Raw genomic sequence first — 134,254 nt, 5'->3', positions numbered from 1 at the left:
GACATCTCTCTACAACTAACGCATATTGCGTTAGTTGTAGAGAGATGTCAGAGTGATGGAGCTGACACATAGTCAGAGCTCCAAGCAGTTAGAGCCTTGGTGCTTTGCCCAGTGGCACCTCAGCAGTGTCAAGGAAGTAAACTGGCACCTCTCCAGCTACCAGTCAACACTCTGTAATCTAAGCTGGACTATGTTATCAACTAGTTAGTGAGACGCAATGCTGGATAGTAATTAAGTATTTTCTCCATCTTTTACCCTGTGACAGAAAGTATATTATGCTGGTTTGTTACATAAGCAAAACATGTAGCTACTTTATATCTTTTCAGCTAAGTGGAAGCTAATATTTGAGCATAAACACTAAACTGTTTAGTAAAGGACTTGCGGTCTGGTATGACCTACAACCAAACAATTTAAGTTGTTGCATTTACAAAAGTCAAAATTTAAATATCTGTTTTTTTAGTTAAAATGAATTGTTGTTTATACATTTAAAAATTCTCATCTTGAATTTGAAAGAAGTTATTTTCATCTATAACCTAAAAAAGGCTGGAAAGTGAGCTGGCGGATTCCACAGCATGACAGCTGAGCTACTGCCGTCCAGCAAGATTTGCAAAGAGTAAGTGTTGTTTTTGTTTTCTCTAAAGCACTATTTGCACCGGACTACCCATTGAACACCAGACATCATTTTGATTTTTTTTTGTCGTTTTTTTGGCTAAATCTGGTCAGCTTACAGGCTTTAACAACTGGTCTGACTTGGTCCTAATTTAGCCCAAATATAGACGTTGACAACTGGGCTGTGTTTAGACCATCTGAATTTTATTTTATTTTCTATTTTATTTATTTATTTGCACCATTAAAAAAAAGTTAGAAACTCAACTGGGCTTATAAAATTATCTTACGGAAGGGAATACAATAAATTACAATACTTTGATACTTGGTCCTAATTTATCCCAAAAAAAGACGTTGAATTTAGTCTATGTGTAGACTGTCTGTTTTTGTCCTAATTCAGCCCACAAAAAAGACACTGAAAATTTGTCTATGTTTAGATCGTCTGACTTGGTCCTTGTGTAACCCAAAAATAGACATTAAAAATTGAGCTGTGTTTAGACTTTCTGTTTTTGTCCTAAATTTAAATACAGCAATGAAAATATGGTCTCATACAGCAAATGTGTAGGTTTTCTGAACATTTTGATTGCTGTTTAAATACTTAAATATACACTATAAAGCATCCACACTGCTTACGGACATTATTTAGATGACCACTATAGCTCTTTTTAAGTCAATTCCAATGTTATACATTTATATATAGGTGTGTGTTTATGGGACAAATGTGAATGCGCAGTAACTCAGACTGACCTCGCCTACTGTGCATGTCAGTCTGAGAGGGATGGCGTCACGTGCATGCTATGGACCAGCAGATTTTGAAGGTTCAGACCATTAGCTTTCTGGAACTTTCTAGACCCTCAGCCAGCTGGACTGATGACTTGGTGGACCATTATCTTTCTGGAATTTTCTGAATGTTAGCTAGGTAGACGTTGACTTTCTTGAACTTTCTGGGCTGCTAACATTCGAAAAGGAATCCTCATTTGGTAAGTACTTCAGAAATCATCCAACATTTTCTGTCATTATCATGTTCAGCGTGCCTAATGGGCGTTCCTGTCAGCTGGCATTGAGAGACTCCCTACTTGTTAAACTCACCTAACCCTAAACTTTATATTTACCTTAACCCCATTAATAAACTTAGGAGGTATCTCATGCCCAACTGTAACATCAAACAGAGATGATTTTGACGTTTTTATGATCATATATTCACAAAGAAACACTCGGTTTTTAGAAGGTCCTCTACAAGGTCGGCTACTGTTACCATGCTAACAAACCAGAATCACTCTCAACATCCATACATTCAATTGTAAATTAAACATTTACTGATAAAATGGTGACAAAGTGATGTTGGGGTTTTATGATTTAAGGTTAACCAATTTAATGTAAATGCTGCCATGCATTTGTTTCCAAATGAAACCTGTCAGTGTAAAGTTAGCTTCTTAACAGTTAGCTAATATATATATATAACGCTGAGGTGGTGGTTTGTGTTGTGTTTGGTTGGTTTTATTGTCTGTCATGGCCACTGTGCCATGACTGTTGTCTATCTGCTTGGATCTTTTAGTTAAAATCTATATGATACAATAATTGTCAAAACTGAATATTACACTCTATTATTATTTAGTACACACACATGCACACTCAGGACCTATATGCATTAGTTGCAGAGAGATGTCAGACTGATGGAGTTGACACATACTCAGAGCTCCAAGCAGTTAGAGCTTCAGTGCCTTGCTCAAGGGCACCATCCTCCAGTTTCCACATCAAGTCCCTGCAGACTGAGCTATTGCCGCCCAGCAAAGTCTACAAAAACTAAGTGCCATTTTTATTTTTCATGTTTGTGTTGTGTTTTTGGTTGGCCGCCATGCCAACCGATCTGTTTGATCATCTGTCAAGACTGCCGTGCTGACATGTCTTTTTGGTTATCTTTAATGGCTGCTATGCCTCGAACTGTACATGTATAGTGGTTCCCAACCTTTTTCCTCGAGGGACTTATTTACCATCACTGAGTACACTGAAGACATATTTTACGGATATTTCTTATTAAATTAAGAGAATGGTTGAAAGTAAAGCAATGTGCCTCTGTCCCCAGGCCCCCAAATCACTAAGCCTGCCCCTGGTAATAATAATGATAGCTCAGCGCGAGTGGCTGGATGAGACACAGAGTGATGTACTCTACATCATTTCATTGACTAAACCTGAAACTAAAACAGAAATCTAGAAATCTAGAAGTCACTTTCCACCTCTCAATATATGTCTGTTGGTTCAATCAGACACTTTGGTGTTGTGAGGAGAAGCTCTGCTCTGTCTGTCTGTCTCTCTCTAACCATGCTGCGCTGATGGGCGATCAGCTGTTTGATCAGCTTTAATGAAACAAAGCTTGGTTGTCAAATAATTGGCTGTATTGCACAATCCTTCACTGCATTATATGACTGTTCAATACTTCTGCTGTCACAGTGTTTTGGCGTGAGGTTTGCTTTGGTGTCATGAGAGCGTGAGACTGATGGTGAATGCGTGTGTCACACGCCAGGAGCATGAGAGTTGGCAACCCTGAAATATGTTAAAATGCATAACAATACAATAATAACATTAAACACAATCACACAGTGGAGGGGAGCTGCTTTCTCTGGAGCTGTACCCGCTGATCATTAACACATTTTTCCTATGCAGCTCTGCTTAGACTGGGGGATATAACGTCCCATGTGACCAGTGGAGACTGCGCCAAAAAGTTTGGATTAGTTGCGTGTATGAGCATGGAACTACAATAGATAGAATGTGCACTGTAGCATGATACAACAATCTCTCCGTGACTGCGGATCGTAGACACATTCTAATTCTTCACGATCTAATATTGTCATATCGCACACCCCTACCTGGGCCACTTCATTCTAGGTAAAATGGGAAACATTCCCTACATGAGGGCTTTTACACTCATCCACCACCTAGCCACGACACCCCTCCTCATGCTGCTCTGAATGTCACTTTTCCTATTGTCCATACCAGCTTGAATACCGCCATTGAACATATACTGTTAATGCAGACTAGCTGAATGCCGGCTTGCATTCTGTGTATATATGGATCAACTCTGTCTGCTAATTTGCACTGCCAACACAAAATGTTTATACTGAGCAAATCTGCAAAATGCTCACTGCCAAAGACTTCCTTTTCCTACAAAATCCACTATTGGCAACTAAAGCATGATTAAAGTATGTTTAGGAGACCATTTGGTTAAGGTTAAGGAAAGATGGAGCTCTTCTATAGTGTTGTGCTCACCAACGCTGTTTCTGATCAACAAATGGGTTCAGCTCATTGTGGGATTGTTGGCAGGATTAAGAATGGAGACATCAGGCTTCACCGGTTTGATTCCAACTTTGGATCCTGAAAAATAATGACAGAAACAAAGGCTGTGACCGTGGTTGTGAGTGAGAAGCACAGATTGGCATTTCAGTTTAATTTTTAGGCGAACATTATGACACCCAGATTGTCTTTTTAACAAGATAATGAGACATTTTGACAGTATCTATACATGGACCAAAAGACACAAACACAATGTCAGATTATTGTGCTTTGTACACACTGACTTTTAAAAATAATGAACTTAGTTACCGTGATGTTGTCCATTGGTTTGTAGAAGGTCATTTTGAGGCCTTGCATATTGGCCATCAGTGTCTTGGATTTTTGAATGAGGCGGAGCTTTGGAGGATCTTGCCAAGTGGCAGCCTCCAAGACTGAAAAGTGAAGCCAACATGGAAATGCCAAAAAATACAGTTCCTCTAATGGCCCCAAAGACCCCCATGTTAAAATGTTCAACTTTATAGCAGAAATAAACATGTTTTGAACAAACCAAGCTAGCAACTTTTGTTTCTAAAAATGTTCTGAGAATGGTATTATGCAACCAATGCAATGCTTTAGTATTGTAGCACCGGACTCTTCTTCTTTTGTGTATTTAGCGCTCGTCTCGTATTGTAATGTTGCATTTTTTATACAGTTCTATGCAATTGTCATGTTTAGTTAAAGGCCATTGTGTTATGTCAGTTATTCTGTTTTGTTAAGTTTTGTGTATCATGTCTTGTATCATGTTTTCAGCAGCAAGTTTTCTTTTAGCTCCCAGAACATTTTCTTAAAGTTAGGGTAACATCTCTTTAAACATCAAAATATGTTAAAATGTTTGTTTTTACTATTATCATATTACATTAGATTTTCATTAAAAAAGAAAAACAAAAAACACTATCTAATCTCAGCCCTCAATAACATTTTCGGAATGTTGCTTTTAAAACGTTCTTCCTCTGTTATGAAACATTATGGGAACATTAGCACAACATAGCATTCTGTAATCTGTCACCTTGTCACCCAGGAACATTATGTGAAATGATAAACATTCTTAAAATGTTCTTCTTTAAAACATTATTGCAACTTGTAAGTAACGTTAGCCAATGTTGTGGGAATGTTCCCTGCAACTGTATGGGGGGTAATTTAATTTATTTTGCTTTAATTCACCCATTTGCACTTTATAAGGCTTAAAGTAACACATATTTAACATCAGGGCTGCTTGAGTGGTAGGCTGTCTACGAGGTGTCGCTACAGTCTGGGTCACATTACTCACTTCTCCACAGCTCCACCCTCTCATCCAAATATGGTCACTTGTGCCCAAAAAACAAGGTGGGACTGGCTAAAAAAGCCAAACTTGAACATTTAAAACCGCAGTCCATAAACCAATGGGTGATGTCAGGGTAGCTACATCCATTATTTATACAGTCTGTGGATCTGACTCATAAATCTATTTTCCACCAAAATTAGTTTTGCTAGCAGGTTTTCTTAACATGAAAAAACATGCTAAAAATAGGCAAGACCTCTTTCCTTTGTGTACACAGCTCTATGTTGTTTTTTGTTTTAAACTGGTGTGTCACGATCGATGTCATGTAAAGGCTGGAAAACAGGTAGGCAAACAGTAGAAAGCAGCATGGAGGCCAGTGAAATGTCAGTGAATGTCATTGCTTTTTCTTTTTTCATGTGTCTTAACTTATTCTCTCTTTTGAAGTTAGTATACACACTAAAGTTGGAACAATGGTCAAGCACTGCTAGGGTGGATAGTATTTGTGGCAGCCTTTTATAGCATCTCACTGGTAAAGGGGCTAAATTTAGCACATATACCCGTGTTGTATTACCACTGAAGCCAGTCGGGGCCAGATCATTAAATACAGAGACTACTGCTACTGATTTGACTTAGGTTTGAATACCAAGCTTTAAGCCTCAATAAAATGTAAATGAATTAATATATAGAAATTCACCCCCTGCATAGTTGTCATAAATGTTGAAATTAGCTATAGAGACTAAAATCATTTTTTGTACTAGGCTGTAAACATTTTTACTTCTGCTGTAAAGTTGGGCAGTTTAACATGGGGGTCTATGGGAATTGACGGCTTTGGAGCCAGCCTCAAATGGACATTGGAGGGACTGCAGTTTTTGGCACCTCTGCATTGGCTTCATTTTTCAGCCCTACAGTTTGCAACTTGTTTGTACACCCAGCCAACCACCACAACCTCTTCCCTGCAATTTCTATACAAGGACACCGGAGGGTCTGGATATTTTTGGAGGGACGGTGTTAGTATGGCCACACATACAAGCATGCAGCAGTTCCACAATATTTGCAATATGTGTTCGGTCTTACTTTAGTCACTGTGTGCCTGCTGTACTGAGGAGCTTCATGTGTGACAGCCTGATTAGATACAGTAGTGTCTCCAGTTGTAGATGTTACCACTGTGCGCCTGTTCGCTTTGCTTTGTGTCTGCGTTTCATTAGCTGTCATCCACATGCCTAAGATCTGCCCTGTGCCTTATTGTTCAGTTGGTTAACTATACAGCCGCTTCATTAGGCACAACTTCAAAGTCACACTCCACACTGGTGCCGAGGTGAGCCAGATATTTATATTGTACAACGGCTCCCAAGGTCCTGAAAAATTAATGAATGGTTAGACGGAATACAACTCACAGGGAGAATTATGAATCAATTGAGAAACACCAGGTGGACATTTTGAGATTGCGTCTTCTTTCTTTTCATCATGGAACAATATAAAAGATACAGTGTACAAACAAGTTCTCATCCCAAATCACTACGTATTGCCACTTTGCAGTGGACTTCAACATCTATATATTACACTCTAGGTATCCTTCTGCATCTGCAATTTATCTTCTGGGTTGCCACTACTGAGATGTCAACACCAACAGATGGTGGGATTACACTGCATGTGGTTATTGTTTAGGCAACAACAACCAATAGCAACCATTGCTGGGATGTCAGCAATCACATTTTCTGGCAGAGATGGTTAAGGTTGGCTTAAGCTAAAAACAGCACATGGTAGGGCATAGTCAAAAAACACCAGACAAACACCAGACTGCATGAAAGTCCAAGGTATGTTGGATGCATCCCCTGCATCCCCTAAATAACAAAGAGACAAAAATCTACTAATACAATGTAGTTTTCAAAACTATGAATATAATGGGAAGAATGGTCAAAAGATCTTAATTTAGAGAGTGAGGAGCATGTGGCTGAATAAGTTGAATGAGTTCTCAATGGGCTGAAAAAATTACAACCCAAAATGAGCACACAACAGCACTTTAAGGGAAGTCTTAAACAGTATTGTCCAACATATTCTCACCCTTGGTTTGCTGCTTTGCAGTGGACTTCCATGTCTACATATTCAGCTTTAGGTATCCATCTGTGTCTGCTGCTGATGTACCAGGATGCATGAACATGATGTAAATCCAAGCACACGGTAGGATTACGTTGCATGTGGTTATTTTTAGGCAACACAAGCACATGGCAACCAACCCTGCGATGTCTACAAACATACATGTTGTCATGGATGGTTAGGTTTGGGCAAAAAATGCTACATGGTCAGGTGTAGACATACATCATTCAGATGAAAAAGCAAACCCCAGACTCCCACATGAAAGTTATTTGTTGGATCCATCCACTGCCCCTCTTGCCCACCCTGTTGGGAATTTCATACTTTAATTATGTTGCTTCTAGCAGCGTTTTAACCCAACATTGTCCACCGGCATATCATGCGGATGTGTAAGGTTTTGCTTGGCTCTGTTCTCAACTGATACCAAACAGTCTTGTATCATAGGACAGTGCCAGGTGCCGTCCGGCCGGCCAGCGGCATATCATAATACTTTGAAAGGTTCCACCTGGCTGTGTCGCTTAGTGGCGTATCATACTGCTGGGAAATGTGGCTTTTGGCGTCTGTATCTTACATCAAATTAACTGACTAAGTGGCACAATGTGATGACTTCAGAATGGCAAAGGGCTGGTACCCCATACAACCCCATTTCAAAATAATCCCAAACAGTTATGTCATCGTTAGGTTGGAAAAAATAAAAATTCTCTGACCCCAAAACCTTTATTTCCATCGCCACATTTTAACGTCCCAAGACAGTCTGTTTCCAGCAGGTCTCCTCCCCTTCATTATATCCTTGGAGGGAAAATGATTGCTCTCACTTTTATTGCTCAGAACAGAATTTGCATTTCAAGACTTCCTACTAATTTTAAAAAATGTCATGAGACCAAGCTGGTGGATATGTGTATGTGCATGCACACACACACAAAATGGTGGAAGGTTGACCATCCCAGCCAGCTGACTCCTCTTCATATGTTTCAATCTGTGGCTGAGCAGGGCTGGGGTCAGCAGATTGCTTATGCTGATCCCAGTGATTGGAGGTGCATTGCAGGTGATTACCATAAGCAATTTAAATGTTATTGATTTAACCTCCCACATGCTGTAATTGAACACTGTGGCCAAGCACCCAACGTTACTCCCCCACCTCCTGGTTCTCCTTCTCGGTCTGTTTCCAAGGTTTTTCTTTCTTTCATTCTTTCCCTGCATTTTTCACTCTTTTATTAGTTTCTTCCCCTCCTTCTGTTCTCTGCTCACAACATAACTGTAGACCCGGTGTCAGTGTGTATCCTCAGGCCAAGGGAAGTGGTGTGAGCACCAATAGCCAATCAATAGGCAGTCTGTCATGGTAACAATGGAAACGTTCAATTAACAACCAGCAGTGGATAATTTACAGTCTCACCATCATTACTTTCCATTGTGTGTGTGTGTGTGTGTGTGTGTGTGTGTGTGTGTGTGTGCGTGTGCATGAGGGCGACAGGAAGGCGAGGTGGTGCACAAAACAGTGTTTTTTTGTGTTCGTAAGAATCATTTTCTGATAATTCCACTCTTCAATAGACCGTCATTACTAATCACCAAACTTAACACAAAAGCCCAATTTCTTACTTAATTACAATTCTGCTGTTTTTAGATAACAGTGTGATTGTAAATTACACAGTGGAATTGATGCAAAAAAAGGCAACTCTTTCATTAAAATATTCCCAAATCTGTTTAATATCTTCTTCATTATACAGAGCCATAATGGAGGACTAGATCCAGCACTCAGATCAATTAATAAATGGAGAAAACTCCACCTGGGAGACACACTTGTGCATTCTCCATTTTTCATCACGCTCTGTCATTCCTCATGAGGGATCACAATTTCTTGTTTTAATATTTTAGTGTTCTAACTTAAGCTTCAGAATTCTCTCCAGGTAGCGCACTAGATCATCTTGACATTTCAAAGTACTGAAACCTTTGGAATAAAGTGTTTTTTATTAAATTCTATTAACATAATTTATGCTTGTCAGGCGCCCCACCTCAGTGGCAGCTGAGTTGGGGCTGCGGAGAGACTCAGCCACCATATTTCATCCTCCTGGTCCTCTCGGATGGAAGACCGGGCTGCTAAGACACATGTGACACAGTGGTGATGATTAGTGCAGGAGACAAACTGCCCAGCACTCAGTGTCATCATTCACTTCCTGCTTCAGCATGGCATAAACCACAGGGAGTGTCTGAGGAGGATTAATATAGAGCTCTTAATTTAGCTATCACTTTAACAAAGAACTCAACAAAGACGTTGTGTTCACCAATCGGTCATCAACATCTCCGGTCAAATTAGCAATTTATGTTAACAACGGTCCTCGACTTCTAAAAAGACAGCCAGTTCACATTCTCAGGTCATCAACACTTTGTCATACCCTTCGGCGTCTTATTGTGATGCACAGGGCACCCTGTAGCATCTCTTTCACCATATTTAGACCTGACGTCAACATGCGTCTCAAGTGATCTGATTGCAACTGGATAGCACCATATACAGATGTAGAAAGCCACCACGACTCATTTCTGATCCGATCACTAAAACCACTTGCCGAGGCAGTCTGGGACATTTTTGACTACATGTGTTTTGTAGTAAAAATGCAAACGCCTTCCTTAAGCATTTCCAACAAGCACAACGTCATCAGTGTATGACTTGGTGGTTGTTGTGGTGTAATTTACCTGGTTTATGTCAGGTTGGATGAAGTGTTGTATGGCCAGCCACCATTTTGCCACATAGAAGTGGATGTGTTGTTTCCGTTGACAGTGATATCTCCACTTGTACTGACAGAATATCTACAACATGTTCTCATCCCAGGTTGTCACATGGTGCCGCTCTGTCAGTGACCTTCTGGGTCTACTTGAGCTGATGATGTTTTAGTTATCCTTCTGTGTCAGCTGTTTAAGCTCCGAGATGGTGTTAACGTGAGGTCAACAAATGGACATGGTGGGATGAAGCTATATGGTCCTTATGTTTACACAACATTACATTGCAAGGATTGTTAGGATTGGGCAACAAAATCACTGACGGTTAGATTTAGGCAAAAGAAGCACATGGTGAGGTGTAGGAAAAAAAAAAACACATCCACACAAGAACTCCCACTCGAAAGTCTTTGTGGGACCCATCCACCTCCCTCCCTCCCGCCCTATAAACACACTTTCGCACCTTATGTTATGTCTCTACCAGCAGTGTTCTTACCTGACACTAATTTTAAGCGTTTCATGGCTGGTCCAACCGCATTCTCAAATGACACTGTCCGTCCATATTGCATGTGGACACGGCTGGTGCAGTCTGGCCAACTAGCATATAATAACAACACCACTACAATATATAATAACAACACCGCTGGTTCTGTCCAATTGGGGCAAATTTACCAATGAAGTTGGTAGGCAGCAAATACACCATTTCTTGTATCAGTATTTGTTCAACCCACTAAATCATCCATCCATCGTCCATAACCGCTTGGGGGGCTGGAGCCAATCCCAGCTGTCATTTGGCGGAAGGCGGGGTACACCCTGGACAGGTCGCCAGACTATCGCAGGGCCGACACATATAGACAGACAACCTTTCACGCTCACAGTCACACCTAAGGGCAATTTATTACCTATTAACCTGACCTGCATGTCTTTTGGAATGTGGGAGGAAGCCAGAGAGAACCCACACAGGCACAGGAAGAACATGCAAACTCTGCACAGAGGGGCCCCCGCCCACAGACCGAACCCCGTTCTAACCAGGGACCCTCTTGCTTTGAAGCAACAGTGCTAACCACGACGCCACCGTGCCACCCCAACTACATCAGCTGTACTCTGAATGGGGGGAGTTTGAACTGACAGTGGGTGAGGCTTGAACCTGAAGTAGGTGGGCCCTTAAAGGAAGTTATTTTAATTCTGAAACTGATATGAATTGATCAGAAGTTGCTATATTTATTATTCTTTATGAAACCATTTACAAAACAATCATATGATTTAGCCTCAGATCATTTTTGATCACAGGTTGAGGTTGAAGACAACAGCCCAAATAAGGATTTTCATTCATTATGAGTAAAGTTATTGACATATTTTATTTAATCATAATTGTAGAAGTACATTTCCCGTATACACGAGTATTGGGCTCAGCCCCAGGAATTAGAGCATACTGTCACCACAGAGAGGGGTGAGGTGGGAGTGCAATGCTGCTGGGTCATGAGACGATGCCGCAACAGGCTCTGGGACCACCAACTGGGTCACAGCAGGCGGCGGAGATTCTATGCTGCTGGGGGCAGGAACTTCAGCTGCAATTGTGTGACAGACATTTCCCTAAGCTTCAGGCAAAACATCTTTAGTCTCATTTAGCCACCTCATTTAGTTAGGAGCTACCAGATTTAAACCCTGTTCACCAAGTCACCATGTACTGGTCTTAACCTATACTCTGTTCAGCTTCCCAAAACATGGCATCATTACTTGTAAGATTTATCTCCACCAAGACTTTGACATTAGAGGTTTGCAGTTGACTCACAAACACTTGTCTGTTGAAGTGTCTTTGTTGCTTGTAAATTGTAAATTGTAAATTGACCTTATATAAGCTTGTACAGGTGTTTGCATCCTTTTATTGAGTGAAAGGGACAGACATTTAAACTCCTATCATCTTGATCTTGCAATAATTACATGGAAACTTCCTCCCTCTGCTGCAGGAAAGGGTCCTGATTAGCATCCACATAAAATAATATTAGCAATACCTGTGATTAATAACACGGCGAAACTTCAGCAACATGGGCATCCTGTGCAGTGTTACGAAGCAAACTGCAACCATGCCATTCAGGCAGCCTGTTTGGAGTTAATGAGTTCTGCGGGAGGAAAATCAATAACCTGGAGGGAGGCTAATTAACTGCTAATCATTCTGGCACCATTTTGGCAAGACAGAAGTGTTGCCATTATGAGAAGCCAAGTTAATAATAGATAAATCTGACAGTTTTTATTAAAGAAATAAAAGCTTGCTTATCAGCTGTTAGATGTTGCTGCTGGGAATAAGTTCTCAGCCTTAACAGCGATGTCCATAGCCTACCAAGATTGCATTCAAAGCATGTATGTTGCCGAAAGTTATTAAGGTATTGTCAAGAATATTGTCACTGTAGGTGTAAACTAACAAGACAGCCGATGGTATCATTCTCAGGTGTGTTCGCAGTCAAAAGTCAGAAGCAATATTTTCTATTTTACTATTATTTATTCAATATATTATATATAATATTCAATATCCTTCATGGTCACTACCCAAGGTAAACCAGCCCATTCTTATTCTAAAGTCATCATATATTGCCATTTTTGCAGTGTTTTCCATTTTTGCAGCCAACTTTCACATCCGCTGCCAGAAATCATCATCTGAGAATGCTGCAAGACACAACCATTCAGTGTCTTATTATGTGCTGCTGGACAGTACCTCCCCATGGCAGCACGATACGCCAATGCGTGGTATCAGTTGATGCCGGACAGCACCTGTCAAGTCCACATGTTTTGTCGCAAGACCATATCAGGTTGAAACGCTGCCAGTAACAACATAACACAAGGAGCGCAAGGGTATCTACAGGTTGGACTGGGTCCAACAAACCCCGGACTTTAACGTGGGGGGCGGTGTTCTCTTCGTTTTCTTTACTTTACCATGTGCCTCCTTTCCATAATCCTAACCATCCATGGCAGCATGTGCATTTGTTGATGTCCTGGCATTGGTTGTCATGTGCTTTTTTTTCCTAAACATAATTATTTACAGCATTTACCCACCATGTTTTTGTGTTGACATCACAGTAGCAGCTTCCTGGAATGTCAATAACAGATGCAGAAGGATACCTTGAGCATATTATGTAGACATGAAAGTCCACTGCAAAACAGTAATATGTGACAAATTGGGATGAGACCGTGTTGGGTAACCCAGTGAAAAAGTATGTTTCTTTGTAGTGTTTAATTTTTAAATAAGAATATTAGCAGCTGGCTATTTCTTCTAATGTTAATCTTTTGGGTTATGTCCCCCATATATCATCAAGGTGGTCTGACTGACCTGCCCACCTTGGGTTTTCCCTAACATCCAATGCAGATTGCAATGGAAAGGACAAGGCCCGGACTAGTCATCAGGAGCACATGGAAAATTCTGGGTAGTGTTGAAAGTGTTAAAAGAGTGGAGCTAAGCTAGTGTGGCGTGTCCATGTGGCGTGTCCATGTGGCGTGTCCATGTGCGATTCCATGGAGAAGAATTAAACTAGCCACCTGGATTTCAAGTAGGGCTGGCATTGTTTCTTGTGTTTACAACCAAGACAATCAGGGATATTTTGGCATTACTGTTACCACCAAAGGGCCTAGTGGTCATTACGTTACCCTAAACCCAAAACAAATCATTCTACCAGTTGTATTGTTGCCATAATACAAAAATGTTATCTCAGTTTTAAAACCTGGAGAGAATTACCACCGCATATGAGTTTGGTTTTCCAATAAGCCTAAATACTCACATTAGCTGTTTAAGTCAGTGCTATGACAGGGCTTTGTCTATGTGATTAGCTTATATTCCAGTATTATTTCTTTCATGGGACAAACCAGTACGGTTTTCCAAGTAAAAGAGTATTATAAAATACACTGTCTGGATGCAAACACTTTAAATCAGGTAATGTCTATCCAAAACTTCTATACTTCTATTCAATAAACAGAAGACCAGTGGTTCTACAACACTTAGTTGTGGCACAGGTAGAAAAGACACGAATACTGTGCACATACTTGCTGGATAGATTGGAATAAAATAGAATAAAATAACTGAATGCTTTTAATATCAAAATCCCCCAACTAGAGGAATAAATCTCCACCAAATAGGGTTTTTTTTCCACCAGGAATCAAGGTCTTTGTATTTGAGGGCTTATTAACTGGCAGGCTTTTAGATCCTAATGATACTATTAATTAGTGCTTTGTGAAGGACTGGCGCATTGGAGAGGTTAAGCAGTTATTCATACAAAAGCTAAAAACATATATACAGTACAGTGAGCTGATAATTCATAAATCAAACACACAGCATTCTCTCTGTGAAGAGATTAATTAGACTTTTCAGGATCAAGGCCATTTCTGATTAAGTAAAAACCACTGATATTTCTCAATTGTCCGTCACAATTTATCCATCCAACCTGTGGAGGTGCTGCAGTCAACATCAGCCTCTAAAAGCTACCATACTAGCAGTCAAAACACTCACTGTTCTCAGTTCTGCTATCATATAAATGCACAGTTCTGACTGCTGAGGTAGGTAGAGTGCAAGAGGTGGATAACCACAAATTTAAAAGGCTGCTATGGAGGCTGGCAATCAATTAGTTGCTTTGGCTACTGAGGCGATACTTAATTGGAAAAATGTCAGTGTCATATATGTGAATTTCACTTATTTTACCTACTTGCTTTACTTTTTACATATTTTTATCTTTAGGGTTGTGGTGAGACAAGTCATCAGAGGGTGGAAACATTTATTAACTGATTTAAGAATACCCTGGACAAGACACAAGTTAAAAGGCATTCCCTTGTTAGGTGACCTGATGGCAGTGGTGAAGACTGCTGTCTATGAGCTTATTTACATGTGGTAATAACAAGCATTTTGGTTATCTGAACACAAGTGTGCAGCTGAGACACATTGCCATGGAGCATTTCTGTGTCTATCATGCGTTTCCAGCTGACCCTTTGTGTTCAGATTTCATTACAGCTTATGTCAATTACACTTAAAGGTCAAAGGAACCCTTGCACACAGTTAATATGTCCACACTCTTGCTAGCTGTCAGTACAGCTGGAGGAATACCTGTCTGCAGAACTTCTTCCGTAGGGCATAATGATGGATGCTCATGCATAGGGTTGTGTACCAAATTCCATACTTACTACAGCTACATAAGGACACTGACCAAAATACTTTGGTACTAATGATTAACAATTCACTTAATTAAATTAGTGAGAAGCTTCAGTACATATGAGCGCACTTGGGTGAGAATGCCAATTTCAAACAGGAGGTAGAAGCACCCCAAAATGCCCCAAAACTGGGAAGCAGGCCATGGAGTTCTGCTGACTTCCCAACAAGTGAAAACTATGGCTACAGCCCAAATAGTTTAGCGCTGATAGATAGCTTTATTTTCTTTAGTAATAGCCTACTATTAGTGCTGTTTGTGATTGTGTTTTTTTAAATTACATACTTATTCTGAATACATGTCAATTGTGTACATTTTTGTTATTACAGAAAAAGTAAAGTACTGAAAAAGGTACCATTGAGTACTTGTACCAAATTCTAGGTACTGTCTTTGTTACCAGTATTATTTCAAATGTACTGTATATGGTACCCAGTCCTAGTCACACAACATTAACAACTCATTGCAAAATGGGAAAGTTATAGAGCAGGGTTTCCCACACATGGGCTAAATGGAATATATGTACCGTTTAGTTATATGTATCGCACTTGGAGCAGAGACAGCGCAGCAGAAGATCAGGTGCATTGAAAATGAATCTTAACCATTCATTCTGCTAGGTCTAAGAGTTTGCTTTCACTTACATGCAGCTGGTCCTCTCATCCACAGATGTAATCTGACCAGCTCGGAACGTAGATCAATTATTCACCTCATAAGTGACGAGTAACTGCTGCTGAGGTTTAAAAAAAAAAAAAAAAAAAAAAAAAAAGAATTTGTGGAGAGCTCTGCCTGTGCTGCACTCATGGATCCAGAAAAACCTCAGGTGCCAAAAAACCCCCCAAACATATTCCTTGATGACGATGCATCAGGACACATTGCCATTTACAATATGAAAAACAGTAGTCAAATACACCACCTCGCTGGTGGTTTAGACCTGGATTCAGCTCTTGCCACTTACCATCAGATCACCAAAGATGCATAATACCAGGTATAAACCCCCATCTCCCATTGGTGGGAAGGCTATACAGCATTTTATTTATATAATTTTCATACCCATCAAATCAGTCAGTGAGCCATACTGTAATCGTGGATGACATCACATTAGCTAACCTAACCTTGCCAAAAGCCAAACTAAAGTCTACTGTGTTCATAAACTTTTGACAGGCAGTGTGCTCCCCCTGAGTTTGAAGACTTTCCTTAAATATACAGTAAGTAATGGATGATGTCGTCATTGTTGGTTGCTCAGTGTCTTTGTTGCAGTGATGTAACTGACTATAATAGCACTTTGTGTGTGATCATTTCAACATTTCTCCAGGCCGAGGAGGCATAGACAGATCTGCTCCTGGTAGGCAAAGACTGAGTGGAGGAGGATGTCAGTATGTTGGTTGTGTTGCCAGCCCCTTTGACAGATCAGATTGTGAGGACGAAGGGGGGGATCTGTCAAGGCAACATCCCTCATACACTGTGGAGATGCCACTGATGCTGCGGGTAGGACTGCAACGCCACACTCGGGACAACCCAAGCTGCTGAAGGTTTGAGCCTGCTGGCAAGAGTGGGATCTGGAAGCAGCAGCATGAGGGAGAGAATGATGGAAGCAAAGACTACAAAAAAATTGCAAACAGATTTATTTGGCCTGTGCGTGGTGTGCTCTGGTTTTCACCCCGTGGCACTCGCAAAATCAATAATTGAACATAGCAAGGATAATAGCTACTACACACATCGTGCACTTGGAGCATGCTGAGGAAAACTCATTTGGAGGCAAAATAAATTGCAGCTCGTGGTCCGGAGTTGCTCATCACCTGTCTGCTTTCTGAAGGATGGATGGGGAGTGGTGTCGGTTGCGCACACATTAGCTTGTATGCTGGGATTCTGTCAGTGCTTTACATGTCCTCCAACACATAAAGCACTCATCTGTTTCCTCCCCCACTTCCTGTCACAATAACTCTTAGAGACGTGACCTGATCCCTCGTCCCACAGATTAGAAAAACAACAGAGTTGAGGATCCTGGTAATACGCAGCACATCCTGATTTTTCAAGTGGTTGTTGTCCTGAGACTAACAATTTGTATGATAGCCCTGAGGCAACTGCCTCAGCCAATCAGCACTTGTCTCCATGCCTGCAAAAAAAGCCAAACAAACAAACAAACAAACCAAGAAACAAACAAACAAACAAAAATACAACTATGCAAGAGGTGTAAATTACAAGGAGAGAACACAAAAGCAAAAGCACTGCACTTGTACTGTGCTTTTCTAGTCTTTTTTTTCTTTTTTGACCACTTGACCACCAAGTTCTTTCACATTACATGTCACATTCACACATTGGTGGCCGAGGCTACCGTACAAGGTGCCACGTGCTACTCAGTAACCATTCACACACACTCACACTCCGATGGTCATAGGTCATCGGTCCCGAAGTAGATTAATGTATAAAGATTTTCTTCGAGTGAAACAACAAATTTACCGGATTGCACAGCCCTGGTGAACATAATGCTAACTACCAACTAAGCAACAACTTGAACCACTGGTCCAGCACATTTTCACTCCCAACTTATCAAATATAGCACCTTGGTGAGTGGCCCTATGCTTTAAACTACACTGCTGTATTCCATAATAGGTGTATATATATATATATACACACTGGTATTGGCAACATTTTTGAGCTGTGTTTGTGGATAAAGGCAGCACTGGGGAAAAATGTGCTGAGCTGTTAAAGGATGAGGGAACAGAGCTGCAGCTCTCTGGGATTTGTATCCCAGAGAGCAACTTACAGTGAATCTGTTGCACACCGGAGCTTACCTGGGTGTAAGTCTAAACACAAATGGAACTGAGAAGTCAAAAGGGCAATGCTAACTTACCACTTCCTTCCTCCTTTCTGTAAATGTTGCCAATCATGTATTCTCAGGAATCATGTTCACAAAGGACATTTCCATATATTATATATATATATATATATATATATATATATATATATATATTTTTTTTTTTTTTTTACAATTTGTTGATGCTTATAGAGAGTGTTACCCTAACTTTAAGAAGGACATTCAGGGAACTAAAAGAAAACTTGCCTCTGAAAACATAACTGAAACATAACATTGTACCATTCTTCGAACATTTTTAGTACCCAAAATTTCACAAAAATATTTCCAGCTATCTTCTTATCCCACAGAGCCATTCCTTTTTTCTTCATTTAGCTCCTACAGTAAGCCATATACATACTGAGCAGTGTCTGATTTGAACTGTCTTTGCAAAGATAAAACAGAGTGTAAAAAAATATAAAAATAAAAGGGTAAAATTAGACTGTAGAAAATGTCTTGAATTGCATCCAGAAAATCAAAAGGTAAACGGGAGGTTGGGAGGCAGCACAGACGAGAGCTGCTCCACTAACTGCTTTGATTTCTTTACTCTCCAGCAGCCTTGGCAGGAGGAGCCGGGAAGCAGATTCATTTTTGACGATGGGATCAATAAAGAGATTTTTGCCCCCTTTTCCTGTCCTCCTGACACAGACACATCTAATTTATTGTTTACCTTGCATTTATTGAGTTTTGAACATTGTTAAATCATACCTTTCAGCTGTTTAATTTCACCTTGCGCCAGACCTTCATTCCCCCCGAGCATTCTGTCTTTATACATGCTATCTGCTCCGAGTACAGAGGAGGGATGAAGAGAATGAGAGGGAGAGAGAGAGAGAGAGAGATGAAGCCACCCACAGGGTGCTAAAAAATCTTTCCTCCATTATTTGGTCTCTCCTCCCTCTCCTATGGCTTAGGTGCTCCTGCATGAAATGCTGATGTGGTCTCCCCCCACAACCCCCCCTCCCTCCCTGCTTCCCCTCCCTCCCCCAGGCCTTTCTTCTCCATCTTTTCCCTGTGGCAATAGATCAGATTTCCTCCAGGGAAATCATTACTTGGCATCATTACCATTCCCAACACTTTTATCTACTACCCCTTGTTTCCTCACTCCATCGCTTGATTAAGTTTGGGGAGGGGAGGAAAAGGGGGAAAAAGGAATACCTTTTAACGCCAGCCCCAATAAATAGGTCTTGGAGGAGTTGCTTTGATTGGGGTACTTTGAGGTGTGGATGCGGTCTTGTGGGACAACTCCTTTTCCATCCAAATTTAAGATAAAATCATTTTCCAATGAGAGCCACGCAAAACTTCAGTTATTGGTGGAGACCAGCAGCAGCAGATGTTCCAGTTCCACCTTTATTAGTGGTAGTAATGAATTTAGCAGGGCCCCCACTATGTGGAAGATTCTTGTTACTGCTGAAGTTAACTAGAAGGTTTTGATTTGTATGTGCATTTTGAAGTCTTGCATTTGAATAGCTGCACAGAAACAGTAGAATTTGTCCTACTCAGTTGCACAACTTCCTTAATTGGATGAATTAGCTTTGTTGCTCATGTGATTTGGATTCTGAGTTTGTAAAGAGAAAAGTTGATGTGCTAAATGGGATATGAAAACACCTTTGAGAAATAGGTTTTGACATACATAGCAAACATGTAACCCTTTGGAACCTGTAGCAACATCACTTCTCTCATGCTGCTTTCAGATGCCTATCAAAGGTCTATCTATCTATCAATCTATCTATCTATATGTGTGTGTATATGTGTGTGTGTGTGTGTGTCTATGTATGTATATATAATTTTTTGTCAAGATACCACTATGTTTTGGGATAAAAAAAAAAAAAATACTACATTCTACTGAACAGTATGAATTTAACAATTTTGTCTACACAGTGTATTTTAGACTTTGTGGAGCTGAGGGTGAATATGTGTTTTATCTACCTAATATTGTCTTTCTTTCTCTATTTTAGTTGTAGTGTGTGCTGTACTGCTGCTTCTGTCAGCTCTGCACATGACTACAACTTCTATTGTAGAGATTACATGATGCGTTCATTAGTTGATTTTCAGAAAATTAATCGTCAGTAACCTTTCCCTCCAGTCCCACTCACCTTGCCTGCACACCTGTTTCCACTTCCCCCTCATCAGTCCTTTGGTATATTTATTCAGGCCTTTTCCAATCACTCCAGCACAGATCACTCATGTAACCTGAAATCTTTACCTGGTCCCTGCAACTTGTGTGTCTGCCTGCACCTTTTTCCTGCTCCATTGCGGTTACTTGATTATCAGTTCTACCCATTCCCCTTAAGCTTTTGAATCCTCACTTTTGTCAATAAATCATTGAAGTGTCCCTGCCTGTGTTTAGGTCCTTCCCTTGTTGCCTTGCGCTCACACCTGCATGACACTATGGTATTAAACTGAACATCTTTGGACTGTTGGTCAGACAAAATAAGCTATTTGCAGACATCACCTTGGGCTGTAGAAAAATGTCACAGCCGTGATTCACTGTTTTTTAGACATAAACCTCATGATGAACAAGAAAAGTAAACGGCAAATAAAAATAATCACTGGTTGCAGTCTTGATTAACTGCATGCCTTTCGTGTGAGAGGAATGCTCTTCCTGAGATTTTTATTCTGTTATGTGAAAGCTTCTCGATGCAAAATTCAGAGCATTAACATAGCAGCAAATCACTATTTGCTATGTAAAGATATAAAGGAGCAATGGCTTCCTGAGCAGCGAATAAGGTCACGCTCCCTCTGTGTGTGCTGTAATCTGAGCTTCTCTGTTGTTTGTTTTGCTCGTCCAGCTGCACATGCATGTTAGTACATGTATGTATTCCACTAGTTAGCTCAACTCTGCTGCCCTGCATTGCGCCCCTATAGCGGTTACTACTGATATTGGGACGGCACAGTCATTGAGGCTTTGCGCCCGGCCACCAGTTCCCCCTGGTTAACACCATTAACGGTTAGCTGCTAGCTGTTCGCTCAGCCACCTCAACACGCTCCCACGTCTCATATGGTGTCAGTGACCTTATGTGTCTACTTATGATGCATTACGTGTCAGCTGTTCACGCTCTGGGTTGCTGGTACCCTGATGTCAATAAATGCATCTGGTGGGATGATGCTGCACGGTCCTTATGTTTACACAACAGTACATGGCAACCAATGCCAACTGTCACAATGGTTGGGATTAGGCAAAAGAGCACATGATGAGGTGTAGAAAAAAAACCCCTCACATCCACACAGGAAACAAACTGCCTATAAGCCCACACTCCTTATATGACGTGGTTACCAGCAGCGCCGCAACTCGATGCTGTCCTGTGTTTCATGCGCACAAGACCGGTTCTCTCTGCCTATGTTCTCAAGTGATGCCGCCCACACATGTTGCATGTGGATGCCTCCAGTGCCCTACGGCCGTCCACTGGCGTACAATAACAACGCCACCGATTCTGTCAGAGTGCCGTCTTTTCTAACACCATCCAGCTGCATTCTGGTTGGACATGGCAGGTGGCTTTTGGCATCATGCTCATACGCCGAAAGCACTGACAGAGTGTACACGTTTGACCAGTTTAAAGTGAGAACTGGCTGGCCACCTCCGTGTTGCAAATCGTATTCAGACAACTCATACACGCTGAACTTTGCAGGTGCTTATATGGGAATGTTTTTCCCTACACATTAAATATTTGGTTTATGTTTCCTTTATGGCTGAGATGGTCACTTGGATTGGAAAGTTTATAGCAAGAAATTCGTAGTATTGTGCAGTAAAGCTGTTATAATTTATACCCTCATTAAATAGGATGATCATCTGCACTGAGAAAACGGTATATTATGAAGACTTGATTTGTGTTTTGATTTTTGAAAAAAAAAAACCCTGATGATGCCATTGTGGTGTCATCAGGCTTGACACAGTTTGAAGTCCATATGTGGAATTTTAGAGATACTGGTATTGACCAGGCCTGAATGATAAGTGATGTGCTTGGAAATGGTAGCCTCCAGTGTTTTTTGAGATTGATCCATACTATACTAAAGCTCAATTTATAGAAGGGTGATCAACACGTCTAATAAGCTTCAATAGACAGAAACTTAAGAAGCACACAATGTTTTTTATTTCTGCTTCAGTGAAAGGTTCCAGTCGAATCCATGGTAATCAGACCCTCTAGCTGGCTCATTTAGATGTTGATTTTTTTAATCTATATTTGTGCAACTTTATATCCTTTTGCATTTTGATAATGGAGGGATAGGAAGAAATCAGTGATTTAATTGAAGAGGTTTTGAACTTAGTTTTATTGAGAACACAACAAGAGCACAAGAAAAGGAGGAGGGGGTGTTCATTAAACCAAACCAGGGAGCTGCGGGGTGAATATGTTTTGGTCAAACAAATGTGAATAAGCAGATATAATTTTGGTATTTTTGGATGTCTGCTAATAAGCTTGGGCTGTATCGCAGTATTATTACAGTCCGTTCACCGTGCTGCCATTTGGAAAAAGATACAGAAGTATTTGCTGCTGAACCACCAGACTACGGAGCAGCTTCTTTTCCCAGGCAATGAGATTCCTCAACTCCTCCTTTGACGCCAAAAAGATGTAGCAGGATTTAGGGTCAACTTTAATTTAATTTCTTCTTAAACCACATTTGAGAAAAATGACAATACATCTACCTTGTACCTTGATATACCAGGGTCTTTAAAAATGATGAGTGTGAAATTGCACATGGGCACTGACATTTGCCATAGATAGAGACTGACGATGCCCTTTGTCTCATTCATCCACTGACCGTGCTGTTTTTTTGAAGTCCTGTTGTTCCTCTGGGCATGTCGCTAGGAAGTTTTTGGGCAGTATAATACTAAATTGTCATTGTACGTCTAATTTTCTATGACAGCAAGCTAACAGTATGCCATGCTACTCTGTTGGAGCTTGACAGTATGCACTAATTACATGAAAATCAGTAACACAAACATAAGTAGATGGAAACTACTCAAGTAGCTGACAAAAACACAGAGTGTTTAGAGTAGTTTGAGTATTCTGCTGATTCTTTGAAGGTCCAAAATACAGAGCACATATCAGGTCAAGCAAAATTAAAGTGAGTTGCCTGTACTGAGCTTTATAAAACTCCTTAATGTAACATGTTCATTACAGCTCTAACTCACTCCCTGTATTGCTCTATTGGTAAGCAGCTTCCCTTTGTGCCTCATATCTATAATTCATACTCACAGTTTTGGTTTCTTTGTTGTCCCTGCAGGCAGTCCTAGGTAAGTCCCGGTGCCTCAATGGTGCTGTATGGGGCAGGGAGGCCCCGGGGTAGAGCCTCGGGCGATGGCTTTGGCCCAGCCACTCTCTGGAGACAGCCCCGCTCAACTGGTCCGCTCTGTCTTCAGAGACAAATACAAACACTCCAGTATCTATCAGCAGCCACTCTGTCTCTGCTTTCTCTCAGATTCTGTTCCTCTCTGCCCACGTATTCAACCCAAAGTGATTTACACCCTACGAGTGCTGCATGTGGGTGTGCTCTTCAAAATTGTGCAAGAGGAGGTCAGGGTGTCAACGGTGGAGGCGGTCAAAAGACATCTTTTATGACTTCACCAATATAGATACATCTTACCAAAACAACTTAGAGAGGAGGGACATGATGAGAGTCATGCTAATAGCGGCTGTGTGATGAATGAAAAGTTATGTAAACACATATTTATGTCTCCATGCTGGCAATAGTCAAGGCCAGGGGCATTATGTTTGCAGGTTGTTCGTCCATCCTTCTGTTCATCTGTCCCATTCTCATGAAAGCAATATGTCAAGAATGCCTTGAGGGACTTTATTTAAATTTAGCCCAAAAGCCCACTTGAACTCATAGGTCAAAGCTCAAGGTCATGGTGACCTTGTATTTGTGTCATTCCCATGGACACAAAATGTCGAGAACACCTTAAAGGAATTTCTTCAAATGTTGCACAAATGTTCAGTTGGACACAACAATGACCTGATTTGACCTGAAATTTGGTTAACAAAGGTCAAGGTCACTATGACTTTGTGTGTATATCATTCTTCTGACCACAATATGCCAAGGACACCTTGAGAGAATTTCTTCAAATTTGGCAAAAATGTTTACCTGGAAGCAAGTTCAAAGGTCAAGGTCATTGTGACCTTGCATGTGCACTATTCCCATGGTTGTGGGTCAAAGGTCAAAGTCGTTGTGAGGTTGTTTGCATTTTTGTTAATGCTACATCACAAAAATACCATGAAGGAATTTCTTCAAATTTGGCACAAAACGATTACTTGGCCACAACAATGGCCTGATTTAAATTTGGTACTCAAAGGTCAAGGTCATTGTGACCTTGCATCAATCTCTTTCTCATTAGTGTGATACCTCAGAACACCATGAGGAAATTTCTTCAAATTTGATGCAAAGGTCCGCTTAGTTTTAGCAATGCACTGACTAGAATTTGTTGGTTGAAGGTCAGGGTCACTGTGAGCCTGCATCCATCTCCTTTTCTCATTCACTAACATCAAGAGTGAAGTGATTAGAATTTGGTGGTCAAGGTCAAGGTCACTGTGATCTCATAAAACATATTTTTGGCAATAACACAAGGCTAGAATCTCACACAACCATCTAATATGATAAATAATGAAGTGCTAACATTTTATGTCTAAGAGATCAAAGGTCAACTTAATGATGACATCATAATGTTTTACAAAAACTGGCCATTACATCATATATGAGAAATAGACAGCGACAATGAACTGGTGACACTAATCTGTAAACTGTGCTGATTATAGAGATCTTTTGTGCTGCTGGGTGGAAGATATGTGTTTGCATCCATCTTTTCACTGACGTGGATGTGATCTGTAAGGGCAACTTAACTGGTGCACAGAAGCAAACAACCATGTGTACGTAATTCTAGTTATTATCTAACAGCAGCACAGACATTTATAGTTCCTGTGGAACTGAATCTAAACAGCAAACAATCATAAACTGTCACGACAGAAACTCCTAAATGACACTTAAATCCGATGCTAATACAAGCTAGCGTTGCAGCTTCTGGCGTTGGGCTGATTTCTGTGACAGCCTCACAATCCAACAGACTTTCCAGCGTTTCCTGCTTTTTGCAGGATCAGAAATGAAGCTTTCTCAGTCTCTGCAGGCCTCTGCGGGCCACCTTGGCCTTTCAGGCTGGGGCTTGCCGGGGTATTAGGGGTGTCAGGTTCTGTGACGGGACGGTGAACAGTAATTACAGCGAGGCCCCGGCCCCCGTCAAGATCCCCCTGTGTCAGGAGGATGGCGCAGGATTGGCAGAAGGAGCACCAGCCCCCGGAGTCTCCAGAGGACCCATTAGGACGGAGGCCCAGTGTCCTGATCAAGCCAACCCCTGTGCACTTCCACTGCACAATTACAGCTAGGCCCGCTCAGTTGTGGAGCTCACTGTTGTTGTTAGCGTCACCTCAGTCCACAGCCTCCTTAATAACGCACTCAGTAGCGAGAGCTTGCAGACCAGCAGTCAGCAGGGTGAGACGTGCAGGTTGAGTTAATGATGGGGGTTACGGCTTCCGTGTGATGTTACATGAGATCTGATTGGTGGAGAGATCCTGACCTTGTGGTGCACTGGACCTATTATTAAAAACACAGGCTGCAGGCTTTGTAATTGCTCGGGGTTTATGAGGATAGTTTGGGTTAATATTCTATTCAGCGCACATTCTGGATGTCTTATTACTGAAATGAAGACACAAAAGGGTGAGAGAAAGTTTTCTTTTTATTGTCTGTTTACATGCTCTCATTATATTTGTTTATAAGTGCATTCACTATGTGTTCAAAAAGTATGTAGACACCAGAGCAAAGTATGAATACCCAAACCAGTGAAACTATCTGTAATAATCTGCAGCTAGATCAGCCTCTACTCCTCTTGGAAGGCTTCCTGCAGTATTTTGAAACCTGGCTGCAGGGCTTTGCCCTCCTCTCAAGTGAGGTAGTTTATCCTTCAACTTCTCAACTACATACTAGAAGGAAATATTGCACTTTTTACTTTTTACATTAAAATGCTGCTTACAGATGATTGCATCAGTGCTGATAAATCCATTAATCTAATCAAAATGGAGATACAAGAAATCCAGCCTTTTTATGTTAGATCTGAATCTGCGGAGTAACTACAGCCAGCACAACGCATAAGCAAAGTGGCTGGTTAGGGATCCCAGTGGCCAGCAGAGGGCCTCCAACAGCGCTTGGAATGTTTTACAAACCAAACTGCGTGGCCCTACATGCACTATACAAGTTACATAGATGTCCGCGATTCACATAAAGGTCCCTTTTCCTCCTTGTGTCAAAATTTGTGTCCATTTTTATACGGATGAATCGGAACTTTTGCCCAACTGTCACCAAATAATTGCTTTGTCTTGCCCCTGAGCTTCTGATAGTGACACACAGGTCACCCATTAGTGGCTCTATGTGACACAAAGTTGAAACACACTGTGGCATGTGATTAATCTTGTGAAATGGTAGGTTTGGGCAACAAAACTACTTGATGTAGTTACATTACAACATTACCACACTTTTACTACAGGTAACGACAACCTGACCCAATAGCGTTGCTGTGGAAAGTTTGTGCCCAGCCCTTCAGCTTGCTCCAATGAGTAATTTTAAAGCTGCAAAATTTTGGAGCTAGAATTTTTTTACTATCATTGTTGGTCTCCGCCAGGCCCTTCTGTGTGGAGTTTGCATGTTCACCCCGTGTCAGCGTGGTGGACTGAAAGTAGGTCTGTTAGCACAGTTAAAATTCAATGCGGTCTGGTGGGTTCAACAAAAGCAATTTTAGGGCTCTTTTTGATTAAACAAGAAGAATCTTACTCTTTAATAAAAGTCTATCTCTTAAAGGATCCTTTCAGTAACAATCTCAGCCTGTCAGTGGCAAAACCAAACACTTCTAGTGCGCGTATTTGCTCAATGCTGACAGGGATTACATCGCATTGCAGTAGATTATTACATTGAATATGCTCTGCTAGCTGTGGTGGTCTTGCTCATACTGGACCACAAAAACATTTTCCCATTAGTGCTTCAGCACAAAAACATGGAAAATCTGGGCCAAAGTTGTAAATACCAAAGTTACCCTTTCAGTATGTTTTGTTTTTGCCTGAAATTGAGAATTTTTACCAGCTGTGATGAGTGTGTATGTGTGTCCTCATGGCAAAAAGTGGTCCTGGTGACAGTCCTGGTAGAAGGAACTACCACAGAAGCTGTTTTGAGTCTTGTCAGGCATTTGTCTGTCTGTCTGTGGTCAGATTTCTTTTCCACACAATGGCACTGCAAACATGCAAGAGTCATTCACAAAAATTTAAAGGTGTGCAGCTGATATCAAAATGAAGATCAAGTTCAAAGATGGGTGTGGTCCAAGTAAGGTAGGGGATAGGATTTAGGGACGGGCCCATTGTCCCCCCTTTTTACGCCTCTGTCCCACATTTACTTTAAGATAGAGATCACTGTATTGCTGCTGGAGTTATTCCATTGAGAAACTGTCTCTTGTTACAATGTTATTGTTATTTTACTAGTGTAAAGGATTGGAATATTTCTTTAACAACTGGTAATAAGAGCATAAGTGAGGTTGGTTATGATGCTGGGTGATGAGTCTTTGTTGTATTTGGTGTTCTGGTTCCTCCAGACATGTTGGATGGAGTCGATGTCAGGGGCCCTTTGCAGGCCAGTCAACTTCTCTTATAACAACGTGGGAAAAAAGATTTTTTTATCAATCTGGCTTTGTGCATATGGAAAGGGCCTTCCCCAAACTGATGGAAGCTACTTAATGTCCAAAATGTCATTCTGCGCTTAGTATTAAGTATTAAGATTCATTAGAACATTAGAACAAAGGGACCTAAATCAAAGCAGGAGTAGGCCAAGACTGCACTGGAGCGTCCACATACTTTTGGCCATATATTGTGTCTCGCACATACACCTTTTGATTTCCATCAGCTGCTTGTACATTTAACTGAAAGTTTGTGAGTGTGTGTGCAGTGTGTAGGTAGGAGGCCTATTGCTTTCTGTATTTTCTAAAACTGCACCTCTGTTTATCGCTGATACACACAGTTCTCCTCAGATCCCCCATCTGCCCTGTTTGATTACACTCATCCTCCAGAGAGAGGAGGAGGAGGAGGAGAGAGAGGGAGCAGTGCCTTTGAGTCTCCTCCGCCATTTCACACAACAAAATAAGACGTTTCATCGCACAACGCTTCTCCACCAAACGAGCTGGGTGGGTTGGAAACTGAGAGAAAATTGCCTTTTGAATAATCCACTTCTTGATTTTTTTTTCTTTTTTTCCTCCTGAAAGGTTTTCTGAAGGTTATTGTTGAGAATAATGCAGCTCCTGCCCCCCTGCAGATGACAATCATCTTTCCAATTTGTTTGAGATTAGGTCATATGGAAACAGCGCATCGTAAACACACAGGGTCGGCACGCCGGCGATGGAGGATGGGGAGGGTGGCACCGTTTCCCCCTGTTCTGGGTGCATCCAGCCTTGATTGCCATGACACTGGCAGTGGGAGAAACCAGGGCAACAAACAAACAGAAATCCACAGATCTCTGTTACTAACTGGGAGAAAGAGAGAAGCCGACCCCCCGCCCTCCTCCCGAAGCAGCATGACCAGATTGGATGTTTGATTTGCGGCTGGATCAGTAAACACACTACGGCTTCGGCTGTTTCTTTTGATTCAACATAAATCATATCTGAACAAACAAACGAGTTCTCGGTGTTTGAGATACGACAGTATTGACATCAGCGCTGCCATCTGAGAAGAGCATTAATATTTCTCTTAGCACTACTAGAGGCCCACTTTTATCACTAAAACACTTAAAATAACATTGCAGTGCATGGCTTCTATTGGTCAGCTGTGTGTGTGTCCATGTGTTTGTGTGTGTGTATGGGAGGCAGATTGCAGTAATTTTCCTTGCATGGTTGAGCTGGTAGACTGAGGCCTAAATGGGCATCTGGTAGAGGTTACCCTGCTACATCAAAAGAAAGATTTCAGAGACCCAGGCGCCGACTGCCTGCAGAATCCTGCATCTTACCAACCATTAGCCTGTTGCTACGCATCCTGACTGCACTGTGGCTAATGACAGGCAGATTCCTTGCCAATGATAACTTGCCTAATGCGCTTTCTGAATAGACGATCAGTTGACTGGGTCAGATTAGTGCTGGAACATGTGTTGGAGATGCAACGATGCAATCAATGCAGTGCTAATGTGTGTCTCAGGGACATTAACATCTTTTGCTATCTAGAATGTCAATAATGAGCCGTGTTAGCTCAAGACTCTGCATCAGATGTCTTTCTTTACTGAGGAGAAAATGTGATACCAGCAAGCTTAATAACAGAGGTTAGCTTGATAATTACACAAAATAACATCGAATCTACTGCAAAAGTTTAGAATAAATTCATACATTTACCTAAGGTGAGCTAATGAAGAAAATAATTAAGGCCCTTCAGATGATCATGGAAAGCTGGTTTCATTGTTACATTCAGCATGCCACACAGGTGCTTGGCAGAGTAAACTAGAGATCTTTGGAATGACAATTACAGATTACCGCCATCTGCTGGTATGGAGTGCTGTCTTCTCACGCAGATACAAAACGCACATGCTGGTTGGCCATCAGTTGTTGTCTGTGTAGTGTGTAGCTGAAACAAGTGACCTGAGACGATACAACAGTTAGCTTTTGTAACTGCTACTTCTTCAGAGTTGGTTAAATGTGGCTGGGCAGTAAATGCTGATTTATTTTAACTTTACAAACTTACATCCTTACATGATGTACTTGAGTACTTGCATTACTGTACATCATAACCCTATAGTTATTTTATCTGAAAACACAACTTCTTGTTAAACCTAACCAAGAAGTTTGGGTGTGTAAACCCAACTGTGATTCCACCAAGTACTTAAACGTAAAATTAAAAATTACGTTCCACCACCATGGACTGTGGTGTTATGAGGTTTTCAGGTTGATTAATTTAAGTGGTTTTTCCTGCATTTGGCTGATTCAGTCACATGGGTAAAGTATATTCACTGAAATACAAATGTAGTCTTCGGAGTGGAGGGTCCAGAGTGAAGCTGCACTGAACTACCTTCCTTTGAACATGCAAATACATTTTGCTATGCCACTTTCTTATGTGATGGGGCACCAACACCATAATGGACACAAATTTGCATACCATAGGATGTAAAGGCAAAATTGCCTTTATTTGGTTCAGGCAAGAGGAGTGCAATTGGTTAAGGCTTGGGCAAGAATGTCAAGTTAAGTCAGTAAGAGGCAGAGTAAGGCAGATTAAAGTGGCTCATACCTTTGCTGTCCTAGGAAACACAAATTTACATATTAGACTGTATACATTTAAACTTTGTCCAGCACAGGAACAGGATGGAGTCATTAAAATCAAGTGGGATCATCTGATTGTGACCATGAACCTACTTAATAAGTCTGAAGGCAAATTGCCAACTGAATTCAGTAATACTTGATGGTACCATAACAGAATCATACACACAAACACATTGCTTGTGAACAAGGTCAAACATTGGTCTAGTATTTGCACTGAACAAAAGGTTAGGTATCAAAACATCAAGGGACATCCTCTGAGGGTAATGAAAGGAAGAAAACAAGGAAAAACAGAAAGTTTAACATAAATTCAGTCATTGGTTTAGAAGATACCTTGTCATAGACATCGTCAAATGTTCAGGAAGGGTCAAGGGATCACCAAATTTAGTACAACACACTGTGTCCTTATTAAATTCAGCAAGGAATCTATCTACACCTCAGTTAGGGATGTCAAAGCAGCTGCTTTCTATCAACTGTCATAATCAAAACAGTTGCCTCGACAGCCATGACTGAGGTGTAGCAGCAGCTGTATTTCTAACACCACAGCTGTTATGTTGAAGGGTTGCTTATAAAATTAAAGAACATAGAATGGGATTAGTGTACCGCTCCCTGTTCCCGCTCTCTGTTTTGACTTCAATGGGGTTTAAGAGGGTTCATCTGAATAAGGTCCCCAAATGGCTTTGCCTGGCCTTGGAAAGTGCCACAGTGGGTCAACACAGATTCCAAGCACAGATGGAACATCTGCATAATTAGTGGTGAGATAGTTCTTTAAAAACAACTTCAGAGAGCCATGACTTTGGTGCAAACAATCATTATCCAGACAATTATACATTCATTTGATGTTTGTCTTCTTTTTATAGAGCAAATGTCATCATTGTTTTTCCCGGTCTCTGATTGGTGAATCAGTAATGGTGACCTGAGTGTTGCACATTGTTACTGAGGGCTGACTAATCTTACAGAGGGTTGTACTCAGTTGGGAAGTACACTCAGATCAGACCCAAAATACATAAGTCCATTATCCCTGCAATAAAGAGCTAATGACCCAACAACGGGAATATATTTGCCAGGGCACCCATCTCCTTGAAAGGGCCAAAGGATAAGGAGTCATTAAAGCAGCGTTATCTGGTCCAGATAGCATTGGCATGTCTGTAAAGATCATTATTTTTGCCCCTGGAGCCGTTTGGCAAAGGAGAGCAGGGCTAACTGCACACCCAGCGCTAACTCCAGGGTCAGCTGTAACACAGGGATGAAGACGCTAACGATACGCAGCCTGGCAGCTAATGCTTTTTCTAAATGCTCTTAATGACTGCGAACCTAATGTGGGAGGGTTCGGGGTCTCTGTTTTTCTTTGTGCTTCGTCAGCTCACTGTTGACAGGGACATGGCAGAGTTGTTGCCTTTTCATTTTCTTTACTTTTATCAGGGTTTCTTCCACTTTGATGTATTTTTTTAGCCTCTTTTTGGGCGGAGGGAGGGGGGTGTACATCTTGCTGAAAGCCCCAGTGAGCTGTGAGTGGCTGATATTGTAATAAAGACTCTTAAATAAAACACAGTCTTGCAGTCAAGCCCTCCCTTTGGTAAAGCCGAGTGTTTATGTGAAGGACTACTCCAAATTTCAGACAGACACAACTTGTGAGGGAGCAAGGGGAGGCTGACTTTAGCTCAGTTACAAGCAACTTTCTCAAGTCAGCTATGTGTAAACAGTATAAATGCTTCACTTTACCACATCATTATCTAAAAAGAAAAGTATGTAAAAAATTAAAAAAGACACAAAGAATCTTTTAAGATGTTTATTGGCTTAATTTACGACATATTCTAAAAATAGAATTGTTATTTCCGATGGAGTTATTAAAATAATGGATTTAGCCACCGTGACGATACCCATCCGAGCTGAAAAAAACAGCTTGACCAGCCTGTTTGACAAGCTTAAGGTATGTAAGGTAAGACCATATTCAACCAGCAAAAGCCAGCATAATATATGGTCCTTACCCAGTTGTTGCTGGTCTTTGATGGTTTGACATGCTGATGTGACCAGCCTGTTTAGTTGGTCATGCTGGTGTAACCAGCCTATCAAGCTGTGCACATTTATCTTCATGCATAACACGACAGAAAACTTAACTAATTTATGCCCGTTGCTTTTCATACTTCCCCCTCATGACACCGTTATTTCTCCAGACTCAAGAATATTGATTTTGGTTTAGACATCTTAACCTAGTCAAGCTGGTTTTTCATTCGGGATATGTTTGAGGACTTGTACTTTGAAGCCTCAAGTACAACCATCTTGAATTTTTGGAGCCAGAGGTGACCATATTTGGGAGCAAGGGTGGCTAACTGTGATAATGGTAATGCTTATGCTAATTTTTGGTGTTGAAAAACATGGTTAAACCCATTAAAATAAATATACTTACTGGAAAAAATGAATATGAGATAAAGGATCTTTATGGAGGATTTGCCTAAAACCAAACACTGACCAAGACTTTAAACAATCAAAATATTACAGTTAACTCTCATGGGCTAAAATAGCTAAAGCTACAGCTACAACTACATTTTGTGAATCTGGCATTTCGCCTGGTTATCTATCCTGACAGGTACCTGGTAGTGGTTAACGGACAGCACCTACCTGTTACTCTAAGTGGCCATACCCTAAATTTAGCATACAATTAAATTATGCATGTAATTTAAATGGATTTTATACTATTTCATTTTATTTTATTTTATTTATTGGTTATTGTGACAGGGACAGAGCACAATTAAAAGCAATTGCACCATGGTTAGCTAGTCAGCTAGAGACCAAAAGCTGTAAACCTGTTTCAATCCCCCATTTTAACATGGATGTCTGCAGGTAGAAGTTGAGGGGTTTTTTTTCTACCCATAAACATCTTTTGTGCCTAATCCATGTGCTCACATGTGCTTTTGTTGACATCAAAGCACTGGTTGTCATGTGCCGTCAACATAAACATTTTCAGCATAATCCCACCATGTGCTTTTGTTGACATCATGATAACAGCTTTATGGAGTGTCAATAGCAGATGCAGACACCTTGAGTGAAATATGTAGGCGAGGAAATCCACTGCAAAACTGCAACCTGCGACGACTTGGGAATGAAAATGTGTATGAGATGACTAAAACCGTTTGCCCAAGCTTTCATTGAAAATGTTGCATTTCTTTTTTGACGTCTCTTTAACACTTATCAGATTTTTAGAAAATGTTTGAATCTCTTTTTACAGCATCGGCTTTATTTATATGTGTAACTGCGACAATAACAATCACTTCTTATTTTAGTAGTGATATCAGAATGTTAAACAGCCAGTCACACTGCTCAGTGCACAAAGACAAAGACTTGATTGATTTTATAGGGTTTTTTAAAGTAAAGTTGGGGAATTTTTCCTTAGTTGTTCTGAGGGTCTAAGGACAGAGGGATGTTGTATGCTGTAAAATTCTCTGAGGCAAATTGTGATTTGTTATAATGGGCTTTAGAAACAAAATTGAATTGAACTGAATTGAATTGCTGTTGTGTATCTCTAGCACATGAAAATATTGTCCCTTCCACAGCGATTATAACATAATGTGCTATATATGGCGAAATGTATGCTACAGCAGACTTCTCCTAGGCCTACAAAAGACTTGAAAAAAATTCATAGAAACACCACCTTCATTCATCTGCATATATTGTAATGGTGCACACAGCCATCGCTTTGTGTTGCATCATCCCTGTGACACCAGACAACACGGCGGTAATGATGCCACGTTATCAGCAGCAGGATTCAGGGGTTAACATCTGACTCTGGAGCAGCTGAGCCATAATAACACATGACACATGTCTACCATTAGTGAGAATTCTCCCTATGGTTGACACACTTGCTTTTAATTTGCCAAGGCTGTAATCTCCATCTACTGCGAGTGTTTTCATCTACTAAAGAACTTCCAACAGCTTGAGCCTAATCAAAGAGTTTCTCTCTCTTCTTTGTGTCTCTGGATAAGGAAATTCAATTAGCTTAATTGGCCTGGATATTATGCTCTGTAATGTGATGTAAGCATCAGTGTCGACAAACTTCACAGGGCACTTTAGAAGCACCTCGCTAATTAGAGCAATAACTTTAATCCAAATGTTTTACTTCGACATTCCAGATGATTCTAAATTGAAATCCAGGTAATTAGTAGAAACAACCCACAAGGAGATAGCTGGCGCCCCTTTCTGGAAAGCTGCTGATGGCAAATTATAATTGAAGCGTTGGTTTTTTCTCTCGTTCCATGTTTGACACATGACAGTACCAAAATAGAAAACCCACTTTTTCCCTCTGACAAGATAAAAAGCCCATTGTGTTTTTAGAGCTGAACAAAAGATGGATTTGAAAAATGAATCTCATTTGAATGGGGGGAATTTAAACCCTGAAAAAACCACGGCTCTTCACTTGGAGGTTTTTGAGAGCTCCCTATCATCGGGACAAAACTGAAAAGGGCATTTTACAAGAAGCAGAGACAACAAACTGAGGAAATGATTGCACTTTAGATCAATCATATATCATAGGCTGCAACATGCTCTGCTGGTTAGGGTAATGGACGGGGAACAGGCTCTTTCTGGCGGCTGGTTTGCATCTAACGCTGCGCCCTTGAGCTAGATACTTAACCTTAGTTGTTTCAGCAAACACAGTGGCTTCTATATGGATGTATAAAGTATGAAAGGCTAAACTTTCTTCAGATATAAATCAGCGTGACAGCTATTAAAATAGACAGAGAGGAAAAACAAGACACCACACTCACTGGTAACACAATAAAACTGTATTACATTTGTGCTTAAAATTATTACAATTACAGTATTTACAAGCGTTGTCCTAAAAATAAACATCTCATGCTGGATGACACATAAAAAGAAATCATTGTACAATAGCAAGCAAAAATGAATATTTCTTTTATGTACACCCACAATGTACAAATTAAAGAATGTTGTTTTTTCCAGCTAAGAAATGTTGCTGGGTGCTTTTTCACGCACTCAGATGCTGCAATTTAATACTGGACATAACGCCTTTGCAGCATGGAGCCACCCTTTTGCAAGATGATGGGGCCTTAAGGTGACTTCCCTGCCGCAGAGTGCAGTTGCCCAAACCCAAAGCCATGTTGAAAATCACACAGCCACCCTCAACAGAAGCCAAACAGTGATTGAGAATTCACCAACTGGACTCAAGTATCAGTCAAACAATGCCAAATTTCGGACAACAGGTGACGCACTGAATGCTTATCAAATAAATACAAAAAAGTAACCAACCCCCACCATCCCCGACCGATCCCTACAACACCCCTACAACCGCTAGAACAACCTGCCTCCACAAGCATTTTCCCCACATTCCAGTATGACCAGTGTGAAAGCAAGGTTTTAATAAATAGAAAGACTTTTTTTCTTGCAAAAAATACAATGCCTGGAATCACGCTCCAAACCTGTGTTGCACAAGTACTGTTGAAAGTCTCTTTGACGGAATGCATTTCAGGAATGGGGCCCTGACTCTTGTCACCTCATCAAAGATAGTCTCACACAACCACAATTGTCTACAGGCATAAAGTCTGGTCCATAACATTTAAAGCTGCTTTAATTGTTGTTGTTGTTTTTTTGACCATTTGGAGGCAGTAGAGCAAGCCAAAAATATCCCATCATTATGCACCTTGGTGATCTGATCACAAGTGGACAGCGCTAAATACAAGTGTAAAAGACCACCAAGATGCATTGTGAGCCAAACCACTTGCCAAGGTAGTCTGGAACGCATTTGACCACATATCTTTTGTAGTGTAAACAGCAATGCCCCCTGATGTGTCCTGGATGCACCTTTGAGAATCCTAGGATTGTGAAGAAATGAGCCGCCCTACTCTCCCTATGACTCACTAGTTCTTGTTGATTTCATTGGTTGGATCGGGTAGGTTTAGGCAAGAGGAGTGGAATAAGCTAGTGTTAAGATCAGAATGTCAGGAGATGCTAACCAGAGTAAGGCAAAGTAAGGCAGGCCATTCCTTTACCATCCTAGGATTCCAAAATTTGCATCCTGGGCTAGGCTAGATGGTAACCCTAGATTTGCGAAACTGGCATTGTATGATGTGACAGTGCTGTGGTTAAGGTCTGGTTAGGTTTAGGCACAAAAAGCACTTGATTAGGTTTAGCGAAATATAATAGTTTAGTTTAAAATGATCAGGGTAAGGGTTTGAGTAAGCTTAGGGGACTGCAAATACCAAAAGACCCCTGGAAGGCTCTGGCTCAGGTTATCTTCTCAGTATAAGCACGCTATCATATAGATAATGAAGGGAAAGAACAAAAATTTGGGGGGTAACAAGTCAGTGAATGGAAAACTGGATCAAGCTCAATGATAATAAAAAAAAGAAAAAAATGTATAAAACAAAGAAACTATTGGAGTTAAAGAAAAAAATGTTTGTCCTAATAACTAGTTATTAGTTAGTAGTTATTCATTTGGATACCACTAGCGGCCAAAGTTTAGCCATGTTTTGTTGGGGGCTAGGGTTACAATGATCACTCGAAACATCAAACATGAAAAAATTGACTTTGCGCTCATCAGGGGTTACCATCTAGGCATGCCCATGCGTCCGCAATACGGACTAAGTCATTAGTGCAGTATATGGCGATTGGTGACAATATGCTAATGCTTTACAGCTTGCCCATTTTATGATGCGGTGGACAAAGTGAAAGTGTCCCTAGCTTTGCCCAGTGGAAGGAGATGTGTTGCATTCTGCTGAAAACCAGCCAATCTCCAGCTGTACCGACACAACTGCTAATGTGAATAGCAAGGAGCCAGAGAGCAGCTACTGAAAGTATGGAATTTTGGAGCCGAACTTTGCACAGGGTACTTTGACCTCCTAGTGTAAGTGACATCGGAAGTAATGGAATTTAAACGTAATTGGTCAGCTGGAGTCTCACCCGTCCACTTGTGTCCACCTGATGAATGAGTGTCCAACATTAGTTGGACGTTTAGATCTATTTTGGTATCCACTGCTATAAATTTGGCTGTCTATTTGCTAACCTGGACTGATATTTGCTGAGTAGGCAAGAAGCTAAAAAGTCAGAAAGCCAAGTTATGATTTTCTGGGGCTTCATCATTAACAGAATTTTTCACATTAAAATATGTCAGTGCCAAAATAAAATACAGTTACCAGTCAGTGTAGCTTTAATGTATTCAAAAGCTGCTTAGTTAGACCAGAAAAGGACAATCACACTTTTATTTGGTGCTAACAGAAAAGTAGACCTCTGTGACTCAAGTCTTCAAGGGTCAATTGTCTTCTAGTGACATAGTGGTCTCAAATATATTTCTGTAGTAATCAGGGCTGGGGATCATTTAAAGAAATATGATACCAATACCAATACCAGGACCAGTTCTTCATTTGATACCTTTTTTATCTACTTTATTCAATACCCATCATGCAAATGGAAGTATTCAGTTGCTTAAAATGCCACCAGATGCCACAAGGGTGAAAGATAGCCATACTTTCCAAGGTTTGGGGGGCACCTCTGCACTCCTGAACTGCCAACTCCATAAATATACTGCACTATACTTCACCACATGAAAGACTGTATAAGTCTGCTGCTGGATTCAATAATACGTTGCATTAATTTGATAAACATAAACCATACAAATAGTCCTTTTTTTCTAGTTCTGGTGGAAAAAAGGATCAAATGCAGGTATATTCTGACTGAAGATGCCTTAAAGATATTGAGTACTAAACCTATCCCTTGTAGTGATTGGTTGAGAGATTCCATCCATTCATGGAAACGTTAATGGATTATTTCACATCCTCTGATTTTTATGCCCACGAGTCAATATCAGTATGATTTTGAAGTATTTTGATGAATTTTGGAGGTTTCGATATGACTATATGGACCAGACCAAGCCTTGTGAGACTGCATGACAGACAAGTCCTCAAAGTGCTCTCACACAGCACGCGCACACACACACAAACACACACACACACACACACACACACACACACACACACACACAGCAACAAATTAGTCATCAGCGTTATTTTTGCTGCCCGTCAGTGTACATTCACCGTGTTTTAAATCTGATATCATACAGTAAAAAGGTCTTCATCCCAAAATTACATTGATTGACAATACGTCAGTGTGTTTTAGATTCAAGTACAAGTTGTCTGTCCTTGTCAGGTAAGATGAGACAAGACTGCTTTTGGGTGGGTTCATTTTTTTTTTTTTTTTGCTTTCCAACGGGAAAAGGGATCAGCTTGTTGGTAAGAAATTGCTCTGAAGCCGATGTTTGTCGGCCAGGAGGAAAGAGGCAGCATCTGTCACAAACAAAGAAATGGCCAAAATATTTTTTTCACACTTGTAGTTTGTTGTAGGCTTCCGGGGCCTTTCAATGCCACACTGGCGTCTCTATGGCTATTCTGTACAGCAGAGTGTGTCCCCTCCCCTCCCAGGGAAGCTTGCTTAGTTATGTACATGTGGGGGACAGGAGCTGGACAGGAGGCAATAGTGCTTTTTGTTGTGTGATTGCAAGCTCTCCTTCAGTCTCTCTCTTTTTCTCCCACTCCTCTTCCTCCTCCTCTTCCTTCTCGCTGGTCTACGAGGGTCAGCGGACCTGGGGAGCGTAGCCCTCCTTCATCAGCCCTTCCTCGTAGTCTGTCTGGCACAGAATCATGTTGTTCTTCAGGAAAAACTTGTCTCCCACACAAAACCTGCACCACACAAAGAGACAGAGGAGGGAAAGGGGTTTACATAAGCATCAAAGCAAGAATCTCATCATTAGCACGGAGCTGTAGGCTAGCAGGCCTAGCCAGCTGCCGCGCTAGCTTCCTGACTATAACATCTCTACTTTGGCAAACGTAACCTTGGTGCCAACACCCCCCTTCAGCTGCAGCGCTGCCGTGTGCAGGCGAGGCTCTCCTCTAGGAAACAAGTCAACTCAATTACAAGGGGGGAAATGCAGGGCTTGGGGGCGGGGGGGTGGAATTATCTCTGTTTCAAGCCGGGGTTCCTTTCCACCTGCAGCTCTTACAGAAACCCCCACCGACCTCGGCAGCGGCCTCGTCCTGCTCCAGCCAGGGGGGGGCCACAGTTATGCTTGACCTTTCAGCACAGAGCCAAGTGGAGATTATGTTGAACGCGTAAGAGCAGTAACTCTCCCTGTATTGTCCTGAGGGCTGCTTATCTCCCTCAATGTGCAGGTTAGACAAGGTCGGCAAGCAGCGGTGCCAGTGTTTACCAGGGGGGAGGTGGAGCCGGGGTGCGGGGGAAGGGGATGGGGACAGTGAGCCTCGCCTCCGTTTGACTTCCTTGGATGTGAAGACTGCTGAGTTCAGTGCTGGAAGCTGCACACAGTGGATGGAGCTCAGGTACCTGACAAGCTCGGGCTGTTCACAGCATTTATTCAGGGCTGCAGGGCAGATTGAGAGCATGATTTGTTACATCCATTTGGGACCAATTAGCAGGATTCAAATACACCGTAGGTGTTGGCACAAAATACCAAAAAGTGTGAGAATGGTGTGTTTCTGGAAATAAATCCAAATGCTCTGAGGAAGAGCTGACATTTATTTAGAAAAAAAACATGTAAAGCTGTACACTGATGTGGTTCACGTACATTTATTGAATTTATTTATTGAATTTATTGAACTTGCTCAATCATTTTAAGTCACATTTAACTTGAAACACATTTAAATTTTTTGAAACTGTGGAAAAGGGAATTCTTAGCTTCATTTGGATATAAGTATTGTTTTCGTATATTGTTTTGTGTATTGTTTTTGAATAGTAAGGAAAATACATCACATTACAACAGACAAAGGTCTTTAAAGGTGTACCTGAAACCTGAATGAATTACACCTTGGTACTTACTGTATGACCAGCTGGCATTGGATGTCAATACGACATCAGATTAACGTTGGACTCTTATGTCAGAGGAACGTTAAACTTTGGTTGGTATTAAAATCAGATTGACAAAATTTTAAATATCAAATCATTTTAGAATCTCTTGTTGTGTTGACATTAACCTTATGTGGTTTTGCAGATGTTTCGTTTTTCATATGTTCTCATTGCTCATTGTTGTTATTCTACATCAAGATGGCATTGACATGAGATGCTTGGAAAACATTGGACTTTGGTTACAGCACGGCAACACAACTTAAAACCAACAAAATATCAACAGCATTGGCACTATTCCATGTCAAATTGATGATGGCATTTGACTTCTTGACAATGAATTTTGGTAACCAAATATCACAACCTAAAATCAAACCAAATTTCAACATCTAACAGAGCTAACAATTTGTAGCATGTCCGTAGTAATCAAAATTGAATTTAACGCTATATTTTGATGGGCTATTAAAACACTTAGAACTTATGTTAGTTCAAGTGGGTCACTGGCTGTTTACCCAATGGGTTTTAAGAAATTTTAAACTTCTTTGTTAATTTAAAATCTGAGGAAAAGCCAAGTTATCATGATGACAAGCTAGCAGCTACCACTTGTTGTCATGCCTTTACAAGCTTCATAATTTGTATTAATTGTTCGAATTTGGTGATAAGAGTCTCATATTCTGAAAGTCAAAACATTGTTAATTTAAAACCAGAGGAAGAACCAAGCTAGCATGGTGACAAGCTAGCAGCTAACATTTGTCATTATGCCTTTCAGGCTTCAAAATTGTATTTATTGTCTGAATTTGGGAACAAGAGTTTTGTATTCTAAAAGCAAACCCCAAAATGACCAAAAATCATCAGGAATCTACGCTTATCTAGAAGAATGATAATGATAATTTTGATAGAACATGGCACATTTCAGCGATATGACCAACATCTTCTCATCCCAATTATTGCCACTTTGTTACTGGACTTTCATTCTATTGCGCACTAGGAATCCTCCAACCAGTGCCGGGATATCAACAAAAGTATGTGGTTATATAGGCAATAAAAGCACATGGGAACCAACACTGGTACGTCAACAAAAGCAAGCTGTTAGGTTTAGGCCAAAAAAGCATGTGGATAGATTTTGGTAAACCCATCATGGTTTGGTTTTACATTCATATGGGCGGAACACTGGGTGAAAATCTAGGGTTTGTTGGACCCTTACACCACCCCCCTTCTTCATAGGGACTTTCCAGCTCCTTGTTTTACATCTTTAACGTTTTAAACGTACGCTGGTGAGCAGTTTATCATATCTTTGTAAAAAGTGATGAAAAATCACTGACAAGACGGCAATATTTGACCACTTTGGAATGAGAATGGGCTGGTATGACATAAGCATTCAGGACGGTGACTCCAAGCTGGTTTTAGCAATGCCATCCTGCCAACCTTCCAGCACTGTAGGTAATGCATCAAGCTCCTATGCCGACTCCTTCTTGGAATCTTTGTCCAGCATCCTTTGAGGAAGTACTTTTAAAGCTAGACAAGAATAAATTCAAAGGAATAGTCTAGAATGTGCATTTCTCGTATTGCCAGGATGCTTGCACACCTTTATTACCAAACTAAACACAGACGACTAATATCCATTCATGTGTCTGACATAGTGATTAAGCTGAGGCAGAGGTGTGTTTCATGTAATGGTGTCATCCACTCTAATAAAAATGTCCTGTAAAAATGACACATTCTCTCTTGGAATCTATTAGTGTCTGTCTTTACTGACGCCGTGCCCACTCCCACTTTAACTTTATCTCCCTTTATTTCTTTACACCCTCTCTCCACTAGCACTGCCGTCTCTCTGCCTCTTTGTCTTCCTCCTCCCCCTCCTCGCAGCGCTTATTCCTGCCCTCCACTTATTTCACACGGCCAAATTGTTTCTGCTCGGTGAAATGTCAACAGCATATGTGACATCTGTGCACCAATTATGATGAGGATATTACACTGGGCCCATCACAGGCGTGTCTAATAAAGGACCTTGTGTTGCCCTAGTATTTCCACTTTCTTAAAAACAATTGCAGAATACATCCTTAATACAGCTATCTATTAGAGAATGCTGATATTTTGGTTTGCTTTCAATAAAAAAACAGCTAATTTGTGTAACTCATTGCTGTTGAAATATATAATGATTTACTGTATTAGCTTCAGCAGTATTGGCCTATAAATCCTGCAAAGAAACCTGATTCACCCTGCTTTAAGTAGCTCATCACCCACCCACCCACCCCCCCCCCCTAAAAATACTTGACATTTGATACCTGACACCAACACACAATAAATAATGGTAAGTATTCAGACAAAAAGGTAAAGCATAACATTTGAGAAAATTACATCGTCAGACAAACTTTTACTCAAATGAAATTTCCTTAATTCAATAATGTTTGGGTCTTATTATCATATTTTAAATCTGTTCTCCTCTTGTATTTACAAATGTATATACCAGTAGGTGATTTCAAGGATTCAAGGATACTTAACTGTCATTCTGACCAAGAAAAAAAGAAAAGAACAAAATGCAGTTCTTAGGTCTTGACATAAAAATTAGCATCAAATGAGCAATATAAACATAACATTTCATGCAAGAACCATTGCCATGCAAAAGACCTTCATGTCATTTGCGGCATACTGACACCTTACCATGCAGCATCAAAATTTGAAATTGGTGGTCAATTAGACTGAGATCAGGTGACTGTCAGGACCACAGCACATGGCTCACATTGTTTTCTCACATTTCTAAACCATTCTGTAATCCCTGTGCAGAAGCATCTGCTTTCATTATTCTGTACTTATTTACTCAGGTTCAGGTTTTTCCTTTATTTTGTCACCCATCTGTACCTATAAGATATGTTAGTGTGTGAGAAGCTCATAGGAGCTAGCTATAGCTCAACCCTCATTAAAGGTTTACCTCAACACCACATCTGTTAGTATCTGTATTCATGTGATGGTGTGCAATCATATCCTGGTTTCTAACATTACAGTCAGTCAGCTTCTGCGGGTGCTGTCTTCCTCTCTCCCTGCACTGCCTTCACTTTCCCCCCTCCATCTTCCTCCCTTTACTTAGAGGTGACTGTGACTAATGAGTCTTTAGAGACCTCTTGTTGTAGGAAGAAGAGAAAGAATGGCTTCCACAGGCACACACTTAAAAGATGTATTGCGATGCCAGCAATTTGCCTCGGAGGCTCGTGTTAACTAGAGTATTCACTTTCCACTCAAATGAAGAAACAGGGAGATTGTCAAAGAGAGAAAATAGTCTCAACTGCACCAAATCTAATTACTGTTAGGATGCATACAGGTTCAGAAACACTTGGCCCTGTGACACTGATGCTTAATTGTAACAGCATGTTGTAAATCTTCTCTGGCAGATTGCTGCTGGGCAATCAGACGGCAGCACAAGGACACACTGAGGATGAGTTTTTCTTTGGGGAGTGTAATGTAGAGAGTATAATTTCACATCTGGAAAGGAGGAGATTGAAATTTTATATTTATTTTGTCTTTGGTTCCAAATGTCCACTGCTGTTGTGTTTTAAAATGTTCTGGCCTTTTAGTGATTGTCTAAGCCCATAATGCTTAGCAGTCACAGATGTCTGGTTTCTATTACCACAAAAAATTTTATTGTTAATCAAACAATGTGGCCACAACTGGAGGATCATATTAGCCGTGTTGCACCATGGAATTTAATCTGCTCTGCCAAAGTATAAACTCCATAACTGTAGTAACTTAAAGAACTTTTACATAGTTCTAAGAACCCCCCTTTTTATTGTGTCAGCCACAGGCACTAAAACTATTGTTGTTCCTGGAATGCTGCTTTGGAGGACTTTTAGCTCCTTTTCAGAGTAGGTAAACTGCCTTGAGTGATGAAGGTGTACAGTGATTGGTTGAAATTTATAAGGAGTCATGTATAGCTGCAGACACATTCCGTTTGAAGCCTACACGACTCGCCCCTACAAACTGCACCCACTCAACATGTTCTCATCCCAAGGCGTCACATATTGCCGCTTAGCAGTGGCCTCCTGCGTCTACATATTACATTTTTGGTATCCTTCTGCGTCTGCTATTTACATTCTTCTACCATGACGTCAACATAAGCACATGGTGGGGTGACGCTGCATGTTATGTTTATGTGGCAGCAGCACATGGCAACCAACCCCAGGACAAAAGCACATTTTGCCACAGATGGTAGGATTAGGCAACAGGGCACATGGTAAGGTGTAACAAAAATGTAAACAACAATGTCCTCACCTGATGCCATCCAGGGGCCACCTTTGTCAGTGGACAGCTCCTGTCAGAAAGTCCCCAGAACGGTTTTGTCTGATAAATGCCTGTTGTATGCAGTTTGTTATAAGAGGGGCGTGGATTATACAAATATTACCTGACTGCCCTGCAAGTAACTGTTAGCACAAGAAGTCATCGCCAAGCTTCAAACACCTTTTTCACGAGGATGCATGATGCATTTTGATTTACATTTTAGATGCTGCCACACATATATTGTCCATATTTCAAATGCCTAAAATAACCATTTGTCTGGCAAGTCTGTCCCATTCCAGAGGTTTTACCAAATGCAATCCTCCTTCAGGCTCTTTCGGAATAGACAGCTCCTAAAATGTGACATGCACATTACTAGTCAACCCATTATGACGGGTTCAGTCTAAAAATGCAGACCTTGAAGCACGTGTCCTCTAAAGGTGCACAGCTAGCATCTTTGGAATACTGAAAATGTATGAACTGGTTGATTCTATCATCTCCATGAGTAGAGAAAACTGACATTTATTTGTATAAAATGTGTCATTTTTTACTTTAAATTGTGCAGGATTACGTTGTGAGATTGTGTTCTCTAGTAGGCTGGCTGCACAGGCTCCGAGTTCTCAACACCAATCATACACAAAGTGACAACTGTGTCCCTTATTGGCTATTAGGCTTCTGTCTAACAAGCCTAACTCATGACATACAAGGCACCAGTGGCTGAGCTTAGCTGTGCTGAACCCAATTGGTGTCAGTCTCTCCTTCCAAAGCTCCAGTATGGAGCATCCTCCCTTATCAGCACTGACCTTCCCCTGCACTGTCACCCATCCTGCTCTCCTCTGCTCCCCTCTACTCTAACCTTCCTTCAGCCTCTCTAGACTGTGGCCTCCAGCTCATCAGGGGGAAATTGGGCCAGTACTGGCTAGATGATGAGGCTGGACGACAGCCCCATCGATTAGCTGTCCCCCAGGGCTGATCTGTGGCTAACTGCTTGCTGGATGGAGTCTCATATCTCTGTCCTTATTCCCAACACCCTCCACCTCTCACCGGCACCCCCTCTCTTCTCAGAACCAGCCCCCCGTCCCTGGCTCTAAGACCACGGCGGTGCTTCCTTTTCCTCAACTCAGGTAGGAAAAATAACAGGTCTGGCTGGTGGGAAGGTCACAACGGTAGATTTATGTCCAGTTTAACAGAGTAAGGCCACATTGGGTGCAGACATGAGCAATCAGAGCCAATGTAGGATCCTATATTTTCACTGATAGACCAGGGACAGGAGCTATTCACTCCCCTCAGCTTGATACCATTTCAAAGTCATGCACAGAGCGCAGAAAAGGGGGGAGCAGGGGCTTTTTGCTCTCTGGCAGATACACAAGTAAGATAACTAGTGAGGCTTTTCCATTTATCTTATTCCTGAAGCAGGTTCAGCTCTCAATGCTTCTTTCGTGGCAAGCAAGAGATTGCTGCCAATTTGATGGTGATGATGACAAAGAAGGAGGAAGCGGTTGCAGGTCATGATTGCAGCGACATGTCCACTCCAACGGGCCAGTCTTTCTATCTAAGCCGTGCGCTAACTGGCCTATAACTTAAGCAAGGCCCTTAATGGCTGAGCATGGCAATGACCATTAGAGTCCCTGCAGTGAGTCCCTGATGAAATCAGAATAATCACCGGCTACGAGTTCCCTGTCCTTGCTCTGTGGGATACAGTGGGGTGGATGTACCCACAAAGCAGCTGATGGCGTGGATGGATGCATGAGCGAGTATGTTTGTGTGCAGTGGAGGGGGGGTGGTGGCTGTATGTTCATACTTGATTGTAGCAATTCAACCTTCAAACGGCAACATGGGCTGCGGCTGACCTGCAAGGAGCAGGGGATAATTACACGGCGTGACCCCTTCTGACCCGGCGATCGCCTGCTCTGTTTATCAGATTTCACATTTTCTGATGATGTTCCGCAGAGAAATCTCTGGGCCATTTGTGAGATGGATTAGATTGCTTTATTGAAGGGCCCCGTGGGGGAAAGGGGGGGACGATGGGGGGCTTTCATGTTTGTTTGAGGCCAGGGAAACGAGAGGGGACATAGCTGACGTAGATGAACAAGGCGGCAGATCGGTATGCCAGACAAAGACCAGAAGCCCATTTCCAGGCAACGAGATGCTGAGAAACTGCTTCGGAAATCTTAAGTAAGATCTCCTGATAGATCTCAGACTGAGGCTGAGAAAATTTGTAAAAGGTCATTCTATTAATCTGGATATAAATGCTGAGAAACCCACTTAGACTAGACTTATTTAGCAATGTTGTGGTCATCATTCAGAATGCAGTGAACCTGCTCTGAATCCCAAATCTTCTAAAAGACAGATATCAAATAATTCACTTATTTGACCTGCTTTAATGATTGTTTTGTTACATTAAGCCTGAAACATTTAGAAAGAGGAGATTTGTAGCTTTCTGATGATAGTTTTTGTTCTCCAAATATGAAGCAAAATATATCACATTAAGTAATGACTGTCTCCGAGCCATGATTTTAATAAAAAGGCATTCCAAATTTTTAGTATGGTGGTTGTAAAGACACATAACAGAGTCACTGTCCTTCTAAACTCATAGCACATGCTGTATTCAGGAGGCCGAAAAGTACACAGAAAACCCTGGTGAAAGCTTTTATTTTGTAGCCAGCAAGGTAATGAAAACAAGCATACCCAAGAACGTGGTGCAGGCAGACGAGAAAATATTGTTTATATTGGAAGTACTGTGTGCTTGTGACATGACAATATTCACAACTTGGATTCATTTTATGAAAACCTTTTTAAACCTTTTAATGGGTGGACCTTTACCAACTTAAGTAATACAAAATGTTAATCAAGTCTATGGACACATATTCTGACTATATAATCACTTCAAAGGTAGGGAGTCACCACTTTCGTCTTTTTTGTTAAGCATGCCACTAAATCTGAATGCACTATATAATGGTGCTCATGGATTCTCTTAAATAAACTGAGTAACTAAATAATGCGCCCCATGACGTTATGCTGTAGGCTGATGCAGAAGGTAGCGTTGCCCTGGTTCCCTCAACAAAAGGCCTATGTGACTGATACAGACATTTTATTCAGTCAGATAATTTTCATAATACCACTTTTATGATTTAAGAAGCCCAAATACAATCGCAAGAAATAAAATCTAACGTAAGCCTATAAACATTTGCATGACTTGACCCCACCACCACAACAAGGCTGTAAAGCTGTGTTCAGTACGTTTTTGCGCAATTACCATCTGTAGGCTTATTTAGCCATTTTTAAGACACATAAAATCTTCAAAGTTCACAGTGGGTACTGACATATTTCATTTTGTAGAAGAAAACATGAAAGTCTTTTAAGCTTGTGTTAACCACAGACCTTATTTCAGGAATCTAACCAAAACCTATTTTAAAATACCTATTAACTGCAAGAAGATGGAGCCAGAGGTGCAAAAATGCTAACTACTTTCCAGGTTTTAGGACTCATTCCTGGGGGACTCTATTGTGAAGAATCAAACCGAGCTAAGGATGTCTGTACTGCCAAAAGTTAAAAGTCTAATGTTATATTTTGATGCATAATGCGAAGCCACTTAGAACTAACTCAGTGGCGACCCTATGGTTTCGATGCTCTGAAAGCCAAGTCTTTCTTCTTTTGAATTTGGACAAAAGCTTGCTAGTAGGTAGTTGACTGTCTCATGTTGGCAGACAGGGTAACAATGGCCTAATAATTTGTGCATCAAAGTTTGATTTCAGAGTTTACACATCCATTGAAATATGTTGTTGTTAGGTATTAAAGCTACTTTCTGGGCAATAACAATCCTCTATGTGAAATTCAAGGCAAACAAATTGATCCTTTAGGTTCATATTCCTCTGCAGGTATTCCTCCCCCAACAGCTCTACCAATGTAAAGAAACAAAATGGAAAACAAAAAGTCAGAGCTGAAGAACAGCTTCAATTAAAGCCGGTGCCACACCATAAATCTTGGCCAGGCCCCGGTGAAATTGTGATGGGCATCTGAACGGTGCTTGCAAGGCCACAGCGGACCATGTGAAACACACTGGCGTCGATTTTATTCAACAGTTCATCAACTGGCCTAATGTAAAAAGAAAGATTTGCTCGCGCTTTAATGGGTTTTAATGTGTGAGAGCAGAGTTGGCCTGCCTGGGCCTGGCTGATGAAGATTAGCTGACTTCTTCCATTAGGAGAGGCTGTCTGGTGCAGCCGGCTGAAGTGGCAAGACAATAACCGAGTGCTAATTGTGCGTAACCAGGTCCTTTGCCTTTAGCATGCGCAATGTGTCTGGTCTATGTGTGTGTGTGTGTGTGTGGGTGTGTGAGTGTGCGTGTGTGTGTGTGTGTGTGTGTGTGTGTGGGGGGGGGGGGGGGGTTGCATGTGGGCGTTTGTGTCTGCAACAGAGCCAACATTGGGGAAAGAGGTGAGAGAAGCACAGGAACCCAGCCAACACGTAACCTTCCTGATGTCCCCCTAATGTTTGATAGTGTTTCTTGTTACCATCAGAAAACCTTTGATAACATTCTGGTGTGTTCATTAGCTCCAAGAATGTTCCCAAACTGCTTTCCATCATAATAACACTGCTACTCTCTGGAAACATGGAACCTCTGAGGCTCAGAGTGCTTCAAGAATGTTCCTGCAAGGTTCTAATATCTATTCAAAGAAATGTTTGGTGCTTGTCAACAAAACTCTGCAGGGCCAGGGTGTGAAGGTCAAGTCCTCGGTATATTTTCAACCAAGATTGTGGGATACTCCAATCAGGGAACTTGTGTTTCTGTCACTTTTTTTTAAAAGACAATTTTTTGAAGCATTCTGCTTTGATTAACAGTGAGTAAAATAGAGAGGAAGCAGGGTAGAGAGAGGGGATAACATGGAGAAAATGGCCAAGGCAAGACTTGAACTTAGGCCGCTGTGGTAAGACACAGCCTTAAATGACCAACTCTAACACATTTTCCTAACATTCAGTGAGCAAGCAAACCCTAGTCGATGGAATTTGTCCAGATATACTATAAACGACAACAACCGTCAGGGAGCCTATCTAGCCTTGATTGACTCTATGGAACAGCTTGTTGTTCTGGAAATGGGTTGTGCAAAGCTTCGCAAAAATAGAGTCAGGTCGAGCGGTTTTTCAAGCAACACACGTCGCTTACCCCGTTCGCTGACACACAGAGCAGGTTTAACATGTTCTCCTAAGTCATCACATGATGCCGCTCTGTCTGTGACTTTCTGTGTCTACTAAGTTTTAGGTAAACCTCAGCGTCATCTGTTTACGCTTCTGGATGATTAGGTTGACAGGTTAGGACATTATCATGAAACAATCAGATGTTTGCTCCCCCGCATTGTGTCCTGTCAGGAAGAGGTATAAGTCCTGCCACCTTTAGTTACTGTTGCATAGTTGGACCAGTTTTAATGATCAAGGCAAAACAACGCAAATTGAGGCCTCTGTTCTCAACGTAAAAGGGAGTATGGACTGAAGATGACAAAAATATCAGTCGACATTGCTCTTGCACTGCTAAGTTTGTATCCCCTTTTGCCCTTTGGAAGATCTGTAAAGTACTCTCTGTATTTTTCACTGAATATAGACCAAGGTGCTGCCCCTCTTTACTGTAAAAAGTTTCATTCGTCACTTTAGAGTGACATGTAGCCTTACAGAGGAATAAAAGCCATGATCTTTTCTTGTTTGTAATAATTTTATCAAAAATATGTCAACCAAGCAACCTGTCCTTTTCCAAATCTCCTTTACGTTACCAAATAAGGAATAAGAAAACCTGGCTGATGTTTATGAGCTCACATTAAGCTAATTACTCTTGATGTAGCTAACTACGTAAGTTAGCATTTTGCTAACATTAGTTAACCTAAGATGTACATTTTTACAATGTAATGTGTCTGTGAATATAGTGACAGTCCCCTACCTACATCTTTTAACAATTTTCGAAATTTGTTTTTCTTTCTTACATAGGGAAAAGTTGACTGAGGTTAATTACAAATGTGCTCAACTGTTATTGTAAAGTAAAGTGGCAGAACTTAGGAAGGGCTAATTGTATGCGCTCCTAATTCTGTCATTTTTATATAGCTCACCTATCACTTTGAAAGCTTTCAGTCGGAGACTCTCTGACAGTACGCTCTGTCATCTCAACTTGTACATTAAATTATTATAAAATGTATGCAGAAGAGACAGAATTCTTGAAGAGGGACTGGGAGACAGTGGGATTCAGCCAGTATGAAGGCAGCCTTTATGGCCTTTTATGTGTTTGGCCATTCAGAATGTTCTAGACACTGTGGCTTTTAGGAGATGGTTTTCATGATGTGTCATCATACTAGTTAATTTAAAGAAGACGCTGCCTATCGCCACAGAGACCACTGTTCAAACTGGCAGTGGTGCTTTTTACAAATGGTCCATCATACACCACAGTCAAGATGTTTGCTGGTGGGAAGACTGTCAAGGATTGTGTGGGATTTTTGCTAGTGCCCCATTTATGGAGTTAAATAAGGGTGGACAAAAGCACTATTACAATTCAATCCACCACCACTAACTATGAACTGAATATTATGAGCATCACAGAGATGGGAAATAATGCAGGGTTGCTGTATTGGATTGTAATAAATTGTAACAGTGTACATAATAAACTCATTGTAGGGATACGAGAGTGGTTCAGTGAGGGGGACACTGGAGTTTATTAAACAAGGGTTTTTCTATCAAACAGCTCCCTCTCCTTTGCTGCTGCGGTAGGAAGCAGTGTCCTGAAATTTCTGACCACATCCTGTCCCCAGGATGCAGGACGAGGCTGAGTAATGAAGACTGATGGAAAGCAAATGTACAGACATGTAACTGCACCTGTAGCTCTAGGCTGACACTGTTCAGTAGCAGTGCAGGATTCTAATCACTGTGTTAGGTCCAAGCAGGTGTCCCAAAGGCCCCAGATGTGTCTACTTGGTCACTGGTTAGAGTGATAAATCTACCATGTGGGATCTTTCTTCAGCTTTCAGTGGCGCTTGAGATTCACTACGCTGCAATCTCCCTACCCCGATCGGCCATCTGCCTAGATGCAGGTATGGGAAAGGAGCAGGAGTGTGGTCCAATCACTCACCTCTGATTGCAAAGCTGGCACGCGAAGCAGTCCAGGTGGTAGACGTTCTCCTTGGCCCTCATGACCATCTCAAAGGCTGGAATTAGCTTGCTGCAGGCTGCGCAGTTCCCCGTTACGCCAAACAACCTGAAACACACAAAGAAGACCTGTGATGTAAGTAATTTCCCCAAGCCTCAGTACTAAAAGATTGCCTTGAAGGTGTCTAGGTTTGTTTAGCACAAGGACGTGATATACAGGTAACATAGTACTGAATGGCAATAAAACACAATGTATCCATCTTTCCCTTATTACTACTTTTTCATTTTAATTGTAGTTTTATTTATTTATTTACTTTTGTTTATTACATGTTGATCTAATACATCTGCTCCAAATTTGTCAGTGCATTACTTTACATAAAACCAAAGCACAAGATCAAGACTTTTTGTTTTAGGGACACAACAGTTTAATAAAATTTTCCTTTCTATGACACCATGTCAAAGAGTCCTTGGGCAAGTTTTTGAAGCCAGAACTATTAGGAGAAATTCTAAAGAACGAACAAATCTTTTTCAAAGAATCTTTAGTGTCAACTAAATACCAGGTCAGCCTGTCAAAGCGCACTCTGGGCACAGGTGGAGCAGTAGAAAGTTAGGCACAGTGAAAGTGAAACTTGGCCGTTCATTCTGCAGAATCTAAAAGTTTGTTTTCATTCACAAACAGCTGCTCCTCTTATCTGATCTGAAAACCTCTGAGTGGAATGATAGATCAATTATCCACCCCATAAGTCACAAACTGCTGCTAAGGAAAAAAAGACTAAATGGAGAGCTCTGCCTGCACTGTGTTCACAGTCCCACAAAGAGAGGGGACACAGAATGATACAAAGGGACACATAGACATAGATGTTTAAAAGAAAATGAAGAAAATAAAAGTTTGTTTTTAACTCTCCCCACACCCTGCCACCTCTGGCTTTGGTGTGTTCATGAGTTTTAAATTGTAATGTGGGAACAACATGATCATACATAGCAGGTGTGTTGTATTTTACTGCATTAAACAACACGTTGATAGCAAACAGCAAAGGAAACAGATTTGAGGGGCCATGAAATATAATGGGAAACTCATTCTTCAGATTATTCCCACACCACATGAATACTGCACATGGCTGCAAAGGTAACCAATTCTTATACATTATGACTGCAATGCATTAAAGAGTAGGTTTTTTTGGGCCAGCCAGCACTAGCTGTTCAACAGCATGTACTATAGAGGAGTGTAATGCAGAAACTGACACCATATCTTGCAAAAAGCATCAACTCGAAAGGTTCCATACAGTTACACGCATCAACTCCAAAGGTTTGATACAGTTACATTTATTAACTCGAAAGATTCAATACAGTTACATGTATCAATTCAAAAGTCTCGACACACTAAAATGTATCAATTCAAACAAACCAATACAGTAAAATAAATTGGTCCACCCATCACCATATGCCATTGGTTGTGTGAGCACTTATAAATGTTTAACTGAGTGGCAGTTGGCTCTGAGTAGCTAGTACATTAGCCTTGGCAACCAGTGTGTGTAGTATGTGTGTGTGATTGGTTGAATGTGTTGTAGGGGTAAAGTGCTCTAAGTGGCTGCAATACCAGAAAGGTGCTATACATAAAGTCAATTTATCATATATCACGTCTCAGTGGCTTGAGCAGATTTATTTCATCACATCCTCTCGAGTCCAGAATTTGAAAAAAAAAATAAGACTCCACCCACTGTTGTATCCCATCATCGCTGCAAACACACCGAGCAGAATTACCGGAGAACGGTTACTTGTGCTGCTTGTCAGTGCCTCTGAAAACAAGAGTGACAGCTGTCAAAGAGATTGCTGCAAATACACTAACATGAGCTGCAGAGACAGATAGGCTCTGTGAATCAGTCACAGAAATAGGCTGGACGGAGCCGGGCTACAGTCACACAGTAAAAAATAGCAGGGCCACAGCTTGTGCCATAGAAATAGATGGGACACGGCCAGCGCTACTGCCCAGGGAAGACCCTATTATTTCTTCGCCTGCTCCGGGGACATTAATGTGAGTATTCATTAGGGATTCAGGGCTGTTACTACACAGCGACCTAGACCAGACTAGCAAGGGAAAAAATATCTGATAACGAAATCATATAACAAAATAACCTATTAGGCAGACTTCTTGAGGCACTTTTAGCCGTCGTTGTTAAAATGATAAAACGGCATGCCACTCTCAGAGTCTGTAAGAGATCGCAATCTGATAAATGATCTCAGGGCTCGGGATATGCAGGGTTGTTTATTAACCTTCAGAAAGTATGTTTCCCAGAGGCAAAGGAGGCAGATAGATTGTGCCCTCATGAATAGCTACAGAATTAAGAGCCACTGTCAACACACCTTGAGACAATGAAGGATATCTCTTGTAACATGGTAGGTGGGAGAAAACAAAGAGGGCCAATTCGATGGATTAGTGCCGCCTTAATTAAAAGAATTATGCCTTTTCCTTTGAGCAATCTAAATTTAGATACATTTGTGGTATCTCTTGTCCTTTCTCTTTTCTGCACAAATGTGCATTGCCGCAAGGCCTTCACATGAAATAGATATTTCATCTATTTCTCTCCTCACAAAGCCAAGTAATTGATCTAAAAAAAACTTAAAAAAGGAAAAAGAAATAATAGATTTAGTGTGAGAGAATGAGCAGGAGTGTTTGAGCACAACAGCAGCACTTTGTACAGCGTCTTGCGACAAAGAGGCACAATGCAGCCGCCTCTCACCGTGCAGGGGCAAATGGCCTTGTCTCCCAGTAATCTGAGTCATTTTCGGATAGCATGCACTCAAGGTTCTGCATTATAAATGATGGAAGGTATTTGTGTAAAAAAGTGATGTTTTAAGCTTTCTGCCTGCCAGCTTGAATCAAAACGCCGTTCTGTTTCGATGTTCGCCGTGTCTGTCCATGCTCTTCTCTCATCTCTTGCAAATTTAAGGTGGCCCGTGCAGTCGAAAAGGACTGTCACACTGCTTTGCTCTGAGAAATTCTGGGTGAAAGTCCTAATATCTGTGAACAGCCAGTGTTTGTGTGTCTCCCATCTGGTAGAATCAATAAATAAGCCTGCTACTTTATTGCTGAGGTGAAGTGAAAAAGTCAAAAGCCAGAATGAGACCACCAACAAAATCTTATTTAATGTAAAAGGTTTGCACACTGTGCAAGCTCACACATTAAAGAAAGAAATTCTATATGTATTCAGTGATTCTCTATGGCTGAGATGTCAAGACAAAAAAACGTCAAGTGCATAGCCCAGAATAAGGCCACATTCACACTCATTTGAAAACAATCTCCTTAAATGTGTCCATTTCAGTAGTTTTTCATAAATTATTTCTAACATGCCCAAAACAGATATCAAATAGACATTCACATACACTGGGCATGTGCATACTAGAATAAACAGGAAGCAGACTGTCTATCATGCAGTTTACTAACTTCTTTGGTCCGACAACGAGGTTAAACTGTACTGAAAGTGATACGAGTGCAAGGCGGTCAAGGCAGCTGAAAATATATTGGGAGTCATCGCAAACGAAATACGACGACATCAGAGTGGTGTCGGGTGCATTATCCATCGCCTGACAAAGCCATGGATACACAAACAGGAATGATGACATGAAAAGCTATGTTGACCTAGCTATACTGTTTCTGCTTGACATGTTGTGACTGATAAGACCCAATCCGAAAATGAACCTGTGTCTGTTTCAGTGGTTTTAAAAGTCATTATTTCCATCTGAGTTCCATGAAGAGTTTCACACTAGAATGTGGTCAGCAGAGTTTTTAAAGATATCAGTTTTAGTGGCTTCACAATGCCAGAGTAGTGTGGATGCTTAACGTAGGCCTTAACGTAGCAACAGTTACACTTTTTAAAATAAAAACATATTAGTGTGGATGGAACCTACGATAGAACTGGTCCAAGATATATTCTGAACTAAGGAGATAAATGTTAGCATGGCTTTTGATATTAGTAAAAAATGTGTCCAAGAACTAAAAAAACATATAATGAAATGATTATTAAAATTATGAATGTGAATGGCCGCAACATTTACATAAGTTATAACAGTAGACAAAAGTGGAGGTCACAGCTCTTTGGTGACTATGAAAGTATCAGACTTGAGTCTTTTAACTTGACCCAAAGATTAAAGTGTATGTTGATTTAATTAACATGAACGCTATTCTGTCCCAGCAAGTCGATTCTTAATCTGCTTCATTTGAACTAACCAGATGGCATCCAATCAAGTTTCAGGAGAGAATCATCAAGAATTACTGTCATGTTACTGAGAACCAGTTGGATAAAATGATACTAAAGGTAATATCATTTTAAACAAAAAATGCGTTGTCATCACTTTAAATGAAGAGCAGCATTCTTTTTTTTTTGTGGATTTAATATGTTATTACTCTGTTGTTAAAATGGCACTATATTTGGAGGTGAGTACATTATGACTGATTATGACTACGAAACTCAAAGTTAAGCACTTTGGACTTGATTAAGGACTGAATTGCAAAGGCTAGTAAAATGACTCAGTCTCTAATATTTCAAATAGACTTCAACTCCGTAACATTGATATTGCACGTGGGTTTCTGTATCATTAACTAGGAGTTATAGAAGAAAGCCTGCCTATTGAACTGAGTTTCTTAAGCAGGAAGTTGTATTAGTCAGTGCTATTGCCTCCAGGAACGTGGGCCGTTCATGAAAACCAACATTCAAACTTGAGTTATTGAATTCTGAAAAGGAGAAATTCTACTTTTGAGAATATTTTCCAGCCAATACATGCATTGATTTTTCTTGCTAAGGCGATACAATCCATGTAAAAGACCGCCTCAATAAGATCAGATTGAATAAAAAATAAATAAATAATATCCCAAAGACCCCCAGGGTTCCCAAACAGAACATCCAAACTTCTGTCTGCTTCTCATCCACTTGTTTTCTGCATAATTCATCCTTCCTGCGCTGCTTTAACCACTGCTTTAAATGATTAAACACCACCTTATGGGAACAATGCATACATCGCCTCCTCAAATCAAACTGTTTTTTAAGCGTCTCAAAGAGAAATGCAGTGACTGATAGCAGTCTGCAGAGATTTAGCCAAACTGTATCTGTGGCAGCGCCAGCATGTAGCCAGCCTGCTCGCTGGGCTCTTGTGTGGCAAACACTCGTCAAAGCGACGGCGCGCAGGAAGCCCCGGCTCACCCTGTGGGGAGGGAAGATGGATGGAGCGTACCTGCCACTCGTCTTTCGCCGCTCCGCCAGTTTGATGCCACAGACGCTAATGGCTCTCGAGGGAGGAGGCAAATTAAGCGTGGTTTGGTTGCAATGAATTCAAAGGCACAGCCTCCAGCACAATCAGAGGATGACGGTTTAGAGGCCTTGTGCACAAGACCCGGGGCCTCAACGCTCTCAGCACTGGATTTTAATATTATAGTTGGTAATAAATATATACATTTATAATGCATCTCTTGCATGCTGACAGCAGTACAGCTGTCTGCCATATCTAGAAGGCTTCCAACTGTGGTCTGCTTAAAAAAAAAAGCAAAACAGAATAACATATGTATAATAGTGGGCTTGACATACACTTCATATCCATGGCTGACAAGACAGCATGTATATTTAAAGAGGTTGAAGATACAACATGAAATTAAAATTCATGCTTTGCTCAAATCTGAATTTGAAAGAGAATAGAGGCAGTCGGTGCCCAATACCTTGTTTCAGTCAAAAGGCATTCACTGTGCATTACAGCCTGGTACGGCTCAGTGGTACCTATTTGATGAGAGAAAAACAGACACCAATTAAATTATTCCACAAGGCTTTAGCCCAGTGGACCCCAAAACCCAATCTGAGTGTGCAGGCACCCCGCCCCCGCTGGAGAATGCAGGAGTGGTGTCATGCCAATGCTTTCTCTCAGCTTTGTCAAACTAAATCCAAAATACAATGACCGCCCAATTACCGGGATGTAGGAGGTGAAATGAATTATTGTGGAATATATACAGATGGAGCCACATAAACTGTACACTGTAAAAATAAACAGTTTGTTTTCATTTGAATATGTTAGTGTGCAAAAGTTAGTGTTAAAATGTTAAGTTGACTGAATTTGAGAAGACAAGTTGAATCATGACAAAATTACCACAACTTGTCTTCTCAAATTCAGTCAATTTTTTGCTGCCCAGATGCTAATTTTTTAAAAGTTAAAACACATAGTTTATTTTAAACAGTGTACAAAGGCAAACACATCTAATGGTGGAGTGAGTTTCAAAGCCTCATCACAAACAAAATATAGTGAATGTGTTATTAGGCAAGGTTGTAATTATATGTAAACACTGTAAAAATAAACTTGTTTTTAAAACTTAAAAAAGTTAGTGTGCTGCCTTTAATCTTTAAGTTGACTGAATTTGAGAAGACAAGTTGAATCATGACTAAATGACCTAAACTTGTCTTCTCAAATTCAGTCAAATTTTAAGGCTGCCCAGAAGCAAAATTTTCTAAGTTAAAACACAGTTTATTTTTATAATGTAGGAAGGCAAACACATCTAATGGTGGAGTGAGTTTCAATTTATATATGTTTGTAGAGAATGTTACCCGAACTTTAAGAAGCCATTCTGGGAACTAAAAGAAAATATGCCACTGACAACATTACGAACACATTGCATATTCCCATTCTCAGAACTTCTGTAGAACCAAAAATTGCTAGCTGGGTATGTCTCAAAATGAAAATGAATACACAAAACTAAAACAACCTGCATGGGTAGATACTGCTGGAGTAAAGAGAAAAATGGTTGCTTTTCTGAAATTTGGGCGGACCAACCTTTTTATACTAGTTGTTGAACATGGCCTACTGAGCAAACTTTGGTTAGTCAGATCAATCAGCGTCTCCATCATTCGGCCAACTGAGTATACCAGCACCATCGAGGGCAATTCTATTTGGTTTGATCCATTTTTAGTGGTGAGGGGGCACTAAGAGCACCAGCGCCTCCAGTCGCCATTTGAAATTCCAGTGGCGGCTTTGCTTTCCACCTCCCTCTCCCCTCTATCCTCCCCCCTCCCATCCCTCCCACCACTTCAATTGCTCCAGCCTCGGCATGCATTCATCAGCTGCCGGATTAGAATTTGTTTCCTCACAAACCATTGATCATCGGCCTATTACTAGGCAAATGACAGTTAATTACCCACTACATTAACCACCGGGACCCGGGGACCGACTCCCTGTGCCATCAGTCAACATGATGAATGTGGCAAGTTCAGTAATGCACGGCCGTTCCCTCGTCCGCCTGCCACGCCGAGAACAACCCCTGGATCTCACTTCCAGGCAACCAGGGAAAATCTATGGCAATCTGCATAATCACAGGCTCAGGGTTAATAACGGACAAATGATTCGTTGCATCTCAACATAGGCTTTTTTAATGGGACCGCGCTTTGTCCATTTGATGATCCGCCCTGGCTGGAGCTGCTGTCCTTCTTGGAATTTAATCACACTGAAGTTTGTGCAAACAATAATCTGTCTATAAGAAGAGGGGAGAAATAGCTGATATGGATTGATCATGGTTTGCCCGTCAGTGCAAACAGAAATCCGAGGAGCCGATGTGAGCCGTGGCAGTAGGGGGAGGGGGGACAGTTAAGGGTGGCAGATGTAATCAAACTTGTGCGTTCCTCAATTTTGTCCCCCCCTGTGTGTGTGATTGTCGATGATTAAACAACTCTGGGGGCAAAATTATTTCAATTACCACGGGCATGACCTGGGAATTGTCCCTGGGATAAGATTTTCCTCCTTGAGTGCCCCGACTTGCCTGGCTGCCGGCTCTATCAGTTCTCATCTGCACCTGGACTCTGATATCCTAATGATGAATTATGGCCTGCTTTCTGAGAGACTGCCGACCATACAGAGGAACATTCCCCCGAACTGTCAGCCTGAAGAGCAGCTGCAGAGTGCTGCCTAATTAGCTCCTATAGAAACTCCTCCAAAAGGTCGAAAAACACTCACCATTCCACATTCCAACGCTCCATGCTTCTCTACAACTGTGAGACAAGGAGATAAACCACTGGTGGCACCTATGTCCTCACTCACTATCAATAAATTTCATTTTTCCAAACCTACAATGCAAAAATAAAGTTTTTGTTTGTTTTAAATTAAAACAGTTAGTGTCCAGGCTGCCTTAAATTTTTTAAACTGATTTTGTCATGAATCTTTTTTTTTTAATTCTTTGGTTTTGCATGTTTGAAAGGCATTTTTTTCTTTAAAAATCACCCAAAACTAAAAATGTACCAAAATTTTAAAAAAGAAAGAATTTTTTTTTTTTTAAATTTTAAAGAAAAACTTTTTTTGTTTTAAGAACAAAAAGAAAAAAAAAGATCGCTTACTTTTTTAATCACCAAAGCTTTTATGAGAAAAAAAATTACCAAAAATCTTTTAACAAAAAACATGCCTGTCTCACTCATGAACCAATCAGTTTGAAAGACATGTTTTCTTTGAAAGTTGGCCGTAAAATAAATACAACGCCATTTAAAGTTGTTTGCCCCTCCACTAAATGGAAATTAAAGTATGTCCCCAGTGCTTAAAAATACCTCACATGCCTTCCCCTTTTTGGACCATCTTCTACCCTCTCAGCAATAACAAACAGTCCTTTACAATGATTATCTAGTATCTATAGTTTAAAAGAAGTTTTTCGGGGTAAGTAAGTTGCCAGAGTGCATAAGTTAAAACAAATAGTGAATTTTACAGTGAACACAATAAGAAATTATCCTTTATTTGTAACATTTAACCCTCCCCCTCCCAAATCTACGCACACCAAACATCACTTAATTATTGATCACAACTGACCAAAGTTCCTCTGTCCTTAAATTGAAAACAACTCTTCAAAAAAAGCGTGCTTTCAAACAAAGTCAGGAAAAGGCTTTCAGCACAGTTTTTTGGCAGCGCTGTGTTTGGGTCCATTTTGAAGAGGGTGTAATGAAAGATTTTGAGCCCCGCAGGGGCCAGATGTGCAGTTCGATAGGCACTTCCCTTCGCCAACCCACCTGCAATCCCAAGCTGGGTGCCAGGCTGTGGCACACCAGCCCTGCAATTATCTGCACCAAACATGCACAGTCCCACGAGTCATTGCTCTTCACAGCTAATTTAGCTAATCTCAACTGGAGGGGACGGTCCAAAAAATGATGTGTCCAGGCGACTGAACTGAAGCATTTTAGTTCAAATAAAAATACCACTGTTGTGTCCTGCGCCGAGACAAAATGGTGGCCCCTAATATTCTAGGAAAGTGAGAGGAAATAAAAATCTGCCGGTGCAGAAAATGTCTGTTTGCTCAAAAAATTTACTGTGTGCATTTGAAAAAAAGAAAGAAAGAGTTGAAACAAGGTAGAGCTGTGAAATTTCTCACCTCAGTTACAATACAACAATTAATATTGATATTCTATAGCATTTTCGACATCAGGAGGGAAAAATAACATTGGAGATTTCATTTTTTTAAAAAAAGAAGAAAATATAACAAGACTTTAACATTACAACAATGAGTATATCTCATAGTAACTGGCAGAGAACGGCTAAATGATTGAAGAAAACATGAAAAATAGCGAGAAAGTTTCAGCTGTTGGTGATAAAATCCAGAACAGCTTCAACACATTTCTCCTCAAATTCTTTGATTAAGCCCAGAAGAAAATGCTGTGTGTTGAATATGTTACAATTGTATGTTTCATGCATTTCATGTCAACATTTCTAAAGTGAACCTGACAGGTTGATCTTACTTAAAAAATATTGTCGTAGTTAAGTGCGTATTTAATTACTACATCGACAAACTTCACCTGTATTTTTAAGCTAGTAGCTCTGTGTCACGGCACAGCTGGTAGAGAATGCCAGAGGATGACAAACGTTTCCAATAACTCAAGAGAAAGTCAAAATAATCGAAAAAGATAGAGATATCATCATTTACAAAATTTATAACAAGTTGTTATCTAACGGAATGTTCTGTTTCAGACTGTATTTGATGGCATTCAGCCTTTCAAAGCCAACGTTTTTTCCCTGTAGTCCCAGTCACTTAGCCTATTTTTCCATCATGTCTACTGCTGGACTAAGTAGGTTTTAGTTTGTTTAGTATGTTCCAAAATGCAAATGTCAGTTTTTGTCAGTGTTTGTAATGTGTCTGTTCAGTACACGATGGTTTATGCTGGTTTTTGCCATCTTTGTGTTAGTTTATAATTTACACCGTTAGTGAGTTGACTGTTACTTTTCATAATTTAAGCCGTAATTCACTGATTGCATGGAATTATGTTTTACATTGTGTTATCAATACATTGTGATGTTGCCCTGAAATGCTCCTTGTCACCCAACTAATGAACATTTCTACAATTCTGAATGTTTTGAAAGTGCAACGCTTAAGAAGTGGCGCAGTAATATTCTCGGTGATGAGGTAAGTCATGCAGATTTGAGCTAAATGTCTTGTTGACCAACCAATTGCTTGGTAGAAAGTGCTTGTTTTATAATTGTGGTTTACAGGGACGTACAATGCCAACATTTTTTTCTGGTGATTGGGCTCTTTGATTTCCTGATTATCAGTTCAGTACATCTCAGCAGTTTTCCATTCTGCCCTTAGCAAAGAGAACAACAATAATTAACTTATAGAACAACAGGGCGTGCTATGAGTCATGCGAAAAGTACATTTTAGGAATGACCCCCCTCTTATGCAAGGCACGACCTGCTGCACTTGCCTTAAATGACCAGAGATTGTTCCATATGGGCGCCTGGCTTTTGTTTTACTTGAAAATGTGTCAACCATCAAGGACTTAGTTACAGAAACTTGATGCTAATTAGATATTTGCAGTTTGAGATTTTAGTAAAGGTGCTGTAAAAACTGTTTTGGCATTAGTTAGCCATGTTCTCTACCTTGAGTGGTTTTTATGGTACAGCTGCTTTATTTTGGAAACTGGAAATGACTCGACTTCTTTGGTTAACAGCCTTCTTCCCACATCATACATTTCAAACACAGGCTAAATTATATTGTCATTGAAGGCCGGTCATTTATTCCTTCAAATGACATTCCTTCTGTGTTTTTGGGAGACAAAACAAAGGCGCCCCACTCCTGACCTCTCCTGAAGGAAATCTGACCCCTCTCATCGGGACAATTAAGCGCTGGATGGAAACAGACCCTCCACTATGTGTGACCCTCCTTCAGACTCAATCACTTGTGATTACCAGTGCCCAGTTTGACCCCTTAGCATTTTCAGATTACATGTGAAAAGCCCAATTTAATTACAGCAACTTCAGAACACACGCATCCGCGAGCTCGGGCATTATTGGCGAGGTAATTGCTAGACGTGTGAAGTGAATTGTGGTGTTGGGAGGTTAATGGCAGCCAAGCTTTCCTAAGCACAACATAACAATTATAGGGTGCTTTCAGAGCTTTTAACATCTATGTGCCATTTCATTAAACTGCAAACTGAGGTGGAAGCTGCAGAGGTAGACACGCACATTTCCTTGTGCTCTATTTTCTGCCAATTGAACCCTTGAGAGACACAGAAAAGTAAAACAAATGATGGAAAATTTAGAAATGAGTGCTGTGTTCACAAACATTACACTTAGTCCACTTTGTTCCTACACTGCTCTCTGAGAATGCAGGGTTTCTTCTGGTTCCTAAAGTTTCTAAAAGTGGAATGGGAGCCAAAACCATAGGCTCTCACCCAGCTCACAGGGAACATTCCCACAATGTTTATCATTTCAAATAATGTTCCTGTAAGGTTAAATGCTGACTAATGTTATATTGCAACATTCTGAGGCTGTTTTGGTGATGTTGAGAGGTGACAGATCATAGAATGTTCTTTTATAAAATGTTCCCACAATGTCACATGAAAGCAAAGGAAGAACATTTACAAAGCAATGTAGACCTCTTGGATAACGCTCATAGTTAGGGTTGGCTCAGGCTTGACTTGAACCAGCCACTAGTTAGGCTGCTGTGGGCCTAGTCTGACAAGGGGCTTTCTATGATACACTGAGCTCCTCTCTCCTTCTCTCTCTCTCTTCATCTGCAAACATTTCTGTCCTATTACTGCATATCACTAACTCAGCTTCTTCTCCGGAGCCTTTGTGCTCTCTTGTTTTGTAGTTTTCTCAAATCTTGGCTGCGCCGGGATTGCGGATCATTGGTATGCTGATGCTGTGGTCCTCCCCAGTATAGCTATAGTATATGTCACATATACTATAGCGTATACATGAAACAAATATACTATAATAACTGTAAAATTTGACAGGTTGATCTTACTTAAAATAATCTTGGAAACCAATTGCCATTATTTGTGATATTCCGTCAAGTTTCTGTTCTGTCTACTTCCTGTTTTGTTTTGAGATGGGTTCTCATTGTGTTCGGTGCAACTTTTACTTCCTGAGCTTGCACACATTTTTTGATTGCCTCGTGTGTTTCACCTGTTTCATCCACCTATGTGTTGTCAGAATTCAGCCCTTGTGTAAATAAAATCCAGTGTTTCCTCCATTCAGTTGCCAGATTGTCATTGTGGTCATAGTCTGTTGATGCTCTCCAGCCTTTTCCTCCTGTTTGCTTTCCTAGTTTTTGACTCTGCTTGGATTTATGGTTGTAGTAAAGATTTGGATTTGATAAACTGTTCTGGGCGTTTGGTGCTTTTCTCTGCATCCAAGTCCCAGTTTTGTACTAAATATTTACATTATTAATCTTAATTAATGTTTACTTTTTATCGAATGGCTAAATTTAGTTAAAATGTAGCTGTATTTTCTTAAGTATGTAAAGTGTTTGCAACTTAAAAATGACGAGTGGAATTACCTTGTTCTTGTAAGTGTTAGTAGCCTGACCAAACTTCATTGTGACAAAGAGGATTTAGCCAATGACGAATTTAGAAGATCTACAAATTCTTTTTTGTTAACATGCTTAAGAAAATACACAAGTGATTGAGTAGTTTGTAAGCAGCAGAATACAGACATATAGTACAGTAAACTTGGTTTACTGAGGTTGCCAAGACTGAGAAAGATTAATTTAATTACCCTTTTGATTTTTAAGTTGCAACAACTTCACAAAATTGAGTAAATCTACAAAATTTAAACTAAGTAAACTCAGTTGTATTAACTTTTTTTCATTGCAAATAGTTTTCTAGTTTTTTTAAGTAAAACTCACTTTTCGGATTTTACAGTGTACTCTTATTAATATTCATTTTCGATTACTATTCTTTTTATTGTTGCTGTTGTTGCTCTCTTTCTCTCACCTCTCTCTCCCTCTATGTATCATTTTGTCATATGGATTACTGTAATTTTAGTATGCTGATCAGTTCTGTACACACAACATCTATAGGCCATATATTCCATCCTGGAAGAGGGTTTCCTCGTTATGAACCAAAAAAATATATATCATGGTGTAGTTTGTAGGTTGTGAAGATCAAATCCATTATCTGGTCTAGCTGACTTTCAACAATATATATATATTTTTTCCTCAAAAATACCTTGACAGAAAAATCGCAGTGCTGAACAATTCCAACCCCATACAGCCCGAGCTGAAGCATGTTATTACACCTCCGAATCAGCATGTGGAAGATGTAGGCATGACACATGGCCCATCAGGTGAAATCTGGCTGATTGACACGTTGTTGAAACACTGACATGGATAGGAATATTATAAATATTTCCACCGCTGCCTCCAAGCCAACTGTCACAAGCTGTCAGCAGCAATATCTTTTTCATATTTATTGCATTTTCTTATTATCCTATCTGCTGCGTATCAGAGGCAATATCTGAACAATCTGCCATCAAAAAAAGGTCAACATTTCTTCCCGACAGTCATTCTTAGATAAATACGGCAGCTTATTCTGTCCTTCAAGGAAACTGGTGAAGAGTGCGATGTAGCTCACTCTTAAGAAGGGATCAACATTGTGCTAATTCATTTTTTTAACGAGGTGAAATTTTTCAGATGGCAACTGAAGAGTTTTTTGTGTAATCTGGCGACTGAAATCATATTTCCTGCATTTATGTACAATTACATCAACCTAGAAATTAACAAGATGAAATTGGTTTTGATGCTTTTCACTGCAGTAGGCCTGCAACTAATGACTGTTAATCTCTCAATTAATTTCCCAATTTATCTGTAAATATACAAGTTTGGTGATGCATTGTTCTTTCAATAGGCGGGTTGACCTTTTCCATAAAAAGACAACTTTAATTTGAAGGCATGTATTGATTGTACGGAAAAAAAACATTTACTGGGAACAAACCCTTTCGAGTTTAGGGGAAACTCATGAGTACCCATAGAACCATTCTCATTCGGCTAGAGACCCCTTTTAAAAATTTCCATGCTACGTAACAAAGCTAGCTTTTTTAAGGCTCAAATGAAGTGGTATTTCAGGCAATTCAAAATAGCCATATTTTGCAAACTGCAATGGAAATGCTATGGCTATGTGCTTGTCAGTAGGAACTGGCTCCCTCGTGATGCAGCAGGAGCTACAAGAGCTGTTACTGCATCACATAACTCTTCAAAAGTTGAGCAGATTATCTGGAAGTTCTGAATCCACAATTCCTCTGTGAAATCAGCCCCCACAAATCCCTCATACGTGGCCTCTCCCACGTTTAAGGGGCTTGTCTTTCCATTATGGCTCCATAACTCGCCTATGTGGCCTTGGATTGGAAATAATGACGGCTAGTGTGGTGGCTGCAATAGAAATAAAGCTGCTAATGTTTTGAACATCCATCACTACGCTTCTTGGAATGTTATCATCAGAGGAGAAGTCACAGAACATCACTCAGTGGAGATACAGTCATCTCACAATTGCGTTTTATCGTCATTTTGAAAATATCGCTCAAGTTTTGTACAAATCTGTAATGGAATTTGTTATACTTTTTAGGAAAACTTGGTGATAAATCAAAAAGTAGATGAAAAAAATCGTTTAGTGGATTATTATGTCCTTCACTAAAACTCATTTATGTTATTTGTTTAATTCATTAAATAATGATAAAAGCAGTTAATTTTTCTTCCAAATGTTAGAAAATCTCAATGTTCATATCACTAAGTATCAAAAGCATCCGTGCTGTATGATTGAGTACATCTGGGTATCACAGTGAGGCATTATGCACAGAACACCTACATCTCCCAGGGTATAATGGCTCTTTATTGTTTCGAAAAACGTGGTGATGAGGCAAAAAATGTGTGAAAATGAAGCCAGACGAGCTGTGGAACAAAGGAGATCTTGATAATGAATGGACCGAGTGCAGCCAATTAAATTAATGAGAGCCTACAAAAGCCTCAGGTCTGGCCAAACCCAAATATGGAAAGCCATTAAAGTCTGAGAAGCTTTCTCTAGCACTGATGTGGAGCAACTTTTAACTGTTTGTGTTTGCGGCAGCTGCAGGAGAGCGGCTGCATCGTGAGCGAGAAAGCATGACTAAACCGTCATTAGGACCACTCATCATGTCAAACCACGGGGACAAATATGCTCCTGAATGAATGAAGTTAAGTACGAATGCTGCCCTGATATGAGTTTGCAGACGCTCGTTACCTTGATTTGATCTGATCTCAATAGGCATTCATTAACACCACACTGATAAATCAAGTGAATTTAATTATAAAATATAATATTCACTCAACATGTGTGTACTAGATTTCTCCTGTTTCCTTTTAAAGTCTTCAATAGCAATAATAATTAGTTTACTCAGAGCAAATGCAATGTTGAAAAGGCACTTTCACCACAAAGTGCTTTCAAAATTACTGGCATTTTTGGAAATATATTCACTCCGTAATTATTTTATATCAATTTCGATGTCAGCAGTAACCTTGGCATTTCTTTGCTTGTTTTTAAAAAATGTCTCTTCTCTTTCTCAATGGTCAGTTGCCTTCAGTTTTAGTGCTAAGTGATTAATGTGATTTTTATTTTCTCATTCATTTCGATTTTCTTTAACACTTTGGAACTTGGAGCGACATCACCTTTTTTATGCTGCTTTCAGACACCTTTCACAAGTATTTAAACCTTTGAACTTTGAACAAATTGGTGCAATATCTTTAAAAAACATGGAGAAAAGGCACCAAGCAACTTGGTGAGAAATGTTTAACAAATTGCAAGGAATAAGATTTAGATAATTATTTTTAAAAAGCTAAGGGAAAAGGAAAAAGCAAACGAAAAACTATTTTTATAGCTTATTATTGTAGTTACATACATAAAATAATGTGACAGAACTGTTATATTTTTATGTACTTTTTCCAAATAATTTCCTTTTTCCCCCAAAACTTTCTTATGTTTTCTTTTTTGTCTTTTCTCCTTTTTTTTTTTTTTTTTTTAACTATTTTCAGGTAATTTTCTTGTACTTTTTACTAATTTATTGCTAATTTTCATTTCTTCTTGTGTTGCTCATTGCCTTTTTCCTGTATTTTAGAAATAAAACAAGCCAATTTGCCCATTTAATGTTAAGCACATATTTGGCCTATATAATTATTTATGTATTTATTTTTCTTTTAAGAGCTTTAAAAATGACAAAAAAAACAAAACATGGAATCCAACATGTGTGCAAAATTAGATCAAAAGACAATCGACGTAGAGAAAAACACACATCATCACCAGCACATTGTCACATCCTCACACCATAGCAAAAATGAAGTGGGGTTGTTATTTTGGGCTGCCATGATGTGTTGTGAAGTCAGCTGGCGGGATGATTCCTGCAGCTCACCAACCTCTGTCTGTGTGTGCAGCAGAAGGCCTGGCTCTCCCACCCATTGATCAGGCCTTCTTAATGCAGCGGAGGTGGCTGAGAAATCACCAGACTGACACATGGACGCCGCTCTGACAGCACGGCTGCAGATCGCTTTGATTGCCTCTTTAGCATTTTGCAGATTAAAATCGTATGGAAAACTGGAGGAAGGTGCAATCAATGCAGTGGCGGCGGCCCCTCTGCAGTCACTGCTGTGTCCTCCAGCCTTGCACCACCATGTACTCAGATACACATCAGATATACAAGAGGCAGGCGTGACCTCTGCAACACATTGATCCTTTTATACCTCCAAAACCAATTATAGATTGGATGTCTTCTCAATAATGAGTATTTGTATGGATTTGGCTCAACAGATTTCTTTCGGTTTCCAGGGTCTCAGCTTCAACAAACATCCTGGGATGATGCCTATAAACATTTTTAAGAGGATGTATAGTGCTTTTCTGTATTTTTTTTTCTCTTGTATAGTGTTACAATGAAGGATGTTCGTATTCCATGTGGCCAAATTTCAAATAATGAGGTTAACATCAGCAGAAGTAATCTCTGTAAGCAAAAACCTCAGCTCTCCCACGGCTCAGAACTCTGTCTATAGTGTGGCAGATTTCTTTATATGGACATCACACAGTGTTTACAATGCATAACCTAAACTGCTACATGAGGCTAATGCTAACATCCAAAACTTGGCTGCTGATGTTGTAAATTCTTCCCCTATTTGGGATTATATTCTTGCTGGAACGTTGTGTTCACAAGTTCTTTTGATGATTTTCACAGTAGAAAGTGCTACTAGAAAGCTACTCTGTTAAATATTCTTTTAAAACTCTTGTTTAAACTCTCTTTGCCATAAAATGTAACCCATCCTTTTTGTAGCATCCATGTTGTTCCCACTTTATGACCTCAAACCACATGAACACAACAAAGTTGGAAGAACGACTTCCCAACTCGGAAACTGCGACCTTAAGACATCACATCAAGATAAATAGACCTGAAACTGCTGACCAATCAGAGCAGACTGGGCTTTTTCAGGAGGGGGGCTTAAAGAGACAGGTGCTATACAGAGCGTCTTTTAAAGGGTGAATCTAGGCGTTCCAGCATAGTATGAGGAAAACAAAGTATTTTTTGACAATTTAAAGCATGTAGACATGTTCTAGTGGCAACCTTAAATATAAGTATGAACCAGGAAATGAGCGTAATAGGTTCTCCTTAAGCAAACATTGTTTTTGGGTTAAAGCTGAAAATATGTATTTGGCACCGTCTGTATCCGTAGATGGCTCTTACTTCAGCCAGGAGAGACAAAGTGATGCAGGGCTGCATGTGCCAACGCTGTCAGGTAACTTAATGAAGTTGTTAATTCCTCTGCTGAGTGACTTGTTTGTTGATGTGCCCTGGCCAAGGGCAAAGCAGTGTGTAGCATTAGCATTCCTCTCTTTCTTTTGGCTTCCTCATGAATAACTCAGCCTGTTAAAATTGCCGCATTTACATCTCATTTTACACAAGCGTAGCGCAGCGACCACGACTGGCTCAGCTCGGTTACGCAAGCCAGGCTCTTCCTCCCACCCCCTGCTCCTCATTGTGGCGTGTGTTATCGCAGAGATTCAGGTTGGACGCATCACAAAGCATCACATTCTGAGCGCTGTGGTTATCATGAAGGAGAGCACAACATCAAAAACCTCATATTATGTTAGCAGAAACAACAGGAGCCTGATACGTTAGTTTTTTTCACATGATGTTTCACCACGAGATGGTTTAAAAAGGATTCTATCATCGCATGTTCTCACCGAGTTAGCACAGAATAACTCGATCTGCACTGATCACCCAGAGATCTGGCTGCCGTGCGGCCTGGGAGGCAGCAGCAGGATCAGGGCCGGGGTGGGTGTGAGGTGGGTGACGGTGGTGGTGGAGGGGGCGCACAATAGTGTGTCTGGCAGTTCCGCTAGGCCGCCCACTAATTGAGAAGTCGCTCAGGGGTTCAGCGCAGGCCTCACAGCTCTGCCTATACCATCCAAATAACGCCTGTAAGTGGGGCTGACACCAACCAATCAGCATTTTGAAATCCTGTTTTCCACAGCGCTGCCCCTGCCCCATCACCCCCACCCCTCCACCACTCACTGTTCTAACAGCTGCAGCCAGCTCCAGTCTCCCTGGCTAGCACTCGTCTCCACGTCCTCCTCTCCCGCACCCCGCACCCCCCCCACTTCATCTCCATAAAGGCCTCATTAACCAGGGGTGGCACAGAAGGCCTGGCTGAAGCCCGCCACGTCCGCACACACACCGCCTCGTCCACACACACCACCACACTAATTGCTGGCAAGCTGAGCTGATTGACTGCAGCTCGGGTTCACGCACGCAGACGTGCCGCTTCCACGCTTCCATGGCAGAGCTTGACTCCATCTCACACACTTACATATATACAGGGGACCTTTTATAAAGGCCGATTCACAGTTGTACACAGGCTCTATGCACAGTCTATGCAGGCCTACGCCATTGTGTGTCCGCCTTGCTGTGCACTTACGCCTCCGAAACACTGGTTGGCAGTGGCATCTCCATGACACTGAGTTGGGTGCTTACAAAGTGCATTGATGCATTAATGTCTGATTGATACACACATAAAACATGACTCAATCACGACAACATTAACCCTTAGGGCCCTCTTTAATACGCAGTCTTATCACTCTGCTCACAAAATGCACTTTTTAAAATCAAGCTCCGAAGTCCTTATCATAAATATCAAATATTCAAACATTCTCAGAATTTTACATGCCAAATGTTCTTGGATAAAAAAAAAAAAACAAAAAAAATTTCAATATACTACTACTGTGATATGTCAGTGATTGGCTGCAGCTTTGATTGTGATTGTGATGCACCCAGTGGAAATAGCATGTATTTTCTCCATATGCCAAATATAAATAGAAAAAAGTTTTGCTTTAACTGAGGGAAATGGTTTTTAGTTTACCTAAAGAAACTGCATCCCCACAACGTGTTACGTTTCTGGCAAGGTGCACATCAGGTTTTCTGTAGGTAGGCCTGCAGCAACAATTCAACACAAAAGTACAAACGCCACAAGCAGGCTACAGGATGACTGCTGTCATGCTACTTCTTCTCTGGTGATAACATTCCAAGAAGCATGGTGATGGATGTTCAAAACATTAGCAGCTTTATTTCTATTGCAGCCACCACACTAGTCATCATTATTTCTAATCCAAGGCCACGTAGGTGTGTCACAGCGCCATAATGGAAAGGTAAGCCCCTCATATGTGGGAGTGGCCAAGTACAGAGGAATTGTTGATTCAAAACTTCCAGATGATCCGCTCAACTTTTAAAGGGTTATGTGATGCAATAACACCTTTTGTAGCACTTTCTGCATCATTAGGGAGCCAGTTCCTACTGACAAGCACATAGCCATAGCATCATATGACTTAGAAAAGTCCAAAAAGTGTTTCCATTGCAGTTTTGCAGAATATGGCTTTTTTGAATTGCCTGAATTTTTTTTCAAAATTGACATGATTCTGTAGGGTGGGTATTTTTTATTTGCATTTTCAATTTGTGCAATTTGAGGGTTAATGGAAACCTGCCTATTGATAAACTCTCGAATAACATGCCACAAAAGTAAACGGGCTATGCAAAACCTGGCAGAGGAGGCGGAGCAAGGGAGCTTTTGGCTCTGGCTTCTGAGGAAGGACAAGGTGTGGGGAAAAAAAGGATCTTAAGCAGGTGGCAGTGAGTGGTAGGGAAATGTCCCTACCGCTGCCCCACCACTCAGAGATGTTTTGGCAATAATGGGGCGAAACATCTGAGGTGGATCCCAGCTGCCGATCCTGCAGCCCGCACCATGGCGCCGTTGGAGGTGCGACAGGCAGGTATGCCAAGAAGGTGGAACCACCGGTGCTTACATGTGAAAGAAAAAAATTGACTATATAAATCTCAAAGATTAGAAATAGAAATGTTCAGAAACTAACAGAGTACACTGGCAGAAGAAGTATATTTCTTGGCTAGAAGCACCAATACCACAATGTAGAAAGACTCCACTTGTCAAGTTGAATGCTGGTATCCGAGGACACAGTGACATCCAAACAGGTCAACAACAACAGCCTGTGTCTGCAGTTTTGTATCAGATGATGCAGGTAATGTACAGTTTAAAGTATCATTTAACTACAACAGCGTACTCAGAGACTTAAGTTTTCCTTTCTCCTGACATTTCAGTGTGGCAGTCACACTTTCTTCTGTGACTCAGGTAAACAAAGTCCCTGACACATACGATGCACTTGTTCAGAATTCAGACTAATCAACGTCCTGTTGAGGCTTTAGCTGCAGCATCCCTGCAGCACCTCCCGTGTGTGTGGAGGCCTCAGACAGGATGGAGGCAGAGGTGATGGAGCTCTCAGCCCTCAGACACCGCCTCTCTGAACCTGCAGCAGCAGTCCCCCATCACACCAAACCTCACCTGCCTCAGCTGATCCCGGACCAGAGTGAGGTCTGTGAGGTGCTCTACATCTACATCCACATCTGACTGGATCTTCACTGAGCTGCTGACTACACACACACAAACACACGCACAGGCCAAAGGTCATACTAGAGGGGGAGTGTTTGCCTAACAGGTGCTCTCTCTCTGTCTCTCTGTCTCTCCACCTCTCTGTATATCTCCCTCCGCTGCTCCACCCTCTCACTCCATCCTGTGGTCAGCAGGCACAAATCCAGCCCCTCGTCTGCTCCAGCAGGCTGCATTAATCATGCATGGCCGCATTTGATCCCGCCCGCCACAACACATCTGCTTTTGTCACTTGGAGCAATTTAGCATCAATAGTTGAAAACAGAGAGAAGTGCAGGTTCACAGGGGAAAGGCCTGTCTTCCCTTTCAGGCATCAGACGGCTTCTTCCCCCCAACCCCTCCCGCCCTCCACCACTCTCAATTTTCCAGAGGTGAGGGGGATTTTTTGTGTGTTTTTGGACTGACTCTGAGAGTGTGATTGTATACAGGCTGCAAACTGTGGATGATTCCCAAACACATAGCCCTGAAACAAAACACAAGCCATGCCAAAGCCTGTGGGGCTGATGAGGGGAGGGGGCGCTGCATATCACTGTGTGTCAAACAGCAGGCCTGTTATCATACTCTCACATGCCTGCAGAAGAGAGGTGGCAGCCAAATATGTGGCTGCGCTGCAGCCAGCGGTGTGTTCCAGATGAGGCATGGGGCCGGGCTGCAGAGGCAGTGAGCGCAGAGGAGCCTTTATAAACACACACACACGCACATTAAACATGACAACAAATCGAAACACAGAGTTCAGCAGTGATGCAACTATGGCCAGGTTTAGACGAGAATGGCCCTACTAAAAATGGAAAATTAATTAATTCATTATTAAATGAAAATCTGCATTCAAATGATAACTTTGTGAAAACAGTCCTTGTGTACACAGATCTGTGAAAACAACCAAAAACGCTGCAGTATTCATGCCAGGCCAGTAGTTGGCGGTGTAACTTTGTAATGATTCACCAAAGACGAACACCACGTGCATGCACAAAGTGCGGCCGTGATGCCACAGTTCTTACAGGATCCGTGCATTGCCAGTTTACACAGCGACAGAGGTTGTTATGTTTTCAAAAGATTACACTCTGGAGACCCGGTTTCAGAAATGTGTATTTTCAATTCTGATGCCAAAAAACTACCTTTCATGTCAACATGACACGCCACAGAACAGCATCAGATGAGAATGCATCCAGACAGAGCCATTTGCGGTGATATAATACGCCGCTGGACATCACCTGCCATAACGGAGTGTCAGTATCATATGAGTATGCGGCCATATGGACCCCATGATACGCTGCCAGACAGTGACAGGTTGAAAGGCTGCGGATGACAATGTAATATAAGGAGCATAAAGGTCCCTATAGGCTGGTGGGAGAGGGGGAGGATGGATCCAACAAATTCCGGACTTTCACCCAGGAGTCTGGTGTCCGCTTCCCATCTGAATGTAATGGTTTTTTTTCTGCACCTTACTATATGCCTCTTTTGCCTAATCCTGACTATCCACGTCAGCATGTGAGATTATTGACATTCTGGCATTGGTTGCCATGTGCTTTTGTTGTCTAAACATAACCATGTGCAGCATAATCCACCATGTGTATTTGTTGACGTCTTGGTAGCGGCATCCCAGAACATAGACAGTAGACGAAAGAAAGAAAGATACCTAAAATTTGATATGTAGACATTGAAGTCCACTGCAAAGCGGCAACATGTTACAAGTTGGAATGAGAATGTTTTTTCTCCTGTGCCCTATCCTGGCTTTTCTGTTTGTTTTTCCTTTTTTAATGTATTCATTCATGTTTTATCTGTTTCCTGTTTATATCTGTAGATTTGCTCCTTATGTGTCATGTCTGCTTTTACTTACTGTCTTTGTGTGTTTTGTTGTCTTACTGTTTGTCAGCACCGCCCTGATTAGTTTCACCTGTCTCACTCATCCTGCAGTCCTCTCACCTGTTCCCACTTTCCCTTGTGGTTTCTGAGTCCTTAGGTCTTACTGCTTTTGTCTGTTTTCTGACACAGCTGTCCTGCATCAGCCTTGTCAGTCCTTCCTGCTCCTCTGTTTCTCCCAGCCAATCAGCCCTCTGCCTGTTCCTCCGCTTCATCACCTTCTTCCCCTCACCTGAACTTGTCCGCCCTTTTCCTCCACCTGCACTTCATCCCCTCGTCAGTCCAGTTGGTATTTAAGTTCTGCTTTTCACTTAAGTCTGTTTGATCCTTGTTTTGATTGTGTGTCCACTTTGCTGTTTCCCTGTTCTGCTCTAAAACAAAGAATTATCAGTCTGAATTGTCTGAACTCTCCTGTATTTGGGTCCACCTGCTCTGCATTACATGGCATTTTTGCATCAGCCACTATTGTTCTCCTACATGTTTTGCACGCAGGAGAAGTTTCAATGGCTGCAATCTAAAACCTCACCATCCAGCGTTGGTGAAATGCTTATAAAATCTAAGATTTATTGTGAAAATCTGTGGTCTCAGAGGATAAAACATCAAATAATTTCTTTTTTTTTTTTTTTAACTTTTTTCAGAAAGAAAAACAGCTTGTTTTACATTTTTGTAGACCTAAAGTCCCAACAACAGCTCCTTACAAGTAAAACATAATTCTTTTACAAGTTGTCTAGACACAAAATATTCTCCTAAGATAATATTTTGGGACCAAATAACTTGTGGATAAGGATGATTTGGCAATGACACATGATAAAATGATTAAATGTTTTGCTATTGTTTTAATTTTATTTTTTATATAATTTATTTATTTTTCACAGAGTCTGGCTGTGATGAATAGTGTAATTTTGGTGATGGATTTTGGACAGTTTTTCCTCTAAAAACCACCAAAAATTTTAAAAGGAAAACATTTTTAAATAAAATATAAAAAAATGTCAAAAGTATGCCACTAAATCCTACACACTATGCCTTTAAATGACAATAACATGAAACATGAAAATCCTTTTACATTTGTAATGAATTGTTTAAAGTCTAATTCTTACTCTGCAAATTGCTGCATCTTGAGAAAAATATATATTTCCTCTCAATTTAAAAGCTACTTCAGAGGACATTAAAAGGGAGATTCAGGGTTCAGGAGGTTAACCATGGCCACAGACAAAACACAGTTATTTAAAATACACTCTCCTTTAACCATTTTAACGAAAGTCTGAAACGTTTCGCTTCCTCTCTATCAAAGAACTTCCCACGTAGCAGATTAAAAACGGGCAATACTCAAGACCCAACCTCTCCTTAATCTGCAAAGCCTCGTGGATCATTGCCTAAGAGGAAAAGGGAGGAGGGCGAGCCATTAATATATGCATGGAAATGACCTGCGGCACTCCCCATAAAGAGGGGCCAGCAAAGGTCAAATAGCCTCCAAACTGCACTTGAGTTTAATTAAAAAGACAAAGAAGAGCATAATTTCGGAGAGGACAGGCACAATTACTGTTGGGTGAGAAAGGGGAGCTGGGCTCAGGCTCTTTCAGGAGGCCCGTGTTCCCCTTCCCATAAGGCACAGCGCCATCTTCCCATCCCTTTGATGTCAATACAGAGCATTTATTAGGGCCATAAAGGTTAATCTGGAAGGAGAGAGGATATCAAATAGTTGGGATGAGGAGAGAAATCCACATGAGCTACCACTGCGGAGGGAAGTTAAATTTAGCCCGAGTCCAGTCAGCAGGTAATAGAGTTACCAACATCAACTTGTTTGAAAATGAAAACCTTAAGAAAAAATAGTAATGCTGACACCTTGGCGCCCGTGACCGAGCAGGGCACGGCGGGTTTTTCACACATTTAAAAAAAGGCTTGATTTGCTTGAATGAATTTAACGCAATACGAGTCAATATTCATTACAAAGAGGTCTGGCTGGTCAGAGGGGGTTCGTGACTGGGACGGTCACATGATTTACAATATTACAAAGCATCAGGAGATGATGGATGTGTTCAATTGCACAAAGTAACTGACTCAATGAATTTTTCATTACCCTGGTTGATGTGTTTGGGACACTGAATTAGATAAGGCCACTGATGAAACACTGAGCTGAGGCTGGGTGTGAGGCGGCCCGCAGGAGGCAACACACTCCGAGGACACAAACACACACACACACACACACACACACACACACACACACACACACAGAAACATGAGCAGGTTTGGCCTGTCCATACATGCTGTTAATGACCTGCACTATAATGACTGTTAGAAGGCTCCATGTTCCATTAGCATCATGTCAACAATTAGAAAATCAGGAAGATTTTTCTTGTTTCTACTGGAAGAAAAAATGATGGCATATTAACTTTGACACCTGGATTGTCATCACTTTTCTTGTGCTGAGTTCAGTCACCTTTCACAAGTATCTAAACCTCTGAACCTTGAGCAAATTGGTATAATTTCTTTTGAAAATATGAGGGGAAAAAGGCAATGAGCAACTTGACAAGAAAGGTCTCACAATCCGCAAGAAATTGACACTTTGCAAAATTAGTTTTGAAAAGCTAGGGATGCATTTCTAAAATTAAACTATGTTTATAATTATCACAATCATACATTAAAATAATTTCAAAGAAATGTTATAATTCTGTAAGCACTTTTTCAGATCATTTCCTTGCTTTTTTTCAAACTTTCCCATTTCTTTGTTTTGTTTTGTTTTGTTTTGTTTTGTTTTGTTTTGTTTTGTTTTGTTTTGTTTTGTTTTGTTTTGTTTTTCCTACTTTCCATTTTTTTGTTTTTTGATTTTTTTTCTAATTTTCAGGTCATTGTTATGAACTTTTTAAATTTTTTTGCCAATTTTTGGGTCATTTATTCATCTCTTTGTATACTCTCCCCCTTTATTTTTTTTTTACTTTCCCTTGGGTTTTTTGTCTAATTTAATATCATTGTTATCAACTTTTTTTACTTTTTTTTTTTTGGGTCATTTATTCATCTGCCTGTATACTCTCTATTTAAATCAGAGTCTGGTCGTTTTGGTGATGGCAATACCAGGACTGTTTCTTGTTGAAAAAGGATCTTACTCTGGAATCCTTTCAATAATGTTGTCAGACACTTAGAAAAACAATCTGAGCCTGTCAGTGGACATAAACTAACAGTGCTCAATTGATGATAGTGATTAATTATATAGGCCTAGAAAGAAATTGATGACAGCAATTAATTATATAGGCCTAAATGGATAGATAGAAGGACAGTGTGTGGTTACATCACTGCTCTGGCTGCATGCCAGGCTGTATTATAAGCGGTAAAAAATACAAGCCGGAACAGGTTTCTTAGAGACGACTGACTGCCATTCTCAGGGATCGAAGAGTTAACAGAATAAATAATGTAGGAGTTTTACTCCTCAGACAATCTTTGAGATCATTCCTCTCACTGGAACAGCCTGAACCATCAGACTCTCCTCTCGCTGACCGTGTGGGAGGAATCACTGCGGCAGGACACATCTCAAATCTCCCAAAACAAACAGCAAGAAAAAAAAAAGTAATGCAACAATTTTAGGCCTTTACGCTGAGGCATGAAAATAGTCAGCTATAGGTCTGATAACTGCATGGGGGGAGAATTACCCCCCATTCTATTCCTCAGCACATATCGGATCAAATCATAACATAGACCACTCTGTGAACCCTGACCCCACCAAAACCAATTTCATTTGGAAAGAGACGGGGTGAGAACTGTGCCGTAGTGTCGAGGACGTTGGAGCTGGATTTGTGATTCATGCAAACGGACTGAGGCCTAAAGAAACCTCATGAAAAGGTTACAGGGAGGAAATTGCAGTCAGAACTATCTAAAAGGAGCATGAACATGTGGGATTCAGACATACTGTATTTCGGTATGAGTCGTGCTGTAAAGCAATTTCAGGGTGCAAAATGCTGTCCTGCTTTGAACTGTATTTACTCATAACTGCTGACATTTAGACCACGCTTTCAAACTTTAATCACACCTACTGTATTTCACCAAAACTGCACCGTTGTTGCCTGAAATCAGACAAAACTGTCAACTTGTTATACTCGGCTTTCATCTTCAGTCTGACATTGCATCTACTCAGCCTGTTCTTATTCCAAAGTCATCATTTACCACCGCTTTGTTAGTGATTTGAAAAGTGAAATTTCGTGACAGTATGATACGCCAGTTGGCACATGGCTTGGCTGTATAACACACAAATGGCAGGTGTCAGTTCATAATGCGGCCGGAAGGAATCTGACGTGGCCATATGATATGCCACTGGATGGCATCAGGTTGAAACGCTGACACTATAGTCTCTATAGGGTGGACAAGAGGGGCGACAGATGGGTCCAACAAACCCTGGACTTTCACCCAGGAGCCTGGTGTTTTGTTTTCTGTGAATGTATTGCCAAACCATGATGTTTTTTTTCAAAACCTAATGTGCATTTGTTGCAAAAACCCAACCATGTGCTGTTGTTGACATATCTGGTTGCCATGTGCTTTTGTTGCCTATTCCTAACCATGTTCTTTTGCTGACATCCTGGCACTTGTTATGGCATACCGGAACGTCAACAGCAGACACAAGAGGATACCTAGAGCGTAATATGTAGACGCTGAAGTCCACTGACAAAGCGGCAGTATATGATGACTTGTGATGAGAACATTTTTGTCCACTCTAACCGATTTCTGGGGGGATGGGGGTTTGATTTTTCCAAACTAATCACTAGAGACCCATATATACCCCTAAATCTTCAGTCCAACACTAATGCGAAGCCATAACGTGCCTGGGTTTTCAGAGTTTAGCAGAGCAACGACATTGTAACAACATGACTGGCTGTCTGTTTTCAGCTGATGCCATTCAGTGACATATCATACAGCCACAAAAGGTGGCTTTTGCTGTCAGAATCTTATGCAAAAATCATTGCAAAAGTGATGTATTTGATTACTTCAAAATGAGAACAGGCTAAAACAGCTCACCTCCAACAGGTTAACTTTTTTTTACCTGTCTGCTGTGTAATGGAAAAACACCTTTAGCCAGGCACACTTCTTGACAATGCTTTAAAACAGCTTGACAGTTGGTGGGTTTCCATTAACCCTTGAATTGCGCAAACTGAAATTGGGAATGTAAAATATGCCTAATGGAAACACATCATTATAAAAAAAAAATCTATCACAAAAAAGCATTTATGCTCATATGAGGTGATATTTCAGGCGATTTGAAAGACCGTATTTCAGCAAACTGCAATGGAAACACTTTTTTGGCTTTTCTAGGTCACATGATGCTATGGCTATGTGCTTGTCAGTAGGAACTGGCTCCCGCATGATGCAGCAGGAGCTACAAGAGCTGTTACTGCATCACATAAAAAGTTGAGCGGATTATCTGGAAGTTTTAAATCCACAATTCCTTGTGAATTCCATGAAAATCTGGACTATCACCTCCCAGAAATCCCTCATATGTGGCTGCTCCCACGTATAAGGGGGTTGCCTTTCCATTATGGCTCCATAACACGGATTGGAAATAATGACAGCTAGTGTGGTGGCTGCAATAGAAACAAAGCTGCTAATGTTTTGAACATCCATCACCATGCTTCTTAGAATGCTATCGCCAGAGGAGAAGTTGCAGAACATCACTCAGTGGAAACACAGTCATCTCGCAATTGTGTTTTATCGACATTTCGAAAAATATCGCTTAAGTTTTGCACAAATGTGTAATGGAAATGAATGACTGAATGCCCACCCAATGACGTTAGTTATTTTAGTTCGTTAATTGCTAGTTCCCCTGTGGCGCTCATTGTCTCTTTTTATTTTAACCGAAAGACGAAAGTTTCATGTGATGATGCCAAACCAGAATCAGTCAGCTGGAGCTCAGTGGTGTGGGCAGATTGAAAGGTCTGGACCCAGGCAAGCCATGTTGTGCTGCTCAGCTGAAACACCCATAAAACCCCCATGAATCCCACTAACTAGCAACGTCCCATAATTTGCCTGGTGATTAGCATTTCTCCCATTTCCATCCCCTCCCTCCCCCTCCGGTGGCCCTGCACTCACAAGCCATTTTGAATTTAAAGCCGCCATCAGAAGTTTAACGACAAAGCAAGGGGCTGCGGAGAAAGAGACAGGGAGAAAAGGGTGTTGAAAGTTATAGCCCCGACCTATTCATATTCTAATACCTTCAGCTCAGTGGTAAAGGTATGCTTAAAAGCGCCAGGTGGTGACATCTTAATTTTTCACGGCCGGAGAATGTGGCTGCCGCGGCTCTCCCCTCTCTCCCCCCATGCATTATTCTTGCTTTAAGCAGCGCGTCTCCTCAGGGGGAAGGGGGGTATTGTTTTACAACGCACCCAGCTGCGGCCTACTTGCCTTGCCCGCGGTTCTTTTCAAGGAGTTGTCTTGGGTGACCCCTCTCTCTGGCAGTTATTAATAATAACACGTGCCGGGGAATAGTTCACCTTGTAGCGCTGAGGCCGCCTCGCTGCTGCGTGTATGTCTAGCCTCATACAGAGGAGTCTCCGGGGGGAAGGAAGCGAGGTGTGTGTGTGTGTTTGAGCTATAGGAAGCGAGAAACACACAAAAGACATCAAACAAAGTTTCCCCCTTGTATGTAATTAGAATCAGGTAATCATCTATGGCCGCTCTAAAGTGATGGAGAGCCTGATTAGCAGCATCAAAGAAGGCCAAGAGGGCCGAGACTTAAGAGGGAGATGGAGAGGTGTGTGTGTGTGTGTGTGTGTGTACGTGTGTGTGCATGTGCGTGTACGTGTGTGTTTGAAAGATGAAGGAATAAGAAGGTAAAGTGGCGAGGCTGACAGACCGAGTGCTGCATTCTCCACCTATGAGTCCCATTAAAAGCTGGAGAGGGAGAGGCCCTTTCTGCATGCTGAGTGTTCTATTGTAATAACAAGCAGCGGAGGCAGGATTCAATCTGGGGCCTGAATGAACGGACGCATTCCAGGCAAATTCTCCCCCCCTCAAAGTGCTCAAGTGATTAAAAAAAAACTGCTTCTTTTGGAGGCCTCGACAAAAATAAAAAAGATTTTGTCCTAAAAGACATTAAACACAAATGTCTGCATACCAGTTTTAAAACTTAACCTTGGGGCAGTTTTTTATATAGAGCTTCAATAAATGCACGTAATTTGAGAAATCAAACACATGGTTGAGCTAAAGCCTGTCAGTCCGTCAGTGTGTGAGTGACTTGACTAAAGTGCAGTTAACTCGGCGCCACTCCGCCGTTGTCACGCCAAAGAAAAACTAAAAAGTGGCGAGGCACAAGGACAGAGTAAGTAATGATGGTGGCATTCACTGACACAGCAGGCACTGTAACCTTTTAGAGAACCACATCTTTCAAAAAACACAAACCCTCCCCATTCTCTGCGAGAAAAAAACAATTACAGCACAGGTGCAGTCACACGAAATAAAGACAGAAACATTATGTTTGATGTCGCTCTCTGAAGGTTGTTCTATTGTTGGTTTTTCATAATTTTGTATTAATTATTGGTTACTTCTGTCTGTCTAGCTTACATTTTTGAACCACAAGGTATCATGACCAGTAACACAGTAATTTGGTCCAGCATCAAACCCAGTCTAATTTTGCACTCTCTGTACAAGGAAATGCACATGCAGGAAATGCCATGTGATAACTAAACATCCAAATTTTAATGTCCAGACACACCAAACAAACATAAAAAAAACTACCAGGCTTTGGTTGAGTCGCCTGTGTCTCAGCCAAAAAGTTTCACTTGAACACACCCCAAAGACTACATCCAACTTGTACGTATGTTTTGCACTCACATAAGAGTAAATAACTCTCCAAACCACCCGGCGGTGGTAGTTCGCCCTCGAAAAGGGAAACCAGAAGACTGGCAGGACAAATTCAAGACAGTTTCCATTTGCACATTACTAACATAACCCAATGTTGAAAGAGGTACACAGTATACCAGAGTATTTAGAAATCCCGCACGAATGTTTTTCTGCACCGTCATAAATACAGGCGCTCCTCTTTCTATTAATCTTATTGTACGTAGTGCACAGAACACTACGTTACAGAGCTGTAAACAGTTGGCAGCCAGCAGGCAGAGACAGACTGTGGGGAATAATAGCATGGGTTTTTTTTACACCTAACTTGGTAAATTAAGGATTTATTTCAACCAAACTGAAGCTGGTGATTGTTGGAACAGTGGACTTACTTACTAGATCACTTGCAAGAGTAACCAAGATGGTTTGGATGAGTTTAATTTTGTCTCTGTCGAGTTTGAATGAAATGTGTTTCATGATGAGTTAACAAGGCAATTAAGCAACACAGTCTTCTGTGACCGAAAGAAACTTGAATTCAAATTATGTGCATTTGTGTTTCTCTGTTTAAAAAAGAAAATAAGTGTGAGAATATGACTTTTCTTGACATCTTGTTGTCAAGAGTGCCTATTTATTAGTTTGAAAAGCAGGTAGGTAGTAGAAAAGTAGAAAATAGTAGAAAGAAGTGGAAACGAGTAGTATTTGACAACCTGGGAAAGGGAACAAGTTGACATGCTTGTCCTGCACTGGGTCCACGTTCCCCTCAAACTGTCTTCTGGCAACTTTGGATCCACTGAGAAATCTCACATATTTTACATCAATTTCCAAGCTGTCGAGAGAACAGCCACTGATTTCCATTCTGTTCCATAAAGTATGTAAATGAACTTCGTAGAGACGTGTAAACATATGGTTATTCATCAGCGAACATCATGTCTGCAATTATTTTTTTGACAGACCGAAGTTATGTTATCATTGTGTGGCAATTTAAAAATCAGCCTGCACTCCCAACTTCCAACTGAGTCAGTAAGAAGCAAACATGACGTTCATCAGTGACCCTGTCAAAAGGAAGGCTGCTGATTACATCCATCGACATTGTTTTTAATATCTGCACAGATCAGCTACACTATGGATAGGGGTACATGGAAAGATCCTGGATGCCCATCTATGTCAATTCATGCACAACCATCAAATATGAACATTATTCGCAGAGATTGTGGGTAAGCTGTAATTATGGAAAATTGTACTACTACTGCATTTTTGGTGACTTTAAAAACAAATTGATAATTTCTATTTCTTTAAACCTTTTTTTAAAGATTACCAATTTGGCTTTTCTCAAACCTTTTCGATGATTTTCTTTTTTTTTTATTTTGGGGGAAAAAAAATTGTGACCCGTGGGCCAATCAAAATAAAAAATGTTAAAATTACACCACTTATCACAGCTAGAAACTGTAAAAACATAAAATTTAAAAATTATTTTGACATTTCCACACAAATCATATGGCATAAAACGCCTTATGCATTTTCCCCAAGTCACTTAGGGAGGCAAAAGGAAAAAACTTTGTAGCTTTCGGGAAATTAAAAAAAAACAAAACAGTCCTCTGATAAATAAAGAACAGTCCCTTAGGCCTACTCTTATATTATTATATATATGTATATTCATGTTTAGGCTATTTAAAATTCATTTTGGGCTAAAGCCTCGGACACACAGGCCTAATAATGCTTCTGCTAACAGATACAAAACACTTCCATGATTGTACTCTCTCAGCAGAACTCTGCTGCAGACAGGGCACAGTAGCTGAAGACGAGTGTGCTGTGGTGTCATTGACCAGCGGCCCGACTAAGGATGTCCTCGTGCCCTTCAGTGTTAGTTGGGAGAACAGCTGAACATCTGCGCTAGTCATTAGAGAAAGAGGAGCTGGCCTGAATCTTTCAGCCTGCAGAGAATCAGGGAGGAGAGAGCTGATGACAAACTACACCCGGCCTTCTGCAAATCTCCCAGGAGCACGGCTATCGTCGAGCAAGCGGGATGTTGTGCAGTGGCTACTCTGAAAATCACGGGCTTTGGGCTCTTTGTGGAGCTGTTTGCCATCCATCGTTGCCACAACAGTGACTGATCTCGCTGGGAGTCCGGCCCACTGCATGGAATGAGTGTAATTTGGGTAGAACTAAGCTGTATCTTTAGCCTGATATTCACGCTGAATGGCCTTTTAATTACAGCTCCATTATTCGCTCTGACACTGACTACTCTTTTGCTGCTTCCTCTCTCTCTTTTTTGTGTGTGGGTTTTTATTTTTCATAACTAATCACTGCTGAGTGATGTGTCCTGCTGCTCTTACATCATTATCAGTAAAGCTACATTAGCCAGTGTACAGTTAGCAGCACTCACTCCTGCAGGCCGAGGAGAAGCCTGTCAGAAACTTGGACATGTGCTAGTTATTAACCCTTTGAAGCCTGAGCAAACTAGCTTCAATCCTTTAAAAGCATGGAAAGAAGGCAAGGAGAAACTTAAAAATAAATGGCTAAAGAATTAGCAAGAAATTAGTGAAAAGCTACAAGAAAAGTACCTTAAAATAAGCATCAAAAAAAGGAAGGTAAAACATAACACCCGATCTTTTAAAAAAGAAAGAAAATTTAAAAAAAAAAAATTCTTCCTATAACGTAATTTTAAATATATGTTGTAAGATTTATAGATATAGTTTTCTGATCATTTTTCCCTTGGTTTTTTTTTTTTTGATAATCCAATAATCCCCACCAGTTTATTATAGGGCATTTTTTGTTACCTTTTACCTTTTTCTTTTTTTGCAATTTGTGAGACTTTTCTTGCCAAGTTGCACATTGCATTTCATCCCATGTATTCACAAGAAATCTAACCAAATTTCTCAGGTTTCAATGCTTATGCAAGGCATCTGAATGCACCACAAAACTAATGTCAATCCAGGTGTTAAATGGTATTCATAGTGGCCAGGGCTTGAAATAATACAAGCATTTGCACAACAGTGCATGTAAAGTTTCCGAGTTGGTACAGCTGCCAACTCTCATGCACTAGGCTGACTTTTTACACACTTTCAAACTGGAAACAAAACTATTACTTATATCTGATAAGTCTGCGGACTAAAGAAGACACTGAAAGAGTTAGCTCTAACAGAATATTTCAACACGGTAGCCGGTTCACACACTTTCTTATGGTGCAGCTAACAATTTGTTCCAACAACCCAGAGTGCACAAAATTGAAAAATCTGTTTCATCTACTATGATCTACAATACAAAGCCCCTAAAGTCCTGACAGTTTTTTTTTTATCTTGTGTATGCAAATAAGCCCATTATCTCAAGCTAATAGGCAAATATACCTTGAGTGCACAAAATAAAAATTAAAAAATAACATTCCGGCACTTCAGGGGCTCCATAGCACGGGTCTCCAAATCAGTAAAGATCCACTTTTTATCTGTTTCATCTACTACTGTGTGGATATAGTTACAGTTTTAGCACAAAAAGCTTCCACATTTTTCATATATAAATACAAAAAAATGTATTATGTTTCAATAGGGAGAATAATAAGTGACATGTGCCTGTTATTACCACTTCCAGCTCACATTTAATCTCTACAAGCCATAAAAAAAGGGGTATTGATGATACAAAGTTCTTACAGGTGATTTTTTGTTTATATATTTTTTTGTCTTGTGTTAGTTAAGTTAACCTACAAGACATTTAACTTGACTACACAAAATAAAAAGAATGCCAACTTTTGGCACTGTAGGGACTCCGTAGAGGGGCCGCTGAATCAGTGGAGTGGACGTTGAAAAGGTTCAGAATCGGCCCTTAAACACTTCATTTGAACGTGTGCGTCTGAGCTAAAGGGAAAAAAAAGTATATTTTGCTTTACTTTGTGAGTAATCACACAGCGAACAGTTTTTTATATTAAAGGTGTGACATGTGTTCATAGGGAAGAATGTATCTAAATGAGATTTCTGAAAAGAATAGATGAGTTTCAGACAGCCCGAGCCTTTCCTCCTCACTCCCTGCCGCTCCCCGGAGATAAAGCTTGACTTGATGTCACAGTCACGCCTGACGCCGACATACAAACTGACAACGCGTCATAAGCCCGATGCAAGATGAAAAAAAGATACATTTTTCATTTACATTTACATACATGGTTATACAAGGTGGCTGTAGACTGCAAAGTTGATTCTGGAGGAGGAGGAGGAGGAAAAATGCAAGTTATTACACTGAACCATGCTCTACATGTTGGTTATCTCTCACTGATAGCCAGCTTTCCAAAACGTTAATAAATCCAGCCATGTTGACGGCTCTGTGAGTTTGCTTGCATTTACAATCTTAGTAAAACCACTGTAGAGGAAAATTGAAGTTGGATTAAAAAAATGAATGAATAGATAGATAAATAAATAAGTGTTCTCCTGGTGCTGTCTTTAAAATGGATGCCTGGAATTTACAGTTTTCCATTAACTGATGCCCAACAGCTTTTTCACGCCTGCACCCGGCCTTGGAGCCAGCGCTGGTGCTGTGTGTGTGTGTGTGTGTGTGTGTGTGTGTGTGTGTGTGTGTGTGTGTGTGCGGTGGCACTCAGCAGGCCGCCGTGCCGCAGTCTTCATTTTCTCAGCGTTTTTTAACTTAAATGTGTCAGTCTGTCTGCTCTCCTCCCCTCCTCTGGGCTTTCAAACATTATCGCCGTGCAGTGCGAAAATCACACATCAGCATAAACAGTGGTGTCGCGCTATTACCAGTATCATCAATGGAGGCTTTGGTTTCAAAGGGATCATTTGTTGATAAAATGTTCTTGCTGCATTCCTCCATATTCAGAGAGAGCAAAGCACAAATCAAGCTCCGGGAGATAATACCTGTAATTATGTTTGCAGTCGCAGCTTTATGAAGGCACGGTCTTGGTTTACACACACACACAAATTCCTCCCTGTACATCACATTTGATCAAGTTTTTCCTTCCCCGTATTCCTCAGTTGTTTGTTGCGATAAAGGATTATTATTTCTCTGCTGGTGGGATCACATCGCTCATGGTTGTAGACCCCTGAAGAATTCTATTAACCCTGGTTATGTCAGGCCTAATAACATGCCACCCTGCTAAGCAGAAAAGGATTGACTTGGAGAAGAGGTGGAGGGGGGAGGGGGGGGGGGGGGGTGTAATGAAGGCCCAAATAATTTGCTGGTAAAGCCAACAGAATATAAAAACGCACTAAATGTGGAGTCATCCTTATTTTTTTCTCTCCTGTTGCTAACCTGGGCTGACACACGGAGATAAACATAAGTAGAAATAATATATTTGAGCTTTTGAGTAAGGGAATGTGTGTGTGTGTGTGTGTGTGTGTGTGTGTGTGTGTAAAATTGCATTGCTTTGTGAAGCTGCAGCCATTGATTGCCTCAGTGATGGAGCCGGGCCCTTTTTTTTTTATTTTTTTATTCTTTGTTGCTCTGCAGATCAGATGTGGAGTACTGCGGTTTGCTATATTTGCCATTCATTAGCCAGCAGTGAGGAGATGTCAGGGCGCATTCGCAGGCGGGCCACTCGCGTGATAGCGAGCGTCAAATCAATTCAGTCACCTTGAACTTTGGAGATGAAAGAATAACATGTTGGAATTGGTCTTCCTCTTAGCCTGCACGCCTGTTCGGAGGCGCTCGGCCCCGAGCTGCTATACTGTATGCATTGCTGTTTGGGAAAACAATGTCCACATCGACTGATTCTGTGATGACATTTACAGTTTTTGTTCTGAAGCTTTGCTGCGCTGTAGCCAGCAGGGCAAGAAAAGGCTTTTGGACACTTTTTAATGGACCTGGTGCTGAAATTGAGCTTTGAATAAAGTTACACGAGACTATAAGCCTTTTCAAACTGAGGACAAAACAAAAAAACTAAAAATACAGGATATTTGTCAACCATCTTTTTGTGTTCAAACTAGGCTTGGGTGGTTTTCAGCTTTTCAGACTAATGAATACATGATAGAACCTCAGAAAATGTTAAGAAAACCAATATTATCACACCTATGTTCCTCATTAATCCCTTGAAACCCAAGCAAATTGACTTGATTTCTTTAAAAACATGAGAGAGAGGCAATGAGCAGCTTAAGAGGAAATGAATGAAAATTTGCAAGAATTTTCTTCTTTTTAAGTAAAAGAAAATTACCTGAAAATTTACAACAAAGAAACAAAAAAAGACCTGAAAATATCATGCAAATGTAAATTAATATAATGTAATTATGATGATTATATAGACGTTCTCTAGATTCTTTTTTTTTAACCTAGATATCTTTCTCTAGCTTTTTCTTTTTTATTTTTTTCTAAATCCTTTTTGAACAATTTTTTTACAAGTTGCAGTTATATTTGCTTTTCCCCCCTGTTTTTGGAAGAAATCTAACCAACTTGTTGGGGATTCAAAGGTTTAAATATCTGTGAAACACATCTAAAAGCAGCACAATAAAAGTGATGTCCATCCAGGTTTCAAAGGGTTAAACAGAGAAATACAACTGTATAGCTTTTGAATTAAACTTTCTCTCTTTCACAAAAGACTGACAAGGCTTTAATGCTTCATTGACTCATCATAACACACTCAATTCAAACTCAACAGAAACAAAATAAAAGTCACCCAAACCGTCTTTGTTATTTGTGAGCAATCTAGTCAGTAAGTCCGCTGTTCCAACAATCACCAGCTCTGGTTTGGTCAAAATATATCCTTAATGCACCAAGTGGACGTAAAAAACAAGCCTATTTTTCTACACTCTCTTTCTGCCTGCTGGCCGCCGGCTGTTTACAGTCCTGTAACTTAGCTTAGCTGAATGTTCCGCCAGTGGAGACTGGAGACTGAGCTCTGATGGTGCCTGCTGTGCACTACATACAATGAATTTATAAGAAAATGGAGCACCTGTATTTATGATGGTACTGGAAAAAAAAAATACCGTTAGGATTTCTGAATACCCTAGCATACCATAATACCGTGATACCGCCCAAGTGTGGTTAAAACCTTACACCCCAAGATCAACACCAATAACTGTGTGACATCCATTACACCAAAAATTAAATGCTCGCACCGACACACAATGATTGAGTCATTGTTTTTACTACAATAAACCTACATTCAACTCTACACACTGCAAAATAGCTCATTATTCTAACTGTGCTTTTCCTCTGACTATTTTTGTTTGGTCTTAAAAGATCGTAAGATATCCAAGGACTGCAATAAGGGAAAATCTACCACCATTCTGTATTTTTCATTGTTAACAAATGTCATTAAAAGACCTGAACCATCAGTGTGTTGGTCCATCTTTCAACACGACAATTAGTTCCTCTTAGGTAAGTTTTTAAAAAGTTTTTTCCAAAAACAGAAGGTCACTGTAGTTTTTAGCGAACATTAAACAAACAGGACGAAATGGTTCATTTGTTGGGGACTGTTTTAAGCAGTGGATATTTGGTGCTCTAAGTGAGTATTTGTGGCAGCAGGATGGTGTGTGTGGGACTGAGTCAAAATAAACTACAGTTTGTATTCATGGTAATGATGGACCCAGTTCAACAGTAATTTTAGGGTTAGATTTGTCACTGAGTAGAGTTATATATCTGGTCTGTGTATGTGTGCGTGGCAAAAAAAAAAGGCAGCCTTTATAGCCAAAAAATGCAGTACTTTATGTCCATCCTTTACTGGTTACCAGGATTTTTCCATTGGTGTCATCAGAAATTCCCCTAAAAAGCAGTTCACTGAACATTGCAAACAAAACTCTACACACACATTACTGTGTCTCTGTGTAATTGTGTAGCATCAGACTGACCACCAGCTGTGGTGCTGACTGAAGCTTCTGTACAACCCAACAAGCCCTGTGAAGACATTTACAGTGAGCACCCTAATATTTAGCTTGTGGAAACTGAGCTAACTAATCACATTCTGCAACAAAATGAGGACACACACAAAAAAAAGAAAAGAGAGGGTCTGCTCCTGCCCCGGAAGACTCACACATACACTCCTCCACACAATTATTTCACACAAAACTACAGTAAATCACTACAGTTATTCTGCTGTCAGACATTTGAAGTGCTTTACTCTTTAGCTGCAGGCTTAAAAAGTATGCACTGTGAACCTTATTAAGTAGGAATAAATTTAAAAACAGTCTCACAGAAATATGTGCAATAGACACAACCTCTTAACAAAGAACAGAGAACAGAAGAAATACTTATGTTTAGGAAAACTGCATGGGACACACGTGATGTAACTTTATGTAGTTTGTGTTGTTACCTAAGTATATTCATTGTATTTTGTATAGTTACATAAAGTCTGCAAAGTTACAAAACTACCTTAACGTTCACACCGGACACAAACAGCAGTTTCCCGGTTGAAAGTCCATGTTTATTTGACCAGTCCATGCCCACTCCCACCTGCCTAAACTTTCTCAGTCTTTACATTTAATGTGTTTCGACCACAAAAACAAAAAGAAAAAAAAAGATTCTCATGGACTTTGTATTGGCATTGTTTTCAATGTTACCAGCACGTAACTTTCACACATTTTGTGTCCATTTCACAAATTTCTAAGAGACAGGGCTGAAATATAACATAAATAAATATTAAATTGAACTCTGGGTGGGCTAATACATAGAATTAAAGGACTCAGATTGTTATGCAGAAAAAATATTATCTTACTATTTAACAACACTTTGATGATGGGATGTCTATTAGCCACTGACAGTGTTGCACGTCATCTAAAGTGGGCTGCAAGCACGGCCGACTGTGAGGAAAGGAGGAAGCGCAAAGCGTATTCAGTCTATTAATCACATTGTTAAAGTACATAATTTGCAATTAAGCTGTTGCTAAAGTAAACATTAGATGTTATAATACCTGTACATGTCGAAATATCATATGAAAGATTTACAGCTTCTACTCAGGATTTTTGCAAAAATATCCATCCATCGGAATGGACGGTGGATCTAAATGTCAGCAGAAAATGATTAGGGGAAATGCAGTTTATATAGGCTTTTATTGCATCTTATTAATTATGTTAATTTTTTATATTATATTATATAAATTATTCATGAAAAAGAAATAATGTCACATTTTTTGTTTAAAAAAAAGAAAATTTATTGTCATTTTTGCTTTTAGGAGATTTCTGCGACAGGATTTTTTTTTTTTATATCCTACATACATACATACATACATACATATATATATATATATATATATATATATATATATATATATATACACATAAACACACACACACATATATCAGCATATTTAGAGTAGCATTGACTTTGTTTTTTGACATTTCACATTTTACCCCTGCACACACACACACACACACACACACACACACACACACACACACACACACACACACACACACACACACACACACACACACACACACACACACACACACTTAGTCTTTTGCTCAAGGACACCTCAACATGTGGACCCTCCAGTTAATGGATGACCCTAGCGGCCATCTGAGCAACAGTCATGACCGCATTACCCTCGCTTATTTTTTCAGCCATGTGTTTCTATATGAAAGTATAAATACATGTAGCTGGAAACACACTTTACTTAACAATAAAAAGTGTCTGCACCTGCCTGACTGCACATCCAGCCAGTGTGAGTGCTCAGGCTGAGTAAGTGAGCCTGACTGCAGGCTGATAATCCCTCAAAACCTTTTGGTTATTCTCTGGCTGAAAGCATGTTAGTCTACAGCGCCTAACAGAGTGTGCCGTGGCCTGCACACACACACACAAAAAACACACACACCGTCTGACATACATTTTCTAACCAACCACTTACTTGGTCTAAAAACAATGTCAACAAAATCAGCTTTTTAGAATGTATTTAAGCAGACAAATTCTTAAATCTTACTATAATATGACTTTTTAATGTTATTTTGGACATCATCCAATAGTATGAAAGTCATAGTATAATTTATCGTCCAAAATCACATTAAAAAGAAGTCACAGTATGATATACTATGTAGAATGACAGAGACCAGCCATAGTATTGTGTGTCTTTAAAAACAGCACCAAAACATTGTAGTATAGTATAAAATGGTTTTAAAAAAATGATAGTATAGTATGTTTTCCAAAATAGCATAAAAAGTCATAGTATAATATGTTCTCCCAAATTACATTAGAAAAGCCATAGTATGGTATGCTATCCAAAACAGCAAAGAAAATACTGTCATCCCTTTGTGTTTTTAACACATTCACGTCAGTCAATATCAAAACTGCAGCGGATGTTTTAAATTGATAGTAACTTTAATCTTCTACAGTCTTGTCTCTCAGAAACCAGCTCGCCTCACATCTTTCTCCAGCTGAATGGCGGTAAATCAGAATTCACTATATGTGTACAGCATGTCTGCGGAAAGCTCTACACGTGTCAGGCCTCCATAAACTACAAATCCCTATGTAAACAACTTTAAAGCCTGCAGCTGTTTGTCTCTCAGCAGGTCTCAGTACGACCAGCAAAACCCAGGCAGCTCGGAGGAGAAAAATCATCTTGTACTGCCTGACTGAAAAAACTCCATCTTAACCTCACTTGCTAATGTGTGTGTGTGTGTGTGTGTGTGTGTGTATAATTTTGCATTCAAAAATAGGGACAAATATGGTTATCAAAGGTACATTAATACCTCTGATAAATTCTAAGAAAACAGTCATATAAACTAAAACTAAATAATGAATAAAAAATAAAATAGGAAAAGCGTTGAAATAATCCCTCTTCCAGTTCACATACTATACCTTTTTAAAGGTTACTAGACCTTTTTTAATACATGTAAGTATAAGTATACTCACATGTATTACTAAAGAGTTTGTTAAAGATGCAAAAACAAAGTTAAGGTTCAGCAATGAGGGCACCCTTTGGTTGATGTATGCGTCACAGATTGAAACTTCAAATATCATTTTGACTAGGTATTCTGCTAACTGATACAAACATTAATCAACTGTAATGCAGGACTTAAAAAACACACTGTACTCCTGCAAATAAAAACTTAAACCTTCTGTGAATATACACACACTGTCTGTTCCAGAGAGTAAACCAGTAAGTGAACTCCAGCAAATAAATTCATTTGAGACAACAATCAGTTGCGATGAATTGGGTTCCCACACATTTCAATGGACAAAATTTCCAAACGTTTCCATGACTTTTAAAGAACCCAAAAAGTTGTCACAGACTCATTTTTGAGCTTTGTTACGTCAACAGCTACAGGAAAATTATTTGCCATTCTGTTCTATTATGTGGAAGATTGTACATTGAACATTATTGTAACAACAAATTCTATGACTTTTCCAGGCCTGGAATGTGTCTGCAAAAATTCATGACTTTTCCAGGTTTTTAATAACCTCAGGAACATTGAATAAAGGCTTATGCTTTCTATCTGTGTTCACCCTCTACCACATTGCTGGGTGGGCGGGCACATATGAAATAGGGATATTTGGGAACAAAGTGAGCTATCTGGAGTGATGGTAATGACTCCTTGCATTTGTTTATGCAACTTGTCTTCTCAAATTCAGTCAACTTAAAATTTTAAGGCAGCCTGGGCACTAGCTTTTTTTGTTAAAGCAAAAAGGGTTTTTTTTTTCGTGTAACAAAAAGTTTGGAATCATTGTAAGTTGAAATTATCTCCTAAGTTCTTTGTGTTCCTTTTGAAAATAAATCAAATAAAGGTGAGATTTTCTATGCAGTTGCAGTGCAGCCTACCGCGAAAGTGTCTGAAAGGTTGGGAACATGGCTTGCCTTGACTAAAAACTGAGTCAACGCTACTTTGTGTAAATATTTATCGTTACACTTTATAATTTTCCAAGTGTTCCATTTTGCTGATGCTCTTTTAAGATCACAATTGCTGTCAGTTTCACTAAAAACGTGGTAAGTGGCCGTACTTCAAAGTTGGAATGTTTCTCACCCTTTTGAAACCTTGAACCACATATTGTTTTTATTTCTTGCAGAAACATGGGGAGAAGGTAATGAGCAACTTAGCAAAGCCTGGACCTGAAGTTAGGAAGAAATCAGTGAAAAAGATACAAAAAAAATTACCTGAAAATAAGCAAAGAAATAATAATAATAACATTTAAATAAAAAGGAAAGAAAAGTGGGGGAAGTGCTAAAAGTAAATAAATAAAATAAATACATTTGCATCTATTTATTTGTGTAACGTAATCTTAAATATATAATTATATTAATTATAAATATAGTTTTCTGGACATTTTTGTGATCATTTTCTGATTATCCTCACCCCTTTTAAGAAACTAATTTTCAGATAATTTTTTTGTCACCTTTTATTAGTTTCTCGCCATTGAAATTCACAATTCTTGTCAAGGTAGTCATTGCCTTTTCACATGTTTTAGAAAGAAATCCCACCAGTTGACTTGGGTTTTAAAGGTTTAAATACACAAGAGAAATGACGTTGATCCAGATTTCAGACGGTTAAGACAAAGGTAAATTCTACATGTATATAAAACTCAATTCACCTTAATTCACCCTAAATGTTTCCTCATTGTCAAACAGGCCTGGCTCTGATTAAAAAAGGCAGCATATTTGAAGCTAATTTGAGACTGTGAGAGGCAGATAAAGAGAAACAGAACAAAAACATAATTTATGGAAATTGAGTCACATGAGACTCCTTAGACGCTTCTATTGATGTTTGCTGAATAAAAAAAAAAAACAATGGTAAAGTACAAGAGAAAGCTAGCAAAATATACACATATATTTAACTCATTTTAAAAGCCATACCATCGTTTACATGTCAAATTTACGGCTGTCTAATTTAACCATTTCAAATCTTAACAAGCTGGCTTGTTTTACTTTAAAAACATGGAAAGAAGTCAATGAGCCAAAAGTGAAATAAAGAAAATTACCTGTGTTTACAAAGAAAGAAGTAAAACAACAACAAGAAGATTTGGAAAAGTGCTTAATAATTAAAATAGTTCTGTAACAAAACTTTAAATATGTAATCATGACGATTACAAATATATATTTTCCCTAGCTTTATTCTTTTTCCCTAGCTTTTTTTGTTTTTATTCCAAATATATTCATTCATTGCAATTTGGAAAAAGTACAAGAAATTTCCTTAAAAATGTGTTTTAAAGAAAAGAAGAGAAACAAGATTTGGAAAAGTGCTTAAAAAAGTATAATAACTCTGTAACATCATTGTAAATATGTAATAATGATGATTACAAATATGTGGAACATGTCTTACCTGTTTTTGAAAGAAATCACAGCAGTTTGCTTAAGGTTTAAAGGTCTAAACACTTGGGAAAAGTGTCTGAAAGCAGCAGGAGAGGAGTGAGTTTGAAAGGGTTAAATGAGAGTAGATCATTGATGGCACGTGGCAAGTTGAGGCCTTAAAAAAAGGTCACAGGCCAAAACCAAAAGACATCGTCTGTCCTCCATTTCATATGATAAAAAGCAGCTCACACTGGACTCTAAATGTGTGTAAAGTGTGTTTCAGTGAGGTTACATGGCGTGCACACACCGTGCACACTGCGACCACACCGGGTGTTATCTGGATGTATGCAGTCACACGCCACTCAGACGCCGTCTTTCTTACCGTAGGTAGTCTCTCCGGCACAAGATGAGGTTGGCTTTGGTGTAGAGTGTGGAGCCCACCTCACCCAGCCTGCAGTCGCAGCAGGCACACTTGAGGCAGTCCTCGTGCCAGTACTTATCGAGGGCCTTCAGCAGGTAGCGGTCCTTGATCTTCCGGTTGCAGCCGGCACAGCCTTTTGGCTTGGTGTCCGGCTGGACGGAGAGCATTTGTATACCTGCGAGAAGCACAGAGAGATGTGTCAGACACTCGGGCAAACGCTTCCTTATGGCGAAAGAAAGAAAATTCTAAGACCAGATGCAGCTAAATGATCAAGCAAGGAGTTAAAAATACGCTTTAACATGTAGGATATTTTTTCAGAAGAGACATGACGACAGATAAGTGAAGCAAAACGCAGTGAGTGTGTTCATTTTGCTTCTCGATGTTAACAGCAGTGGTGGTATGAAACCAATATTCATATTTAACATAAATTCAAAGTAAGACTTTAATGAAATAAGACACAAGCATAGTACTTTAAAAAAAGATTTTAACCTAGACTGTATTACAGCAACACTGTAAAAACAACCTATATCTTTTAACTTTATTTTTAAAAAAAAATTTTAAGATGACTGAATTTGAGAAGACATGTTGAGGTATTTTTGATATGATTCAGTCAACTTTAAAATCAAGGCAGCCCAAACTTTTTTTTTACTTTTTAAGTTAAAACAAATAGCTTCTTTTTACAGTAAAATTAGGTATCACATACTCTACACAACTCACATTTTCAGCACATTATACGTGAAAATACATGTCATCTTTTTGTCTCTCGCATACAAAAACTCTGAGGGACAAAAATCTTAAAGTGTGGGTCTAGAATCATGTTCCACAAAGTACACAGAGCTGAGTGTCAGTTCCACACAACTCTCAGGAGGTTTTCAGTGTGTTCAAACTGTAAAAAAATAAATTACGTATACTCAAAAAGTTAGGGACTGTTCATTATTTATGAGAGGGGAGGGCATGGTGCAAAATGGGGCAGGCACTTCAAATATGTTTCAAGCGCTGGGAAGTAAGTTATTTCTTTTGGTTTGTTTTTTTTTTTTTTTTTTTTTTTTTTTAGGAATATTTATCTTCAATTGCTTATATTTTGTATTTATTTGAGATTCCCTTGGAAGCCCCAAACTTGCAAGTCGGTTTGAAAAGCATGTTTTCTTCCAAACTTTCCAAAATCACATCATCTATCACAGCTAGAGAGTGTGAAATGGTGGTTGTTTATGGCTATTTATGTTTATTTATATTTAACTTTGCGGTCATGATATTTTTTTGAAAAAAATGAATTCACACCCCAGCCAACGCCCTGCAATGATAAGTAAGAACAGTCCCTTAATAGGCAGACTTTGAAGATCTGCCTTTGCCTGCTTTATAAGGAGCTACACAAAATACAACAAAGTGTGAGTAATGAGAGAGCTTCGGGAAGACCTCGGAAAACCAAACAAATCAAAAAAAGTTTTAAAACTCTTTTTTCAAGTTGAAGTTCCAAATGATCAGTGTCTTAATTCAAAACTACACATTAAATCTGATTTTGTGTTTGGAGAGTTAAAATTCAGTATACTACAAAGGTATAAGAGGAAAAAAAAGTAACGCGCACTGAAGTTGGTCCATAAATAAGGGGAAAAAAGCAAATGTTGATATGCATACTAGAAATTACTTCTTTTTTTCTTCTTTTTTTAGTGTGGAGTTGCCCCACAATGCTATTTACGAATTTAACTATTTGAAACCTGAGCAAACTGGCTTGATTTCCTTCACAATCTTTTTTCCCTAGTTTTTAAAAATATATTTTTAAACCTAATAATTGTTTAGAGTTGTGGAACATTTCCCACGTTTATGAAGAAAGTCACACCAGTTTGCTCTGGGTTCCAAGTTTTAAGTTGTTTAAAATTGTGAAAAGCGTGTGAATGCAACACATGAAAACTGACATTTCCCCAGCTTTCAAAGGGTTATTAATGGAGTTCCAGTTAATATGTGGTGTGGATTTGGGGCAGGCCTGTGGTAGATATAAAGAATATTTCTAATGATAATCAAAATGAACATTTCCAGTAAGAAATGTTGTACTTGAGACGGGCCGCACTTCGTGTTAAATTTTTGTAGAAATAGGTGACTGGCACATTAGCCGAAATGGAGGACTTTGGCGTGTAAAGACAGAAACACTCCACTCTGGATGGAGGATAGCTGCAGGACTGATCTGGCAATACAGGTGGAGGTCATTTCAGTGTGGAAAACACACATTCACAGTGTTGTTACAGATGCTAATAAATGTCACTTTATTTTATTAGAATTTGAAGTTTTATTCAAAGAATACTTAACAAAATTCTGAATCAGCAGCCGAGATTAAAAAGTCGTTCATCGTTGCTGTAAAATAGCAGCAAAGGAGTGAAAGACGACGATGTGGATGCAGTCAGAACACTAACAGCACAACAAGCAGCCCACACAGACACAAAGCCACAGTTTCACATTTCTTCCCGGACCCTTTTTTTCTTCTTTTTTTTTTTTTAACGTTGACCTCCTCTGTGTTTAAAGGGGCGTGGCTACAGGCTTTGGGCTTTGCAGCGGCCTGCATTGTTTGGCCTGAGCTGACTGTGGAGAGCCTTTTGTTGGCCCATTGGGGGCGAGGAGGTGGGGGGACAATGTGGCTTCGCACCAGGCCTGGAATTAGTATTCTCCTATCATTCCCTGAGGAGGGGCACACACCCCTGCTCCCCTTTGTCTCCCATTCACAACACACATACACACACACACACACTCAATACGGTATAGTTTTAGTCATTTTTAAATACGGAAACTTTCCTTTTCCTATTTTAACTCAAACATGTCAGTCGGTACATTTATTTAATTGTCGTTCTTCACCATTTTTCAAGAAGAAAAGGTGGAGAATGACAACTACTCAAACCGCCACTGCTGATGAAAAAACTTTTTGGGATGCTATCTCTTCCTTCCTCAAAGTCAGTCAATAATTTCACAACAATTAAAAAACTTGTTGCATCACAGTGAATTTCGTAACACTCTTTAAAAGTGCGTGTGAATGTAATTGCAAGTGCTGACTGATTTGAACTGACCACACAACACTGAAACAAACTGCTGTAAAAAAAAAAAATACAACCAAATTCAGCCAGTAATGTCACCAAATTACAGCAAAACACTGAAAATCTTAATGCCTTTTGGAGCCAATACAGTTAACACAAACAGCAGGCTGCTGTGTGATTTTTCAACACTATGCTCTATTTTTCATTCTCCCAGGAGTCACATGCAGAGTAGCTACAGTGTGACACTGTAAACCATGTTTTCTCTTCCTTCCTGAAAGCCGGTGGGTTCCATTAATTTACAATCAAAGTACAAAAACTTCAAATTTGTTGTATCTCTGTTTATTTCAAGTAATCTCTTAAAACTGTGTGTGAATGCAGTTGTTAGTGCAGACTGATTTGCACTGACCTCACAAACTGCTGTATAAATACATCCAAATTCTAACAGTAATGTACTGTTTTTTTAAAAATACAGTAAAACGCTGAAACAGTAGTATGATTTCGCAGCCTTTTGCATTTTGTTTTCATCTGACCAGAAGTCACATGCAAGTTAGCAACAATATTTCACTCTAAACTTCACATGTTACAGTAGAATACTGAAGCACATTTAATGTTTTCTCTTTCTTCCTGGAAGCCAGTGGGCTTCATTTATTTCTCTCCAATTAATGTACAAAACCTTGAAAGTTGTTACATCACTGTTAATTTCATGTAATCTATTAAAACTGCGTGTGAATGAAGTTGTAAGTGCAGACTGATTTGCACGGATGCACAACACTATAACAAATTGCAGTAAAAATATGGCCAAATACTTACATTAATGTACTTATTTTTACTCTTAAATACAGTACAACACTGTAAATCTTGATGTGTTTTACAGCCAAAACAACTGTTAACATAAACAGCAGGCTGCTGTGCAGAAATACAGCATTATGCAGAATATTTTCATTTGACCAGAGGTCACATGCAGATTAAAATGGAAAACTTTACATTCTACAAATGAATGCAGTAATAAACGTTTTATTTCGTCCTTCCTGGAAACCAGTGGGTTGCATTAATTCCAGTATAATTTAGTACAAAAGCTGAAAAAGTTGTTGCATCTAAATTTGTTTCATGTCTTCCCTTAAAACTGCGTGTGAATGCCGTTGTAAGTGCAGACTGATTTGCTCTGACCAAACATCACTATAAAATACAGCCAAATACACAGTAATATACTGTTGTGTTTTGTTAACATAAACAGCAGGCTTATGTGTGATATTATAGCACTATGCAGTATTTTTCATTTGATCAGAAGTGACATACAATGCAGATTGGCTACAGTATTACACTGAAAACCTTGAATCCTACAGCTGTTACTGCAGTTGTAAGTACAGACTGATTTGCACTGACCACACAACACAACACTATCACAATAACATGGCTAAATTCTAATGTGCCGTTTTTCCAAAATACAGTAAAACTCTGTAAATCTTGATGCTTTTTGAAACCAAAACAACAGTTAACATAAACAGCAGGCTGCTATATGATTTTTCAGCATAATGCAGTATTTTTCATTTGTTCAGAAGTCACATGCAGGTTAGCTACACTGGGAACCTCACATTCTACAGCAGAGTACTGTGATAAATATACTGTTGAAGTAAATAACAGTAGGGTGTTGGTAACTACATCTGTAGTAGTTTTAACGTATTTTTTCAGTAAGAATGTTTCAGTGTGTGTTTCAGTGTAGTCTGAGATGGACACCTCAAGCAGGTTTCAAGTTTCTGCAAGTTGCAGTCTAGTGTTGAAAATAAATAAACTGATGGCTACCTTGAAGCAGAGGAAACACTTGTTTCAAACTTAGTTTCAGAAAAACTGAATAAAGCATGCAAACCACTGCTGATGCCTATAATTACAAAACTCACACATATTTCCTCACCTGCCACGCATGATATACAGATAAATCTATAGTGCAGAATGGTTTGCGGAGGCATTATCAAACAGGTTGCAGAGCAGCGTGAGCAGCTCAGCTCATTTGTTCCAGCGCGTTGGGGCTGTTGATTTGTTAATTGGCTGGATTTGGAGGAGCAGGGCGCGCGGCTGCTCGGCCGGCTGCTCTCCGCTGCGCCTGTTCAGCGGCACTGATCCGTCCAGCCTCGTTAACACTACAAAGTCCCCGGCTACTCATTACCAAACCAAAAGAAGGGAAGAGTTTCGACTCCCCCCTTCTCTTTTTTTTTTTTTGCTGTGCAATCAACTCGGAGAAGCATGGCAGGAATTCGACCACTTCGCTCTTCCGATTGCGGAGGGGAAGCGCTCAACAAAAGCTTCATTTTTTCCATAAAGGAGAGGAAATCACAGCTGCTCGGAGCCCCCTAATGATATCTGTTTTGTTTGCGCGCCGGCTCGTATCCTCCCTTTCCCCCCTCTCTCTCTCTCATTGTAGAGCCTTGGAGCTGCGCGTCCTCGGCCACATGTATCATCATCCGAGCCCGGAGCGGATGGAGGCTTGATGGAGGGGGGTTAGCGCGGAGAATAGCTTGCTATTTCAGTCCCAGCTGTTCGCCAACGAGATGCTGACATTTCACCCTATCAGTTTAATTACTGTTGCCATGGCAGCGGAGTGCTGGTAAAGGCCAATAACGGATTTAACGCAGCGACTCAATTTGCCACGCAGCTCTGACAAGCAGCACATATCATGATCGAAGCATCTCCGAAATGTCTTAATGAAAGGTTATCACACGTTAGCGGAGCAACAGCGGGTCACATGTGGAACGACGCAGAGAGATGCTGCAACACACTTCAACACACATGAAAAATGCATACAAAGTGCGCGTCTTACCGAAACTTTTCTCCCTTTTCTGCATTTGTTGAACCGCTGAAGCACCACCATGCAACCCGGAGCCGCCTGGTCCCGGAGAGCAGCTGTCTGCACCAGGCTGAGAGGGGAGGGGGGGGGGGGGATCAGGCTTTGTTAGAGAGCGAACAATCCAGCACGGCGACCAGCGAGGAATAAAAAGGAGAGAGGGGGGAAACACCGGGTGATATAAAAAAAAGAAAAGGAGAAAACGTAGGAGCTTCTAGGGCGAGCTGATCGCTGCCGTGCGGTCGTGTGAGAGCACGTTTTATCGCCCACCGGAGATGTATGCGCGGAGAGATGCAGGCAGCGAATGACAGGACGACAAAGAGATGCTTCCCCCTCCGCGCCGCAGCCACCATCTAATCCTACTGGCCACAGAGCACAGCGGCTCCTGCTGCACGCTGCTTCGCTAATCAGCGCTTTGACGTACCACCGGGCACCATGCACACAACAGAGACCCTGCCACCGGTCCGCTACCCCAGCAGCACCACCGCATTTTCACTCACATTTATTTCAGTCCCATCCGTGCGCGCATGGAATCCTTTTAAACATTTAAGTATTTTTCCTCAAGATTTTTTTCCTCAAAAATGTCAAAATAGTCTCCTGCTCACTCACCTTTCTCAACAAGTTTACGCAGAAGCCTCAACTCCAGCAGATTCCGCTACAGATCCCCTCCGTGCGCAAAAAGTTCACCAAACTGACATCGCGCCGCGCGCCGCGCTGATCTTCAGGATGGAGATAATGAGCTCCACATGGATCACAGCGTCCGGTTCGGAGGAGAGCAGCCAGCTACAGGTGTTCAGCCGCCCGCCGTGGAGCACGCGGAGAGTGTGCGGGTACTCCGGCCGGCCGGTGAATGCATCAGAGTGGTGAAGAAGGGGGGAGTCGAGCTTTATTATCTCCAAACCCCCCAATCCCTCACCGGTGAGACATTACACCGCCACGATAAGGTCATTCACTTATTACCAGCCCGCTCCACAAGAACTGAGAGCATGCATCGCGTGCGCGCCCCCGGAACGCCCATTTTATTTTTTTTCCACCAACGTCCTTCAATCTTAGAGCCGCGGGTGCGCGCACACGCTCGTTATACTATAGAGACAGAAAGCAGGTAGGTTTGTCTGGGGTAGAAGTGGAACAAGTACACATCCTTTACTGAAGTAAAAGTACCAATGCCACCCTGTGAAAGTACTAAAAGGCCTGCATTAAAAATGTTAGCCTACTTAAGTAAAACAAGTAATCAGGGAAATGTACTTAAAATATAAGTACCTAATGCAGAAAAATATAAGGAGAAAAAACACATCACAGAAACAAAAAAGGAAGGAAAAAGAACACCTACAAAATTTAAAATTATTTTAAAAAGAAACACATAAAACTCATCAAAATTTTTAAAAAAAGAATGAATAAAGAAAGGAAAAATCAACCCCCAAACTCCAAAATATTAAAAAAGAAAGAAAAAAATCACCCCAAAACTCAAAAACACGCTCGTTATACTATAGAGACAGAAAGCAGGTAGGTTTGTCTGGGGTAGAAGTGGAACAAGTACACATCCTTTACTGAAGTAAAAGTACCAATGCCACCCTGTGAAAGTACTAAAAGGCCTGCATTAAAAATGTTAGCCTACTTAAGTAAAACAAGTAATCAGGGAAATGTACTTAAAATATAAGTACCTAATGCAGAAAAATATAAGGAGAAAAAACACATCACAGAAACAAAAAAGGAAGGAAAAAGAACACCTACAAAATTTAAAATTATTTTAAAAAGAAACACATAAAACTCATCAAAATTTTTTAAAAAAGAATGAATAAAGAAAGGAAAAATCAACCCCCAAACTCCAAAATATTAAAAAAGAAAGAAAAAATCACCCCAAAACTCAAAAACGATTTAATAAAGAAAAAAAATCATCCAAAATTCAAAATTATTTTTAAAAAAACTAAAAAGATTCAAAAACACCCCAAACTCAAAATTATATATATATATATATATATATATATATATATATATAGAGAGAGAGAGAGAGAGAGAGTGAGAGAGAGAGAGAGACAGAGAGAAGACTTAAATGCTTATCAAAATAGTTGACAATTTATTTTCTGTGACTAAATTGATAAATCAACTTATGGTTGCAGCCATACTTCTATAAACTATTTAATTAATGACAAATCATATTTTATAAAAAAAAAAAAAAAAAACATATTTTTTTAAAACAAAAATTGTAATTTGCAAAGTAACTAAAAGTGTCAGACAAATGCAGTGAAGAAAAAAGTACAATATTTTCCTGTGAACTGTAGGAGAGTCAAAGTATAAAGTAGAGTGAAAAGAAAATACTGAGCTTAAGTACAAGCACCTCAAATTCAGACTCAAGTAAAGTACCCAAGTAAATGTACTTAGATACATTCCACCTCTGCTTTGGGGGTGCACATGGAGTGTTTTGAACATCAGGGCGAGTTGGTATGGCTTTAATTTCAGGTGGACTTGCTGCTTTTAGGGGCATATATTAGGAACAGCTGTAAATTCTGACACCTGTCCTTCACAAAGCAAAGATTATACATATAAGAGTTTAACAACAGCTGTATAAAGTGCTGTTACAGTTAACCCTTTAGAACCAAACTGGTTGAATTTCTTTTAAAAACACAGGGAGAGGATTTCACCAATGAAGAAGTTAGGAGACCTGCACGTTCTCTTTTGTTACCATATTTAAGACAATACAAGACTAGTTTGCAACCGTACACATATGTTGCACAGTAAACTCAGTTTACTAAGTTGCTCAAGCTTGAAAGATTGATTTAAATCAACTTGTCATTTTTAATTTGCGTCAACTTCACAAAATTGAGCAAATGGGATTAGATTTTAAGTAAATTTAGCAGTTAAAGCAAACATAAATTAAGATTAATAGTATGTTTACTTACATTTTTCAAGGCAATCTGTTTTCTAGATTTGTTAAAGTAAAATCAACGTATCTGATTTTACAGTGTAAATTGTAAGAAGTGTGTGATTGAAGCAAAAGAAAACTGATGTTGAACCAGGTTAAAGGGTTAGAGTGGGGAACACACAAACACATTAAGTTGGACCGATTCAAATCAGTGTCAGGTGAGAGCCCTTATAACACTTATTGAGGAAAAGGTGTCCAGTATTGTGTGAATTTCTGGTGAGCATGCCGCATTTTTCCTCGTTCACTTCAATGAGGAAAGAAAAATGGAGTGCAAATAAACAAGAAGCAGATACAATATGGGATGAATCAATCTTCAGTGAGTCTCAAAACAGGTATTCTGTGCCCTAGAGTCTAATTTTTCACATATATTTGGTCAACACATTGCGTTTTTCCTCATTCATTTCAATGAGAGTCTACGAAAACACGAATAGAGCGCAAATAAACAAGAAGCAGATCTAACATGGACAATTAAATCCATCTTCATTGAGTCTTAAAACAATTGTGCTGGCCAAAGAGTCCAGTTTTGCATGAATTTTTAGTTAACATGCCACATTCTTCCTCATTCATTTTAATAACAGTGTGCAAAAAGACAAATAAACAAGAAGCAGATATAATATGGGCAACTTAATCAAGCTTCATTGATTCTTAAAACAATTATTCTGCACACAAGATTCCACTTTTGCACATATTTTTGGTTAACTCATTGCATTTTTCCTTTTTCACTTCAATCAGAGTCTGCAAAAGACAGAGTGCAAATAAACAAGAGGTACATCTAATATGGACAATTAAATCAATCTTCATTCAGTCTTCGTTTTTTTCCTCATTCACCTCAGTGAGAGTGTGTGAAAAGACAAAGAGAGTGCAAATAAACACGGAGCAGATGGACAATTAAATCCATCTTCATTGAGTGTTAAAAACAATCGTTTCGTGCACAAAAGTCTAGTTTCCAGTTTTGCACATATTTTTGGTTAACTCATTGCGTATTTTTCTCATTCACTTCAATGAGAGTTTGCAAACAGACAAGTAAGTGCAAATAAACAAGAAGCAAATCAAATATGAACAATTAAATCAATCACCGATTCCTCTCTCTCTATCTCTCTCTAGCATTCTTCCTCCACGCGCGCGCACGCAGGCGTCATGTGAGGTCCCAGTGCTACACCGTGGCAGCCCCGCGGACTGATTATCGCCTCTCCAACACTGTTTATTTAAATCATTCCTGTAATTAGAGGACGGAGTGATTCTTCGCTCTGTTATTGCATCAGTTTGCGGCCCCCGGTTTGGACTCGACGGGGCCCCTCTTGTTAGGGCAGCCCCCCCCACCACCACCACCACCACCACCACCAACCAACAACAACACATCACGCCTCCCTTACGCACCACACACTGGTCCAACACACAGCCTGACAAGTGTAAGTTATTCCCTGAAATATTCTGGTGGGGAGAGGAGAGTTGGGGGGGGGTGAGAGGAGGAGATACAAGTCAATAGTTGGCATGCGGCTCCAGCCTAAAATGCAGCGATAATGAGATGGGTCATAAAATGCTCTCTGCGCCATTATGAGTGATGAGATGCATTAAAGCTGACAGGGTATTACCTGCCAGTAATTAGGTTTTGTCATGGATTGAATTATTTCAAGGCGGCCTATCTTGGTAATCATGCAATTTTCTGCAGAGTGTGTGCAGCGCGCGCGTGTGTGTGAGAGAAAGAGTGTGTGTGAGGCTGCCACCTCTCTGTCGGTGCCCTTCCGCCGGTTATTCATCCTCCGTGTGAATGGAGGATGGGGACAGGGCGGCGGAGGATGGAGCAGACCGTCACACAGCGAAAGAAAACGTGCACACAAAAGGACAGAATGAAGACGTGCGCAAAAACGCGACTTCAACCTCAACACTGGCCGCTTTTTTTCTAACCCCCTGCGTGTCTGATGAAGCAGGATGACGCCAAATTTATGTTTATGTCCTCCGCTGTCACTTTTACGCACAGCCGTCGCTCTGCGCAAACCCCGAAAAAACGCAGAAAGCAGCAAACACGTACCTTCAAGTGCAGCCGGGGATGCCCAAAAACAAACTCTCTCGCTTGTCCACAACTTTCTCAGCGTTCGCGCAACTCCAGATTGTCTTGAAAAACTTCAGGAGTTGCTCAAGTTGTTGCCGGCTTCCACCCGGCGGCGGCTTTTTTCTCTTTCTTTTTTTACGCGTCCTGGTGGCCCCGCGGCTTCACAGGGCGTCTCTGTCTCCACCTTTCTCCCCTTGTCTCGCTGTGTCTTTCTGTCTCTGGCAGGGAAAAAGCGGCGGAGAGTGGAGCCTCCTCTCCTATTTAAGCCCCTCCACCAGGTCCCCAGTCAGCAGCACACTCCAGCTCATCCAAGAAGCTGACAAGCACCGTTAGGGAAGGCAGCGCATGTTGCTCTAATGGACCTCATTAAGCTCTACTTACAGATGTTCTCTTAACATAATTGATCTGCAGCGAGTTGAGAGGACGGCAACCTATTCCCCAGCCCCCAATTATGGCCCGGTAATTAGATCCCCAACCTCCAGTTCTCCACATTCACCCTTCTAACATTCCGAAATATCAAAGTATCTCTTTCTCTCAAAGCGACCGCCCCCCCACCACCACCACCTCACCCCCGTGTCTCCTCCCTCCTCCCCCTCCCACACACAAGACACTATTGACAGTCAGATCTGCTAACCTTTGTAGTGTAGCCAGACTTAGCAGTGCACTCACTCCAATTGACAGAGCTCACTCACTCTTCTATTCCTCCTTCCTCTCTCCTTGCCTTTTTTTTTTTTTTTTTTTTTTTTTTTTTTGCAACCCGTTGGGAGACAGAGAGTCAGAGTGAGTGGCACAGATGGAGAGAGAAAAGGGGAGGAAAGGGAAAAAAAGTTTCCATAAAGGGTTGTAATGATAATATCTGTCAGGGGAGGGTTTTTTTCCATAGTGATTTTTGATCTCAAATCAGTGAGACTAAACTCACGGCCGGTGGGCCAAATCTGGCCCTCAATAGGGTGTTGGGTGAAAATTCAACCGTTTTCTAATTCACAGTAAAGATAAAATGATGCACACTGGGACTAGTTTTTGTACTTTTAGTATACATAAGGTGCCAGACTGCATAAAACAGCATCAAAATAGAGATTATTTGTTTAAGAAAGTGCTAGTTGAGGATACCCCGCAGCCCCCAACAGAGGTCCTCCTCTAATGTCCTAAAATCCTAAACATGTCCTAGACATGTCCTGAAATCCCAGTAAAAGTCCTAACATCCAAGAAATGTCCTAAAATTGTTGGAATGTCTTAAAATCCTAGAAATGTGCTAAAATCCTAGAAATATCCTCAAATTCTAGAAAAGTCCTAACATCCTAGAAGTGTCCTAAAATGCCAGAACTTCTTAAAATCCTAAAAATGTCCTAAACTCCCAGAAATGTTCTAACATCATAGGAACGTCCTAAAATCCCAGATATGTCCTAAAATCCTAGAAATTTCCTACAAACCTGAAATGTCCTAAAATTCCAGAAACATGCTAAAATCTGAGAAATGTCCTTCAATCCCAGAAATGTCCTAACATCCGAGAAATGTCCTACAATCCTAGAAATGTCCTACAATCCTGAGATGTCCTAAAATCCTTGTATATCCAAAAATCTTAGACATGTCCTAAAATCTGAGAGATGTCCTACAATCCTGAAAAGTCCTAAAATCTCGAAATGTCCTACAATCGTAGAAATGTCCCACAATTCTTAAATGTCCTAAAATCCGAGAAACGTGCCAAAATCCTAGAAAGGTCCCAAAATCCTGCAAATATCCTAAAATCTGAGAAATGTCCTAAAATCCTGCAATTTTCCTTAAATCCTAGAAATCCTACAAATATCCTAAGATCTTAGGAACATGCTAAAATGTGAGAAGTGTGCTAAAATTTTACAAATGTGCTACAGCCCTACAAATGTCCTAAGATCCTAGAAATATTCTGAAATCCGTGAAAAATCCTAAAATCTTAGAAACATGTATGGGGCTGCTGTGACTGGCCCCTGGAAGATAAGCAAGTTGAATATCCCTGCCATAAAGGGTTATAATGATAATATCTGTCAGGGGAGGGTTTTTTTCCCATAGTGTTTTTATCTTAAATAATTCCTCTGATGGCAACTTTGAGAGAGGAAGAGAGATGGGGGTGCAGGGAGCCGGTGAGGAGTGATAGTGCAGCTTTTATAATGCCAATCAGTGCCACTCCTATCACCCGTCTAATTAGCTGGAGTGCTAAAACAGAAAGCACTTGGGGGAATGGTAATGTCATGCTCTTGCGTGTTAAAAAGACGACAATTTTCACACTGGAAAAAAAAAAGAAACGATTTGTGACGGTGGTGTAATCAAGTATTTTCTGAGCAAGCAGTGTTGGGTAAAATGTTCTCACATCTTTTTGTTGTCACAGATGTAGTGCACATCATTTTTCGGGGATGTCTGGATGCATGACCCAGATTGAAATGTTCCTCTGTGTGTGTGTGTGTGTGTGTGTGTGTGTGTGTGTGTGTGTGAAGCTGTAGCACTTGGATGAGGCCTGCAGCTCCTGACTGGAGGACAGATGTCTTTCAGTGTGATGGTGACAGTGTGTGCATCGGTTACGCATCATTAGGACGGCACAGGTGTATCAATTGTTGTCACTCCGTTCTTTGCATTTTTTATTTTTGTTTTATTGCTTGGCATTGCAACAAATGTTTTTTGGAAACTTGTTAAAAAAGGTCTCTATAAATAAAGATTATGCCTATTACTTATTTATTGTTATTATCTATTTCAGTTGTTTTCCTGTGTGCACAAGATACAATAGTTCAAGTCTGTTGATATTCTACTTTTTTTGGAAACTGAAAATGACTATCTATTAGCAGTGACAAATATTGTGTGTGTGTCAAAGTCTGATATATCTTCCTCCTTTGTGTCATAGAGCTACTGTGTTGATGTGTCTCCCCTGTAAATCATAGTTGCTTAACCAATATTTCACAACATAAACTTGTATATTACTGCTTATTGTTGCGATTTCTATCTTTCATGTGCATATTAAGTCAATAGTTTAGATGTTACAATGATAAATGCAGCAGCTGCGCATCATTGGTTATAAAATAATCAGAAGAAAGGCAATGCTTTTTTATTTACTACTCCTAATATGTGCTCCCTAACAAATGAGAGTTGCCTTTTTAGATTGCATGCAGGTATTATCCAGTAAAGTCTTTTACTCATAGATACATTCCGGATATGAATGCAATGTAGAATTATTAGAACACTTTTTTAAAAAAAAATAAAAAAATGTGTATATGTGCCTTGGAGATCCAACCTAGAAATCCAGGCAAGAATTTGGCAAGAATATTAACTCAAAGAACCAAGAATGTATGAATATAGTATGTATATAATGTACAGTATATATATATGTGTGTCCTATATATATATATATATATATATAGTATATATATAAAATATATATATAATATATTCATTCTTGGTTCTATAAATATATACTATGCGTATATATATACTATGCGGAAAACAAAGAAACAGTGTCAACAATTGGCAGTAAAAAAAATAGCTTATTTATTTCATTATTTTGTTCCTAGTAGCTATTATTTACTCTTAATTGTTGCATATTTTAGTATATGCATCTATTAGCTGTAGCAAGCAAGCAAACTTTGAAATATAAAGCATACCAGGCGAGTATACTAACATTTATAATGTTTTTAAATAACAGGAGTTGCTGACTTGATGTCATATATGAATAAACATGGCGGGCAAAAGTCGTATTATGTTTTAAATATTAACTTTGGCGAAATGTAAAGTGTAATATGGTATTAATGTGAACTGCTCACTGTGTAGAGCGATCTGGATTAAATATAAAAAATATAAAAATATAATATATAAAATAGCCTATATAAAAAATGAAATAATACATAGAAATGTAAATAAACTGGAAACAGCTAGGCCTATCAACCTCTTATTCAAAAGCTTTTAGCATTAAAATGCAACCCATCTTGAATGCAGCACGTTTCCATGCTTTCCACCATTTCTGCTGCCCTGAAACGTCACGCGAACGTCACACCTAGGCAACTTGGGTAATCATCATCATCATTTCCCAATTTCCCACCGGCAATTACGGCCCTTCATGTGCTCGTAACTCGTTAATACGGTAAATAAGATATTTCTGAGGAGCACGTAAAGACAACATAAGGTGCGTCAACATCAATGTAATCATGGCAGCGGCCGCGGACAGCTCCGAACCAAGCGTTTTCGCATAATTGGACTTTCAAAGCAGAAAGAAAGTTACGGAAATTATATCGAGAGGGAGGACGACGTCAGCATCCAGGAACCTACTAACGGGAGAGAAAATAGTTTTTAAACGGACTGGAACCAAAGACAGGAGTGGTTTTACTTTGTGAGGCTGTGCTAGCTAACAGCTACTGGACCGCTAGCTCGGTATCAGCAGGAAACACGGACGTGTGGATATCTGACAGCAGCAGATCTACAGTTTGGTGAGTCAGTGCGCATTTATGTTTGGCTTCATGTTGAACTGAAGTGTGTCTTTTATTGTTGGCAGAAACAAAGTTGGTGGCTGTGCCATCATTACGGTTGTGGTTGCAGTCTGATACTGTACATTAGTTAATGGTGCCAAGCACATTTCAGGGGTAGTTACCCTACTTTGTAGCCGGTCTTACACAGTGTATTAATGCTGCGTCATCGCTGTATATCCATAATGCAGGAGCGACTGGGGACAGTTGTAACATTTTTTGGTTTTGATGTCATCGCTCAAATATCTCTTGCGCTTTTTGGGATACAGTTTTAGTGACAGCAACTTGTATCTGTGTTCAACTTCTTGATAGTCATTAACCCTTTATATGACACTCAATTGTTTTGTACATTGATATTATTTTCTAGCTTTATTGAGTGAGTTTTTGACACCAAAATAACAAAACCTAATAACAAATATCAAATATTAATTATTTTTCAGAATTTTAATGATTTAAATGCCAGGTTTTTGTAGTGATGCCACTGTGGTTTTAGTTGAAAAAAAAACAACAACACAAAAATATTTTCAGTGTGCTAAGTAGATTATCACAGCCTAGAATATGTCAATGATTAGCAGCAACATTGATTTTTATTTATAATTCTTTTTTAAAATTTTTAAATACTCACACTCATAGCACTCTGCACAACAAAACGCGCTTTTCAAAGTCAGGTTATGAAAAATAATATATATATATACATGATTTTTTTAATTGAGTTTACTGTTTTTTTTTTTTTTTAGTTAACATCTGTCCTAATCATGGATATCAAATTCAATAGCTTTCGGAATTTTAACTCTTTTAATGCCAGGTTTTGTCATGATGCCACTATATTTTTAGATGAAAAACAAACATACTACACTAATATACTACATTCAAAGTAGATTTTTTTTATTATAGTAGCTTTGGATATGTCAGTGATTAACAGCAACATTGATAGTGGAAATAGCATGTATTTTTTCCATATGCCAAATAAGGTAAAAAAAAAAAAAAGAAAAAAAAAGAAAAAAAAGCCATCATCAGGTGGAAAATAGTAAAAATGACAAATTCCAAGGCAAAAGCACAGAATGACACCCAGAAATAACACAATGCATGTTTTTATTTTTTCATGGGCGTGGAATCAAAAAAATTCAGTTCGAATGGGTTTTAATGGCCCATTTTCTTTCACTTAACAGTCTGAATGTAACAGTTTAGTTTCCACAGTATATTTTAAACTTATTGTAGAAGCTGAGCTGGAAATTCCAAGATCAAACAAAAATACAAGATGTTGCCAAAATGTATACCATATGCATGAACACAGCCAATAAATCAAAAAATGAAGAATGAAACGAGCGTAAAATGTGCCAAACAGTCACTTATTATAATACATAAATAATATAATCAATTAATGCTCTGTTGTTTGAGCAATGATATCTGTCTATAGTTGCCTCTGCCTGTGTGTGTGTGCAGTTTGGTGCTGAGTAGGTTGTGCACAGTGAAGCTGAGGCTGATGACAGCAGAGTTTTCAAAACCTAAACAGTGAGCTGAAAATGTTCAAACCTTCAGTGGAGCTGAGGAGAATTGCTGAGTGGGTTTTATTTATCTGTTGGTGCACCGACACCATTCACATAGCACACAGTCATCTGACTACATACAAAAATATTGATTAGTGCAACCTTATGTCAAAATAGCAATACATAAAAATACTCCATTAAATGCAATAGTCCTGCATTCATAGTTTTACTGAAATATTATGTTTTGGAGGTATCAAAAGGACTTATTGTGCAGAATGAGCCCTTTACGTGTTTTATTCGCAACTTTTATAAGATGACTGTGAATATACTTAAAGCATTTTAATGTAGTACTTTGTCAAGGTAAAGTAGGTTTAGTTATAACATGAGAGTGCAATTTCGGAAGAAATTGAGGGTGTGAATGCTGTGTGTTGAAAAGCTGATGCTGCAGTGCTGGGTTAAATGTGTAAGAAGACAGTGAAGTAGTAAGAATAGCTTGAAAAGTGGGTATAGGTTTTAGGGATTGACAGATTATCAGCCTAACCGATTATCTGGGCAGATCTTTGGATTTTTAGCGATTATCTGTATCGACATTTTATTTTTATGATCGCCGATAAAAAGCATTGAATGAAAATGTATGCGTATTACACTCAACCAACACCAGGGAATTCACAGTTTGCAACACATGCAAAGTAAGTGTCAGCATGGGAGTTACTTTTACTTTGTTTAATCTCAGGGAGCTACTTTTATTTATGCATTTTTAATTTCAATTTTCACTTGAATTTTATAAAAAAAAAAGTTGCTTGGGACTTGCTGTATGTGATGTTGAAACTTTCAGTTTTGATTTTTGCTAAAGGCATTTAACAAAGTTTTGGGTTTGAGTTTGTTGTATTCAAATTCTAAATTTCAACAGAAATATTTTCATTTTAATTGCATATCGGTTCCAAATATTTGTTATCATTCTTATTAACTTCTAATAAACGGTATTGATATCAGCCCTGAAAAACCAATATTGGTTGACTGCTAATAAGTTTAATTATGAGTGTCAATGAGATGTTGAATAATACCAATGATTTAAAAGTAAGATGTGGAATATCTAACTGCCCATGAAGTTAGTGAGTCAAAATATGGACAGCGCCACTCTGTCATTGCAACCCACATTGTGGTCGAAGGTGGAATTGCAGCTTGAATGACAGAAATAAAACACTTATTTTCATTCTTTCACAGTGGTTTAAAACTTATGTTGTTACAAAGCAGATTTTGTGCGTACATCCTCTGAAGTCTGCATGTAGTTGCAGTACTCATGTCCCTGGATATGGACTACTTTTAAAGATTGTTGAAAAGCTAATGCTACACTGCAGTGCTGCCTTAAATGTGCAAAAAATAATGTGAAGTTATAGGAATGGTTTAATGTTTGAATGAATTAATGTTTCTATGTTGGAAAATGTGGAAGATGAAAAATGCAGTGGAATAATAAGTTTAGAGGAACAAATGTTGTGAATGCTTTCACATTCACACCCAACAGTATACAGTATTTAATAAATTGGTGTTTTGTTGCATGTGTGAAATCATATCTCTTGCACTGATTCTTCTTTAAGTTCAGTACACTCTGGGTCTACACTGGTCTGTGGCATCTGTAGGAAACAGCAGCCTGAAACTGACACAGGTTCTTTCTTTCTTTCACTTTCTCTTTTATACATTTTGACAGCCATAGTTTAACTTCCTTGAAAAAGACTGACTGTAGCTGTATACATTCACTGTTGAAACCGTTCACTACTACAGACCCATACACTTGACCTGAAGTGACTCGGCATCTGCTGATACGAGCTCTCATATATGCTCGCTGTGGTTGACTCTTCCTGTGCATGCTAACCTACAGCCCGTATGACCAAAAATGACAGAAAAAAGGCTTAGGGGCTTTCGAGCTTGCCAGATTTGTTTGTACATTTCTGTACATTTCATGATTTCTCAAATCATGGATATGTTACATTTGTATGTTTTTATAACATCTCTATGTTTCTATAGTGATGTAGTGTATGTGCTGATTTTTACAATGTGAGGTGGAGGAGATAGTGGATGGTGTGGCACCTAGGTGAGATACCTGTCAAGCTGCAGACCTCTGTCAGAAACCAATAAACAACAACTAAACTATTGTTTTAACGAATCATCGCCGTGTTTCCAGCGACTTTTTAGCCATCAAATGTGGGTCTTTTTTAGCAAGCCATCGCTGTTTTTTCACCAGCGGTATTGCCACAAAAAGTTTATTTTTTAATTTTTATAATTTTTTACCACAACATCACTGCATTTGCAGTGGGATTTGTTTTTAAATTGAGACATTGTTCTGTTTCCTACGGGATTGTGAGATACTAAGTGAAAGTTAAATAAATCATTTTTTTAAGATAAAAAAAACATTATTTACAGAAAGTTTTTCATTAAAATTATTATTTTTGAGAAAGTTTCTCGTAAGTAAGTTAATATTTTGAGAATATTTTTATTATTTAGAGATATTAAGTCATTATTTGGAAATACTAAATCATTATTTTGAGATAATTAAGTCAAAATTTTGAGAAAGATTCTCATTACTTTAAGAAACTGCATTATTATTTTTGAGAAAGTGTCATTATTTTGAGATATTGAGTCATTATTTTGGGAAAGTTTCATTATTTGATATAAGTAAGACAATATTTTTAAAATGTTTTTCTCTATGTTAAGATACAAAGTCAATATTTTGAAAAGTAGAAATAAGAAGTAATTTGAGAAAAAATTTCATTAGTTTGAGATAAGTAAGACAGTACTTTGGAAGTGTTTGTCACTATGTTAGAATACTAAGTCATTATTTTGAGATATTGTCATTAAAAAAAAAGTGTCATTATTTCAAAATATTGAGTCACTATTTTGAGACAGTTTCATTATTTTGAGATACTAAGTCATTATTTTGGGAAAGTTTCTCATTATTTTGAGATAGGTGAGACAAAGTTTTAGAATTTCTTTTACTACTTTAAGATACTGAGTCATTATTTTGAGATACAAAGTCATTATTTTTGTACACCAAGTCATTATTATTCCAACGCAGTTCCTTGTTTTTGATATACTCAGTCATTATTTTGAGAATGTTTATAATTATAATTACCTAACAGTTTTTTTATGGGCTGCTGTGGCTTCGGCGGTATAGCTGGTTGTCCACTAATCAGAGGGTTGGGGGTTTGATCCTCGACTCCTCCAGTCCACACGTCAAAGTATCAAGATATTGAACCCCAAATTTGCTTGGCATCAGTGTGTATGTGTATGAATGTTTAAAAACACGCTGTATGGTAGCATCGGCCACCAGTGTGTGAATGTGACAATAAGTGTGAAAGTGCTCTGAGTGGTCAAATGACCAGGAAAGTGTAGGTCCATTTTTTTCATCACACTGGCAGAAATAGGCCTCCATAAGAGACAGCGGGTTTTTAGAACAGCTGGCATGAAGGTTTTCATAAGTTGGCTGTAGGTTGAGGAGGTACAGAATATTGACATATTGAGTGGTTTGTCCCATCAGTAACATTTCAGATGTCCGTCCCTCTAAGAGAATCTCATCAGTGAGGGCTTTGACATTTACTAGAGGACACTCCAGCCCTTCACTGCTATCATTCTTCTCCTATAGTGGAGTCCTCACAGGCCAAGCAGGAGCTTAAGGATTGGATACTGCACTCTGGTCCTCCAGCCCCTTACACACACACGAACACTCTCTCACACACTCACACACACCCTGTTCTCCCCCAGGGGGATAAGCCAGGGGACTGTCTCCACTAACGACCAGCAGAGCCTCTCCTTAAAGTCACACTCAGTAATTGCTGCCAGTATACGACCTTCAAGTGGGGTCAAGGGATACGTAATTTTAATGACAACTTTTCCTCTTCCCCCGCAGGCCAATTTTGTCTTTTGGCAGAAAGAGAAAGTTCCATAGCCATCTTTCCACAAAAAAATCTGGAGAATCACCTTCGGTAATAGGTCAGAAGGGAGCCCTCCAAATCTAAAGAATAGCTGGGCCAAAGAGTATTGACCCTTCTTATTATTCCACTGAGACTTAATGGAGATTACTTAATTCAAGCGCCTATTCATTTAGTCGGAATATAAAATGGGAACAGCAGCAGTCAAAGAGCTGGGACTTTGGTAATAGGCAGCCTCATTCACTCTGACTGTGAACAGGAAATAAAAGACAGCGGCCAGTGGCAAGTGGAAGATGGAAACAGTGATCAAGAAGTTACAGCTTTACATATTGGAAACGGTCATACATGACTGTGTAATTTCAATGAAACAGATAAGTAAAAATCTACTGTAGAACTGTGAATCAAAGACAAATAGATAAAAATTCAGTTTATTTCCTTCTAAATGAAAAGACTCAAATCACACTTAAAAATGCATGTTTTTCTTAACGTTCTCCCATGTAGAAATGAGGTTAAATCACAATTGTCTTAGTTATTCATGTCCACTACAATAGACATTTTGATAGTGTTTTATGACAACTGTGCCATCTTCATAAGCAATCGGATTACTGATGTCATCATATTACAGCTGCCTTTTTATGTCACTCCAGATCTAACGTCCACTGGGATGGACACTCAAAACTCTATTTGGTGAATCAAGCGGCACAGCGCAAATCACAGGGCTCTTACTGTCATAATAATAATAATAATAATGTTTATGATAACGATACTATCTTCATATTGAATGTGTTTACTGATGTCATCATATTACAGCTGCCTTTTTATGTCACTCCAGATCTAACGTCCACTGGGATGGACACTCAAAACTCTATTTGGTGAATCAAGCGGCACAGCTTTTTTTTTTTTTTTTTTTTTTTTTTTTTTTGTTTTTTTTTTTTTTTTTTTTTTTTTTTTTTTTTTTTTTTTTTCTTTTTTTTTTTTATTTTTTTTTTTAATTTTTTTTTTTTTTTTTTTTTTTTTTTTTTTTTTTTTTTTTTTTTTTTTTTTTTTTTTTTTTTTTTTATTTTTTTTTTTTTTTTTTTTTTTTTTTTTTTTATTTTTTTTTTTTTCTTTTTTTTATTTTTTTTTTTTTTTTTTTTTTTTTTTTTTTTTTTTTTATTTTTTTTTTTTTTTTTTTTTTTTTTGTTTTTTTTTTTATTTTTTTTTTTTTTTTTTTTTTTTTTTGTTTTTTTTTTTTTTTTTTTTTTTTTTGCTTTGTTTTTTTTTTGTTTTGTGTTTTTTTTTTCTTTTTTTTTTTTTCTTTTCTTTTTCTTTTTTTTTTCTCTTTTATTTTTTCTTGTTTCTCCCTTCTTTTTTTTTTGTTTTTCCTTTTCTCCCAGAGTTACCTTACTGTTAGATCATGATAAGTACAATGGTAATGATAATGATAATAATATAGTAAAATAGAAATTGTAATAAAATAATAATAATGACTTTTTGAGTTATTTTAGTGGACATCTCTTGTTTAAGTTTGTCTCTTTACAAAAATACAAGCTGTGCTTTGCAAAATATGATCATTTCCATTTTCATACATTTTGGAATTTCTCCAAATTGAAACAAAATCCAAACTCCTAACCTGTACATGAATGTGCAAGAGCCCATCGGGACTTGCACATTTCTCTTCAGTTGAGTTGTGCACAATTATTATTTGTGAAATAGTGATAATAATAATAACAATAATAATCTCTATTCATACAGCACTTTTCAAGCCTAAGCATAAAGTGATTCCCAGATAAAAAGGTTTACAGATTAAAAATAAAATATCAGAAACCCATGTAGCCCCTCCCCCTTATAACATAACCAAAATTAAGAACATTAGGCATGTAAACAGCGTTGTGTACATGAACAGATGGGGTTGCACGTACAAAAATAGAATTTCATAAATAAATAAGTAAAATGTAGATAAGATAACAGGTTATACAAGCAGCTAAAGTTAAGAGTAAAAGAAACAGCTATATGTATAAGTTATCTAAAATCCAATGAAGAAATCCCAAAGGCTTTTTGACGAGAAAACCAGGATGTTGCTAACGTCCGTGTCAGCCTATGGAAAAATGTCATATGTGGGGCACTCTATTTACTCTTACAAGATATGGAAGAGAAATATCATCCTGCACAGAAAATGACATCACGCTACCTCTGAGTATGTGTTAATCCAAGCTGTTGTGAGTCCCTTTTATGTGGATCTTACTCACTAGCTATGTGTAGAGCCATGTGTAGACAACTCATACACTCTGAATTTAGCAGAGCCTTTACTGTGAATGTCTTCCTACACATTAAAATGTTTGATTTGGTTTTGACTTTTGGTAACTTTGTACCTTCAAGGCTGAGGTGGACATTTGGTTTGGAAACTCATGCTAAGGTTTCACCCCAGCTGTAAGTGCTCATTATGGAGTTAGCACTGTTAGCTTCTGTTAGCTTTGAGAACTGTGTGCAGACAACCTGAATCTCCCTGGATTTCCACTTCTTACATGTGTGTTGTGGAACAGCTCAGCTGCGGTTTTGCTCCATGCTTTTTCATTGTTAACTCATCCGTTTTGCGGTTTGAGTGTGGAGTGGCGAGACAGAGGTAATTACAAAATCATGTGTTGGCAACAAAACAACATGCGCCATGCTGTCAGTAGTGACCTCTCAAAACCTCTGACATGTTGACACTAGGCCTGGATCTGCTCATTGCAACGTTTTGTTGATGTAGTGAAAAACGATCTGACTTAAACAGTGTTTCTGAAAATTAACCAGATTTTTTAATGTTGTGTTGTGCTGTGTTTAATTTATGGGAAGTGCTCCGGTATCCTTGTATATCTGATCCGCGGGGGTCCGGACTGCCAGAGCTGGGACGGAGTCGTTTCGTAGCTGAGCCGGTGGAAGCTAACACATAGACTAGAGTGTGATCTATTTGCTCCGTCTGACGTGGCGGATCAGAACCAGACCAAACACTGATTTGGTGGAAATTAGCCATCAGACACAGATACGCTCTTAATATCATATACAACTCCTTTAACTTTTAATTCTGACAGCAGTCAATTTTGCATGACAGTTTTATATGCAAACATAATCGCTGAAAATCTGGGAAGAAAACAGTTGCCTGTTTAGCAGGCGCTATTCTGCTAATGATCCACAAATAAATTAGAGGAACGTCACTCGAGGGGGTGAGGGGTATCATGACTGTTGATTTACAGTTTATTACAAACTGTGCAAAATGATAAATCACGGCCGACAAGATTGATGTTCACGAAAGCACAGAAGTTTCTGTGGCTATTTTACAACATTCTGGTGCTTCCTGCAAAAATAGTTTTAACGAGTGTATATGTTGTGTGTAATTGTGACTTGACAGTGTGTAACATCACTCCAATTAGAGAGTGCAGACGGAGCAGATACCTGCTGCCTACAGATGGCTGTAAAGAGAGTCACCAGAGTAAAGGAAAGGCCAGCAGTACAGGATGCTCATTAATCTTTGTTCTGTGGCATTAATGCCATAATCCAAATAAAACCATTTTTTTTTTCTCCTGTGTGATCGCATGTCAAACTAACAAAATATGTGTTTGTTCGATTTTAGAGAGGTGTATGGATGTGCTTTAGTTGTTCACCAAATAAAGCAACCAAGATATAGAGAGCAGAGGTGTGCTGCAGGCAGACAGTGCAAGACGCACTCATTCTTGGCACCAGGATTACAATAGCCTACGCCACTGGAACTAAATCCTTCACTGTGCCTTTACCCCAACTGCAGTCACCAAGATGAGGCCTGTGCACAACACACAAATAGACCAAGCATTGTCAAAAAAACTCCTGTGTTCTCCCCATTTACAATATCTGCAATGACGTAGTTTGTTAATATTATATGCGGGGATCACTTCCTGTTCTGTTTGTTGGCCCAGTTTGTTCTCATTCCAAACTTGTCAAATACCACAGCTTTTTTTTTTGTGATTTCAGCGTAAGATCCTGATTGCGAAACCACGTTTTGCGGCTGTATGATGCCAGGTGACATCAGCTGAGAACACAGCCGGAAAGAATCATGATCAGGTCATGATGTTATGAAATGCTGCCAGACGGCAAGACAGCCAGATGGCGCTTGTCTTTGCAGCATCATACAAAGACAGGCAGCATCACTTGATAATGAGGCTGGACAGAACCTGTCATGTCCACATGATCCGCCACTGGACAGCATCAGGTTGAAACGCTGCTGACATAATATTAGGAGCACAAAGGTCCCTCTGGGGCATGCGGGACGGGTGATGGATGGTGGATGGGACTTTCATCTGGGAGGTTGGTGTTTGCTTCCTGTGTCAATGTGAAATTTTTTGCTCCGCATCTTAGCATTTGTCTTTTTTGCCTGAACCTAAGTACTCATGCCTTTGTCACCAAATATTGAACATGTGCTTATGTAGACGTCCCATCATTGATTTCCATATGCTTTTGTTGACATAGCGGCATCCCAGAAAGTGGATTAATGAAATTTGGATTACACTGGATGAGCTTGTGAGGGTACTCTTCTTCTTTAGTGTTTTGAATGCTTTGTCCACTGTGGAGGCATGCGAGAAAAAGATTGTTTTTCTGAATTCAATACAACACAGGGTGAATAACTGATATACAGATGGTCGTTTGGGGCATGGAGTATTCTTTTAATATCCATTATGATGGAAGCTATGTTTGATGGGGTTAACCCTTTGACCACTGAGCAAATTGGCTTGATTTCTTTCAAAAACGTAGGGAAAAAGACAGTGAGCAACTAAAGAAGCAATTACTCCAAAATCAGCAGCAAAAAAAGTACAAGGAAAATTCTTAAAAGATAGGGAGGGAAGAAATCAAAGAAAAAAGTAATTGTTTTGTTGTTGCTTTTTAAAAGTAGAAATAAAACAAACAAGGAAATGACCTGAAAAAGTGATTAAAATATTGATAATATGATGATAATGATAATTTTGTCAAATAATTTTAAATATATTTTTAATATAATTATGATGTTTTTTTCAGACATTTTTCCTTAGCTTTTCTCAAAATAATTTTCTAAATACTAATTTCTTGCAAATTTCAAGAAAGGTTCAAGTAGCTCATTGTCATGTTCCCATGTTTCAGAGGTTTAATGCTTGTGAAAGCATCTGAACGCAGCACAACAACCGTGATGTCAATACAGGTTTCAAAGGGTAAAGGGGACGTTAAAGGGCCAGACTGTAAACAACATATTCACTCTCTTCTCCTGGTATCTGTCTATGCAGATAGTTTGGATTTTATTTGTCCAAGTTTAGAGGTACGGAAAACAGTGTTTCTGTTGGGCTGTATAATCCACAGAACATACTATGAATAGTTTTCAAAGAGACTGTTTCTTCAAGAGAAAACTTTCTACAGTGAGGTCTGTTAGTCATCCAGAGTTCCTCAGTTATGACCGTAAACCCATCCTATTGGTTTCTTCAGATCTGAAAAGAAGCAAATATTCTGTCCTTATCAACACCATCTTTATTCTCCAGGAATTATTTCTGTGGTGATCATGTGATGATTTGTAATCCATCACTTTACCCTTTTAAATGAACAATGTCATAGATGACGGAATATCTCTTAAATTAAGTGACTCAGTTTGATGCCAGGTAGGCTACAGAAAGATATTACTGTTGAAAAAAAAAGAGATTGGTGTTGGATTATATTGGGCAAATCTCTTGTGGACATGCTTCTCAAAAGAAAAAAAGCAATATATTCTAATCCGTACATTCTGATACATTTTAAATTCAGGGACTTATTGATCGCAACAACACAATAACAACTTTTTCCTTTGGCACTCTCAGAAATAAATGCAAATTAAAGTTATGTACATAGTATTGAATTAGCCTGGACATCAAAACAGCACCTGTAAAATGTCTGGAGTGGAATCTTGTGAATATGTTACAGAGAAACAGACCTAACAAGGTCAAGACATCAGACTTTACTGTAGCTGCGGGAAAATCAAGCAAAGGCCTGTTTAATATCAGCTGAACTTTGAAGAAAAAATATGAGCTTTGCTTGAAGTGGAATAAAAGATGTCTGCGCTGTACACTTTTAATGGATAAGGTCTGTCTGCGCTGGTGTAACACAGATCACCCAATAACTCATTAGATTAGATTCTATTAGCATCTCAGAACTAAACACATTTCCATGTAGCCCTGCAGGTATCATGGGGTGCATGGAAATGAATACATCCTGCTCTCAAATAAATTAGTTATACACACAAATCAATAATTCCTGTGCGAAGTGTACATAGCAAACAGATTATTTACATTTAAACTAGTGCTGGGCATAGATTAATTTTTTTAATCTAGATTAATCTCACTGCAATCCTGTAGTTAATCTAGATAAATCTAGATTAAAATTATAGATTTGAATTTTGCCAAAGACATTCAAAATAATATCTATCTATCTAAATGATGAAAATGCATCACAAACTGCTTGAGAAAGCTGTTCTACTATAATATTTGGTAAAGAAAAATAATGTTCCATAAGATTTACTTTGGTGTTTAACTTTTTTTTATTTTGTTAAACACAGACATTTAGGAACACAGGTTCTGTCTCCATGTGGAAAAAGCTTTTTCCTGCTAACTGGAATGAACAGCAGAGGGCGCAGCCTCTGATAACATGACCCTAACTGAACTGTGGGCCTACATTAGAGGTCATGAAGAAGACCATTAACAGTCAGCAGCTTTGTGACACGGCTTGAGCCAATCACTCCAGTCACTCAGGCAGACCAGCTTCCGCCTTCTTCACGCCCCCTCCGCGTAATTCGACCAGGTATACATCCGCGCTTAAACAACAAAGTGAAATTGGTGCCTTGCTCACTGTATAGACCCAACTTAGTGAATAGTTTATCGCGCGATAATTTCCTTATCGCGCGATAAGAATCCCGCGTTAACGCAGCACGTTAACGCCGTTAACGGCCCAGCACTAATTTAAACACAAAGGTAACGGTGTTGGTAACCCTTTGAAACCTGGATCGTAATCACTTTTCTTGAGCTGAGTTCACAATCATTTACACCTTCAAAACCCGAGCAAATTGGTTTGCATTCTTTTTAAACATGGTTAAAAAAGCAATGAGCAACTTGGCTAGAGCTGTCCTGCAAATTGCAATAAAAATAGTTATAGTAATATTTGGAAAATTATTTTTAAAGAGGCTAGAGAAAATGTTCCAAAACTTTATTTATAATTATCATAATTAGATATTTAAAATGATTTTATAGAATTATTATTATTATTTACTGTTGCACTTTTACAACTTTTGCTATTTTTTGGGTAATTTCTACTAGTTGCTTATTGCACGCCCTATTAATGTGTCTATCCAAAATCAAAACAGATATGGAATTGTAGACAGAATCACCATAATATCACACTAATAACGACAATCACCTCCACCTAGACAACTGGTGATTAATTTCAATAGTGGAAATATGTAAACTTCGCAAACTTGTTCATTTCTGTTGTGATTTTTAGCTGTAACTGTAAGGTTTAGAGATATATAGTTAAACATGAGGGTTCAAACTGTCAGACATTTGTGCTGATATTTCCCGTATGCACTGTGTTGCTTCGCCCATGTCTTTAATACTGAAACTAAATCTACTGGCACAAAGCTTAACTGTATACTGCTGCGGATCAGAAGGTCACCTGAAAAGATCAATATCAGTTTACGCGTTCATTATATTTTGAATATTTTCACTGCGTCACCTTGCACACTTACAATTAAGGCAGTCGTAGATCAGTAACTCCCATCTTCTGCAAAGGAAAATTTTGTTTTTGTCTCTGGGGTCTGGTGGATTCTGGTGGATTCAGGGTAACTACTTCAGTTCCCATTTGAAAGGGGCTGTGTGATGGCACTGTAAAGCAGTGAAATATTCTTGCATACACGTTCACTAATATTGAGTTTTTTTGGGTGGAACTTTTTAAGTGGCTAAAAATGAACCAAAGGAGGCAGTTTTTGCTCAGTGCTATTTCATTTTATGCACATGATTTATTATTAAGTATTGTATAAGTTATTGTAAACAAACTTTGGGATTCAGATGGTTATTGCCTAAATTCTCCATCAATTCTTCATACATTGTACATCACCATCTCTGCATATTTGGAAAAGAGTACTGGCTATAGAACTGTTTAGTTTTGGACAATTTTAAGTACAATCTCAATCAGTCAGATGGACTCTGACCTGGAAGTGATTTGCTTATCTTCCCAACTCATCACATACAGCAGCTTTGTTGGTGGACTTCCGTGTTTACATATTAAGTCAATTCCTGCAAAATTTGGGAAAATGTGGATGAGATGCGACTATGTATGTATGATTTATGTTTAGTAAATAAAATTTTGAGGACCCAAAAAAAAAAAGCACATGAAGGTTTCCTGCTTGGGCACAATCGGCCGCACTTGACTACCGCAAGTCTCTAGTGTGCATCCTGTCTCTAGCTTACTTTTGCTTCACGACTACTGAGCAATTCTCATCGTAATGAATGGGGCCCCGCCTCTGTGCTGTATCCAGATCTTCTTAATACATCCACAATTAAACTGGGAGTCGACTAACTAATTGGTGGCGTCATGGTGGCTTCATCCATCATTTTTATCTTTTTTTTTTTCCTATTGCCAAGCCACATTGATCCATAAACACATATTATTATAAACTACACAGGTATGTTTAATGCCATTACACATGCTGACACACACACACACACACACACACACACACACACACACAGACACTGACAAGATAATAGAAATATAACATGCAAACTTGTTGAGTATCATCGAATGTTATTCTCCAAGCCTTTAATGATAACCTTGAACAATGCAATGCTGGTAACTGCTACATAATATCTATCGATTCCATCCGGTGTGATTTCCTTGAGTAGCTCGGGCTGAAATTACTTGTGTGTTCAGAACTGAGCATTTCAAACAGACTGCTGTATACCTCAGCAGCAATCAATCAGCCTTAATCCAAAACCAATTTACTCCGCCTGAAGAGGAAAATATCTTTTAATCTCTTGCCGACAATCCCTGATTGCGGTGCAGAGCATCAGTTGACAGTCAAACTGTGCCGCTTAGAATGGGATGTTTATATTGGATTTGCGGTTGCCATTTTTACATACACATGAATGAATAGTCAATTTAATACCTGTGAGTACAGTTTTTCCCTCCCTGATGATGGGATATTGCTCCCCCCGCCGTCTTTTATAACGGCATATCCTGCTCTATCCGCCAAGACACTGTAGCAAAAAAAGACAAAAAAGGTCATCACCCAGGCCTAAAGAAACATACAACACCAGCTCTTTAATTTCAACAAATCTCACTCTGGATTATAGAATTCAGTGTAAACAGAAATATAAGAAATATTCATTGTACCTCTGACATTAAGCCATCTGTTGTGCATAGGGATTGCTGGTGTTGTGCTCCATCCTTCAAAGCAGAGGTGGGTACCTCTGTCAAGAGCAGGACAATAGTCATTCTGAATCCATTACAACCTTGGAAGGGAGAAATGTTTGCACCGAATTTGGTCTGTTTGCAGTGTGTTTAAAGAAAATTAAGCCTGCATTTTCACCAAACTATTTGGAAAATTGGGGAAAAAGGATTAGGTGGTTAACCCTTTGAAGCATGGCTCAACATCAATATTCCTGTGGTACATTCAGGTGCCTGTCAGTGTGCTTAAAGTTCTTAAACCTTTGAACTAATTGGTTTGATATTCATTTTTAATTAAGTTGTAACAACACACATAAGAAAAATTGCACACACAGTTCCACACCCCTAAAGACAAATAAACAAAACAAAAAATAGATAGATAAAAAAATAAATAAGGTGAAAAATGATTGCATCTTACTGGTTAAAGGGTTAAAATTAGCACGTTCACTCACTTGACGTGTGGGTATTGTGTATATGTGTGAATGCAGCTTATAATCATCACAATCAATATATTAACCCACTGAAACCTGGAGCGACATCACCTTTCTTACACTGCTTTTAGATGCCTTTCACAAGTCTTTTAATCTTCAACAAATTGTTGCGGTTTATTTGGGAAAACATGGGAAAAAAAGACAATGAGCATCTTGGTACCAAGTGTTAATTATGCAGATTATTTTGGAAAAACTAGGGAAAAAGTAAAAATAAAAAAAACTGAATACTAATAATAATAATAACTGAAATAAAAATATTTGAAATTACATTTTTAAAATTATATTACAGAATCTCTTTACTTTTTAAGCACTTCTTCTAAGTCTTGTTTCTACTTCAACTTCACCTTTATTTGTTACCAAAGGGCAATTGGTTTTGCAGGTAATTTTCTAGCTAACTTTTGGTCCATTTCTTCTTTCACTGCTCAAAATGTTCCATTTTTTTAAATGACATCAACCCAATTTAGTCACGTTTCAAAAGGTTAAACAAAAACATCAGACATTAGTGGGTGTTTTTTGTGCAGTAGAAAAGGGGCTATACTGAACCCATTATACATGTTTTGCCAGAGAAGTTGGAAGGGAGAGATAATGTACCTCATTCTGTCAGTATGTTTTGGAAAATTAAGAATGGATTTGCACCAAACTATAAAAAAATACAGTGAAAGAAGGGATAAAGTTGTGAAGGTTGTTGGAGCCTGAGAGGAAAACCTGCAGATACTCAGGGCTGAAAAAAGCACCACCACCTCCACTGCAAAAATAAATACATAGATAAATGAGTAAATAAAATAAGACCATTATTTATGATACCATATCAAATATTTCATGCCCAGGAAGCTAAATCACTTGTTTTACAACACTGTGCTGAGCATTAGCTGCAGCAGCTTGAGCTCTGCGGCACACTAGATCATCATCATGCAGTGATTTTCTCTATATTCACAGCACTAATGAGAGGACAATAACAACAGTCACAATCTCCTCTGGCTATGAACAATAACGTGTCAGTCATTTGCTGTAGTACATTTTCCAGTGCAGTCTCTCCAAGCCCCTCAGTAACCAAACTAATTGAGGGCCATATGTAAGCAAGTGGTTCTTGCTTTAGAGGAGCGCAGGGAGGGAGTCTTACAAATGAGCCCCCCTGGAGGGAAGCACAGCTGAGCCACGGTCAAGCAGAACATCGCCACGTAGAACAAGACAGAGCAAGCCAGGGACAGCTCACCCAGCGGTGTCAGCAGCCAAAACCCAACTGTGTGTTTGGCATGGGGATGACACGCAGACTAGTGCAAGGAGTCCAAGTGCTAGAGTTAAAGGTGTAGAGAGCAGTAGTACCTGGTTGTTAGTTGGGGAAATTGGTATTAAAGTAATAACAGCACTCTGATTCACAGCAGACATGAAATTACACCAGTCATTGGGAGTGTTAGTTATTAGATCTTGGCAACTTGTTACAATCTCATCAAAAATAATTAAGCCACTTTGCTAATTTTCCATGGCATTTTTGCTAAGAGCCCTGGGCAGAACATGCAAGAAAGTATTTTAGATGGCAGAAAAAAAAAACTTTTTTTCAGTTGTATGGCCAAAAATTTCTCTTTATCCTGGAAAACTATTTCAAAACTATTTAATTTTTCTTGTGCGTGCAATTTGACTTCAGGGCCAAATACCTCAGAGAATAAGCAACATCCCAAAAATGTTAATTGAAAACCAGAAAAATTGAACTCTGCACAAAATTCACAGATTATATCAGCCCAATCTTGTTCCCGAGGAGTCAACCACTGCTGCTTTTTAACACCTTATCATGTGATATTAGGAGATGCAACGGGCTTTCAATGAACTCCGTCAGCCCATACATGGCATTAATTGATGCTTAGAATAAACTGACATAGTGTAAGGAGCAAGAAAGTCAATGTAGGGTGGGAGAAAGTGGAGGTCGATGGGTAAAAAAATATAAAGGACTTTCATCCAGGAGTTTGCAGTTTGTGTCCTGTATGAAACCAAAAGTCAGTGTTGGTTTAACATAATGTTATGCAATTCACGCACAGCTGTGCACGACTGAGCACTTCTGTATGTCGCGTTATTTCGTCATGTTGTATCCAGCAGTTTATGCCACGTTGCTCTGTCACGTTGCTCTGTCACGCCCCTTTGTGTAATGTCACTTTATGTCACGTCGCTTTGAATACATGCACTACTCTACACTGCGTTACATTTCGTTTTACATCATGTCGCTTTATGCCACGTCTCTTTACGTCACGTCAGGTCATGTCACCTGTGTTGCATTACTTGCTGTTGCGTTACTTTGCATTACGTTATGGATGTTAAACAGGTTGTAATTCCATCTCTACTATCCATTTTATATTGCTGGGAAAACAAATTTCTCACCCAAACAACTGTATATTTCAATTTTCTCACCAAAAACTATGTTTTCTTTTTCTTGATGTTACATTTGAACACATCAAGATGACATTTTATCTACCTTTGCCTAATAGTCATTTTACTGTCATTTTACTTGAACACATCACAATGAAACCTTATGCAGCCTCTTTTATTTAGCTCACAAGCTCTTATCCTGCCGATTTCAAGTTGATGCACAATGTTGATGCGCTTGGCCATGGAGGTTGTGTTCCCCCCTTAACCACCAGATTTCTTTGCTTGGTTTAATACCCGTTTGCTGGCAATTCAATTGTAAAAAAAACTTTCTCAAAAACTTTATTGGACAGTTAATGTATGCAGAACAGTGACTTGATTTAAATGACTTGACTCGACTGGAGATGTGATGTTACATCATAGGACCCACAGGACTCCACAGACATATTGATAAGCTAAAATGTTATTGATTTTCGGTTTGTGAAAAAAGCCGAACGGGGTCCTTAATAGAATCGCGTTTCGATCCCCATCCTTAGTGAGCAGATGGGTTTCATCTTCTGGGGACAAGAATAATTCAGCAAAATAAATGGAAATCCAACCATCATTGAGGTACCGTGTAAAGGATTGGACTGGCTCAACTTTTCTTACATCCCAGTCCAACAGCAACTCATTTAACCAAGCAACACATTGCTCTGTTAAATCTGGAATGAGGACAAATAAAAAAACAAAACAAAACAAAACTGTAATGAGCCTGGATACCAATTTTTGGAGACACCGAAAGACCACAGTGGTTATTATCCAATTAATGAATGCAGTATGGTTTCCTTTGATATCGATTCATAGCAAAGGTCGAAGGTTTAGAGTTCAACAGTAGTTGATGTAAAAAGCAAAGAGTGTAACACCTATTGACTGGCTGAATAATGAGCTGAACAGATGCCAATAGAGAGGGCAAACAGTGTCCTCTACCCTAAACAGCCTGCACACCCTCGCCTTCTCTCTGTTTTTCAGCTCCTAAGCAGAGCAATGGCTGATTAAGAGGAGGCTTGTGGGTGGCTGTTGTTTTACTCCCTATTGATCCTCGGAGCACAACTTTCCATCATGCAGAGAAGGCCAGGGCCAAAGACGACAGCTAATTAAGATGGCTAATCACTTCATTTCACAAAGGCTCCAGGCTCTGTCACTCTTCTTCCCCAGCACCTGTTGTTTGCTATCAGTGACATGATAAAAGTAAAGCGGGAATTTCTACCATCAGTGATCTGCAGTAATGGTGAGAAAATCAGGGGCGGAAGGAAGGGTGGTACACGGCTTAAGACAGGCCTTTAAATTCAGCTCTCCTGGGATAAAATGGCCAGCTGCTGATGGAGCTTGTCTGATTAGAGCCTGACTCAGAAAGCCAAATAAACTACAGTAGGCCAAAATAAAACACTCTAATTAGTCCTGACACATGTTGGTGCCTTTTGAACAAAGCCGTGCAAAAAGCAGGGTTAGGGTTACAGGAATTAAAGTCCTGGGGCATGATCCAACTGTTGACCACTGAAATGTGCTATTTCGAAAATGCAGTGGTAATAAAGTAAAGCTTAAAGGGATTGTTCAGACAACCGGGGATAAGCTCAGAGAACTGCTGCTACTTTAGGTTCGAAAGGGGCTAGTTAAGGTGGTTTGGGCATCTGAATAGGATGTCTTCTGGGCACCTCCCGCTAGAGCAACACATTCTCACTGCAAAATCATCACATGCTGACGTTTGGTCAGATGACCTTCCAAGTCAACGGATGACGTTTTTAGGTATGACGTCGTCAGATGGAAAATAGTAAAAATGACAAACTCCAAGGCAAAAGCCTGGAATGACACCCAGAGATAATACAGTGCATGTTTTATGCTTTGATGGCTGTGGGATCAAAAATGTCAGTTTGAATGTGTTTCAATGGAGCACGTTTTGCACTTAACAGTCTGAATGTAACAATTTAGTTTGAACAGTGTATTTTAGACTTATTGTAGGAGCTGCGCTGAAAAATCCAAAATTAAACACATATAAACAATGTTGCCAAAATGTATGCCGTATGCTTGAACACAGCCAAAATTATTTTTAAAAAAAAGAAGAATGAAAAGCACATAAAATGCACTGAACAGTCCCTTAGGGTTAAACGTTACAGTCAAGGCTGAAAATGACAACAGAAATAAACAACTTTGCCAGTTTCACATATCTCCACATTTGAAATCAGTTGCCAGTTGTCTATCCGGGAGTGATTGTTGTTGTTGTGCAGCGCCATGTTGATTCGGTCTATACGTCGGCTGATCAGCGACAAGAGAAGCAAAAGAAGCAGAGACAAACGATGCTGCAGCGCTGACAGGGGTGTCAGATCAGAAAAACTCACATGTCGTTCTAGAAGGCAGTTACAACATGAAGCAGGAAAAAAAAAGACATGGAGTTGCAGATAATGCAAGCACACAATTACACAGGCATGTTGACATACACACGGTGTCGTGGCGAGCGCAGTTGCATCATTTTGCGGCCTCTAATACACAGACCTGCGAAGGTTTGATGGGAATCGTGTTGTCAAACTGCAAATTAGGCGCGTAGTGCAGGCTGCTTTGGGGTTCAAAGCCCCCTCAGGATGAGAGGGCTTTAACTCCGACGCAGCACACAGCGGAGGATAACACGGTTGATGTACAAGAAAAGTCTTTACATCTCACTCCGTTGTCTTCCCTTTCTTTATTTTTTTATTTTCTTATTTTCGCACAGAGTCCTCCTCCTTCATGTTTTAATTGACTGCTCTCTCTCCGAGTGTCAGGGGACCCCCGCACAACAGTTTGCCAATCCCCCTGTGATCATCACACCCCAACCCAGCCTCAGAGGGGCCCCGGCAAAACTTAAGATACTGCTCCATTATAGCTGCACGTCGCTGGCAACAACTGCAGAGGAATACATTGCCAGACAAGCTTGTTATACAGTACAGGAGGAAGCGAGTCACCTCGGTCCTTTTCAGAATCACTCTCCGTGAGGTATTGGATGCTGCTCTTTATGTCAAGTGGACTTATTCTGATTCTTGGAGGAAACGGGGAGCAAAACATTACTCAAGCAGCGAAGGTGGCGGAGTGTATTTATGCATGGCAGGCGCAAGATCACCAAGTGCAGCATTTCTTTTTAGCGATATTGATAACAGGGAGCTCCATCTGGAAAGGCGACCCCCCCCCCCTCCCCCCCAAGCCCCGGTGTCACTCCCATCATTTATTTGCTCTTTTGACCATTCTGAAAAGTGATTTGTGCGGCGGGATAAACACAGCGGAGCTAAGCCCCAACCAGCGCTTTATGAAAGGAAACTGTTAGGGAGTGATTTCCCACCTGGATTCAGCCTGGATAAGCAGTTTGAAACGGCAGCTGCTCGTAGACCGCATTACCGAGTCTGAGGCCGCGATATTGCATCGCTTCTTCATTGTCTGATGCAGACGCTGCACTACGGCTCGGGAGAAGAAGAAGAGAAAAAAAAGTCTAAGAAAAGAGTGAGAAGTTGAGTTAAATCATGCCAAGTTGTAGAACATACAAACTTAGCGAGAGATTATAGCTGGAGTCACTTCACATCAGGCGGATCCACCAGGGAGCTAATAGAGACAGGAGAAACAGGAGGAGCTGTCTCTTCTCACTCTTATCCATTGGGGGGATTGATATGCTGGAAAAAAAAAAGGAGGAATCACAAAGGATAAGGCTGAGAGATCCAGGCTTCGCTACACATTGGGGCCTGTCATCTTCTGTAGCCATTTTGATATTTCCTCCTTCCGTCTTAGGCTCCTCTCTCAGATTGGCTAAGGGCTGTTTTCAAATGCACTCCACTCATCAGTCTGGGGGAAGATGAAGACGGCAGAAAGGGTTTTTTTGGAAATCCAAAATAGTTGAAAAAGCAGAATGTGATATTTAATGTCCTCACATGTCAGGTGTCAGTTGTCAACGCACTGTAGCTGGCTGTCTTTGAATGAGAATTTATTTTAGAGATTCTGTGGGTGACACATCTAATAGGCATTTAGCTATCATGGGTGCTTTGACTGCCGCCGCTCAAGTGTACGTTGAAATGTTCTACAAACTGTGTGGTTGAAAAGGCAAAGAGAAAGCAGGGTAATTGGCCTCCTATGCAGGGGCGTTTCTAGGATTTGATGACATTGAGGGCAAAGCCTAAAGGGGGATCCGGGGACACCCTCCTTTTTGACAAACAAGCTAGATTTTGATGCTTTTTTATTGCGCTCTGGCACCTTATTTCACGCTTTAATTATGAATTGTTATGTTAAAAATATTAGTAGTTGTTAGTATAAAGTACTAAATAGAGACAGAATACTTTATATATGCTTTCATTTAAAAATAGTCTGTATTTTTTGTAAAAAGTGGCGTGTACATGTAGTCAAATATTAGTATGGATGGAATGACAGATTATCAGAGCCAGCGCTTTTCAATCATTTTTAGGGACTGCTCGTTATTTATGACAGGGGAGTGGTTGGTGCAGAAAGTGGGCATGTCAGATCGTTGGAAAGCACTGGGAAGGGACTTATTTTGGTTTATGGGAGGGGCATTCAAATTTAATCGCCGAATGCTTTATTTGTTATATTGCAATTTTTTAAAGAAAACATGCCTTCGAAACCCACTGGCCTACATATTTGGAAGCCATGTTTTCTAAAATGTTGGTGATTTTTCTTAAAAAGGTTTTAGTGATTTATTATTCTAACATTTTCTGGTGATTTTTTTTCTTCTCTATAAAATCTTGACTTTTTTAAATTCTGGTGATTTATTTTTTTTTAAAAAAATTCACAACATTTTTTTAAAGTTTTTTTTTTTTTTTTTTTTTTTTTAATTTTGTCTATTTTTCTTTTCCTCTAAACTTTTTGACAGTTTTTTTTGCTTGTAAAATTTTGGGGGGATTTTTAGAGAAAACATGCCTTTCAAACCAAGGGCCAGCCAAAATAAAAAATGTCAAAATTACACTATTTATTAAAACCAGAAACTGTAAAAACCAAAACTATTGTTGGATTTTCACATTTTTGACCGTCCTTGAACATATCTTGTGGGAGGAACACTTCATGCGTTTTCCCTGAGTCACTCAGGGAGGCTCAAGGAAAAATATGTGTAGCTTTGGGAAGGGTAAAAAAACAAAACAAAACAGACACACCCCTCCTCTGATAAATAAAGATAGGTCCCCTCTGATATGTATATATATATATATATATATATATATGTGTGTGCGTGCGTGCGTGCGTGCGTGCGTGTGTGTACTGT

The 134,254-nt window shown here is 39.7% G+C and overlaps 1 protein-coding gene across 4 annotated transcripts; it reads right to left on the bottom strand.

Moving 5' to 3' along the window:
• Window positions 1-38,439: 38,439 nt before the first annotated feature.
• Window positions 38,440-106,842, bottom strand: lmo3 (LIM domain only 3). Of its 4 annotated transcripts, none has more exons than XM_042511347.1 (4): window positions 106,832-106,842; window positions 95,994-96,207; window positions 51,553-51,678; window positions 38,440-39,007 (listed from the first exon to the last, which is right to left on the bottom strand). In XM_042511347.1, the coding sequence occupies exons 2-4, from the start codon at window positions 96,197-96,199 to the stop codon at window positions 38,902-38,904; spliced, it is 438 nt and encodes a 145-aa protein (XP_042367281.1). In that variant the 5' UTR covers window positions 96,200-96,207; window positions 106,832-106,842; the 3' UTR covers window positions 38,440-38,901. The 4 variants fall into 4 exon arrangements, with proteins under 4 accessions (XP_042367281.1, XP_042367282.1, XP_042367283.1 ...); XM_042511348.1 differs by lacking the exon at window positions 106,832-106,842 and adding an exon at window positions 106,180-106,184; XM_042511349.1 differs by lacking the exon at window positions 106,832-106,842 and adding an exon at window positions 102,492-102,504.
• Between the last annotated feature and the right edge of the window lie 27,412 nt (window positions 106,843-134,254).

Source organism: Plectropomus leopardus, chromosome 22, assembly GCF_008729295.1.
Source record: "Plectropomus leopardus isolate mb chromosome 22, YSFRI_Pleo_2.0, whole genome shotgun sequence".
NCBI classification, from domain to species: Eukaryota; Metazoa; Chordata; class Actinopteri; order Perciformes; family Serranidae; genus Plectropomus; species Plectropomus leopardus.
Note: the sequence above shows the minus strand (reverse complement) of the source record. Positions and strands in the feature narration are given on the sequence as shown.

What these genes read in the sequence shown, in the direction of transcription:
- lmo3 (XM_042511347.1), bottom strand. Translation starts at nt 96,199, where the DNA reads ATGCTCTCCGTCCAGCCGGACACCAAGCCAAAAGGCTGTGCCGGCTGC. An exon ending in TGCCGGAGAGACTACCTACG is followed by an intron (nt 51,679 to 95,993) that starts GTAAGAAAGACG and finishes TGTGTGTTTCAG; the next exon opens with GTTGTTTGGCGTAACGGGGA. An exon ending in TGCCAGCTTTGCAATCAGAG is followed by an intron (nt 39,008 to 51,552) that starts GTGAGTGATTGG and finishes TGTGTGGTGCAG; the next exon opens with GTTTTGTGTGGGAGACAAGT.